The 144,179-nt window shown below is 43.2% G+C and overlaps 1 protein-coding gene across 2 annotated transcripts; it reads left to right on the top strand.

The window, feature by feature from the left end:
• The first annotated feature begins 10,045 nt into the window (after positions 1–10,045).
• Positions 10,046–118,233, top strand: SEL1L3 (SEL1L family member 3). 2 transcript variants are annotated; one of them, XM_043438656.1, is made up of 24 exons: positions 10,046–10,374; positions 26,760–27,330; positions 41,613–41,739; positions 43,643–43,764; positions 44,120–44,235; positions 46,645–46,703; positions 54,472–54,604; positions 56,486–56,618; positions 58,334–58,474; positions 70,232–70,443; positions 72,023–72,202; positions 80,715–80,834; positions 82,710–82,850; positions 86,760–86,822; positions 89,860–90,036; positions 92,731–92,858; positions 93,983–94,066; positions 102,047–102,137; positions 102,271–102,355; positions 103,447–103,556; positions 107,799–107,926; positions 108,763–108,865; positions 108,949–109,021; positions 117,111–118,233. In XM_043438656.1, exons 1-24 carry the CDS (start codon positions 10,210–10,212, stop codon positions 117,239–117,241), a joined length of 3,393 nt encoding a protein of 1,130 aa, XP_043294591.1. In that variant the 5' UTR covers positions 10,046–10,209; the 3' UTR covers positions 117,242–118,233. The 2 variants fall into 2 exon arrangements, with proteins under 2 accessions (XP_043294591.1, XP_043294592.1); XM_043438657.1 differs by lacking the exon at positions 117,111–118,233 and adding an exon at positions 110,934–111,212.
• The last annotated feature ends 25,946 nt before the right edge of the window (positions 118,234–144,179 follow it).

The raw sequence follows: 144,179 nt of genomic DNA on the forward strand, positions 1-144,179 counted from the left end.
TTTCTCAACCCTCCTCCTTCCCCACACTTTTTCTTTCTTCCTCTTCTTAATTCCTTCTGTGTTTTAATTCTTTTTCCCCCTGCCAGTTCTATCAGTGCCTACCAGATTGTGGGCACTCAGTCAATCACAATGATTTAGTGCCAGACCTATAGGTAAAAGCCTTCATTAACTTCAATGGGCATCATAAGCTTCTCAGAACTCTAGGGTGAGATTAATAATTAGATAATGATTCTAAGGCCCTGAGAAAATGAGAAAGCAGGCGCCTGAGATGCTGAGCACGGTATAGCGATCAGTAGTTGAGAAAACCTTGTTTACTGACCCCTTTTCCCTGATCCATGTCAAGTAAAACAAGAAATCCCTGATACTCTAAAAATTAATATAAATCAAATCAAATCCCTCCTACAACCTCTCTTCCTCTCAGGGGCCAGAACAAACAGAGGAGATTGCAATTTAAGAGCATGCTTTGGCGGTTCGTTGGATTCTCTTTGAGAGAACAGTGGACTGATTTAGATGGAGTCTGAAGGGGCGACATAATTGCTTATTGAATGTTGATGTCCAAATCCTAGTTATTCCTTTACAGAGATTAAAAGGAATTAGGGAACAGTTCACGTCCATCCTGCTAAACCTGACCCAGTTTATTTACACTGTAATCTTACTTCAGAGCATGAGAGGTAAAATGAGCTCCTCTTATCAATTAATAGCTGAAGAAAAATTTAGATTTCAAGTTCAATGTAAGAGCTATTTATTCCAAAGCACTACAGAAATGAAGAGGTGTTCTTTGTTATGTTGGGGGTGGGGATGGGGGGGGAGGTGGGTGAGGAAGTGCTGAAGACAATTTTTTTCTTTCCCTCTTGAGAGTTTGAATTACTGTGCAATCTTGGATTTTCTAGTGACCTGTGTTAAAGCCCTGGGGCAAAAGCAGACCTATAATGGATCTATTTCTGAATTGTTCAGCAGTATTGGAGTTTAAAACAGCAGCCATGGTACATGCATATAATGAGGCCAGTGCCTCCTTTTGCATCCGGGAGGGCACTGGTCACAGCCCTGCACGGCCTCCCAAAGTACAGGGCAGACCCAGCTTTTCCTCAGCCCTCTTCTAGAATCTTTGAAGGCAGCCAGCCACATCCTCAGCAGACACAGAAGTTACTTTCGGGATATAAGATAAGAGACCTGCAGAAGACTGCACCCATCCCCAAATCTCCCCACACTGCTTGGTCCCACCCCCATTCTACGGCCAGAAATTCCCTTCTCTGGGTGAAAGCATTGTTCCACATTCAAATACCTCTGGGAAGCATAACGCATTCTCTTTACCAGTCATTAATAATTTAGTGTTCATTCGACAAACATTTGTTGTTTGCTGAATTTATTCATAACATGAATTAATCAGAGTCAGGGAGGGAGAAGATGTGGCAGAGCCCAAGGCTGCCTTTCTTCGGGTGGCAAGATCCCTCGGAACCTCAGTGGGCACCCCTGGAAAACCAGAAAACCAGGAACATGGATCAGGAGACCTCCCAAGCACTTCCAGGGCCAGTATTGTTTGTCTCTCAGCCAGCTGTGGGAACCAGCACACACCACACAGGTGGCGAATGGCTGGAGCAAGCCCGAGACGCAAGGGCATGAGTGTAGAAATTCACCAGACGCTCAGGGTCTCAGATTTGCTCTGTGTTAACCTAAAACTATCCACAAGGAGCTTCAGCATAAGGACTCTGATGTCCCATTGTGAAGACAAACGAGGGGGAAGAATATAGAAAATGAGGTTCAGGACCCAAAAGACAAGTATCACTACCTTTACAGGACTACATGGGCTAAGTTCAGGTCCCAAGTGACTGAGGTCACTTCCAATACCCCATGTGCTGACCCAGACTCCCCATAATGTCCTGGGCATTGATTGCCTGCTGGTCCCAAGTGTCAAGGTCATACCGGAGAGATTGGAAACCACTTACTCACACTCATCTGAGGCAGTTTATAGCCATAAACTTGGAAGGTCACTTAATGAAGAAAAGCTTTAATAAGCACCAGTAAGGCATTAAACATTGTACCATTCAGAAGATGGAAATGGCTCCTGACCTTCCAGAGCATGGTTTTAAAGGACACAAGACATGAGCCCTGGTATATATTTTATGTGTCTTTTGTGTCTGTTTTGGGGGGTTAGCACCAGGGAAGCATTGCATTCTAGGTAATTAGGAGCCACAAGTCTAAACTTCAATTCTGGGCTCAATAGTAATTTTTCCTGAAGGTTTGAATAAATCATTCAATCTGCTTCTGTTTCAACTGTTTCTGGCATTTCTATTTTAATCATTAATTTTGGCTGCTCAGGACCCCGGAGTTACCAAGCCTGTTTGTGACTCAGTGTGGGATTGGAATGAGGGAGGAGGCAGAAGATGCACTGGGAACCAAACAGGAGGAAACGGTCTTGAGTTCCATTCTGAAAGATTTGGGCCAAATGCAAGGGGCATCTTCTCCTTAATGACACCTGCAATCCTTTGGTTCACTCTAGCAAGGCAGATTATAGAATCTGAGCAATTGTAATTTTGGTAAAAATAAGAGAGATTGTCATGTAAGTGGGGTAGTTTAATTTTCATTCTGATTTGTCTGCCAGGAGATGGGTCAGATCAACTATCCACTCAAGTGAATCATAGTGCCTCAAGACAGGAAGTGCGTATAATCCACCCTGCTCCCCTTTCTGCTTTGAATGCCAGGAAGCTCAAAGCCAACTACACAGTTCAGTTAAAATATTAAAAATTAGCCAAGGGAACTGTTTTAGTTATCTATTGCTGTGAACAGACAACCCCCAAACTCAGGGTCTCAGTTTATTTGTATCTGTCCTGGTTCAGTGGGTTGACAGGATTCTGCTGGGCAGCGCTTGTTTGGGGGACGCTAATGCAGTTTCAGCATGATGGTGGCTGGGGCTGAGGTCATCTAAAGGCTGAACTAGGATAAACACGCAAGATGCTTTGCTCATTCACACATGTGTCTCCTGGGCTGAGATGGCCGGAATGGCTGGAGGCTAGCTACCTGTCTCCCTCCAGATGGCTAGCTTGGACTTTCTCACTTCATGCCAGTGGTCACAGTTCACATATGGCCACTGACTTCCCCCAGGGGTCATATTCCTCCCCTGCAAGCTTATAATGGGAGATGTGGTCCATGGGTGGGATCATCTTTGGAGACATGCTACCACAGCTATTTATTAACCTTTTATTATTTTTCATGGTCTTATAGGGGATGTCTTTTTTTGTGAGCTTTTTTTTGAAGTAGCCAAGCATGAATAATATCCAAAGGCTGCATTACTCTTTTCTAGGGCTTGATAATGGACAATGCACCTACTTGTGCTACCTTACCCGGCCTTTGCAACACCATGAAGATGGGCAGATCCACTGATTTCATCCTCATTTTTACAGACATGGAGACAGTTTAGAAAAAGATGAGTCATTTGCCCAGGGTCACACAGCTGGAGGTGGTGGGACAGCACAACTGGACAACGGTGTCTGAGATGGCAGTCCATGTCCTCAAGCACCGGGTGGAGCCCTGATACCTAAGTGTAAAACCCAGGAGTGACTCCCTGACACGCCGCACAACACCTGCTGCCTCTCCAACACCCACTCCCAGCAGGAGTTCAGTGATGTGGTGTGAGCATGAGTCCTTGGGCAAAACTGAATCCAACCTGGCTCTGCTGCTTCCCAGCTGTGGACCTGGGATCTTTTAAATGACTCAGTTTCTTTGTCTGTAAAATGAGGTTGCTGATGATGCTGCTGCTTATCCCCTCTCAGGGCTCTCATGAGGATTAAATGAATTAATGCATCAAAGTCATGCTTGATAAGAACTTTAAAAAGAAATTTCTCAGTGAAAAGCTATAGAGATAAGTAGCTATTAAGAGGACTCTTGTCTAGCTTTCCTTCCTTTATGCTTTTATTGATTTTATATGGACCTTACTAAGCTTCCAGGATGGTATTGACATTTTACACTTTACTGGATAGATGAAAAGTCCTAAGTCAATGTTAATGACTGCCTGAGTATTACAAATGCAGTTGCAGGATGTAGTTATAAAATATCGTCAAGACTTGTTGACATAAGCCACTTCCCCATGCTCTTGCATGCACTCATGTGCCCTCTTTAATTATTTACACTGACATTCTCTCCCTCCGTGCCCAGTGGCTTCCTCCTCTCACTCTCCATCCCGAGCGGATCTGCACATTCACACCCAACTTCTCTCCACTCTGCTCCTTTTCCTCACACACATTCTTCTCAACACGTGCAACCAAAGACATCCTTCCACCTGTGGACATGTGCTCTTGACCTTCTGCATCTCAGAGCATCTTCCTCCCTCAGATCCACCGTGTACAAACATTTCTTGCTCACTGAGCCTGAAACATCTCCCTCCATCTCAGATTCCCCCAAGGATCTGGAGAAGTTTTTCAGCTGTGCCCTGTAGGGGCAAGATGCAGATCTATGCATGAGTAAGGAGGTTCTGGCTGCACCTTCCCGGGGATGCTCAGCTCACAGAGCTCTTCATCAGTGGCCAGAGAGTGGATTTCCCTGCTGCTCACCTGGACACTGCACAGACATCCTGGGAGCAGACCAGGGATGACAGCTAGTGCTTAAGGGGACAAGTGTTCCCAACATGGGAGGAAGGACGCTTGGCTAAGCGAAGCTGCCTACTTTTTCCCAGCTCAGAGTTGGGGGGAGCATTGAGCTGAATATGCACCTATTCAGAAGGGCAAAGAGCCAAAAATAACTAGGAGCAACAGCATTTCATCTGACAGTCCCAGAAATAGAGCTCATTTCAGAGCTACAGACAGAATGATTCCGAGACCTTCAGCATCCCCACAGAAATACACTGGGAAAGTCTGAGGTGACACCAAGAGCTTCTATTGCCTCTTCACGACATCTTCTCAGAGCGAGGGCTCTGGGGCCCAAAGGAAGAGTCTGCAGAGTCAGAGACTTGAGGCTTGAAGGACAAGGTCTGGCAACCAAGACATGAGGATGGTACCTGGTGTGATGTTCTAAGGAAGGTAGAAATAGGAAGTAATCAGTCCATATACAGATAGAACAGAGATAGGACTGGGATGGAGGGAAGGTAAAGACTAGGTGTCAAAAGAAAAATGAAGTACTGAGCATTTAAAAACGCCGTGCAGAATTTAGCTGGATCCTGAATGCCGTCCTTGGCAGAAAGAAATCCCATAGTCTCCCAGTTGGAATGGGAGTGTATCTTCTTACAGCCTTCTCTTCTATTTTTGTTTTCTGCTCTTCTATTTTGATGTAAAAGGCAAATGTCATAGTTCATTCGTCTTGATTCCAAATATCTGAAATTGCAGAAAGGAAGTCAAGGATGAAAGAAAGGAGAAGGCGGGAATATTCCAGAGACCTCTGACTGCAGTGGGGGACGGGGGTTGGGGGGGGGAACTGTTTCTAACAGAAGAAAATCAGGGAGAGAGGAACAAATAAAAAAGGAAAAGGAGGAAGGAAGATAAGGAAGACAGGAGAGGGAAGAGAGAAGAAAAATGAAAAAGGAAGACAGTGGATTTGATTTTATTCAAGGAATTTGTCTAGGAACTTTCTATACAAAGCATGAGAGGGTACTCAGAGCTGATTAAGACCCAACCCCTGCTTTCAAGGAGCTCACAGTCCCTCTAAGGAGGAGAACTGGACAACAAACTAACTACAGTATAAAACAGGGTTAAAGGGCTGTAGGCAAGGCTCAGTGGGAACAGAGAGAAACGACCAGTTGATTTTTTCATAGGTATATAATTTTATTTAGCAGCATTTTAAAATTGAAATATAGTTGATTTACAGTAGTGTGTTAGTTTTAGGTATACACAAAGTGATTCAGTTTTATATATATATATATTTTTTTTCAGATTATTTTCCATTATAGTTTATTGTATGTGTGTGTTTATGTGTGTGTGAAAGTCACTCGGTCATGTCTGACTCTTTGCAATCCCATGGATTGTAGCCCTTTAATCTACAGGTTCCTCTGTCCATGGAATTCTCCAAGCAAGAATATTGGAGTGGGTAGCCATTCCCTTCTCCAGGGAATCTTCCCAGCCCAGGGTCTCCTGCACTGCAGGCAGATTCTTTACTATCTGAACTACAAGATTAAAGTTTTGACTTGAGGTCATGAGGGAGCTCCCTGGAGCTGGTGGCATCTGCCTGGGCCTTAGGAGCAGGTAGAAGGAATATTCCTGCTTCCTATGTAGCACTCTCCCCAGCCTACGTCTGTAACCCCAGGTCTCTGAAAGAACAGAACTCTTGACCCTACACATCTTTAGTATTTAGAAATGTGACTTCCAAGTGCCCAACAATGGTTATCACTGATCTGAAGGTAAGTTTCTACTTGTCCACAGCAAAATGAGGCTGAGACGAATTAGGATTTTTTCATAAGTAAATTATATTTAAAGGACTGCCTTTTATTATGAGGCTAGTTCCTTTCTAATTTTTGCTAGCAAAAATGCCCTGTCTTGTTAATGAAATAATCCTGACAGAAGATTGTGTGTGTGGGGGGGTGGGGGTTGTATTTTGTTTGGTGGTTTGGCTTAAATGTTTTTACTTGGTAAGTTAATAGTTGGTCAAATGGCATTGCTCTCTGAGATTTTTCTGATCTCCAACCATTCCGGCCTGGAGTAGGAAATGGCAACCCACTACAGTATTCTTGCCTGGAAAATTCCATGGACAGAGGAGCCTGGTGGGCTACAGTCCTTGGGGTCGCAAAGAGTGGGACATGACTGAGTGCACCACGTTCGTGCGTGCACACACAGACACACACACACACCCATTCCAGAGTCAGAAATACTGGCCTCGGATGTTACACAGCATCCACCCCGGCAAGCAGATCCTCCCCAGTCCTTTTCCCTCCAGGACTCTGGGTGCTCCTCCATAGATAAGGGAGGCTGCCATCTTCCTTCCAGACTCTGTTGCCTTTCTCCTCTTCCCACATTCAGGTATGGAATCGTTCACCTTCCACCGTCTCCTTAGAGAGGACGTGATGAACTGACTTATGCTTTAGCAGTAATGAGAGATATCACATTAATACACTTTCTCCAGGGGCCTTCACATTTTAGTGGAGTATTAAAACTTAATTCAAACCAATGAATTGTAATGGTGGAATTTTAAGCCCTTCCACAGGGGCAATGGAAAAGAGGCTATTTTTAAATAAAGAGACTTCTTCTGAAACCAGACCACACCCTTCAAATTAATGACACAAACGTTTAGAGAGAAGGCAAGGGCAATGGCGGATTTTGTCTTCTGGATCAAAATGTCATAGTTCACTGTGAATAGAAATCCTGACCTTCTCTTTCTCTGCCCCTCTGCAGTACAGAATTAATCAGTCGATCCCATCACCCCCAGCCCTGGACCACAGAGCAACTTGAAAGTCACTTCCAGAGGATCAAATTGTGTTTGGGTCAGTTTTCTGCCTGCCTACTTCTCCTCAGGATTGCCAGTACCTGGGGTGGAGCCAGACACACAGTAGGAAGGCAGTAGAAGATAACTAAGTGAGACATGGCCTACATCAGGTTAATAAGAGCCCAGTTCCCTAGGGGGTGCCTCCACATTGGCTAGAGTTAGGTAAATTCAAACCCTTAAAACTCACAAGACTTGAAAGCTCTCATTCCATGTATCCTGATTATGAACAACCCAAGAATTCAGTTCCCCAAAGACCAGTCTAAACCATGTATAATGAAGGAGGAGTGAAAATCCAGAGGAAGGTCCTAGAAGATAGATGGGACCCCCCAGAAACACTATGAGGTCCAGTTCTCTAGAACTGGAACAGATTGTCTTCCACAAGCATTGAAAAGTACCGATGAACCTATTTTCAGGGCAGCGATGGTGATGCAGACATAGAGACTAGTGGACACAGTGGGGGGAGGAGAGGGTGGGATGAATTGAAAAAAACAGCATGGAAACACATGTATTACTATATGTGAAACAGACAGCCAGTGGGAATTTGCTGTGTGACACAGGTTTAAGCTCAACCTAGTGCTCCGTGACAACCTAGAACGGTGGAATGGGGTGGAAGATGGGAGGGAGGTTTAAGAGGGAGGGGATACATGTACACCTGTGGCTGACCCATGGTGATATATGGCAGAAAACAACACAATACTGTAAAGCAATTATCCTCCAATTAAAAAAAATCAAAAAAACTATAGTCTACTATACTGATAGAAAAAAATATGTATATAATCTAGGACAAAGCCACCAAATCTTTTATCCCTTTGGACACTTGATAGAACAAATGGTTTTCTACATCACACGGGAGAATTTTAAGAGCTTTGGGTCTGTGGAAGTGGGACAAGGTATAAAATAAAGAAATCCTCAAACGCTTTAATGTGGCTGCTTCTGGATGAAGGGGGAGCAGAGTGACCCTTTCCTATCAGCCAGTGGTTCCGGAAATGGGGTCTCTGGACTGGCAGCAGCATCACCTCCCAGCTTGTGAGCAAGTCCCACCCAGGACCAGCTGAACCCCAAATTCTAGCTGACTTGTCCAGCAATGTGGGTTCTAACAAACCCTCCTAGTGACTGTGAGGCAGACTGAAGTTTGAGAACTGGTGACATAAGACTTTACTTGGCAGTGAGTGACTTGGAGCCAAGAGCCTGACCCAGGGCCACAAACCTAGGTGACCTAAAAAAGGTAAGGAATGACTCAGCTGAGTTGCTGAGTGTGGCCAGGGCTGCACAAGAGATGGCTGAGGGCATATCCAGGCATAGGGGATTTCAAAGTTGGTCCTACCCTGCCCTGGGCATCCTCTCTTCAGCACCAACCCTCTCCTGATGCCCGTCAGGACTTGACCTGCTATGGTGTCCTCAGGCTCCCAATCTATTATTAGTTCCAATCCGCTCAAATCCACCAGTGCCAAAGGGAAGCTTTAGAGAACTTTCGAAGGCTGGTTAACTGTTTCACAGCAGCCGCGGGCCCAAGCAATTGTCTGAGCCGTTAGACACAGCCACACGCTTCCCAGAGCGCCAGGGCTGGCGCGAGCTGGGGACCCCTTAGTCCAGCCTGGCCCCTTGGCCGGACGGCAGAACTCAGGTCGGCGAGCAGCCATCCCAACCTAAGTCCCCCAAGGCCGAGGTTGTGCTGGATTTTTTTTTTTTTTTAAGCTGTTTGTGCACTTCAAGAGCCTCGCCCCTTTCACTTGGGGCTTGAGCACAATTGCACTGGCCTAATTAACTCCTCTTCTTTTCCGTCCAAAGTGGAAGCCGCGGCACAGGGATGCAAATCAAATCCAAACCCGCTTTGAGCGCCGATACTCTGGACAATTAAAACAAAGAGCTCGGCGGCGGCGGTGGCGGTGCCGGCCGGGCACAAAACCCTCGGGAAGCATCCAGAACGCGCCGCGAACCAGCTGGCAGGGTGGGGCACAACCCGGGCTAAAACTGTGCCGGCAGGGAGGCGGCCCCGCCCCTGCAGGTGGACAGGTGGAGGTTGGCAGGGGTCAAAATCCATCCTTAAAGAAGGAAGCTGGGCCGCTGCGAGGCGCGACTCCAGGGGGCACACTCGCCCTGCGCCGGGCGGGAATGGCGCCCTCGCCAAAAAAGCCACCAAACAAAAACCCACTGCACGGGCGGGAACTGGGCTGCGCGACCCGCCGGAGGAGTGGGTGGGAGAGACGGGATGCGCAGGAGAGAGAGAGAATGAGAAGAAGAGGAAGGGGAGAGAGGAAGCGGATTGGGAGAGAAGGGAGAAAGTGGGGGGAAAGGGGGGTTAGGAAGAGAGAGAAGAGAGTGAGAGAATTGGGGAGAGGGAAAAATGGGAAACGGAGGGAGGGGAGAGGGATCGCGGAGAGAGAGTGCGGAAGGCGGGCGGGCGGGGGGGTGGTTGGGGAGGAAAGGAAAGAAAGGCAAAGCGGAGCGGGCCGGGAACTGGGGGCGGCGGCCAGGGGGCGGGGCTGGGGTCGGTCCCCACCTGCGGGGGCGCGGGCTGCCCCCTGGGGTGGATGCCCGGGGGCCGCAGGGAGCGGCCGGGAGGCGGGCTGGGCCGGGAGCGCAGGGGAGGGAGGGAACGTGGACTGAGAGGCGGGGAGGAGCCGGCGCTCGGCTGGGGCTGCGGGGGCGGCGACGGCGGGAGCGGCAGTGGAGGCGGCGGCGGGTCCGGCGGCAGGTGGCCCCGCGCGCGGCGGCCGCCCGGCCGGGGGCGGGCGGGAAGGTGGCGCCTCGGGCGGGGGCCGGTCCCTGCACCAGGTGACCTGTTCCGGCCCGGATCCGGGCGGCCTGGCCATGCAGCTGCGCGGCGCGGGGCGCGGGTGGCTACGGCGGCGGCAGCAGCAACCCTCGCCGCCCGCGGTCGGCCCCCGGGCCGCAGCTATGGCACCCCCGAGCGGCGGCGTCCCCTCGGGCCTCGGCGGGCGCCCTGCCTGCGTGCTGCTCCTGCTCTGCTACCTGGTGAGCGCCGGACCCTGCCCGGGTCCTCCCCTCCGCGCGGGGCCCCGGGGACTCGGGTGGGGGCGACCGGGGACCTCCGCCTCGCGGGCGGGTACGGCGCGGCTAGTTTTGTCTCTACCTCGCCGCCGCACCCCGGGCGCTCCCGGCACCTGGGATGGGTACCCGGGGCGTGAAGAGGGGTGCGTGGACCGGACTTGCGGCGCTGCACTCTCGCCGGGATCCGTTTCTCTCCTTCTGAGACCCGCTCTAGACCCGAGTCAGGTTCCTCTGGAGACCCGCTCCTGTTCCCCACTTCACCTGGGAGCCTCGCTCCCCGCGTTTCCTCCCTCCCTGCAGCGCGCGGCTCTCCCGCCCCCTCCCCGCCAGTCCTGGGCTTCCCTAACAGTCTTCTCGCGGCTCCTTTCCTTCCCGGACCCAACTTTGCCTCTTGCTCTCCGCCAAAGCCACCCGCCTCGACCCTCCTTTTAGTTTCCACCCGGTCCTCATGGCCCGGACCGTTTTGTGCGGACGCACCGGGCGAGGAGCCTAGTATTTCCAGCGCTCTTCAACTCCTCCATGGTCACTTCAGCCAAGTTGCGGATGCCAGAAAGAAATCTAGTTCTTTGTAACACGCTTAGCGCCAGAGTGGAGACTTCAGCTGCGTCTTGAGCATAATTTCAGAGAACACGCTTGGCTCATGCATGTTCCGTTTACAATTTGCACACTTCTTGGCTTCGGCTTTAGTCATCAACTAATGGCGGTAACCTATTATTCAAAACCAACTCATTTAAAATACCAGAGTAATTTAGACCTCAGAACAAGGTGGGGAAATATTCCTCAATTCCTTCGGTAGCTTGCTTTCTTCTGCTCTGAATTCTCCTAAACAATAGTAAATTTGCAGGAGGGGACACCCTTTCTGTCCAGCCAGCCTACCTTATGTTCCGGGATCCTGCAGAAATCTTGGGTTATCTCGCCATATATTACTGTAAATAAATGAAATGGAAAATGCTGAATCATGAAACTGATGTAATAGGAAATTCACAGAATACTAAAAAGAAAAAAAAATGAGCAGTGTCATTGTCCAGAATTATTTTCATTTATGTGGCATTGTCATTATTCGGAGACTTTTCTTTTTGGAGGATAAGACTGCTTAAGAACTGGCAGGAATTAGAATTTGATTCCAGAGAAACTTGCCACCCAGCCCGTTTCTTTTGATACACTTTACTTCTTGGATGTTTCACTACCTGAAGCAAGAGGATGTAAGAATGCAAGTTGTAATTCTGCTTTAGTATCTACCTGTTGAGCAGCCCATGTTTTCCCTCATATTATAAAATAAGCCAGTACCAGGTTTTGTGGTTGGCTTTAGTTCATGTTTTTATAAGAAGTTGTCAGTTGACATGAATGATTTTTTTTCACCCAGGAGATATTATTATTTAATATTTATGCCACAGGGTTATAGCACACAGGCTTATAAATAAAACTGCCATAACAAATGACAGGGTTTCAGTTTAAACAGATGATTCCTGTCCACAATGCACTGCTTACCCACAGAGGCAGAAATGATGTAGTAGAGCACCATGTGAAACATTAGTGTACGAGTGATCAGGAAAGTTCCACGTGGAAATCCCAAGACCTGGCAAGGAGAGACTGCTTCTTGACAGTTAGAAGAAATAAAAAAAAAAAAAATAAGAGCAATAAAAGCCTAAGTGGTCCACAGGAACAGAGACAGATGATGGAGCAAGTGTAAAAGTTCTCTGGACCAAGGGGGATTTGATAGAACCCATCACAGAGAGGAGAAAAATGATGTTATGAACAGACTGTGGTGAGTTAGTGAAGTGGTAAGGTAGGGCTCCAAAAAGATTATAGAAAATACTGTAAGGTGGAAAATAACTGGAGCATGGATGAATGTCTTGGCAGACAAAGAAGGAATGAATTTTGGAATTATCTTGGAAAGGGAAATGTCAGTGCTTCCTGACTGTGTGTGCTTCCTTCAGATGAGCTTCAGATATGTTACTGTAAAAGAAAAATGACTTGAATAAACAAGAAAGCCATTTTGCAATTGAATGAGAAAGTTTTGCAAAACCCAGAGAAGCAAAAGTATGACTTGGCAGGTGGGCTTAACCTTTTGTTTTAAAGGTCTAGCCTTTGGCTAGAGATTTTGCTCTAGAGGTTTGTACTACCAGAGAAACTGGTGAAAGGTAACCCCTCTTGACCTTGGAGAAATTCGATTGCAAATTGGGGAAAATGTAAAACAGCTGCATGAAAAACATGAAACAACTGAGAAAATGCATAATTGTGTGCATCTTGTATATCTAGGGATACTTCCTAGAGAAAGTGATTGGTCAGGACAGAGAGGTGGACAGGTGGAGGGTAGAGAGCAGAATAGCTAAGCAGAACCTCAGAAATATGTAGACACTGGAGGAAGAAAGCTATCCCATAATTTGGAAACCTAAATAATAATAATAATAATAATACCACTACTAGTAGTTTGCATTGTGATAGGTTATTTATATGCATTATCCAAAATTAATCTTAACAATAACCTTGTGAGGTAGGAGCTAGTATGATCCCTATTTAGATGAGTTAGCTGGGGCTCAGAGAGAGATCATATTAGTTGCCCTGGGACACACAGGTGGTCCAAGGTGGAAACCCAAGTCTGTCTCCTTTCAGAGCCCCAGTTCTAGCCATTGGCTTCTAGCTTATTGCCTTCTGGATTTTGCTGCTTGTAACCCATTCCCCTCATTCATAGATGTATGGCCCATTAGCAAAGTCCTCAAAATTAGCAGCTACTGTGAAATGGGCCAGGATGTGAGGTCATGTCTAAAGTAGCTTAAAATATACAAAGCAGGAAGCCCAGCCACAGAGTAGAAGCAGAATGCTAAAGAGAGAGAAAAAAAAAAAGGTAAAGTCAGGAGATATTTGCCATCGCAGTGGAGAGGTAAAGGATGGAGTCCTTGTACAGTCCAGAGGCAGCTGGCCCAGTTCAGCCCTTGAGACTGTATGGACATGTGTCCATGAGTGTAGCCAGGTGTGGCTTGGAGTATATTCCAAAGACAAACTGTCGGTGATCTGGGGACCGATTCCTCTTTTGTGTCATCCTTACCTACGTGCTTGTTCAAAAGGGCTGAAGGTTCAGAGTGGCTTTCTAAACAGATGCCTTTAAGCTCCTGCCCTCATGGGGGACATGCTTCCTGGAGCCAGGGTCCTGAGGTGATGGGCGCATTTCTCTTCCACTGGCTGGGACAGAATAACCTTCAGAAGCAGCCCAAGAACAGTACTGTGACTGTAGCTAGGATACTGCCAAAGCATGAATAATTGTGATGAGGCCTGAAAGATAAGTCACGGAACGATGCCAAGCAGATTTCTGAAAAGATGATCCCTGGTTCCAGCAGCTGCCAAAAAAATTCTGAGGTCGCCAAAGGTCAAGATGCAGAGAGCCTCCTCAGAGAGGATGGGGACCTTGAAAACAAAAGGTAATGGAAACCGCTTCCACTAGGGTCACGGGTGCTGACTGGTGTGGTCCATGGAGGTCTTGCTCAGCCTCACAGACCCCCTTGCCAGTCTCAGTCGTCATTAACTCTTACCAGACGTGACTAGAATGACCTGAGGCTGCCCAGCCCCGTCTGTGACAATGGCACTTGTAGAAGGCAGTTCTGTCTGTTCCGAACTCTAGTCTCGAATGTATAGTTGTTTTTCTTAAATGGGAAAACAAATCTCACAGCGGCTGGTGTTGGTGTCAGCTGTAGAGCTGAAATATTCCGAGTGGACATTTGCACTTGTGAGACAACCAGAGGACAAAGAAACAAAAGGGCGTTAGTGTCACAGACGTACGTGGGGCTCATTAGCAGACGGTGACTGTGACAGAGTCGGTACAAAATTCTCCGTAAGCGGCCACAGACCATTAGCTATCCCTTTAGAAGTATTCATTAATTCCTTGCTTTGTGTAACACAGGACCTAGAAAGTTCAAAACAAGGTGTAGAGGCCCTCGATTATCCAGTTTGTGCAAGTAATTATGGATGTCTGAAATGCACAGACTGTCCTCAAACTTCACATCAGCCAATAGCTTCCGCGTGCATCCCGACCACAGCCCCTAAAAGCTCCCAAATGGTGGTGTTTGCCTCCTGCTTTCTCTTCCTGCTGGTTGCCTGTTGGCAACAGTGTAGGAGCCACTAGTTGGCTGAAAGAAGCAGCTGGAAGGAAAGTAGAAGAGAAGGTATAAAAAACCCAGGCAGTTTATGGAGAAGATGGATAGACTGGAGTAGACCATAAATAGCCTGAAGCAAATTCAGTTACCCTGTTTTTTGCTCATCCCATTCCCTGGGGAAAGGGACGGAGGGGCAGCAGGGCATGCAGGATGTGAGGAACTGCTGAGGAGTTTCTACTTTGGCGGCTTAGTATTGGTTTCCTAGCTTCACCTGAAGAAGGGCTGATGCAGACTGGGGAGTCGGCTCAGTGCAGCGTGTGTGTTTGTGAGTAAGATAATGTCTCCCCTCCCCAGACGTAATGCATGCATGGTGATCTGATGGCATTTTAGCCTCTCACCCCCGACTTTTAAGATGAGAGTGAGCCAAGTCCCAAGACTATCCCACCTGTAACCAGAAGGTGGTGACAGGCATAGAAGTAAGTGAGCATATTAAGGGCATCCTTTTGGGTGTTTCTGTGCAGCAGGAGGCACAGGCTTTGGAGTCAGCAGCTATGGATTTGAATTTTGGTTCTGCTTTTCAGTAGCTAGTTGCTCTTGGGCGAGTTATTTACCCTGTCCGAATCCATTCTGTTTCCTCTGCTGTTAACTGAAATGCTGTGTCCCTCATGGAGCTGCTGTGAGGTTAGAGGGGAGACGTTCTGTGCAACTCAGTGTGAGAGGATGAGGTTAGAAGTAAATGAGAAGACTTAACTGCATTTGTCCCACTGTCCAGCACATGGCAGGTACTCAATGGAGTGAAACTGAACCAACTTTGGTTACCCTCCTGTAATGTGTATTAGAAAGAAATAGCGTATCAAACAATTTTAGATGGGAGAGAGGAGTATTGGATCAGCAAGGGGTATTGATCATTATTGTGATGGCATTTCTCTAGCCAGCTCTCAGTTTGGGGAAGGCACATGGGTCGGCCGGGAAATGTTTCCCTAGGCTCGCCTTAACCTTGAAGTCCACGTTGACGTCATTGTTCACTCTGCTTCATGGCATGCTTTGTTGACATAAACAGAATTTTTGCTTATTTCTTGTTGGCAGAAGTCAACAAGGGCCTTCTAAGTCAATGCAGTTGCCTTTTTGACCTATGGAAAGTTTGATCCAGCCAGTTTGGAGAGAGGGTGCTCAAGAGCCAAGGTTTTCCTACGTGCCCATGGGGTAGAATGAACAGGGATGAGAAAAACGGTCACGTGTTGTTTACAATCAGATATATTCAAGTGCACGTGTAAGTGTAAATGAATTTTCCATAGCGAGGTGTAAAGTGACGAGAGTTAAGATTTTCTAATCTCTCTGCCCCTTCCTTAACTAATAAGTGGATCATATAGAGAGAAGAGCCAAGTTTTCTCAGCTCTTTGGAACAAGCGAAGGTTATTTGAATAGAGTTTCCTCTTACTGATTTTTAAAGGAATGAAATGCACTCATCCTTAAAAAAGTTTAGGTGGCTTTGATAGATTTTTTTTTTGTTCATCCAAAAGATACATAAGTTCATCTGTTTTTTGATTCTCAGGCTGAATGGAATGCAGTTAGATTTCCAATATGGGGTCTTTTATTAGGAACACACATGAATGACCCATTTCTTTCTTTCTTTTTTAAAAATTACAAAACACACATAATTAGACAAAGACAAAGGAATCTATGTTTTGTGACTCTGTGGACTGTTGTCAAGTTTGACTTTGATTAGGGCTTCCTTCTGGTATAAACAGATGTTTCAGGGCTTGAGCCGAGTTCCATTGTGTGCGGGTGGAACATGGATGTGGCTGCTTAAATGATCATTTGAGGAGCACAGCTATGTCCTTTACACCCCAGCTATGTTGCTCGTGAGCTGCAAGGCATTTGGCCTTGTTTTTAAGACATGATCTCCCCCAAGCTGGCATAGAAATGCAGATATATGACGTTACCGCAGTGTTTTTTTCATTATCCCATTAACATGGATGAACTTGCCAGATGAGCAGGAGTCCAACAGAGGGTAGAGGGACAGGAAATGTAAAATTTTTTAATTTCTATTTTTGGTGTGTAGAAACGGAAAAGTTCTAGATTGTAGGGCAATTGTCTGAAAGACCTGGGAGAAGTCCATGCCAAAGGAACACGATGTGCTGGAGTGCCACCTCCTCTGACCTGCTCACAATCCCGGTCAGCTCTAACACCCAGGGGCCCGGTGAGAGGCCAGAGGTTAAGGGCTCTTTGGAAGGAGATTAATAGGGCTGGATGGAAAACACGGAAGGAAGTGCCAATGCACCTCCATGACCAAAGAACTTGTGGATGTCAGGAAAGGGTGGTGGGAACTCAAGATCGGATCTAGTCCTTTGATGCCTCCGGGACTGTGGGGCAGTTGATCCAAGTTGGACCATTGAGGCTTCTGGCAAAAATGCCCATGTCTGGTACTTTATTTCAGCAAGAAATACTTAGCCAAACTCTATATGTGCCGAGCTCTGTCTTAGAAGCCGGAGACATAACAATGAATAAGACATGGACTCTGACTTTATAATATCTAAACAAAGGAATGTTTTGGGTAATTTTTAGCTTATGTTAATGCAACCTGGCATGTGAAAATACCTAGGAAGGTTGGACACGTGTCATGCCCGTAGCTGAAACTCTTCAAGTTAATTGCCTTATTCTCCTGGCAGAAAATAGCTCATAACCACACACATGACTTGAACCAGGAAATCAGCTTCAGCTTAATCAATATTTAGAGTGTGATGTGTCACTAATCGGTGTTGGTTTTGTACATAATAGAGGTAGCCACGACTCATGGCCTAGCAGCTGCCCACTGGGTCTGTTCCAACACACAAGATGCCAGGTGCCTACGTCACATAGGTGCCCACAAGACCGAAGATTGTAACACTTTCTTGGGGGATTTAAACCATGGTCTTCAAACCACTTACAGTGACTGTGAGGTCCTCTTTGAGGCCAGCACACCCCCATCATATTAAGAACATCTCCCCATCGCTGACGTTGCTCTTCTCTTGTTTCCCAGATGATACTCATACTTCTCAAATCATCTGTGTCAGTCCATGAAATTCTATCTTTTCCCAGCCTAGCTCCAACTTCTTATCTTAGATTTTTAGTGAAAGAAACATTAGCAAGATGTCAACATGCCCACAAGAGACCCTTGGCAAAATAACAAATCAAGCCTCATCAATCACACGTATAGGAAATGATGCCTGATTGGGTTATTCATCTCATCTCTCCTATGTGATTATTCCTTTAAAAAGTGTGTCTCTGTGTTCTTTAAAACTCTAACACTTTAAGTGGTCTTTGTTGATTATTATATGATCTTGTCATCTTTCCAAATGGCTGTAATTCAAAATAATGACATGAGAACACATTTTCATAAAAATGACAAAATAATATCTAATGATACAAAAACTCTATCTAGTAAAGGCTTGACAATCTACAACAGTGATCTGCAAGCTGTGGCCCCTGGGCCAATCCTGCCTGCTGCCTTTTTCTGTAAACAAGATTGCAGTGGACGACAGCCGTGCTCACGGGCTTGTGTGTTGTCAGTGGCTGCTTTCTTGATACGGCACCAGATGAACATTGAATGGCAGAGAAACCCTAAATAATTACCACATGGTCCTTTTTTACAGGAAGTGTCTCTGACCTCAAAGCTAGAGTAGCACTATTGGGTAGAAATATCACGTGAGCCACAAATCCGAGCCCACATATATAATCACATTTTATTAATGCATTTTATTTGACTCACTTATTACAACATGAAATCAGTATAAAAATTATCAGTGAGATGTTTTTCATCCTTTTTTGTCTTCAGTCTTTGAAATCCATTGTGTCTTTTACACTTATAGCACATCTCAGTTTGAGTGCTTAGAATGACTTGTGGCTACTATCTCAGATAGCATACGTTCAGAACCTGTCAACCTGGATATACTTTTACTTCGCTTGAGACTCTGAAGCCATTGAGAATAAAATGATCTTCAAATGAGTATATGGAGGTTTCCTTAAAAACAGAATTTCAAGGGAAGGTCATTGAGAGAATACCCCATACCTTTTTCATTCTCCTCTGTCACCACCCATCTCCACAATGAGGAGCCTGGGGTGTGGAAAGTTGAGGGTTACCAAGGAAAAGTGAAACTATATTTAACCCAATACTGCACTTACTAACACAGAAAAGTGGGCTGGGGGCATTTTTAGCAATAAGATGTAAACTAATGAACATTATTATTAACTGCACTTCCCAAATGAAATGTAAGGAAATCAGACAGCTCTGTTGAAAAGAGGTTTTTACTGGAGTTCCTAGCATCAGCAATAAAAATGCTATTTAAAAAATCTACCATTTGACCCAGCAATCCCACTACTGGGCATATACCCTGAGAATACCGTAATTGAAAGAGGTGCATGTGCCCCAATGTTTGTTGCAGTACTTTTTACAATAACTAGGACATGGAAGTAGCCTAAATGTCCATCAACAGATGAATGGATATGGAAATTGTGGTACATATATACAATGGAATGTTACTCAGCTTTAACAAAGAATGCATTTGAGTCAGTCCTAATGAGGTGGATGAACCTAGAGCCTATTGTACAGAGTGATGTAAGTCAGGAAGAGAAAGACAAATATTGTAGTTTAATGCATGTGGACGGCATCTAGAAAGATGGTACTGATGAACCTATTTGCCAGGCAGCAGTGGAGATGCAGGCATAGAGAACAGACTTGTGGACATAGCGAAGGAGGGAGAGGATGGGATGAATTGAGAGAGTAGCATGGAAACATGTACATTACCATATGTAAAATAGATAGCCAGTGGGAACTTGCCCTGTGACACAGGGAGGTCAACCCAGTGCTCTGTGACAACCTAGAGGAGTGGGATTGGGTGGGAGGCGGGAGGGAGGTTCCAGAGGGAGGGGTTATATGTACACTTGGGGCTGACTCGTATTGATGTATGGTAGAAACCAGCACAATATTGTAAAGCAATACCTTCCAATAAAAATTTTTTTAAGAAGTGATTAAAAAAAAAATTGAAGTGGAGAACGGGGCCTGGGTTAGGTGTTAAAGTATATGTAAAAAAGAATGAGGAAGAGGTTTGAAGTCATTCTCTGAGAAGGGACACAATTATATTTAACAAGCCACAGCATATCCTGGACTCTGCTCCCTATTGTATCATTAAATAAGGAAATGTCTCCTTCCAGGGAGCTGAGGAAGGGAAGCCCCAGGGATTGGGGGAGTGGGCATTTGGACTGGGGAGTGTTATTCACCCATGCTTACCCCTCTGGTCCAGCTTCCATCAGCACCGGCCACCTCTGGCTTCAGCTAGACTCTGCTGTGGGCTTAACAGCTCGATTCAGATCTTAACAAGGGGGCCACATCTTGGCACATCTGGCCAAGTGAATAAACCCTCACTTGTTTAAATGCTGGCTGTATCTCCCTTCGTACAAAAGCAGAATTCAGCCTGGAGTTCTCAGGGAGCAGTGAAATGGCAAGTCTCTGGTCTCGTGGTGCGTCTGTGCCGTGGAGAACCTTGGGTGGGTGTGAAGAGAAGGAGCCGCTGAGTGTCTGGGCTCACTCGGCTAAGCCTCCAGTTGTGGGATGTTGGAGAACGTCCCCTCTGGCTTGCCGTTTCCTTGTCTGAAAAATGGGGTGAGCTGATTTATCGCCAAGGATTCATCTGCTCTAATATTCTCTACTTATAAGATGATTTTAATTTTTATTCCCCCTCTTGTAATTTGGAGGTCTACATGGTAACATAAAATGGTTAAACTTACCCTGCGGGGGGCAGGGGGCAGTTTACACTGTACCCACCTCTTGAGGTGTTTCTTCCCCCAGGTTCCCCATGACTAATCAAAAGGCGTGGCCGGTTCTTCTAACCTTCCTCTGCCTTTTTGAAGAAGCTGCATTTCCCATTTTCATCTTTTAGAACGGTTGTTTTTCTCCCCCACCCCTAAACCCCGACTTTTAGGGGAGAAATATTCATGTAACACAAATTTCGAAAGATAAGTAAAGACCAACCGTGCAGGTCTCACTCTTGCCCTCTCTCCTGGTCACCTGGTCCTTCTCCCCCTGAGCAACCGGTGCTGTGTGTGCTGAAACAAAAGTGTATATATTTTTTTCTTTCTTTAAAAGCCAAGTTGCACTTCTGAATTTGCTTAAAAACAAACAAACAGACAACTGGACATCATCCCATTATCTGCGGGAAATCTTCCTGATTTGAATAGCTGTTTAGTACTCCAGGAGCCGATGAACTATCATTTATAAAACCAGCTTTCTCTTGGTGGACATTAAGGTTTTCCGTCTTTTGCAGTTACAAATAGTGCTACAGTGAAAAGTCATACCTACATCAGTTTGCACAAATTTGAGTATATATATTTGTAGAAGCAAATCCTAGAAGAATTTGGGGGTCAGAGCGTAGGGACATTTACTCTTTTGATAGTGCCTGATTTCCATCTGTGGAGTTCATGCCCACAGCAATACATAAGGGCAGGCGTCCCCACTTTGACCAGTACAATGTACTGTTGGGCTTTTTGATCTCTGTGAACCTAGGTTCAAAATGGCATTTCAGTGTAGTCTTTTTTTAATTTTTAAGAAATATTTTAAAAAAATTATTTATTTTTTAATTGAGGGATAATTGCCTTACAGAATTTTGTGGATTTCTGTCAAATAGCAACATGAATTAAGCGTAGGCATATGTATGTTCCGTCACTCCTGAACCTCCCTCCCATGTCCCTCCCCATCCCACCCCCCTAGGTTATTACAGAGCCCCTGTTTGGGTTCCCTGAATCATAGAGCAAATTCCCATTGGCTATGTATTTTACATGTGGTAATGTTAGTTTCCATGTTACTCTCCATATATCTCACCCTCTCCTCATGCCCCCATGTCCATAAGTCTGTTCTCTATGTCTGTTTCTCCATTGTCAGTGTAGTTTTAATTTCCCTTTTGCTTGCTATACGTGAGAATTTCCTTATCAATGAACAATGTCATTTGCTCATTTTTCTTGATTGCTAGCCTTGTTTCTACTCGACTGTCAGTGCTCTAAAATAGAAACACTGCCCCCCTTTTTTATTTGCACACATTTGAGGATGAACATTCACAGATTCACAGATTCACAGAGATCAAAAAGCCTAATAGTGCATTGTACTGGTCGAAGTGGGGACGCCTGCCCTTATGTATTGCTGTGGGCATTATCTCCATGGATGGAAATCAGGCACTATCAAAAGCGTAAATGCCCTTACCCTCTGACCCCCAAATTCTTCTAGGATTTGCCTTTACAAATATATATATATACTCCAACCTTTATCGATTCTTTACTGTCAGTAGAGTACAAGTCCACCTTCCTTGGGCTGAAACTCGGTGTCCTCCAGAGCTGGGGTTCTGCTTTTCTTTTCACCCTCATATTGCCATGTCCTTTTGTGTTTTTACCCTATTTTGTTCTCGGACTAAATCCAGCTGCTTGCTGGACCCCCGGATGGCCACGTTTCCTGGCTTCATGCCTCTTCTTAAGCTGTTCACAACACTTGCAGTGTTCTGCCTTTGCCTCCCTACCTAAAGAACTCTTCAAAGCCCTGTTGAAATGCCATTTCCTCCACAAAACCTGTCCCAGAGCCCCCAGTCAAGATGACTCGTTTGGTGCCGAGGCCCCTTAGGGCTTTGCTTTCAGGGTGACTGGCGCGCTGCCCACGTTCTGTCCCGTGTCCCCGCTATTTGCAAATCTAGTTCCCTGATCCCAGACTCTGTGTGCTGTCCACCTTTGCCCCTCCTGCAGAACTGAAGAAAGGGCTCCCTGTTCCTTCCTTCTCTGGAGAAGACTACAGTGACCTTTTTCTTCAAGATTGTGGTGAGAATATTCATAGCAAAACATTTACTATTTTAGCCATTTAAAAATGTACAGTTCAGTGCCAGTAAGTGTATTCACATAGTTGTGTGGCCATCACGACCATCCGTCTCCAGAACTCTTCTCAGCTTGCAGAACTGAAACTGTGTGCTCACTGAAGCACAATTCCCCATTTCCCTTCCCCGTCAACCCTCGTAAACAAATATCTACTTCCTATCCGTGTGACTCTCACTTCTCTTGGTAACTCATGTAAGTGGAATCAAGCAGTATTCATTCTTTGATGACTGGTTATTTAGCATAATGTCCTCAAAGTTTATCTATATTGTAGCCTGTGTCAAAATTCCCTTCCTTTTTAAGGCTGAATAATGTTCCATAGTATGTCTCTACCACATTTTGTTTATCTGTCCATCCATCAATGAACATTTGGGTTGTTTCTACCTTTTGAAAATGTTAGTTGCTCACTAACTCTTTGTGATCCCATTGGACTATAGCCGGCCAGGCTTCTCTGTCCATGGGATTTCCCAGGCAAGAATACTGGAGTGAGTTGCCATTTCCTTCTCCAGGAGATCTTCCTAACCCAGGGACCAAAACTGGGTCTCCTGCATTGCAGGCAGATTCTTTACCATCTGAGCTCAGAATACCTACCTTTTTGGTGTTATGAATGATGCTGCTGTGAAGCTTGTTGTAAGTCTACAAACATATCTTTTCCAGTCCCTGCTTTCAACTCAGGTATAGACCCAGAAGTGGCATTGTTCAATTACATGGTAATTCTGTTCTTTCTTCTTTTAGAGACTGCAGTACCGGTGCAGCAGTGGGTGCACCATTTTACATTCCCACCAGTAATGCACAAGCGTTCTGATTTCTCTACATGCTCTCCAACATTTGGTCCTTTCTATTTTTTATTTTTTAATAATAACCATTCCAATGGGAGTAAAGGGGTCCACAGTAACCTTTTTGCTATTGTGTTTTGGACCGGGAGCTGACTTTGGCTCAGATCATGAACTCCTTGTTGCAAAATTGAGACTTAAATTGAAGAAAGTAGGAAAAACCACTAGACCATTCAGGTATGACCTAAATCAAATCCCGAACGATTATACAGTGGAAGTGACAAATAGATTCAAGGGATTAGATATGATAGAGTGCCTGAAGAACTATGGATGGAGGTTTGTGACATTATACAGGAGGCAGTGATCAAGACTATTCCCAATAAAAAGAAATGCAAAAAGGCAAAATGGTTGTCTGAGGAGGCCTTACAAATACCTGAGAAAAGAAGGGAAGCTAAAGGCAAAGGAGAAAAGGAAAAATATACCCATTTGAATTCAGAGTTCCAAAGAATAGTAAGGAGAGATAAGAAAGCCTTCCTCAGTGATCAATGCAAAGAAATAGAGGAAAACAAGATAATGGAAAGACTAGAGATCTCTTCAAGAAAATTAGAGATACCAAGGGAGCATACATGCAAAGATGGGCACAATAAAGGATAGAAATGGTATAGACCTAACAGAAGCAGAAGATATTAAGAGGTGGCAAGAATACACAGAAGAACAATACCAAAAATATATCTTTATGACCCAGATAATCACGACGGTGTGATCACTCACCTAGAGCCAGGCATCCTGGAATTCAAAGTCAAGTGGGCCTTAGGAAGCATCACTACGAACAAAGCTAGTGGAGGTGATGGAATCCCAGTGGAGCTATTTCAAATCCTAAAAGATGATGCTGTGAAAGTGCTACACTCAGTATGCCATCACATTTGGAAAACTCAGCAGTGACCACAGGATTGGAAAAGGTCAGTTTTCATTCCAATCCCAAAGAAAGGCAATGCCAAAGAATGTTCAAACTACTACATAATTGCATTCATCTCACATGCTGGCAAAGTAATGATCAAAATTCTCCAAGCCAGGCTTCAACAGTACATGAACCATGAACTTTCAGATGTTCAGGCTGGATTTAGAAAAGCCAGAAGAACCAGAGATCAAAATGCCAACATCCGTCAGATCATTGAAAAAGCAAGAGGGTTTCAGAAAAACATCTACTTCTCTTTATTGATTAGAATAGTCTTTGACTGTATGAGTCACAATAAACTGTGAAAAACTCTTCAAGAGATGGGAATACCAGACCACCTGACCTGCCTCCTGAGAAATCTGTATGCAGGTCAAGAAGCAACAGTTACAACCAGACATGGAACAACAGACTGGTTCCAAATGGAAAGGAGTACGTAAAGGCTATATATTGTCATCCTGCTTATTTAACTTATATGCAGAGTACATCATGAGAAACGCTGGGCTGGATGAAGCACCAGCTGAAATCTAGATTGCCAGGAGAAATATCAATAACCTCAGATATGTAGATGACACCACCGTTATGGCAGAAATCAAAGAAGAACTAAAGAGCTTCTTGATGAAAGTGAAAGAGGAGAGTGAAAAAGCTGGCTTAAAACTCAGCATTCAGAAAACTAAGATCATGGCATGTGGTCCCACCATTTCCTGGCAAATAGATGGGAAAACAATGGAAACAGTGAGAGATTTTATTTTCTTGGGCTCCAAAATCACTGTAGATGGTGACTGCAGCCATGACATTAAAAGACGCTTGCTCCTTGGAAGAAAAGCTATGACCAACCTAGAGAGCATTTTAAGAAGCAGAGATACTACTTTGCCAATAAAAGTCTGTCTAGTCAAAGCTATGGTTTTTCCAGTAGTCATGTATGAATGTGAGAGTTGGACTATAAAGAAAGCTGAGCACCGAAGAATTGATGCTTTTGAACTGTGGTGTTGGAGAAGACTCTTGAGAGTCCCTTGGACTGCAAGGAGATCCAACCAGTCTATCCTAACGGAAATCAGTCCTGGATATTCCCTGGAAGGAATGATGCTGAAGATGAAGCTCCAATACTTTGGTGACCTGATGCAAAGAACTGACTCATTAGAAAAGACCCTGATGCTGGGAAAGACTGAAGGCAGGAGGAGAAGGAGAATGCAGAGGATGAGATGTTGGATGGCATCACCGACTTGATGGATGTGAGTTTGAGCAAGCTGCAGGAGTTGGTGATGGACAGGGAAGCCTGGTGCACTACAGTCCATGGAATTGCAAAGAGTTGGACATGACTGAGCGACCGAACTAAACTGAATTGACTGTGTTTTGGGTGTCTAAATCAGAAAGTCTCATTTAGAGAAGAACTCTTAGCATCCATCCATCTGTGCCTCCTAGTCAAAAAGCATTGCCTTGATTTCATGAACAAACTTTCCAGATTTTTTTCTGGAAGGAATGCCCACAGGAGAGGACCTCATCATTGAAACAAGTAGATAAACCCACAGCTAGAATCTTTCTTGGCACATGTCGCGCCATCCATGGTGAAAAAAAAAATCAGACTACACAGTCTGCGGTCCGAGCCTGCCTATGTGTGATTTGGAGCAATAGAAACTTCCTGCTGGCTCATTCGTAATGTAGGCTTGTCCTGGCTCAGAACTTACAGAGAAAAGGGGGCCAGGTTGGCATCCCTGATATGTGTTCTCTCGAGCGCCACTTTGAACTCTTCTCCCATCCTCTCATTTGGCTGCTTTTGACTACCATTTGAAGTCAGGACAATAGTTTGAAAATGTCTGCAGCTGGATTGCCTCTTTTTCACTCTAAGGCATGTTCACTGCTGCTGTTCAGGATTTGCCCTGAACTAGCTCCTGCATTTGGAAACCAACTCTGGAATGATTGCCATGTAGCTTTGAAAGTCCCATTTTGATCAGCAGATGCTACTCAGTCTGGGGAGAGAGTTTAATGTGGCCTAATCTTCATTTGTGTGTATGTTGTTTTTTCTCTAATTGTTTGGTAGTGCTTTCGACATCCTTTATCTTCCACTTTCATTGCTTGATGTAAGTGGATATTTTTTTTCTTCCAGGAATATAATGATTCATGTAGCTGTTAATATGGGCGGTGGGATGAATTGGGAGATTTGGACTGACATATGTCCACTGCTGATACTATGCATAAAGTAGGTAACTAATGAGAACAGTGTCTAGAACAGGGAACTCTACTCAGCTTTCTGTGCTGACTTAAATGGGAAGTAAATGCAAAAAGAGGGATATATGTATACATATAGCCAATTCACTTTGCTGTAGAGTAGAAATGAACACAGAATTGTAAAACAAATGTGCGTGAATGCCAAGTCGATTCAGTCAAGTCCAACTCTTTGCAATCCTATAGACTATAGCCCGCCAGTCTCCTCTGTCCATGGGATTCTCCAGGCAAGAATATTGGAGTGAGTTGCCATGCCCTCCTCCAGGAGATCTTCCCGACCCAGGGACGGAACCTGTGTCTCTTATGTCTCTTTCATTGACATGCAGGTTCTTTACCATTAGCGCCACCTGAGAAGCCCTGTAAAGCAATTAAAATGAAAATGAACAAGAATATGATTGTTTTTAAACTTACTTCTCTTTTTTTTCTTCTCAGAATGTTGTGCCGACTTTGGGCAGGCAGACTTCCCTGACAACGTCGGTGATACCCAGAACGGAGCAAAGTGTGGCTTACAAAGACTTTATTTATTTCACCATCTTCGAAGGGAATGTTCGCAATGTGTCTGAAGTCTCGGTGGAGTATTTGTGCTCTCAGCCTTGTGTTGTCAATTTGGAAGCAGTTGTTTCATCTGAGTTCAGAAGTAGCATTCCCGTGTACAAAAAAAGGTGGAAGAATGAGAAACATCTTCACACCAGCAGAACACAAATCGTACATGTGAAATTCCCGAGCATCATGGTTTACAGAGATGATTATTTCATCAGACACTCCATTTCAGTATCTGTGGTGATACTACGCGCCTGGATTACTCACCAATACAGCAGTGGGGACTTGAATGTTAAATGGGAGGAAAATTTGCTACATGCTGTAGCAAAGAATTACACGCTGTTGAAGACTATCCCGCCTTTTGAACGCCCTTTCAAAGATCATCAAGTGTGCCTTGAGTGGAACATGGATTATATTTGGAACCTTCGAGCAAACAAGATTCCCCAGTGTCCTCTCGAGAATGGTAGGTCATTTGCCTTGCTAGGAACCTAATGCTCATTTCTTCAGACAGCCTGGATGGGAGGAGGAGGAGTGTATGAGAAAATTCTTATCTTAGAAATGGGGGACACGAGGCAAACTGAGTCTGTAATTTTGGACTTTGGGGAGAAAAGGGAGAAAATGAAAAGGTGTGAGAAGAGAAAGAGTAGGAGAGAACAGGATTGAAGATGGAGGTGAGAGGACAGAGGGTCATGGAAGGGTGCTTTGAGAGGCTTGGATCTACTTTACATTAAAGAGGAACATTAGTGCCACTGAAATAAGGATCTGGAAAATCTTCCTCCTCATCTCCCTCAAAAAGCCCTCAAGTGTTGGTTTTGGTGTAGCATTAGCTTTTCAGCCAAGTACCTGAGTTCAACTCCTGGCTTTGCCACTTTCTGCCAGTGTAACTTTGGAACTTTCAGAACCTCAGTTTTCTTATCTGTAAAATGGGATAATAAATAACAATTCCCTCAGGGCAGTGAGGTGAGAATTAAAAGAGATGTGCTTAACACATAATCAACACTCAGTAAAAAGTAGTAGGCATAATGATAGAATGCAAACTGTATATTTTAACCCAAATGTCACAGGGTCACAGCCACTGAAGGATCAATGGAGGAGGCTCCTATGCCTTTTTTCAGCCTTCTTTAAGCACTGGGGTTGGAGGTCACTGGCTATGTGCATTTGGAAGAAGAGGGCTATGGTTCTCTCCTTTGTTGCAGGGGGCACCTTGCTGTGTGGATGTGGAGTGCCTGCCGGCTCTCTCCCCGTCCTGCAACGGGGAGCCTATCCAGGCATGCTCCCAGGCACTCACCCCGAGCCTGGTCGTGTTTGTTAAAGTGGGACCCTATGATCATCTGTAACAGAATCACCCAGGGCTTTTGTTGCAAATGCAGATTCCCAGTCCTCATCTATTTCCTGCTTAGACAGGATCTGTAGGGTGTCCGACCCTGGAATTCACATTTTAAATACATTTCCATGACTCTGATGCACCTTAAAGCTTAAGAATCCTGGGAGCGAGGATAGAGCTGGTGGGACTTTGGGTTAAAGTGGCTGGACCCCCAGGCAGACCTGGAGGGTGGAGGAAATCCAATGGCAGTGAATATTTCCTGGGGTCACTTCCAAACAACCCTGCATATAATGAAAATAGAATGGACCAGAATAACCATGTGGTATATAGTTGGTCAGAGGCCACTTGCTGTAGAACCAACACATTTGGCATTTAAAAATACTCTTTATTTTGAAATAAATAGAGATTTGCAGGAAGTTGCAAAAATGGGAGCGAGTCCTTGTTTATTTCCCCCAGCTCCCCCTAACTGACATCTTCCCTAACTAGAGTCCAATATCAAAACCAGGAAACTGACGCTGATCTAATACCCCTAACTAGACTGCAGACCTTCTTCAGAGTACACCCGTTTTTACAAGCACTTTTGTGTGTGCATAGTTCTAGACAATTTCATCCTACATTTTATTTTATAGTCCTCTTCTGTGCCTGGTTTATGTCTGAGCAGTGCTTTAAATGTAGAAAAATCTAGAAGAAGGATCCCTTTTCTGTCTTTCTGTGTGTGTGTGTGAGTGTGCACATTGAGGGTAGGGTGGGATGGGCAGTTAAGCCTCTGAAATAGCCAAGCTGCATGCATTTTGATGATCCGTGTGCATCCCTCTTCCAGGCAGGGCCCCATGCTAGCATCTGTCTGGAATGCCTTCCCCGGGGATACCTAATTTGTTAAGGAGAAGGCAGCACGGGGCACAGGCAGCCACAGTTTTGCTTTGCCTCCGATTGATTTTGTCAGGGCTTAATGATTCCATTTCATGTTTGGCAAATCACATATTTCTCATTGAAGAATGAATCTCAAGCTGGAAGTTTTCAAATGAAGTCATTTATGAACCGGCTGAGTTCTTAGGGTGCCCGAACATACCCTTAAAACGCGAAACGTCTTTTCTTTCTTTTGTTGTTCCTTCTCAGTAGTCACTGGGTTCAGGAACAGCACAGTGGGTTTTTTTTCTCCCTACCTCCTTCAGACCATTACTTTTGGGGCGAGAACCAGTCTAATAAAGGCATAATGCGGAAGGAAACCTTTTATAAGAGTCAAAGTCACTGACAATGGGGGGCGCTCCATCCACCCGCAAAACCAGCTATTTGCTGGGCTGAGGTTTGTTCACCAGGAAAGGGGAGCACTTCCCCGCCCTGTCTTAAAAAGGAAATCAAAAGAGAGTCTGCCACAAGGCCCGTGGAAAGTGTCCACGACCTTTGTTCTTGATATCAGCGGCGCAATGGAAGGGGGCCAGGCCTCTGGCTGGTTCCCAGCAGGGGCTTCTTTATTCTGCTCTTGAAGAACGAGAGTCAAGTCGGAACAACAAGGTGGCATTAGGGCGCCGCGGGGGCGCTTTCATGCCTGGCCCCATGGCAGTCTGCCGCCAGCCCTGGTGTGGAGTGGGGGGGACCTGTTCTGTATCAAGTGCCTGTTGCCCTACAGGAGCTCTGCGTCTGAACTAAGTGCCCCCTGACTCGCTTGCATTTTCTTTTCTCTTTATGAAGAGAGAGCCCAGTCTCGGCGCACACACGTTCCGTCTGTGTGGTTGGAGCGCCCCTCCACCTAAAGCCTTCAGTTAGGCTTCTGGGGCCAGAGCTGTGCGCCCTGATGCGCTTTGCAGCTCATCTCCCATGCTGGGATTGTGCCAGGCCGGCCGGTGGGCTGGTTTTGGGTGGAGGTGCAGCCGGCTTCCGCCCAGCCCTGCTGGGTCAGCCTACCCCGGATCAGAAGCTGGCAGCCTTTCAGGACACGTTTGTGCCAAGGCTCGGCCACGTGCCTTGCCAGTGCACCTGTTCCTGCCGTCAGCCAATAGATCCACCCTGCCCGGCCCGCTGATTGTCTGTTCCCTCGGGGGGAGGACACCGGGCATTATCTGCTGCCCTGTCACACGTGTGCCTGATTCACACATGAGCTCACCCAGAGAAAGAAATCAACCGCTCGGGCTGGTGGCTCCAGGGGCGCACCTGGACTGCGCGTTCTGTTGTGAGAGGTCAGCTGGCCCTGGGGCCTCCGTCTTCAGCCCCGACCACGTATTCAATCGCTGTTCACCCCGTGTCTGCTGTCATCCTGGTCTAAGCCACCATTGTCCCTGTCTGGATTCTGGCCGCAGTCTGCAGATGGCCTCCCCACTGGCCCTCGTCCCCCTACGCAGCGGCCCCTGATGGAGGAGGGAAGGATCACCCACGTCCCTGAGCATGGCCTGTGGAATCTGTCCCTGTCCCCTTAACCGGCCTCATCTCCTGCCGCGCTCCGCCTTGCCCGCCTGTTCCAGCCATGCAGGCCTGCTCGCTTCTCCCTTGATGTACCAAGTTCATTCCCGCTTTGAGACATTTGCATCACTGTCCCCTCCCCCTAACATGCTCCTCCCCCAGATCGCTGTGTGACTTGCTCTCTTACCTCCTGGCAACCTCTGCACGAATGTCATCTTCCTGGGGACAGCTCCCGGGACCACCTTATCTAAGACGGCAGCCCTGCCCGGGTGCGCCCGCCACACCGGTATCCACCGTTTATTTCCTTCATGACCTTAGCACCCCCAGGCCTTGTAATTCAATGTACTGACTGGTTTATTTGCCTGGGGAGTGTCTCTGTACTAGCGCACAGGCTCCACCAGGCCTGGTTTATTTGGTTCTGGTGCCTGATGTGACACCCCGTACATAGCAGGCACGTGACAACTGCTTGCTGATTGAAGGATGAGGGCTCTTAGCCAAGAGGCAAGGACCCTGTCTCTCTTAGCTTATGTGTGGCCATCACACTGTGACAGCCTTCTCACGTGGCCATGCTAGGGAGCGTGTGGGGCGGGGTCAGCCGGGTGCCTTCCCTCGGGCCTGTACACACTGGGGCTTCCTGGGTGGAGGCCGTTTCCGCTGTGCTGCTTAAGGCTCCAGTGATTCTCCTTTGCAACTACACCTGAGCCCACCTTCACCCTGCACCTGCCCTCTAGTTCGAGTCTGTGATCCCTCATCTGTAATGCCTTGGCTAATGCATCTCTTTTTACTGGAAGCTGCCACCCCGCCCCTGCCCCCCAACACTCTCCCAGCCCCACGCCACCTTTCATGTTTTCCTAGCAAAATCATAGTCATATTTCAGTAGTCCGCTCAAATTTTCTACTTCCCCACAAGGGTTTCTCTTTTCTTTTCTTTCCTTTTTTGATCCTCAAATCAGAAACTAACTTTCTGCCCTCCAGCTTCCTCTAGTTCTCTCTTGGTACTCACCACCCCTTATGATGTGTATCATGTTCAATTCCATAAAGACTGATTGAACACCTATCCTGCGCCAATTTCTTTACTAAGTCTGGAGATTCAAAGATGCAGACGTGGTCCTTCTCTTTAAGGTGGTTATCCAGAAGTAAACACAGCTCCCAATAGTAACAGTCACTTTCCCTTACTCAGTGTGTGCCAGGAGCTGTGCTAAGGGCTTGTGCAAGTATCTAATTTAATACCAGTGCACTACTGTCATTATTTATAGAGGAGGAAACTGACTCAGAGAACTAGAGTAATTTGTCTAAAGTCACACAGCTAATGATGGAGCTAGGACTTGAACTCAAGTAGTTTGTTTCCCAAACACCATACTTAACTACTAAGCTATATTGCCAGGGGATGTTGTGAAACTATTTAAGTCACTTATTCATAGAAAAAAGTTACTGAGCAATCTGCATCTTAGGTACTTTGCAAGGGTTCTTCACAGAGGAAGTGACATTTGAACAGAATTTTTAAGAAGGAGTAGAGTTTCCATAGTCAGAAAAAGAATATAGGAAAGAACCCACCTGCTGGTGCAGGAGACATAAGAGGCACAGGTTCGATCCCTGAGTCAAGAAGATCCCCTGGAGGAGGGCGTGGCAACCCACTCCAGCATTCTTGCCTGGAGAATCCCATGGACAGAGGACCCTGGCGGGCTACAGTCCATGGGGTCACAGAGTCAGACACGAATGAAATAACTTAGCATGCACACACGCACATCCAGGCAGAAGGGAAAAAAAGAGAAGGGAATGCAGTCTGATGCGGGAATGGGGACGAGCCTGCAACCCTTGGAATGAGGGATGGCAAATGGGTTTCGTCTTGCTTGCCAGCTCAGAGCAATGGGGGTGGCTACCTAGAGCACAGTGCTGAGAAGGATTCAGAGGCTGAGTCTGTGCTTAGTTAGAGACGCCGTGTGGATTGAGTACCAGTGCCTGCCACAAGGGGAAGTGTGGAGTAGCCACACTTGAGCTTTTGTTCAGGTAGAGTCTCAAGTATGAGGTGGGCAGTTCAGAAAAGACTGGAAAGGCAAGTTGGGGCAACACTTTGGAGTTCCTTAAATGCCTTGCTCAGATGTAGCAAGCATTTTGTTCTGCTTCCACCTGATGCGTGCTCAGTCCAACTCTGTGACCCCGTGGACTGTAGCCAACCAGACTCCTCTGTCCATGGCATCTCCAGGCAAGAATACTGGAGTGGACCGTCCTGCCTGCCTCCAGGAATCTCTTATGTCTCCTGCACTGGTACTTCCACCTAGATGAAGATTTTTCTGACTTTCCCTCTTAGGTCAGAAACTGGCCGTCTCCTTCTTCTCCACTCTCTTTTCCTGTCACTAAAAATTCATTCTCATTTTCAGACCCAATGGATTATAAGTAAGATTTCCTTATAACAAAATTTGTTTAAAACAAAATCATGGAAGACTAAGTCAAATTTTGGAGACAGACTTTATGTGTCTCTGTGAAATTATCAGTTTATTCAGTGGAACAATTCAAGTTAATGATATGATGATGCTTTTTGTAATTATAAGAACTACAAATGTGACACTCTTAGAAACAAAAGAGACTTCTTTCTTTCCCCCAGGTAATCACTGTAGACTTGGGTTTTTCAGTAATACCATTAATGAATGCCTAGCGTCTGCATTGCCCGTTATGATTTTCAAGTCACTTTTTCCATGCACAGTGTCTCATTTAACTCTCATAAGAGCCCTGGGGGAGGACAGTATTCTCATTCTCTTTTTACAGAGGAGACAATTGAGGCTCCAGGAACTTGTTTAATGGAGTCCAAGTTCTTGGTTCTTTCAACTTTGCTAAGCTGCTTCTCTGACATGTGCTAACACAATTCCAACTCAGGTTCTAAATGAGAAGGAATACACTTTTTTCTAAGTTGAAATTTTACTGACGTGAATCACCCTGTTTTCCTCACCCACTGGACTTTGCCTCTTTGAAGTGGATTGAACTGCCGGGGCACCCAGGGCAGGCAGGCCTTTGCATGTGGCAGGCTCCTTCTCCCTGCCTGCTGGAAATGCCCAGAGATGTTGTTCTTTTCTCTTGTAGCCAACAAAGTAATACATGTACCTGGTTAAAAAATTCAGAGAGTGTTAAAGGGTTTGGAAAAGTGAAAAGTGAAGTCGCTCAGTCGTGTCCGACTCTTTATGACCCCATGGACTGCAGCCTCCCAGGCTCCACCGTCCATGGGATCTCCAGGCAAGAGTACTGGAGTGGGTTGCCATTTCCTTCTCTAGGGGATCTTCCCGACTCAGGGATTGAGCCTGGGTCTCCTGCGTTGCAGGCGGACGCTTTTCCCTCTAAGCCACCAGGGAAGCAAAATTCCTACCTGCCCCACTCTTTTGGTCCTATTTCTTAGAGGCAAACTCAATAACACTAGATTCTGTGTTTCCTTCCAGGGAAGTTCTCTGCCCATATAATCGTTAGGCTGATAGACCCTTCTCTTCATACTCACGTGGGAAGATACTAAAGATTCTGCTTTGTGCCCATTAACAATATGGCAGAAATTTTTTCTATGTCAGTACAGGAAACACAACCACATTCTTTGCAATAGCTCCCTAGCATTGCATTGCCTGACAGTCCATAATTTATTTTCCCTGTCCTCTGCTGATGGTCATGCAGGTCATCTCTAGTCTTTTACTGTTAGCAACAAGGTTTCTGTAAGCACCTTTGTACATGTATCTTTGTACACACAAATAAATATGTTTGGAGGATAAATTTCTGGGAGTGGAATTTATTTATACTTAAGACTCCTAGTGTTGAATATCTTTTTTTTTTCATTTATTTTTAAGTTGGAGGCTAATTACTTTACAATATTGTAGTGTTTTTTGCCATACATTGACATGAATCAGCCATGGATTTACATGTGTTCCCCATCCCGATCCCCCCTCCCGCCTCCCCCCCCATCCCATCCCTCTGGGTCTTCCCAATGCACCAGGCCTGAGCACTTGTCTCATGCATCCAACCTGGGCTGGTGATCTGTTTCAATGCTATTCTCTCAGAACATCCCACCCTCGCCTTCTCCCACAGAGTCCAAAAGTCTGTTCTGTACATCTGTGTCTCTTTTTCTGTTTTGCATATAGGGTTATCGTTACCACTTTTTAAAATTCCATATATATGCGTTGGTATACTGTATTGGTCTTTATCTTTCTGCCTTACTTCACTCTGTATAATGGGCTCCAGTTTCATCCATCTCATTAGAACTGATTCAAATGAATTCTTTTTAATGGCTGAGTAATATTCCATTGTGTATATGTACCATAGCTTCCTTATCCATTCATCTGCTGATGGGCATCTAGGTTGCTTCCATGTCTCCTAGTGTTGAATATCTTATAGGCTTCCTTTGTCACTCACTTCATTGCCTAGTACCCTTTGCAGGAAGAAATTCCAACCTAAATCATACTTGCTAGAAAGTAGAATTTTTTGTTCCCAGGCTTTGGCTTTAAGGACAATAAAACTCCCAATCACCACTGCCTGTTTAGTGTCCTGTATTTGGAAAGTAGATTGAATTATCATCATTCTAACTTTACTTCTCTAGGTTGGAAAATCTTAGCTTATTTTCCTCCAAGTTCCCCTTACAGACTTTTAGCCTCAGGAACATCTCCTGGAGAAGGAAATGGCAACCCACTCCAGTATTCTTGCCTGGAAAATCGCAGGGATAGAGGGATCTGGTGGGCTATAGTCCATGGGGTTGCAAAGAGTCAGACACGTCTGAGCAACTAAACAACAAAACAATGAATTCTTTGCCTCAAGACTATCTCTAAAGAAAAGTGAAAGTGAAAGTCACTCAGTGGTGTCCGACTCTTTGCCACCCCATGGACTGTAGCCTGCCAGGCTCCTCTGTCCATGGAATTCTCCAGGCCAGAATAGTGAAGTGGGTAGCCGTTCTCTTCTCCAGGGGATCTTCCCAACCCAGGGATCAAACCCAGGTCTCTCTCTCCCATTGCAGGCAATTTGTTATTGTCTGTGCCAGAACTTTTCCACAAAAGGACTGAGGATATCAGCTGCATCACTGTGGTGTATTTGAAGCTCATCCTGAATAGGGCTTTGTTATGTAGAAACAGGAACTTCCCCAAAGCAGGTGTCCCTGTCAGGGCTCAGAGCATTCTGTTTAACTAGAGAATGGGCTGTGTAACCCCCCAGCCATCCCACTTAGAGTGATAACAGTTCAATTCAGTCACTCAGCTGTGTCCAACTCTTTACATCCCCATGGACTGCAACACACCAGGCTTCCCTGTCCATCACCAACTCCTGGAGCTTGCTCAAACTCATGTCCATCAAGTCGGTGATGCCATCCAACATCTCATCCTCTGCATTCCCCTTCTCCTCCTGCCTTCAGTCTTTCCCAGCATCAGGATCTTTTCCAATGAGTCAGTTCTTTGCATCAGGTGGCCAAAATATTGGAGCTTCGTCTTCAGCATCAGTCCTTCCAATGAATATTCAGGACTGATTTCCTTTAGGACGGACTAGTTTGATCTCCTTGCTGTCCAAGGGACGCTCAAGAATCTTCTCCAATGCCAGTTCAAAAGCATCAATTCTTTAGCACTCAGCTTTCTTTATAGTCCAACTCTCACATCCATACATGACTACTGGATAAATCATAGCTTTGACTATATGGACCTTTGTCAGCAAAGTATATGGATCTTTGTTAGCAAAGTAATGTCTCTGCTTTTAAATACGCTGTCTAGGTTGGTCATAGCTTTTCTTCCAAGGAGCAAGCCTCTTTTAATGTCATGGCTGCAGTCACCATCTACAGTGATTTTGGAGCCCAAGAAAATAAAGTCTCTCACTGTTTCCATTGTTTCCCCATCTATTTGCCATGAAGTGATGGGACCAGATGCCATGATCTTAGTTTTCTGAATGTTGAGTTTTAAGCCAACTTTTTCACTCTCCTCTTTCACTTTCATCAAGAAGCTCTTTAGTTCTTCTTTGCTTTCTGCCATAAGGATGGTGTCATCTGCATATCTGAGGTTATTGATATTTCTCTCAGCAATTTTGATTCCAGCTGGTGCTTCATCCAGCCCGGCATTTCACATGATGTACTCTGCATATAAGTTAAATAAGCAGGGTGATAACATACAGCCTTCACGTACTCCTTTCCCAATTTGGAACCAATCCGTTGTTCCATGTCTGGTTTAACTGTTGCTTCTTGACCTGCATACAGATTTCTCAGGAGGCAGATCAGGTTGTCTGGTATTCCCATCTCTTGAAAAGTTTTCCACAGTTTGTTGTGATCCACACAGTCAAAGGCTTTGGCGTAATCAATAAAGCAGTATATGTTTTTCTGGAATTCTCTTGCTTTTTCAATGATCCAATGGATATTGGCAATTTGATCTCTGGCTCCTCTGGCTTTTCTAAATCCAGCCTAAACATCTGGAAGTTCATGGTTCACGTACTGTTGAAGTCTGGCCTGGAGAATTTTGAGCATTACTTTGCCAGCGTGTGAGATGAGTGCAATTGTACGGTAGTTTGAACATTCTTTGGCATTGCCTTTCTTTGGAATTAGAATGAAAGCTGAATTTATCCAGTCCTGTGGCCACTGCTGAGTTTTCCAAATGTGATGGCATATTGAGTGCAGCACTTTCACAGCATCATCTTTTAGGATTTGAAATAGCTCAACTGGAATCACCTCCACTAGCTTTGTTTGTAGTGATGCTTCCTAAGGCCCACTTGACTTCACATTCCAGGATGTCTGGCTCTAGGTGAGTAACCACACCATCATGATTATCTGGGTCATGAAGATATCTTTTTTGTATAGTTCTTCTGTGTATTCTTGCCACCTCTTCTTAATATCTTCTGCTTCTGTTAGGTCCATACCATTTCTGTCCTTTTTTGTGCTCATCTTTTTTTTTTTAATATCACTCAGGGTGATATATATTTTTTAAAATATCACTCAGGGTGATATTCAAAACATTTAAGAAATAGTACGGGGTGGTGGGCCCAGGAAGGCTCCTGCAGGCACTGGCCCTGGTGCTGAAACAGGATGTGCTGAATATCCTTGCTGAGCCAGATTCTACTCTGAAGGAGAAGCCAGAGTGGGTATTGTGTGTGTGTTGGGGCACATCATCTCAACAATATGGACATATTTCAGTATTTTAACAACCAGTATAGCCGCACATGGGCATGCCAGCTGAACATCAGCCTAGTTCTCTCTGGAAGGACTTGTGAGATGTGATGTGGTTTAATAATGAGCACATTGGTTTGCAGTGGGAGACCAGGTTTGAGTCATATCTGGGTCTCGTATTAGTTATATGACCTTTAACAAGACGTGAACACTTCTCTTGTCTCCAAATGAAGGAGTTTCACCATGTTGAATCTAATGCTTCTTCTTGCTCTAAAATTTGAGGAAACAAAGCAATAAAAGTGGCCAAAGGAGTGGGTTCCAGACCTGAACTGTTTCTATTGCATTTTGTGTTTATGTCACAATGATGCCTCTTCCCCATGTAACTTTCTCATTCAAGATTAGCCAAAGAAATGGATTTGGGGGAAGGATCTGAAAAAATAGACATTTAATTTTTGACTTGAGGAGCATGGGGAACATTGTAGAATTATGGAACATGTTGGGTGAAAGAGACATAGATTCAGATCCTGATTTGGCCACAGCTGTGTTCACTTGTTCATTCATCCATCCACTCCCTAAATGTTTTTTGAGCCTCTATCATGTTTTGGCCACTGTTCTGGCTCTGAGGATGGATTAAACAATGAAGTAAAGTCCTTGCTGTCTTGGAGCTTACATTCTATGTAAGCAATTAATTTAACCTCTTTGAGCCCATGTTTTGAACTCAAGTTTTCCTACCTGTAAATCCTTCAATAGGCAATGGCATTGTTACTGCTATTTCCCGTTTAATGCCTATGACAATCATCACAAATCAATTAAAGCACTCCAAGCAGCCAGTCAGTTACTGGAGGATGTTGCTTATCCTGGGCTAATATTTTATGTTGATGCATTTTCTGTAGATGAATTCTCAAGTCTTTCCCTACTCCAAAGTTTTTCATTCTTACTTAGTTGTGTCTGACTCTTTGTGACCCCGTGGGCTATAGCCCACCAGGCTCCTCTGTCCATGGAATTTTACAGGCAAGAATACTGGGGTGGGTAGCCATGCTTTTCTCCAGGGGAATCTTCCCAACCCAGGGATCAAACCTGGGTCTCCCACATTGCAGGCAGATTCTTTACTGACTGAGCCACCAGGGAAGCCCAGTTTTTCATTCTTATTCATTATTTCTAATGAAATGGGAAGACAATATTGTACTGAGGGAAACTAATAGAACTCCAAATCATAGAACTATTATTAAAGCTACAGATTTTACAAGAAAACCATCATCACTTTGGTTTTGTTGGACACAAAAGATATGTGTTATTGTAAAATTATTTTAGATCTTTGGGTCTTAGATTTTGCCTCCACAGTCTTTTGCTGCAAGTTCTCCTATTCAACTAGCTTTACTTTGATCCCTGGATAAAGGAAAGGCTCATCAACATTCACTTTTGACTCCTTTTGCTTTGGAAACCTCCTTTATGAAACCTCCTTTTACTGTAGTCAGGTGGGGCAGAATCAAATCCTGCTCATTCTGATAAATTTTTCTACTATATACTAGATAACTCAACAGCAATCACCAGCAGAAGGCTTCCCAGGAGGCTAACGTGGCCAACTGGTCTCCTATGTTTTGCTCACCTCAGTGGAAGCCAGCCAAGTTTGGGCTGATATCAACCTCTTGGTCAGTTTTTTCCCCTGGATTCTGAAGACACCCTTGTAGTATTTCCATTTCTAATCTTCTTTCCCGGCTCCCATAACTGACCAGCAAGTCCAACGTGCCCACATCGAGCTCAAATTGCAAAGAAAAAAGTTTGAAGTATTTCTGTTGGAATTAATAACTCCACCCTTTGGGGTTTCTAAATGTATCTCTGAGACTATGAAAACATCACTCTTATGATTTCCAAGTTATAATGAACTAGAGGTACCTCTTTATATAGTGAAGCATTTTTCCCCAATGAGGAATGAGAGCTGGGGTGTCCTCTATCCCAGGCTGAGGCTCCCATAATTTTTGCCAATACTGTCATTTGGTAACTTGCCCAGAAGTCAACTCTTCCCTCTCTAAGAAGACCAGGAAAACAGATTATTGCCTCCATTTAAATAGACCTTTAGACCAAGGAGCATTTTAAGAAAGAGAAAAGATGATCTTTATTTCTAGGTTGAACTCAGTGAATTAATTTTTCTTTGAAGTGGAGTGGAGTATGGGAAATAAAAAATCCATACTAACCTTGTAGACCTTAAATACAGATGAAATAACTCAGTTTTCCCGGTAAGATTTGTTACAGATACTCCTCTTTTCTAGAGCCACAGAACTCTCCCACATGTGCAAAGTAAAGTGGAAGACTCTCTAGTTTTTTTGTTTTTTGATTCTTTTTTAAAAATTAGTTATTTTTAATTGAAGGTTAATTGCTTTACAGTATTGTGTTTTCTACCAAACATCAATATGAAACATCCATAGGTTACTCATGTCCCCTCCCACTTGAACATCCTTCTCACCTCTCTCTCCATCCCACCCCTCTAGTTTGTTACCAAAGACTCTAGTTTTAAAGGGTATGGTGTTTTGCCTTAACAAAAGAAACCATTCATTATACACAATTCCACTCGTTACACAACAATTTCAATATTTAATAGAAGATTATTTAACTTAATTTCAATATGCAGTCATTAAAAGAAAAGAAATAGAAGCACTAGAGAGAAGTAGTAGCATATATATCACCAAATTGGGCCGAAACCTATATCCAGACTTGAACAGTGCTGGGAAGTCCTGAATGACAGCCATCTGCAGCCCTAGTTGGGAAAAGGGTCCTGGGCCGCATGTTCACTCCGCAGGTAAGAATTCAAATTGCAGTTTTCGCGGTTCTCACTTACAGTCTCAGGCTGCAAACTGATATCATCATTGGTTTGCATGCAAAAATGCAGCTCTGGTTTTTCTTTAACTTTTACAATGCCCTTTGTTTCACCTTGTGAGTCAGAAGGCTTCTTAGATCCCAAGTGAAAAAGTGAAAGTTGCTCAGTCGTGTCCGACTCTTTGCAACCCCATAGACTACACAGTCCATGGAATTCTCCAGGCCAGAATACTAGAGCGGGCAGCCATTCCCTTCTCCAAGGGATCTTCCCAACCCAGGGATCGAACCCAGGTCTCCTGCATTGCAGGCAAATTCTTTACCAGCTGAGCCACAAGAGAAGCCCTAGGAGGCTCAAGAAATTCCAGGACCCACTCCCTTTCTTATCTAAAGTGCAACTTGACTTGCTGAAAAACTATATATATATATATATATATATATACATATTTAACAGTAGTATTGACCATAGTAAATGCTACTTAAGTGTTAACTGTTAGTATTACTGGAAAAAATCCTGATGCTGGGAGGGATTGGGGGCAGGAGGAGAAGGGGACGACAGAGGATAAGATGGCTGGATGGCATCACCGACTCGATGGGCATGAGTTTGAGTAAACTCTGGGAGTTGGTGATGGACAGGGAGGCCTGGCGTGCTGCGATTCATGGGGTCGCAAAGAGTCGGACATGACTGAGCGACTGAACTGAACTGAACTGAACGGTTAGTATTATTACACAATTTCAAAATGCTTTTCGTAGCATAGACAGGCGGGATGTAAGGTGGTTAAGCACATAGAATCTAAGCTGGAAACTTGAAATTTCATTCTACTACTTATTAGCTCTGTTACCTTAGGCAAGTTACTTTATCTCTCTATACTTCAGGCTTCCCCTCTGTAGAGTGGGACTAATGAAGACTCCCCTTTGTAGGGTTGTATGGACATGAATTGAGATAGTTCTGCAGAGTGCTTCTTGGGTGCCTGGCATATATTCAGTGTGCTGTAAATGTTTGCTGATACTTTCAGACAATTCACTTAAATGTTTGATGGGAGCTAGGCATTAGGTTCCAGAAAGAATGTGATGTTGAAAGCCGTGTTTTTCTGGAAATAATTAAAAGGCAGCTGTCTTGCTGTTTACAGATGTGGTTACCCTCCTGGGATTTCTCTATGCCTCCAGTGGAGAAAACACAGGCATTGTGAAGAAGTTCCTGAGATTTCAGAATCGAGAGCTGGAGGCCACTCGACGCCAGCGGATAGATTACCCAGTGTAAGAAGGGGCTGGTGATGGGGGGCCAGTGCGGCCATAGTGTTCTTTTTATCTGAGGACCAGGGCAGGCTGATCTGACTCACACACTTAGTCACTCAATCATGTCTGACTCTTTGTGACCCCAAGGACGGTGACCCACCAGGATCCTCTGTCCATGGGATTTTTCAGGCAAGAAATACTGGAGTGGGTTGCCATTTCCTTCTCTAGGGGATCTACCCGACCCAGGTATTGAACCTGCATCTCCTGTGTCTTCTGCATTGCAGGCAGATTTTTTACCCACTGAACCATCCGGGAAGTCTAGAGCAGGCTAGTGGACCCACTTAGGAGGACCTACCTCTGTATTTACGCTTTGAGGAAATGATGAGATCTACATAGCTTAGGCAGAATTGTGGACCCAGAAAGTTCAGTGCATTTGGAAATCATTCTCTCACTTAGCAATCCTCAGTTTGCCTGGGAGTGACTGGTATGCCAGTCCTGGGAATGACCTAAGTAAGGCGTCAGGTGTTGGAGCCTGAGGCTTTGCAAGGTGTCAGATGCAGCCAGCCACAGCCCTGCCAGATTGCAACCTTTGCTTTGCTTTTTCTGCCTTGGAAGATTGGATGAGCTGCTTGAAATCTCACAACTTCTGATCTCCTCCATTGATTTCAGCAAAACCCAGATATATATATTTTTTTCTTCTGCTGAATTGAAGATGCTGAAAATGGCTCGTGGTTCACCTCAGACCGGATGGATTCAGCAGAGTGATTTAATTCTTCCCATGCTGCTGGCTGTAGAAAGATCTTGAGTCACTTTACTAAGCGTATGTTCTTGCTAAGCTTCCTTGTAATAACTTATCTTCATGAGCTTGCTCAGCTGGGTGGGTCAGGAGGGAGCTGTGTGGCACCATCTGTTTCTATATCTTATCACTGATTTGGAGGCCAGATTATAAAGCCCAGAATATTCTAATATTCTAAGGTCTTGTTGGGATGAATCCCCAAAGAACCTGGGGCCACTGCCACTTTAACCCAAACTGTGAATTGGTTTTTGGGAAAATGGAGAGCATTCTCTGTACTGGTTTTGACCTTGATTCATGTTTAACTCACAAAACACAATTGCTCTCAGCTCATCTTTAAACTGCTGGTCACTAGCACAATGCGTGACATCAAGCAAGTGTTCAAACAGCAAATATTTGTTGAATGATTGGTGGATCACAAAGCTTGGCTAAAATATTTCCTCTTGAAGTTGACTACTGTTATTTTACCCTCACTTGGCAAATCACAGATGGACAGTGTATTTTTTTTTCAACTAAAATAGCCTTTGTCCAGAAATGGAACAATTAGAGTAGTTGCTCCATATCGGTCAGCCAGAACTGTGATACCAAACAACCTCATGTGTGCATTAAAATAGTATCTCTGCGTCCTATTAGCATATGGCAATGCCATTTGCAGATTATGACATGTTTCTGCCTTAGGGCTTTTATCTTTGAAAGAAACGAAATTGCTCAAAAAGCCCTAATTATGTTTTTTTTTTTTTTTAATCATTGAAATTAGAATAGCTTCTCTTATCAAATCACCTCTTATTAAAACCCAGATTTTTAGTCTGTGTCTGGCTTTATAAGCCTTAATCAAGTATTCAAATGGCAGGTCCGTGTGATTCTCAAAAAGGCATAGGAAGAGTTTTTGGTGCAAGGTACAATGTCTGCTAGTTTTGTACAGTGACGCTTACCTCCTGTCTTTTGCAGTTACTATAACTACCTCCTTTGTTTCTAAAATCAAGCTTTGCAAGCGGATCTCCCAAGATGAGCACGAAGGCAAATTCATCCCTTCAATGGAAAAAAAGCAATTTACTTGGTCATTGTTAACTATAATTAGCTGTTCTTGGATGATATCAATCTGCAGAATTTTTTTTCTCCTCACTCTTGCAGGTTTACTGTTTCATTGTGGCTTTATTTACTCCATTATTGCAAGGCCAATCTCTGTGGGATTCTGTACTTTGTTGATTCTAATGAGATGTACGGCACACCTTCTATATTTCTTACTGAAGAGGGTAAGTATGAAATAGAATCTTTAGAAAGATAGTGTGGTTTTCTTACACTCTGTCTTTTGGCCGATATGTCTTTCTAGAATAAGGAATGTTGTCATTGTGGCAATGCAGTAAGAATGATGGTTTCCAAATATGGACTTCAAGTTCAACTTTTTCTGGAAGCTTAAAACAAACATTTTCAATACAGACGAATGCACTTAGGTGTTTTTTGTTGTTTTGTTTCGTTTTGCTTTTATTTAAAGGAAGAAGGAATATGATCTAGTCATAGCTTTTTTGGAAAATCACTGAAAAGATATAGCCACTTGCTTCACTTCTAAGTATTCTTTGTCATTTTCACAAACTTTTGTTTTCTCTTTAGGCTACTTGCATATTCAAATGCATCTTGTCAAAGGAGAAGACCTTGCTGTAAAAACGAAATTCACCATACCTTTGAAGGAGTGGTTTCGCCTGGATATCTCTTTTAATGGTGGCCAGGTACCAAGAGCATGTTCCATCATGAATCATATTAGCACCGTCGCTTAACTTAAGCATCGCTGTAAAGTCAGGGAGCTAGGAAATCTGCAAAAACAAATTTGTGGTAACTGATAAACTTTTACAACCATAACACTTTTTTTAAATAAAAATTTTATAGTTGGAAGCTTAAATCATAAGCATTCTATCCCATTTAACTAACTTTTAAAGTGCTTTTTTTGACTATATTGTGAATGAGTAAATAATACATCTAACTATAAAACCACAATTGTGTAAGCAATTCAAGCCTTTTTTCCTAGCAAGATGGACTTTGAGGAGATAAATGGTAAAACAGCCTTGGCCATATTTATATAGTGTTATCAAATCTACAACTTTTTTATAGGAAATATATTGGTTAACTCAGCCAAGAAATGGTTTGACTGTTTTTGGCAGTGAAAACAATTGCTTGTGTTTGACATTAAACAAATAATAACCAACAAACCTGAGTGATAATTCTGGTGAGGCAGACGTTCTTTATCTACTTTGTACTACAAAACACTGCACATAACAGTTTCAAGCACTTATAACACAGATTTTATGGATTATGGCAAACCTCTTGTTATTACTGAAGATAATTCCATTCCTTTATATTGTTATATATGATATTGGTGTACTGCCTTTTTTCTGGTTACTTTCTTATCAGCTTTTCTTACTGATTTGTGATTTTCTGATAACCAAACTGGAAAAGACGTTTTGTTTGTCTTCTGTGTTAGAGCATACACAGACCTCCCTTGGTGGTTGGGTTTAGCACATTTCCTTTTTCTGAAGAGAAGAGAAATTGGGTCAGTCCTTGTAGCTTAACTGAGAAGAGTCTGTGAGATACTAGCTGGCATTTTTTGTATGTTTGCTTCCTTAATGTTGTTAGATATTGACATTGCTGCGGGCCGAGTTTTAGCGTCTCATTTGCATGAAGATTATGATGGCATTATAGCTTGGTTGCCGCTTTCTCTTAAGGTCAGCTCGGTACCTTATAGCACTTAGGTATCAAATCATCAGAGCAAATCACAGACCTTATTTTATACCTGCTGTATGCCAGGCACTATGATCAAGGAGCTTAGAGGCTATTTATGAAAGTCACATAGAGCAGGTAAAGGGTGTCATGAGGTGAGCCTAATTGCCAAATGATTCATAGTCATTTGAGGAAGAGAGACATCCAACTTCATGCTGGGATGCTCAGGGAAGGTTTCCTAAAGAAGGTTCCTACGGATGGGGAACAGTTTAAGTGGAGAAACAAAGAGAGGATATTTTAGCCCATCATTGAATGCTCACTTCCAATTTCTTCTTGCCATGCAGCATGGCGTCATTGAAGTTTTTTAAACAGAGGAGTAAATCAAAGTAATCCTTTAACTAATGGCAGAGTATATGATTGGGTAAAGCAGGAGAGAAGAGTTAGGAAAACCAGATGGAGTAGAAAGAAAAAAAAAAAAAGCTAGATTTTTTTTTTTAGTAGACATTCACCATTTGCCATTTCTTCTTTGCATCCCATCTGCTCTCCCTGATACCCATAGGTTCCAAAATGATACTTAATTGTTTTTCTACAGAAAATCCAGCTCTATGGTAAGACCATTATATTCATTACTTTGACTAAATGGACACTTTGGCCTAAAGTAAATGATTGGTTTAGAAAAACAATTGGTCTGAGTCATTTTTTTCTCTGAAACAACATGGTGTCTATGGCTGAATTGGACTGCTTTATCTGGCTTAGCTTTTCTTTCAGAGACATGGTGTTGGAGCTACATGTTTGAGAATCTAGTTAAGCCAGAATGTGTTTTCTGAACGCTTGCTCTGTGATAGCACTGCGGAGTCAAAGAGCCCCCTAACCTTAAGGGCTTATGTTGTAGTCCAGACACGAGAAGAATGCATGACAGCTAACAACATTCACGATGAAAACATTGTCACCACTGAAGTGATGGTGACGATTCTTAGTGCTGAGGGAGAGCAAGTGGGAAGCTGTAGTGTATGAAGAATGTTCATTCCCAGACTTGTTTTTCCTGCTAAGGCTCTCCTGGAATCACAAGTCCAGGTCAAGGACTCCTCGTAGTCTCTTACACCTTTCTTTGTCTTTCTATGCAACAAGCTTTCAAGCACGAATTCACCGAAAGAATCTCTTGACCCAAAGTTTGGAAGTGTCTGCAACCCCCTGGGGGAAACTGCGTTAGAGATATTTTTATCATCTCAAGTCATTTGGAGAAATTAAATTTCTTAAGTCTCAAAATATACATAGGGTTAGTAAACTGCTATTTTGTTTTTTTGCAGAAACTGATCAAACAAAAGACCATGAAGCATATTTTATGAGTAACTCATCCCCAGGACTGTATGTATGGTGTGGGGTCTGGAGGCATTACTAATCCTTGTGTATTTCTCCCAACATAGATAGTAGTAACCACCAGCAGTGGGCAGGATTTGAAAGACTACCATAATCAGACCATTAGGTAAGTGTGGCTTTTCATTTGTGTCAAAATTTTCTGGATGAGGGTGAAGGAACCTTCCTGTGTTAGCCCAGCACCCTAATGTTATTCCTACCCCATCTGATTCAGCTTTTCCAAGCATGGATTGTAGCTAGTCTGCCTTGAAGTTAATCTTTGTACTTTTTTTTTTTTCTTTTTTAAATGCCCACAAACTCTCCTTGTTTTCTCCACAACCTTCTTTCTTTTTTTTCCCCTAGCAAGAGAAACTAGTTCTGTCTCCAGATCTCATTGTAAATTCTTCCTTTCATAGCTCTGCATAATTCGTGTTCTTTGAAAATTATCGTTCACAAAGGATTCTAGAAAGCAAATCAAAGTATTAATGTTGCTTATTGGGAGGGGTTGATAACTTTGACTTAGTGTAAAACATAAAAGCAGACAGCCTTCGTATTTATGTTTATAATCAAAATTTGAAATGTATGTAACTATTGATATTGGGCTAACTTTTCATCTTTACATAATCATTCTCTACAAGAGTTACAGAAACTGAGAATTGGGTCTTTTTCCTTGTATGTCATAATTTTAACTTGCTTCTGCATCCCGGATTCAGAGTGGGTTTTATAGTGGTAGAGCCATGGGGAATGTATTCTTTGGAACTCAGGATACCTCATCATGGCACCGTGAAAGGAAGAATTTACAATGAGATCTGGAGACAGAAATAGTTTGTTCAGTTGCTCAGTCATGTCCAACTCTTTTGCGACCCCATGGACTGTATCCCACCAGGCTTCTTTGTCCATGGGATTTTTCAGGCAAGAATACTGGAATGGGTTGCCATGCCCTCCTTCATGGGATCTTCCCGATCCAGAGATTGAACCTACATCTCCTGCATTGGCAGGCGGATTCTTTACCACTAAGCCTCCTGGGAAGCCCCTGTATATGTGTGTGTGTGTGTGTGTGTGTGTGTGTGTGTGTAAAACAGAAACAAAAATTAGTAGCTTTGTATTTTGTATGTATAATTTTAAAAAACTTACCAGAAGAATTCCCTGGCACTCCATTGGTTAGGACTCTGGACTTCCTCTGCACCAGAGGAAGAATCAGTCCCTACACCAGGCACAGAATCAGTCCCTCATCTGGGAATTAAAATCCCGCATGCTGTGTTGTATGCCCAAAAGAAAAAAAAAGAAAATCAGGACTGTTGGGCACTTTGGCTGAGGGGTGGCAAAGTGGTTCATTCCTCCATCCTTTAGTCATTTCACAACGCCAAGCCTAAAACTGTCTCTCCAAACAGGCTCTGTTCACTCAGAGTCCCTGAGCAGTCCACATTTTCTTGGAAACCAATGATTAAAGAAAGGAAAGCAAAGAGCGGTGATGACAGCAGAATAGGGATCATACACTCTACTTTCCTCCCCCACCATTTCGCTTTACATTTATTTATTTATTTTTTCTTTTTTTTTTTATTTTATTATTATTATTTTTTTCCAGTGGGTTTTGTCATACATTGATATGAACCAGCCATGGATTTACATGTATTCCTCAAACAGTTATTTCAGGCCCTGGGCACAGAGAACAATTCTTACGTCCATGACCAGATTAATGGATTAGAGTTACCGAGACAGGCTAAAGCGGTGGTATTCCTTAACTTACAAGGAGAAAGTCAGGGGTGACTGGATGGCAATATTGAAGCACAGAGGCTGAGATCTTAGGACAGAGCAGAAGTCCCAAGGGCACCAGGTGGATTTAGACCAGTCAGGAAGAATTCAATAGACAGGAGTTTTGTTATGTAATGGGTGACCACGGGCTCTTCTATGAAGACTTTGAGAATAGGAAAGTCAGGGAGTTTACTCTGGAGAGACAGATGATGTGTGGCCCCTTTGGAAATCTCTTCAAGCGCCCTGTTCTGCCCCAAAAATGGTTTTTAAAAGTTATTTATATACTTATGTATTTTTGGCTGTGCTGGGTCCTCGTTGCTGTGTGGACTTTCTCTACTTACAGCGAGTGGGGGCTACTCTCTAGCTGCAGCGCTCGGGCATCTCATCTCGGTGGCCACTCTTGTTGTGGAACACAGGCTTTAGGACGCACGGGTTCAAAAACTGGTGCACAGTTGCCTGTGGCATGTGGAATCTTCCTGGACCTGGGAGCAAGCCTGTGTCCTTTGTGTTGGCAGTTGCATTCTTAACCACTGGACCACCAGGGAAGTCCTGACCCAGAAATTAAGAGTTTGCATTTCAGGATGTAGAGTCTAAAATAATACCTGCCCTTTCTCCCCTGACACCCATTTCCAACCTCAGACACTTTTGACAACCAATTGAATTTCATAAGCTTTTTTTTTTTTTCATTTTCTATGTCAAGGCTTCCTTTCTTCTTAAATCCCCAAACTGTAGCTGCTGACATGAGTGGATGAATCACAGTAAGATCCTGAGCTAGGACTGGGGTAAGGAGAGGAGGGCACGTTCCACGTAAAATTTAAGGAGGCCCCCCCCAAAACTTAGTGATTATGTTATTTTGCCAAGGCTGCCAGAACACAGTACCACAAACTGAATGACTTGTGCTAAGTCACTTCAGTCATGTCCGACTCTTTGCAACCCCCTGGACTGTAGCCTGCCAGGGTCCTCTGTCCATGGGATTCTCCAGGCAAGAATACTGGAGTGGGTTGGCATGCCCTCCTCCAGGGGATCTTCCCATCCCAGGGATGGAACCTGTGTCTCTTATGTCTCCTGCAATGGCAGGAGGGTTCTTTACCTCTAGCATCACCTCTTTAAGCAAGAGAAATTTATTGCCTCTCAGTTATAGAGGTTGGAGGGCCAAGATCTAGGTGTTGGCAGAGCCACGCTCTCTCTGCAGGCTCTAGGGAAAGCGCTGTTCTAAGCTTCTCTCCAGCTTCTAATAGTTCCTTGGCTTGTGGCAGCATAACTCCAATCCTCCCATGACATTTTCCCTGTGTGTCTGTCTTTGTCCAAATTTCCACTTTTTCTAAGGTTTACCAATCATACTGGATTAAAGTCCACCCTATTCTAGCACGATCTCATCTTAGCTAACTGTATCTGCAATGACCATATATCCAAATAAGGGCCTATCCATACTGGGGGTTCAGATTCAACATATGCATTTTACAGAGGGCACAATTCAACTCGTAACAATCTTCATAATAAATAACATTTAACACAGTGTTTTAAAAATCAGGATTAATGTAAAGAATCCTTGATGCACAAAGTAACAGAATTTTCTTTAATATTTATTTGGCTGTGCTGAGTCTTAGTTGTGGCATGTGGGATCTTTTTAGTTGCTACATGTGAGATCTAGTTCCCTGACCAGGGATTGAACCCAGGCCCTCCATGATGGAAATACAGAGTCTTAGCCACTGGGCCACCAAGAACATTCACAAAATAACAAAATTTTAGGTAAAGACAGAACCAGTATGATCACATAGGATTCCAGAGTTCAAGACTGATGTTCAGGTACATACCAACTCAACATCCCAGTGAAAGCTTTGAAATGGTTCCTTACTTGGGCATACTGGCAGTATCCAGGCCCAAGACTGCCCTTCACCACCATCTCAGCTGCTCATCCTGTACCCCTGGGGTACCCCCACTACCACCACCATCAATAGAACAACTAAAGAGTTAATCCTGGGTCCACCTGGAATTCCTGTGGTTAGATATTTTTGAAATATCATTTACCAGAGAGATTTCAGAATGGGCCAAGTCAGTACGCTTTACACATCAAATATTTCAGGTGTTTATAGGTGTTCCAAGGAAAGTCTCCTAATCCTCCTTTTATTTGTTCTCATAATGTAAACATAATGATAGCTGTTATCCTACAAAAGTGGTATAGGAAGATCAGTAATTAAGTGCTGAGAAGTACAGTCCTGCCCTGCATGAAAAGCTGCAGTGACAATTGCAGACCTGTCTTCTGTTGAATTCATTCATCCATCCATTTATCTATCCAGTATATATTCATTCATCCAACATATTTACCACATGCCTGACACAGTGCTGGATTCTGGGAATAAAACAATGAACAAGAATACAATCCATCCCTGCCTTTGTGGAGCCAAAAATTCTAGCGCAGGGAAGACAGATTTTAAACAATTATATTTGAAGTGACACTTAAGATGAGAATTACTTTAAGGGGTAAGAGGCTCATTTGAGGCTCTAAGTTCCCCTGCTATGGAACCCTTGAGCCAAAGCTGTTCCCTAATTTTGAGTGAAGCCTATTTAACGATGGAGGCAATCCGTTCCCACTGCCGGTTCCTTCACAGTAATAAACCAGGGCACTCTCCTATGTCCAGATAAGAGTAAAGATAGCTTGCCAGCGCGTCTGATGCTTGCGTGCAGAAAGGACAGGCTTGGGCTTTCGAACCATCTAGCTCAGCTTTTATGTCAGCAAAATTGATGACCATCAAACAATGCACAGTGCAAGGAATTTCTTACAATCTCGATGCAGCCACTGAGAATGTTACAGAAGAAAAATGTGGAGGGAGATGGAACTGAAAGGATCTATTAGTTGTATTATAATAATGACAAAAAATTACAAGCTAGTACCATAGGGATAAAGTAATTTATTGATCAATTGAGAATTCAGTTAAAGCAAAGATCCATAAAAATATTCCATAAGCATTTTATTTTAATTGAAACAATGGATATGTACATTCATTTGCCAGTCTTTCTAGTTACAGCCTTGCCTTTGAGTATGGATCTACTGATTGGAGTTTCTTGTGATCTTTCTGGCATAAACGGTACCCAATTTCTGTTTCTTCCAAATGAAAAGAAAACAAAGACACTTGTGAAACCATCGAAGCCCAAGATTCATCAAGATTTCTTCAGTTTCTTTTCTCAGCCTTTTCCAGCTGTCCTAATTCCATAAGAGCTTTTTTAGTAACCATTCTTTACTGAGTCTACCCAAAATATTCAACTTAGTTTTTAAAGAATGAACATCTCTTTCTTCTCCATGCTTTTGGGATTACATAAGATTTAATTACATTGTAGGGTTACAATGACCAAACAGGTTTAGGAACAAACACATCTTATTCTTGGTAAGCACGAAAAAAGTGAAAGTGAGTGAGAGGTTTCCCTGTTGGCTTGGACGGTGAAGAATCTACTTGCCCTGCAGGAGACAAGGGTTTGGTCCCTGGAGGAGGAAATGGCAACCCACTCCAGTTTTCTTGGCTGGGAAACCCCATGGACAGAGGGGCCTGGTGGGCTACAGTTCATGGGGTCCCAGAGTCTGACATGACTGAGTGACTGTCACTTTTTCATTTCTTACTCTTGGTAAGCATACAACTCAACAAATGGCAGCAAAAGTACTAGAGTGGACTAAGTTAATAATAATAACTGTAGTTAACGGTTATGGCGCCTACTATGTGCCAGGCATCATTATAAATGCTTTGTCTAAATGCTAATTTCTCCCAGTGACCTTGTGCGTGCGTGCATGCCAAGTCACTTCAGCTGTGTCTGACTCTGTGCAACCCTATGGACTGGAGCCCGCCAGGCTCCTGTGTCCATGGGGATTCTCCAGGTAAGAATACTGGTGTGGGTTGCCATGCCTTCCTCCAGGGGATCTTCCTGACCCAACACTGAACCCACATGTCTTATGTCTCCTGCATTGGCACATTCTTTACCACTAGTGCCACCTGTAGATAGGTACTAATATTGTCTTCATTTAAAAATGAGAATATGAGGGTTCCAGAGAGTAACCTCAGCTGGCTAGTATCCATTATGTTGCAGGGATGGGCCATGAGGTGAGCAGGTGAGCTGGTTAAGCAGAGTTCTGTCATGGAAGCTTCTACTTCAGAAGTGTTGCTTCGTGTCCATCAAGTGCTGGTATTACCTCCTCATGAGGGTAGTTGGAATGTTCAAATCTTTCAAGGGTCTTAAGAAGCAGAATCAGTTCACCACTCTCATAATAACTTTGTGGTCCTGCTTTTAAAAAAGAAGAAGAAGAGACCATCATCTTCTCAGGACCCTTCAATCCTAAGATTCTGGAAAAAGAAATAGCAGGCAGTAAAGCATTTCTTTTCCACATTAGTTGCCTTTGCAGAAAGCTGATTTCCAAGGGTTCCCTCTGGCCTCCATAGGGTGATGCTGTCAGTGCCCATTTCTTCACCTTTGTGTCTTCCTTCCAGCCAGGAGTACCTGCTCAGGGTCGGGTTTCTGGCTGACAGTCCGCCCATCCTCTCTCCTGGGATGACCCCGGATGGCCTGGCTTCTGTCCCAGCCACTGGTGGCCGCTCTGTCCTGTCTGCTTCACCCTGGCCCCTTGCTCCTGGCAGCCTGCCTGACGAGCTGTGTCCTTCCCTTCTGCCATCTGCCCTCCCTGGCGCCTTCGTCTCTGCCTGGCTTCTCACTTGATGCCTGCCTTGACCCCCCCTTGCTGTTCACATATGCTCCTATGGCACCTTGTCCACCCACGCCTATTTTACTTTCTCAGTTGGTAGTAAATGCGCATGGTAGAAAAACCAAAACTATATGAAAAGGTCTATAGTTAGATGTTTTGCTTCTGTCTCTGCCCCCATCCACTCCATCCCCTAACCCTCATGCCAGGGGGAAATACTTTTTATTAGTTTCTTATATATCTCTCTCCAGAGTTTTTGTAAATGCAGATACAAAACAATCCATTCTTCTCTTTCTTGGACAAAATGTATATGTGTTATTCTGCTCTTAACGTTTTTATCTTTTTCACTTAACAGTGTATTTTAAATATTTCTCCAGAGCTTTTTGTTCTTTTTTAAACTATGTAATAGAAGAGCTCATGCCTAAGACCCATTGAATGGTGTGGGTACCAGTCCTTACTGACAGACACCTGGACTTTTCCAGTCTTTGGTGGATGTAAACAATGCTGCCAGAAACAGCTTTATGCATTTTATTCATGTCAACCCATTTTCCTCCTCCATTTTCCTTCCTGATCCTTTGAGCCTTTCAAGACAAAGGGGACTTCCAATACGTCATCTGTGCTGACCTCTCATCTTTGGCCAAGTCCTTTGACCTTGCTATGGCCTCCTTCTCCTAACTCTGAATTTGACCTTGTTTCTTATCTAATAGGTTGTGTTTTTATTTTTCCCACATTCACCTTCTTCACCTCAACAAATTTTCTTTTTTTCTTTTAGAGTAAAATATTTCTATTTAAGATTAGCAATTGCGCATAAATCCAGTGATTCTAAACAGTTTCACCAATATCAATAGTTGGCATGTATTGGATATCTGTGGTGGGCAAGGCACTTTGCTATTAATAGATGCTGTATGTTTTCAGTAAAGAATTTGCCTGCTATTCAGGAGACCTGGATTCGATCCCTGGGTCAGGAAGATTCTCTGAAGAAGGGAATGACTGCCTACTCCAGTATTCTTGCCTGGAGAATTCCCTGGACAGAGGAGTCTGGTGGGCTACAGTCCGTGGGGTTGAAAAGAGTCATATATGACTGAGTAACTAACACTTTTTCTTTCACTTTCATTGAATATTTATGGTGGGCAAGGCACTTAGCTATTAATAGATGCTGTATGTTATGTCTTTGCATCTACTTAATCCTTTTACCAACCCAGTAAGAGAGGAATTATCATTTTTACTAATGAGAAGCCTCAATCTCAGAGAGGTTAAGCAACTGATCCAAGGTCACACAGCTGGTAAACAGCAGAGTTGGGATCTTAGCTCAAGCCTGCCTGACCCCACCATCATCTCATCTTCTCGAATCCAGAGTAAAGGGTTTGTGGAAATTTGGGGTTTTAAATCAAGGAGGGTTAATCAAAGAGTCTTTTAAAAAATCTGTTCAAACCCAGAGCTCTCTTAATCCTTTGTACTTTTCTAGCTTCCGTGAGGATTTTCATTATAATGACACCTCTGGGTACTTCATTATTGGAGGGAGCAGGTACGTGGCCGGCATTGAAGGGTTTTTTGGACCCCTGAAGTACTATCGCCTCCACGCTCTGCACCCTGCACGGGTAAGCCCGGGGGACCAAGGCGTATTCGGGTGCTTATGGGTGATGGGCGGGTAGCTCAGGAACATGGAACTCAGTCCAGTGCAAACAAAAGATTTATCCATGCCAGACCTCGCATCGGCTCTGTCACCAAACATAATTAATATTGAGGCTTTTCCCCCCTGCAAACGCAATAATAGATTTTTGTTAACGTTTGGTTCATTTAGTACTCATAAAATGGAAACCATTTACTTCCTCTGTTTTAATAACTAGTAGCTTAATTATAGAGTCGATTTTTATCAGGCTGTTGCCTATCCAGTGATTAAGCTAATGAAAGGAGAGAAGCTTAGTTATTTGGTAAAACTTCTTTTATATGCTATTATTTAAAGTATCAGAAGAGGAGACACTCCAGGAAATTAGACTCTTGGTTCTGCATACTGCTTTCTCCAGAAACAGGCCTTCAGCTCATACTGGGTGGGGTGAACTGCAGTTGCAGAGATCATAGAGGGCCCTGTAGTCAGAATTGAATTCTCAAGTCCAAAACCCACCCACGAATAGAATGGAATTGTCCAAGTCTCCAGGCCAGCTCCAGCAGGGCTAGCAGCTAGAGGAGGGCTGTCCCACATGGGAACCTTCACCCTGGTTGCTTTTTGTGCTTTGGTAAGGAGATCGCTGGATACCTGAAAAGGGAATATTTTTTTTTTCATTCTCATGACCTTGTGGAGTTTGTTCTGGGAAAATCAGGAGTTACTAGGTAAAATCAGTTAGGAAAAATGGGGCACCTTATCGCCCATGGGCAATAGGTCATCTTAGAGCCTCTGCTGAGAAATCTCTAGAAGAGGAAAAAAGTGAAATTCATTTGTTCATTTATGCAACCAGTACTTATTAAGCACCTACTATGTGCCAGGCTCTATGCAAGATGCTGAGGCATCCAAGATGAATTAAATTGGTGAATTTCAAACTTTTTTTTGAAGGTGATCTACAATTAAGAAAAATCCGTTTTAAAAGCATGAGCAGTACATACATATTCATACATATACAGTACCTATATATTATATATATATATATATATATATATATGCATGTACATACACACACATAAATGTATAAACACAAAACTGAAAGAAGAATTTTACTAAGAACACAGACCCTTGTTATGTTCAGTGTATTCTGATATTTTGTGTTCTGCTTCATAAAAAACAAAATCACTGCTGGTTACAAACCACTGAAATAATGTCATGACCCTCCGATAATGGATCACAATCTGCATTTTGAAAACCACTGAGTTGAGATAAGACCTCTGGTCTTGAGGAGCTCCCTGCCTGGGTTTTAAACAGTTAAGTCATGAAAGTATGGGGTCTATGCTTTCATTTAGACATGAACACAGTGTTTGGGAGTACTGAGACAGGCTCATCTGCTTGGGTACTCGTGTGAAAGTGGGTGGGCTGCTAGGGAGGCAGCCCTGAAGTGATGACCTTGGATCTAATTCTTAGAAGTTGAGCAGGAGCCTTCCAAGCTTAAGAAAAGGAGAGGAGGGCTGCCAGGAGCAGGTGCATCATGGTTAGACTTGGTGACCTTTGGGAACTCTGGGGAGATGAATGTGATCTCTGGGGACAGAATGCAGCAGTGGGGAAGAAGAGAGCATGGAGATCTGGTCTCTGGGAAATCCTAACATTTAAGAAGCTCTGCAGACGAGAAGATGCTACAAAAAAGAAGCTAGAGGGAAGCGATCAGAGCTGGCATGCCCTTCAATTCCTGGTAGCACCCTTCTTTTGAGAATCCAGAGAGGACAATCTGTGTACAAACAAGCCAACTTGGGGCTATCACTGGGAGAAGGAAATCCAGCATAGGTATCCATGGGCGTTTGATGACAGTTGTTCCTTACGTTTTCTTGCCCTCTTGTAGATTTTCAATCCCCTCCTTGAGAAGCAACTTTCTGAACAAATCAAGTTATATTACGAAAGGTGTGCTGAAGTTCAAGAAATAGTGTCTGTGTACACATCCACGGTGCAGCAGGGGGACAGGGGACAAGAAGCGTGTAAGTATTGAACTTAAGGAGAGCAAGTTTTGGCTCTGGGCATTTGTATCAACATGTTTGGGTTCTTTCTGTGAGTGTGTTAGTCACTCAGTCATGTCTGACTTTTTGCGACCCTATGGATTGGGGCCTGCCAGGGATTTTCCAGGCAAGAATACTGGAGTGGGTTGCCATTCCCTTCTCCAGGGTATCTTCCTGACCCAGGGATCGAACCCAGGTCTCCCTCATTACAGGTGGATTCTTCACCATCTGAGCCTGAGAAGGCTTCTTCCTCAGCAGGCTGAAATAGAACACATGTGACTTGATCAGTGGGGACAAGTATGACTTCACATAGATTGATGCAAATGAAAGTGTGCCTTCTACCTAGATCCCAACAGGACCAACACTCAGCAGGAACCCAAGGCTGCCTCATAGCTTCAAGCAGCTGTAATTTAGTTTAAGAATATAAATGAGAGTGTTTTGAGCCTCAAATTGTATTATTCCCATCCATAATGCGATCTTAGGCCAGTCTAAGAAAATAAAAATGAATTGGAAAATAAATTAATCATTAGAAATGTTTCCCCATCGGTGCACTTTTGTCTTGGGCCATTAATATCTGAATATTAGCTTTCAGAAATGTTGAACAATGGCTTTGTTGTTAGGGGCTGGGTTTAATTTTTTTAAATCCTTGAAATTGACTCATTCTGGAAGACATTGGTAATTTTTCAACAGAAGGAATGAATTTCAAATAGAGTGTTTTCATGCTTGCCCATATTTGCATGGACATCCTTTCATTCATATGGAGGGTGTACCTGTTATAAAACTCATCTCGTCTTCCAACGTTCCAGCTTGGACCTAGCACTTACAAATTTCTCTGTCTGTAGATCTTCTTGCATAGTATGGTGGCACTAGAGTTAGTCACATATGTTCCTTCTGGAAGAGAAATTCCTGTGGGACCTTTGCCATCAGCAAAAGCAAATTGAGTATTTCAGTCCTGCCAAGATATCGCACCATCCCCACAGCTGAACTTCCCATTTCAGGCCATGGAGGGATAGATGCCTCTTGCACAATACCCCATTCTGATAGGGTTCACATAAAATGGTCCTGGGAAGTGATTAGAGATGATGATAGGTAAGTGTGGAAAGGCAGCACTTCTGCAATTTAATTTAAGAATAGGCCATACTAGTCCCCCAGCTGCCGCTTTCACCGCTGAATCATCCAGAAAATATGATGCTGTCAGAAGAGGGGGAAGATATATAGAATAGTAATATCCCAAACAGGAAAGAAACTGATTTTGATAGCTGATGTAATTTCAGGAGAGATACCCGGAGTCAGAAGGCCGGTCTTGCATGCTGATCTGTGTGGTGGCATTGGGAGGACTTTTCTAACGTCTTCTGCTGCCTCGATTCCCTGGGGTCCCTGGGCTTTGCTTCTCGGTTCACACTGCCAACAAAATGGCCTAGATACTGGCCTCTTGGGGACCCATCCGAGGCCAGCTGCTGATTCTGTAGAATTATTCAACAGCTATCAGCAACTTTGGCACATTTCCCTTGGACGAGGCTTTGAATTTGTGACCTCGAGGCAGAGGCATCGTAGCCAATTTCAAATCCCTGATGTATCCAAACCAACGTCCAGGAAGCTTTAAGTCTGACGCCTTATTCCTGGTTCATCTTAGAGGAAGGGATTTAGGGAGGCAAGCCCTTCCCTCTAACAGTACCTGGGGCTTCCCTTTCCTGTAGGCAACCTCCGAAATTCCTACCTGGACCTGAAACTCAGATATGGGCGGCCCTCGACGTGCAGAGCCTTCCCCTGGGAGAAGGAGCTAAGAGCCAAGCATCGAAGTTTGTTCCAGGCTTTGTTGGAGCTGAGTTCGGTGACAGGTAATTGAGTCCATGCCTTGTCTTTGGACATGGGTTAGAAAGGTCTCTGCTTTTCTGCTTTCCCTCACCTTCTTTAGTGATTTATACCTTGAAGTTATTTTTAACACTAGTGTTCTAGCTTAATTTCAAATTTAAATTCTGCCCTTGTATGTCCACCACTCTCGATATACCTGTGCACATTTGTGACACTAAATAGAAAAACTTAAATTTAGGAATCACTTGAGCAAGTCTTCATGCAAAGCCAAGGCCAAAAGCAAACAGCCGACTGCCAGACCTGACCCCCAAATGTGGTTGCTCTGGCATACACATTGTTGTCAGTTTTTTAAAAAATTAGTGACCAGTGTCTAAAAACATATAAAAGTACAAATTTCTAGCCTTTGTCAAAATATCCAAAGATCTGGCGATGCTGGGCCTCAGTTCCTGAGTGGCAGCGAGCTCAGAGGTGAGTGGTTGGCACAGACGGGTTTTGTCCATCTGCAGCCCCTCCTGCTCTAGGTGAGCACTTCCTGTTGCCTCCATCATGGATCTCACCCCTGACTTGAAGTATTTTCAAGCAGCATTTCAGGAGTCTGTGTATATTTCCCACATGTGGCCAGCTTAGGTCCATTGCCATTATGGTTTGCATAGTAATTAAGTACACACTGTTAGACTCTGAGGGATCTGGAAACAGTGCCTGTTGGGAAGAGGAGAGAAGCTGGAGGTGTTCAGCCTGGGGAAGGGAATGATAAGGAGGATGATGAGAATTATTTTAGTGACTATGAGAGCCTGTGGTGTTCCTGGGCATCTGATCAGACCCTTGAGTCAAGGCAATGCAGAAACTGATTTCTGCTTCGCTTAAGAACTTTCTAAAAATGGGAGCGTCCAGTGGAATAGATTCTCTTTGCAGATAGTGACTCACCCTCACCCTATCTTGAAAGAATTCAAACCAGAAAAGATATTTCATCTTTGGTTCATTTGATATTTGCTGAGTGACTGCTCAGTTACTTGGCTAGACTGCGGAGTTAAGTAAAATAATTCAAGGTTTCTGCCTGTGAGGGACAGACTTGAAAGCAAAGAAAAATCGTCATGTATTTAAAAAAATAAAAGCTATGGGAGTAATTGACAACTGCACAAAGGGAGTGGTCAGTTCTACTTAGAAGTCTAGGGTATTCAGGGTAGGCTTCCTGGAGGAAGTGACCCTGGGGTTGATTTTCTCCTAATTTTATTTATTAATGTTTATTTTCGGCTGTGCTGGGTCCTCCTTGCTGCACAAGCTTTTCTCTAGTTGTGGTGATTGGGGGATACTCTCTAGATGTGGTGCACAGGCTTCTCCTTAGCAGTGGCTTCTCGTTGCAGAGCATGGGCTCTAGAGCACAGAGGCTTCAGTAGTTGTGGTGCGTAGGCTAAGTTGCTCCGAGGCTTGTGGAATCTTCCTGGACCAGGGATCAAACCCATGTCTCCTGCATTGTCAGGTGGATTCTTTACTACTGAGCCACCAGGGAAGCCCCTGGTTCCAACTTTAACTTAGTCCTTACTAGCTGTGTGATCTTAGGCAAGCCACTTTATTTATCTGAGACTTACGTTTCCTCATCTGCAAAATGGGGATGACAAACAGGAGTCTGTCTCCCCTAGTGTTGATTTAAATGAATTTATACTTAGAGTATTGGCACTTAGTAAACCCCATGTAAACAGCATTTCTCAATCTTGGCCCTGCTCACGTTCAGGACTGGATAATTCTTTGTTGTGAAGGGTCTGTCCTGTGCTTTGGAGGATGATTAGCTGCATTTCTGATCTCCACCCACTGGGTATCAGTGGCACTCTGTCTCCTCCCATGCCCCCACATCCACTCAAGTGTAACAACCAAAAATGTCTCTAGACGTTGCCAAGTGTCCCCCAGGAGGCCAAGCTGCCCCCAGCTGAGAATCACTGTTGTTGTGTACATGTTAATCTGTTATTACCTGGTCTTCATGGGTCTTCTGGGAGATGGTGGAGTTGCCCCCCAAGTTGGGTGAATAGAAGAAGGAGAAACATGTTGGAAGGTGTAGGCTAAACAGGCAAAGACAACATCCACCTGAAAACTAGTCTCATGAGATTTCGGATATGTTTAAATATAGTTTTGCTGATTGGGAGCAGGAATGAATCATTTTTCACAAAACATTCTTTTTAAAGCAAATACTCTCAATAAAGAATGTTTTTGTGTTATTTTTACAGCTCAGAAGTTTCATTTAAAGAATGTGGAATGATTTTATTCTCCGTGGAGGCCTAGAAAGGGAGCTCATTAAAAACCCAAATCATGAGCCCCCGAACGTTGAGACTTGATGGGCTGTGGTGCTGGGGGACTGTCACATGGCAGCAGAGAAATGCATGCAGCTGCCCCATCCCTGGGGGGAGAGGGGGCGCAGAGCTGGGTTTGCCGCTTCGAGGCTCACTGCTGGTGCCCAGCCAGCCAGGTGAGTCCCGCCGGTGCCAAGTCTGCGTACATCAGCAGCAATGAACGTACCCTGAGGGGCCTCTGCCTCCCCAGGCACGGGGCCACCTGCATCCCGCCTCTCCCTGCCACTTCCTGAGGCCCAGGAGCAGGTGGGACAGGGATGGGGGCAGACAGCGTAGGCAAGTCTCCAGAACCAACCTCAGACCCCCATTCTGTCAGCCCCTGTACGTCTAGTTTATGTTGTCCCATCTGCGGGAACTGGGAGCTTTCTGCAGAGGTAGAGCCTACACTCCTCATTAAAATTCATCTCTGCCTGGCACACTGCCCTTACTTGGGGCAATCATCGTTAACCAGATATTCTGCCTGCCTAATCCTAGAGAGAGACTGGTGTCACACATCATGCCCAGTTTCTAACAATCCTGAGACAATGAAGGAAATTTGATTTTGTAAGTTGAGGGTAAAAAAAGATAATTAAAGATTACTTACACACCTTTACTCTGGCCCTATAGAAAGAAGAGTAGTCAGACTGGTGTGACTATGTTTCTCTTCCCACTTCCTCACATACCTTTTCTTCCAAGTTTATCCTGCGGTGGGTGTCTAGCTGGCTTTGGAGTGCTTTGGATAACTCTAGTCGATAGGAACTGTGTTTGTATTGTGTTTTCTGCTGTCAGCCTGAGCTGTTTCGTCCTGTTGACTGATAGACTTTTCTAGAATATCCTCATCAGATTACATTTCTCGTATCTGAGATAAGCTACAGGAACAGACTCAAGGATCAGATGTTGGCTGCTCAAAATTCTTGATGTAGAAACAGAGTAGGTGCAGGGGCACAGATAAAGGAATGCAACTGTGGGAATAAGTTAAGTCACTTGTATCACAACCTTCCATTCATTCATTCCCTAGACAAGTGGACCCCATGAGCCAGGATAGAACAAAGATGGGGCCATGTTTTGAGTGAGAGTGACTTAGGTTAAATGCAAAGAAAAACATCAGCTCCCATAGTTCCCACAAATAGAATTAATTGGTGGAATTATTTTTTTCCTGGCATTAAAAAATACATATGACAGCAACAGACAATGGCTTGCAATTTCTCGTTCTTTGTGACAGACTCACCACTTTCTTGGCAGCATCGCCTCACACGCACCGCCAACTGCACTGCCAGGCTGTTGTACGTGCACACTTCAGATGTGAGTGTATCCCCACGCACCGGCACCATGTGATTTTAGATGGATCATCGCTTCAAAGGAGCCATGGGCACAGTGCATGGGGTACAGAGCTAATTGTGCTTCCTCACAATCAGTTGGAGTGTCCTCTGCTTTCTGCCCGGGGAGCTCAGGCGTGGTCACCACCTCCTACTTGTTCCCCAAAGATTGAGCTCTACTTTTCTACTACAGAAGAGAAAATCAAGTATTTACACTATCACTCTTTAAGGACTGTAATTTAAAAAATTTTTTGTGGTAAAATGCACATAATTTAAAATTCCACATCGTCACCCTTTATAAGTGTAAGGGCTTCCCTCGTAGCTAAGTTGGTAGAGAATCTGTCTGCAATGCAGGAGATCCAGGTTTGATCCCTGGGTTGGGAAGATCCCCTGGAGAAGGAAATGGCAACCCACTCCAGTATTCTTGCCTGGAAAATCCCGTGGACAGAGGAGCCTGGCAGGCTACAGTCCGGTAGGGTCACAAGAGTTGGACACGACTTAGTGACTAAACCGCCACCACCATCAGTAGTGTTAAGTACGTTCACATTGTGGCACAAAAGATTCTAGAACTTTCTCATCTTGCAAAACTGAAACTCTGTACTCATTTAGAGGGATTTTCCTGGTAGCTCAGACGGTAAAGAATCTGCCTGCAATGCAGGACACCCGGGTTTGATCCCTGGGTTGGGAAGATTCCCCTGGAGAAGGGAATGGCAGCCCACTCCAGTGCTCCTGTCTGGAGAATTCCATGGACAAAGGACTGTCGGGCTACAGCCCATGGGTTCGCAAAGAGTCAGACATGACTGAGTGACTACCACCGCTAGTATCCGCCTTTAGACCACAGTTCCCCACGCCGCCCCCTGGTGGCCACCATTCTACTTTCTTTGCCTATGCATGTGATTCTTTGAGAGACCACATATGAGTGGAATCATAGAGTATTTGTCCTTGTGTGACTGGCTTATCTCACTTAACATAAAGTCCTCAAAGTTTGCCCATGCTGGAGCCTCTCTCAGAATATCCTTCCTGTTTAAGGCTGAATAATATTCTATTGCATGTCTAGATCACATTTTGTTTATTCATTCATCTGTGGATGGACACTTGGGTTGCCTCCCCCTCCCCAGGTGCACTATTTTGAATAGTGCTTCTTTGAAAGTAATGTACAAGCATCTCTTGAGGACTTGGCTTTCAATTCTTTAGGCTGTATACTGAAAGGTGGGCTTGCTGGATCACATGATGATTTTACATTTAATCTCGTGAGGAACCATTATCCCGTTTTCCATACGGGCTGCACCATCTTACATTCCTGTCAACAGTGTACGAGGGTTCCAATTTCTCCACATTCTCACCAACACTTGTGATTCTCTGGGGTTTTGATGGTAGCCATTTTCAGAGGTGTGAGGTATAATTTGTAATTTATTTGCTAGGGTAAGTCTAGTTTCATAGGAATGAAGAATGCAATACTCTCATAAAGGGACAGTGTCTATAAAAGAGATTCATGGACAGATAGGTAACTTACGGACCTAAGAGACAGAGTCGCCCGCGTAAAGCTCATCTCATCTGCCTTGAGACACACGTCCTTGGTCCTCTGTGTCTCCATTACTTGCTTGACTGCAAGCTTGTCCAGGGTGTTGCAAGAGGTGTCAGTATCCCACTGACACTTCCAATTACTTCGCAGTGTCTGCACTAATGCTGGACATAGGTTAGCTGCTGAGTTATCAATCCTTCTTCCATATGACCTGATAGAGTGCATTTCCGCACCACTCCCCACAAAGAACACATCTCAGTCACCTGTGCACCTCAGCTTGCCTGCCTTGCAAGAAGCCTTCAAGTTCCAAGTCAGCCTCTTCACATCATCGTTCCTGTCCCCTTAGGCAGTCAGCTCCATCTCCCCCACACTCCTTTCGATTGTGTAGGTGTCCCCTTATCAGTACCCATCTTACCAAGTTACAATATTGACTTGCCTGTCTAGTTCCACAGCAGCGCTCAGATGTCTTCAAATCTAGGCTTTCTTTGAAGACCCTCAGTATTTGTTGAGTCACTAAACATACTCCAAATTAACAAGTGATCTCGTTATAAGTACTAAAAACATCTTTTGGGGGTGTGAGAGAACAGGGAGTTTGACTTCCAGGAGATGCAAGTTCAAAGCCAAGCCATTATAGCAATCCAGGCTGATGGAGTCTATGGCCTATTTGCCTTTTCTCTACATTTTTCTGTTTTCTCTCACACATTTTTAGTCTGCTTCTCCCTCAGGAGGTGACATCCTGGCTCTGAAAACACTGTCCTGTTTCCCAGGTCAGGCAGAATGATGTCTCCCAACTCTTGCCTGTTAGCAAAAGTAGACCAGAATCCTTCTTAGAATATGCACACGCATGACAAAAGAATACCCGAAATGCAGCCCTTAGGGTTTTCGCCTCCATATATCTGTAACCTCGTTGCTGAGGTGTTACAGGTGCCTGGATATGAAACTGCCCGAAGGTTCATGCAGACCCAACCTGGCACCCATGTCCTGAGAACCTCCAAACATGGCGCTGGGCCCTGGGGCGACCGTGATGAGAAGCGTACACCGACCCACACACTACGGTCTGCCAAGTGCCAGGGGGTGCGGAGCTGGGAGTCTTCTTGCATGGTGACAGCTGATGTGCTAACCTGATGGAAAATGCAGCTGTCCCCACTGGTAGTTCCCGCTCTGGAGCAGCCCAGGACTCATTCCTCTCCTCCCGGAGTCAGCATGCCTTTGAGTTAGAGATGGCAGTGCTCCTGGGGCACCCAGCTGCGATGCATACCGATGTAGCAGCCAACCTTCCCGCCTCCCGGCGTTCCTGGGCCCCTGCTCTGCATCCTCATTTCCTCGTGTGGCCCGGGAATGCTACTGTGCCACTCTGTCCTGAAGTCCAGGCTCTGGGGGACATCTGACCGAGACCCCACGTTCAAGACTTCAGGGGGACCATTCTAATTGGCCAGCCTCTGTGCTGTTTCCTGGGGAAGCTCCAATTCTCTGGGAAAATGGCTCTTTTCAGAGCATAGAATCGCCTATTAGCTGTTTCTGACGCTAGGCTGGTAGTATTTCAGTATGCACACCTTTTCATCCTTGAAGAGGTATGCTGGCTGCTTCTTTCACTCTCCTCTGACACCTTTCTTGACAAAATGGAACCCTTTGAATTCAGAAACCCTTTGAATGGGCTCTGGAATCAGGGAAGAGAGATGGTGGGGACTGGCTGGTAAGAGGCTGCTGGAATGGCAGAGCCAGGTGTGGGCTCTGAGTCAGAGAACTGCTCGTGGTAGGAAGGAGCAAGGAAGGACACAAAGGCCTAGGTGCAGGGGGACTCCCCGGCAGGGAGGGCCAGGTAAGCGAGACAGGTGAGCGGCCAGCACGCCCTCCAGACAGGTGCCCCGAGGCCAGCACTGTTGACTCCCTTTCTTCTTTTCATGCCAGACTGGGCGTCCTGAGCCCGTGAGAGCTGGTGACTGTGGCTACAGAGAGGCTGAGTTCTGCCTCAGGGGTCCTCAGTGGTCCTCAGGGGGAGGCCAGGTCTGAGGCTGGGCTCCCGTCCTAGGGCTGAGGCCATCTGCATTGTTCCTGCAGGACTCTGCCTGGCTCCTGCCCCAGGCTTCAGAGAGTGGAATGCAGGAGAGGAGGTTCCTCTTCGCAATATGCAGAGGGGTGCTGGCTGCACTAGTTTCACTCAAGCTTGTTCCTGAAAGTCAAAGTGTTAGTCATCAGTTATGTCTGACTCTTTGCGACCCCATGGACTGTAGCCCCTCAGACTCCTCTGTCCGCGGGGATTCTCCAGGCAAGAATACTGGAGTGGGTTGCCATTCCCTTCTGCAGGGGATCTTCTCAACCCAGGGATCAAACCCGCATCTCCCACCTTGTGGACAGATTCCTTACTGTCTGAGCTACCAGGGAAGCCCCCCAACTCTTCATATTTTTGCAGTGTTTATTTGGAGACTAAAATGCAGAGCATGAAAAGGGTAGAAACACAATGGTGTTATTTAGCAATGCCAGGATACTCTGGAATTTAAGAGCTGTGTTTGCTGTTTTTCTTTAAAGGGCCCCTATCTTATTTTTTTAATTCAAGGAAGTATACATTATAGTTTTAAAAAAATACACACAGAGAAGGAGATAAAAAGAAGGAGGGAGTGGGGAGAAGAGGAGGGAGGAAGAGAAACGACATGTATAAAGCCAGAAAATCTACACAGGACAGAAAAGTACAAATAGTTTATTTCAGAGAGAGAAATAAGCCACCACTTTGAGTCTCAGGAACCCTGTGGGGCTCATCAAATGCAAATGCAAATGAGAGATGCGCTATTTAAAAAAAAAAATTAGTAAAACTTAGTGAAGATCTTTCCTTTTCTGGTTAAATGATATTTTCTTCTTTCATGTTTTTTTCCCCCTTTTCAAACTTCTCTGGATACATTATACCTTTCGGAAGGTTGAAACCAAAAATGACTTTCTTAATGTGTCTTTTTCCCCTCACAAGGAATAAACAAGCCTGCCTTTTTCTCCCAAATCCTCCATCAGATGTGGCTTCAGCTCCTTCAGTAGGCGGCTACCTTCTCGTTTTCTGCTTTTTGCCTCTTTTAATGATGAGCGCACAAATGGTGACCTTGTGGTATTGCTGGAAAAAAGAAAAAAAGAGCAAAATAAACAATACTGTGCTCCTGGGACGAGAGTGAGAGTTAATTAATGTTGGTGGTGCCTTTTGTTTCCTTAGCCTCTCGTGTAGGAAGGAAGAAAAATGGGAAAATGTCTCCATTTCTATTTTGTTTGTTTGTTTTTCATTACCCCATTAATCTCCATAAACAAAACATGTTTTTTAGTTACAGACCCACTAGAAAAAAAATGCATATGCTAAACCAGATGGGTGAAATTAACAGTCTCATTAAATGTATTTTTAGATAGCCAGTTTTACAATATCACCAGTGACATCAGAGCTTTGATTTTGTGCCACATTTGAAACGCAAACTTTAAAAAAATGTGCAAAATGAGCAGTTTTCCTTTAGCAGTATTATTTTATTATTATATCCACAAGGGCAGAAAACTGTCTAGATTCTTTTGTAGAGAAAGTACCGATTGGTAATGTTTGGGGGAGAGTTAAGAATTTTAATAGCTAAAAGAAATAATGAAGGCTTTTCCACCTGCCTTCGTTTCAGCCTGCAAATTTGTGTGCGTGTGTGCATTTGCTGAGGATTTGAACTTTGTGAAGGTTCTCTCTCCTGATTGTTATTCTCCAGCAATCTGTGCTTCTGGGACAATCCTGCTAATGATTTCTGGGGTTCTGTGCCAGATGTCAGCAGGGCAAGTGTTTCATTTGGAGCTTCATTTAGTTTGGAGTCTCTTCTCTCCTTTGAGTCCCCAAAGCCCATGTCCGTGGCTACTCAGGCAAAACTCATCATCTTAGTTATGTGTTTGGCAAAGCAGGTAAGGCCAGAATGAATCGTTAACAAAATGGTAATATTGCTTTGCTCTGAGTGTGCACAAAGGGGCATTGGAGATGAGTATGTATTTAAAAGTAAATATAAGAACAAGTAGGAGTAGGGTTTATTTTGCAACTCCATCCGAGTGCTGCAGTATACACTGAATCACTGCAATAGGTTCTCACCCTGTCTAATGGTTGGATGGGATGGAATTCTCTCAACTCTGCAGAGAGAAAATTCAAAAGAAGAGCCCCAGACTCCTGATGGAAAAGGGTGTTATTATTCAGATCCATCCCAACAGATGAGCAGAGGAAAATGTTCAAGGATGTTCATTGGCATGTTGTTGGTTATAGCCAAACCACTGGAAGCAACCCAAGAGGCTAAAAATAGAGAACTGGTTGGACAAATAGCACTGCTATAGAATGCAATACTATTAAAAGTTTAGGAAGAATAAGCTTCTGACTGCTGTGGACAGGTATTTGTGGTATGCTGTTAATTTAAAAAAGAAAGTTGACAGATAAGCATAGGGAACTAGACTCAATATCTTGTAATAATCTATCATGGAAAAGAATCAGAACAAGAATATGTATGAGTCATTTTGTTCTACAGCTGATACTAACACAATGTTAAACTAATTTCAATAAAAAATATTCATAAGGGAAAAAAGTTGAGAGTTTGAATCTATAGGAACTTTTTGGAAAGAAAATATGTATGTATGTAGGCAGATAGATGTGTAATGAATTGTTATCTATGCTGAGGAAAAGTCTAGAAGTACATACAGCGAACTTTCAATAGTTTTCCTTTACAATTAAAGAATGACTGGGAGAGAGGGGACTTTTTATTTTATATAAACCTACATTGTTTGAGTCTCTCTCTTTTTTAATAACAAGCAGCTAATTCTTTAGAAATTAAAAAAAATACAGAAGGATGAGCAAAGTACATTTGTTCAGTGAGGTGGTTCTTTCAGCATTCATCTCTTGGGAGGGAGAGAGTAAAAGCTGATCCAAGGTGCTGCCTCTGAACAAGCTAAAGAGGGTGAGGGTGAGGAGTTTCAGGAGCCAGGAGATAGGACTACCTTAGCGCTGAGTGGAGGTGGTGGGTGGGTACCGTTCCCACAGCTTAGCAAGTGAAGGCACATGCCTCGCTGACAGGAGTGGTCAGCTCCCTAGGCGCTCAAAGGGATAGGCACCAGCTCATAATCAATGGCGTGGGCCTCACAGTTTCATCTGTTGGATTCCGCTGGCTTCTGTGATGCCAAGGCAGAGGCATCAACCTCTGCCAATGAACTGCCCTTCAGTCCGATCTCAAATCCTCCAGCGAGAGGTTTCCCGCAGTGGAAACTTATCTCTGTTCATGCCTTTTGTGAATTTTTTGTGAAAGTCGCTCAGCCGTGTCTGACTCTTTGCAACCCCATGGACTATACAGTCCATGGAATTCTCCAGGCCAGAATACTGGAGTGGGTGGCCTTTCCCTTCTCCAGGGGATCTTCCCAACCCAGGGGTCAAATCCAGGTCTCCCGCATTGCTTTGATGGCATGCTGGTAGAATGAGTCTCTCGTTGCCTCCTGGCAGTTGTAACATTTTAATGTGGGATAGATTGAAGAAGAGCAAAGAAAAATGTTGGACGTAATTCTTAGGGGAGAAAATTTTCGTTTTAAATAAGTTGACTGCATCTCTTTAAATGGAAGTAGTACCTGTGCAATCCTATGTGACGTTTTGTAACATAGCATCTAGTATATACACAGAGTAGAACTGTAAACATTCACTGGCTGATTAATAAATGAGAGATGAATAATGTAGATAGACTTTAAAGGACTGTGACAGATTATAAGGCCTTATAACTTGCCCGTTTGGACTTAGTTTATCAATTTACGGGAGGATTAGGTGAAAGGAAGTGCCATAGTTTAAAGCAATTGTATAGAGAGGTCTCTATCCATGGCAGTAAGGTACTTATTAAGACACCTGGTTGCCTATTATCAGGAAGAAGCTGGCGCGCAGCAAATAGGAATCTTTTTCTGTGACCTGCCAAGCTGGATTCTAGGCTTGACTCAGCCACTTGCCAGCTTTTGTAACTTTAGACAAGTTAGTTGACTTCTCCAGACTTCAGCCTCCTCATCTGAAAAATTAAGACCCTAATAATAGTACCTACCTCCTAAAATTGTTTGGATTACATGACATAATTTGCATAAGGCACTCAACCCAGTATTGGGCATTTCATAAGCCTTCAATAAAAGCTGACGTCCTTTTTGTTGTATTTAGAAACCCGCAAGGAAGACCGGAGGCAAAAGATGATAAGAAGGGACCTCAAAATAAGGTTATTGTGCTCAACTTTTTACAGCAGCACCTAGGATCTATTTCTGAGATAAAACACACTTTCCTTCAGAGTCTTAGAGGGAAAAAAAGTCTCTCTGGCAGTTTTGGTGGTTCTAACTTGGTGTGCGTTACACTGAGTAGATGATTCTCTTGAGGCATTCTCTCAGCTATAGAAAGCACATCCTTTCCCCCAGGATACTAGACTGTCATCTAGTGCCAAAGGAAAAGCTATTTACAGAATGACACCCTGGCATCCCCAACAGGTTTGATTTACTTCCCCGGAAGGTGGTATATTTCAAGGCACTGCAGGACCAGCAATATTAATAACTCAGGTGATTTAATTGGCTCTTCCCAGTTCTTTTTAAAGCCATGTCAATCCCATGGTAGTTAATTGTGTGTGCTGCGAATTGTGTTATTTACAGTGCCAAGGAACCAAAATGAATCTGTATTAGACTTCGGTGGGCGGATATTCGAGAAGGCTGTAAAGAGACTCTCCAGTGTTGATGGCCTTCACCAAATTAGCTCCATCGTCCCTTTTCTGATGGATGCCAGCTGCTGTGGATACCATAAAGCATCCTACTACCTCGCAGTCTTTTATGAAACTGGATTAACTGTACCTCGGGATCAGCTGCAGGTAGAGTATTTCATGTGTCCCAGGAATATCCATCACCTAGATTGTATTTGCAGAGTGGGGCCCTTGTGCCCCAGGTGGAACTGGACATATTCATGCTCCCTGGAGTCCTTTAAAATCTTTACACTCAAGAAAAACAGCTTAGGGCTGTGTTAAATACAGAATCCCCTGCTGGCGGTGAGTGAAAAAGTGCACTTTATCCATTTCTGGACACAGCATGGGGATACGATTGGTATACTAAGGAATAGTTTGTGCAGGGCTTATCAAAATCCTAGTCCTTCAAGAACAGGTGCTTCATACCCAATTCTTTTTTGTTGTTGTTGTTACCCAATTCTTGTAACTATTCTAGCTGTGGGCCCGTCATCCCATATGACTTTTTAGCTTAGTGGAATCATTTAGACCTCTAAGCAAAGGATTGTCACATTCAGCCTTCTACCATTAAAACAGGAGAAGGGAAAGGCATCCACTCCAGTATTCTTGCCTGGAGAATTCCATGGACGGAGGAGCCTGGAGGGCTACAGTCTATGGGATGGCAAAGATTCAGACACGACTGAGCTAATTGGACACTGTTAAAACAAAAGTCATACTAGACTGTTTTGTTTATGGTGTTGAATCCAAATTTCTTATGCAACTTGCTTAACATTTGGAATTGCATTTTTATAAGTGCTGCTAAATAATCCCTGATCACACAGTTTTTGTATTTGCACCCGGGATTTTTTATCCTGGATTTGCAGAGACTCAGACCGTTTAGACCCTCCTAGGTGGCTCCATATTCCTTTCACTTGATTTCTTTGTGTGTGTCTCTGGCTGTAGCTGCTGCTGCTGCTAAGTCACTTCAGTCATGTCCTGGCTGTAGCAGCTCATGACTGATGGCATGCTTTCCTAAGTCCCTGGGGCAGTAACCACCGAGGTGGAATAGAGTAGAAGACTTGAGCCCTGTTTCTGCCACAAAACGGCTGGTTGACCAAAGATATATGACTTCAACTCTCTGAGCCTCTATTTCCTCAATTCTCAAATGAGGTGGTTGGACCAGTCGACCTCTAAGGACCCTTCCCAACACTAACATTCTGAGAATGTGAGGTTGGAACGTCGCCCACCATTCAGATCATCTGACCATAGATGACGTAGCTGAAGTGGGCCAGCGTCCTTAGAACAGTTGGCGATACCCAAAGACATGCTGTGAGATAAGTCAGGGGAAGACCCCATCTTCACTGAGAGAAGAACAAAGGAATTTTCAGCTATTAGACATTGAGGACAGATAATCACAAGAAAGCTTTTATATGACTTTTCTGAAGTTTTTCATGTTTTTGTTTTGTTTTGTTTTTTGGCCACGCAGTGTGGCCCGCGGGATCTTAGTTCCCCAACCAGGGACAGAGCCCATGCGCCCTGCATTGGGAGTACAGAGTCTTAACCACTGGACCACCAGGGAAGTCCTATCTAAAGTTTTTTTAAAAGGCGTATTAACTTGTTTCCAGCATGACTAAGCTCATAGAATAGGGGTGGGTCCAGATGACCTTCCTATGTTAGAATTTTACCGCCCTTTTCTGTAATCTTGTGAACACTGTCTGTTTCTTCCTAACAGGGCATGTTGTATAGTTTGGTTGGAGGCCAGGGCAGTGAGAGACTGTCTTCGATGAATCTTGGGTACAAACATTACCAGGGTATTGATAACTACCCCTTGGACTGGGAGTTGTCCTATGCCTACTACAGCAACGTCGCGACCAAGACACCCCTTGACCAGCACACGCTTCAAGGAGATCAGGTACAAGAGAGAAACGGGTGGGAGTGGTTATGGCCCTGCTTACTAGGGCTTCCTGAACAATTTTATACAGTGTCTGCCTCTGTGGCTGGTTTATTCACTGGCCTTCAGAGTGCAAGCGTAATCCCATGCAGAGAGAAGCCCTCGTATATTCTCCAATTCATATTTCCTCACTGTGCTCTCAGGCTGAACGCAGGGACCATCCTACATCTGGGCATGAAGAGTTTTTCATGAGTGGGAAGACTGGTATGGGGAGGGGAGATACAGCCCGGGACAGACTTTGATTTTGAAAACCATGTGTACCAGAAACAGAGACATTTTGTCTTTGTTCCAAAATCATGTGACTTGGCAGGATCTAGAGATGTCAGGGGAGATTGAGTCAAATTAAGCGGGGCGCAGTAAGCCAAGGGCTGCTGTCAACACATCACAAGCAGCAGGGTTGCAGAGTCTACATATAAGAAAGCTCCATCCCGTCCTATGTTCCTGCTGCCCAGCACCTCGAGAAGCGTCTGCCCATCACATGAGCCACAGGGCTGCAGGTGACTGACAGCAGGCAGTCCATCCTGGTTTAAGGACTGGATGAGGGGCACTGACTCTAGCCTCTTATTTTGCAGGCTCACGTATCTTTTTGACTCGTTAGGCAAAGAAATCAGTGGCTAATATCTGCCTTCAAAACATGATGTGTTACACTGGACCAATTGATGGTTTGTTTTAGGAACCATGAATAAAAGGCTATAGGTAAAGATGATGCATGCATGCACTGTCTATTCAGTTGTGTCCGACTCTGCGACCTTATGGACTATAGCCCGCCAGGCTCCTTTGTCCATGGGATTCTCCAGGCAAGAGTATTGCAGTGGGTTGCCATGCCCTCCTCCAGGGGATCTTCTCAATCCAGGGATCAAACCCATGTCTCTTGACATCTCCTGCATTGGCAGGCAGGTTCTTTACCACTAGTGCCACCGGGGAAACCCAAGTAAAGGTGACAGTGTAAGAATAAAAAGAAAGCTGCCTTTAAATGACATAGATTTGCATCCAGCAGGAGTAAATTGTGATGTGGTTGACCTCTTGGCTTGTATTTTTCATAGCACTTGAGCTAGTTAAGTTGAGAAGTGCAAAGTAGACTGTACCAGGAGTTGACAATGTTTTTCCATATAAGGCCAGATAGTAAATATTTTAAACTCTGATTTTATAGTCACTATTTCAGCTACTCAGCTTCTGCCAAAGATAGTATATAAACCACTGGGGTGCCTGGGTTTGTGCAACCAAGGACAGTAGATTGCTGCATGGTCAGATGTGGCTCTGGTTGAAGCCATAAGCTCTTGATTTTCACCTTATGCTTGGTGAGCCTGGGGGATGGGTCAAGCTTGTGGAATCTTAGACAGAGCAGGCTAACTGGGAACAAGACCACTTACTGTTCCCCGTGCTGCTCCTCCATCACATTTAGAAACCCCTAGTGCAGAAAACGTGCGCTTTGATGATTGGGAATGAATGGTTTCCAGAAAAGAAACCTACAGTGGCCACTGTACAGTTATGAAATAAGTGACTCAAAGATACATGTTGTCAGTGAATATTAAACATGAATCAAGCTATAAAGTACCCAAAGGCTATCTGTATAGACATTCTAATTCCTTTAGAAGATAATGATTTCTCCTGAATAAACTTACACACTCATCATTATCATCTATATTCTCTCAGCATACATAGGCTATGGGCAAAATTTGACCTCAGTTTGACAGGAATTTTTTAATTTATTCATTTATAAAGTTTTTAAAGAATTATTCTGGAAACACATGCATAAAAAATTAGACCACCGAATAATATTGTTATTGTTCTGCTAAGCTTGAATGTGTTAATAATATCCTGTACGTATATACTTTTAGGAATTCTAATGCAGCATAAGTGAGCAAGGGGAGATGGTATGTTGCTAACAAGCTCCTTTTCTTTTGAAGATTTGGCCCATGAAGTGTTATGATTATGAAAGAAAATGTTTAATTGGTCAGAACCAGAGAAGATGAATAGAGAAGATCCATCTTGCAGCTGGAAAGTCGTATGATTAAGAATCACAGATACGAATTATACAGTTAGTTGTATCATAGCTCATTTTCTTAAGAGTGTGTAATTAATGGCTTCTTGAGAATTTTAGCAGGTGTCATATGTTGATTTAAATACCCTTTTGTTGAGAGATCTATTAATTCACCAGCAGCACATAACAAGGGGCTTCTCAGGTGGCAGAGTGGTAAAGGATCCTTGTGCTGATGCTAGGAGACACAGGGGACAAGGTTTCAATCCCTGGGTTGGGAAGATCCCCTGGAGAAGGAAATGGCAACCCACTCCAGGATCCTTGCCTGGAAAACTCCATGGACAGAGGAGCCTGGCAGGCCACAGTCCGTTGGGCCACAGAAAGTCAGACATGACTGAGCACACCCACACACAGCACATAAAAAATGAAGAGATCTGGAAAGCCAGACCTCTAACAAACCAAACATCCATCAGTAACTTCTTTCTTGATTCTTGTTTCATTTTTTATGTAACTTATGGTTCCCCTCACTTCTATATTAGTAATCTCTTTTCATGTCACTTCTGTATGATTTAGGGGGACTCTACTTCAGGTCAAAGAGAAAGAAGATACTAGCTGTTTTTGTGGCTTAATCACAAATGAGTTCCTATCATCCTTTTCGCCCTTCAGAATTTGCTCTTCTGAAAGGTTTGGTCCTCAGACTTTTGTGTCTACACCTTCTAGAGGGCCAGGGGTCTCACACATCCCTCCCTCCACATACTGATGATTCAGAAATCTGACTCTCAGGCTGAGCTCTTTCTTACAAACCCCCATTTTTGCAGATGCAGATATCACAAAGGCAACACACTCTTTCCTCCTCTCCATTCCCCACAAACTCCTCAACCCATGACACCCCTATCCTTGCCAGGAACTGGGGAGTCATCTTCAATCCCCCCATCATCCTAGCTGGGGTTATAATCCCCAGCAGCTTTACACGCCAACTTCTCTCTGCTCCCACTCCCATCCAATATACAGCCATAGCCTACAACTGTCCTTTACATCTCTCCGCTGAGCGACTCTGATGGCCTCCTTTTATGGTCTGAGTATGGCATGAATTGACCCCTAAGTCCATAGTTTGAAGCCCTCACCCCCGGGACCTCAGAAAAGGGCCCTAAATTAAGGAGACAGAACCTTTGAAGAGAGGAATGCGTTCAATCATGAGGTGACCCTCCTCCAGCGTGACTGGCATCCTTACAAGAAGAGGAGGTTAGGATGAAGCAGAGGGATGACCGTGTGAGGACACAAGTTAAGGAAAAGGGCCTTCAGAAGGAACTAAACCAGGACGTCCATGGCAGACTCTGAGCTTCCAATGCAGAGGGCACGGGTCTGATGCCTGGCCCGGGAACTAAGATCCCGCATGCCACGTGGCCAAAACAAACAGAAGAACTAAACCTGCCAGCCTCTTGATCTTGGACTGCCAGCCTCCAGAAGCCTGAGGAAGTTAATTTCTGTGGCTTAAGCTGTTCCGTCTGTGGCTTTTTGTTATGGCAGCAGCTCTGGCAAATAAATTTACCCCATAAGTGGCCTTTCTGTCACCAGTTTTGTCCCTTTCCATGTGCTCCCCACGGAGGCCAGAGAGGGCTGACGACAGGGGAAGTTCTCAACCTGGCTGCACCTCAGAGTCTCATGGGGGATCAGAGAACACCTCTGAGCTGGCTCCATCCCACATCTCATCATATTGACAGGGCGGGGTCCAGGCGTATAGTATGGGTATATATGTCTATGTGCATGTGTATATTTAAAACTTCTTCAGATGGTAGTAATGTGCAATCAGTGCTGAGAAATACTGACCCAAAGCACCAGCTCATCACTTGGCACAGGAGTCGTTCCTTGATCAGGTTTCTCTCTGCTTCTCCAGTCTCATCTCTCAGCAGTCCCTGCTTGGCCTGCCCACCCTGGAGATGCCAAGCTTTGGGTCACATCAGGCTGTCCATACCTCCTGATCCTGCTGGGTTTCCTCTGCCTGGCTTGCTTTCTCTATGCCCACCCCTCCTTTCCCCGTCTGCTGACCCCTCCTCCTCCTGGAACACTGGGCTCAGACATCACCTCCTCCTTGGATGTCCCCTTTGCCGCACACCTGGGCACCCAGGCACATCCTTGCCCTTGCTCGATGATGCTGGGTGCTGTGTACAGGGTCTGAGGACTGGCTATACTAGTAGACTGGGAGCCCCCCAAGACAAACACTTTGTCTGTTAACGTTGGTGATCACAATGCCCAGCCCTGTGCTTGAAATTTAGGTGGCACTCACTGTTGACTGACAGGATAGGATGCAGAGCAGCCAGAAATGGACACAAAGTGATCGCAGTGTTTTGTTGACTCTCTGATCCTTTCTCATGTGACCAGTGATCATTGTTGACAGCAAGCACCTAGGCACTTGGCTTTCAACTCTGCCTCCCTTGCAGTCAACACCCCTTCACCCTATTTGGGGAATCTTGGGTACTTGCTTCTGTGTCTGCATCTTTACACCTGATATTCTTCCATTCTTACTTTAAAAATCCTTAAAATGTTAAATTTCAACAAAGAAAACTTAGATCCCCGCATTGAGAGCCAAACATTGTAGCTGATTTTAAACACCCTAAGATCTGGGTTTCTCACATTGCCTCCTCCAGACCCTGAAGGAAGTGGTGGTTTAGGTGTAGACTCAAATTGCCCTGCTGCTGAGTCCCCGGGAGTGCTGGCTAAACCATTCTATTTCACGACTTCAGAGAAATGGGGGGCCACTAAGAACCTTTGCTCTCCAGGTTCAAAGTCCACTAAGTCCTTCACCCTCTTCACCCCTCCCTGCTCTCTGTTCCATCCTGCCTGTCCTGTGATTGATGGCAGACAGCTGGCATGATGTAGCCTGCAGGTGAGCAGAGAGAAAGGTGGCAAAGCGTATGAAGAGTCTGGGGACAGTGTGGAGACTTCTCTGATGCTGGGTCCAGGGACGTCTGAGGTTTGCAGAGTCTCTGGACACCAGACCTCCTCTCACCTGGTCAGCAGGTCTTAACCCTGCAGTATATGCTATGAACTGCTCATCCTGGAGACCTTGATTTTATAACACAGCAACAAAAAGAACCCTTCTCCCCCAGAAGTCGCAGAAGATCCCAGAACTGGTCAGTCTGGGACTCTGGACTCCTGCCAGCATCTCCCCAGCTCTGCCCCTAACCCTCACCCCCACCGGTCTTTCTCCACACCATAGCTTCTTCCAGGATTGGTCACTTTCCCATCTGAAGCATTATTATGTGTTCTCAAAATGTCTGGTGGATGAACAGTCTGACACTGCTCCCTTTTAGGGATTGTTCCTTCATCAGATGTCTTTGTGGATGGTTGACTTTCACGGAGGCCCTGGGTGTGTGGCCCTGACTGCTGCTGGTTGCCACTGTGGGGACCCCAGAGCTGTAAAGATGCAACTACCAGCCGGGGTGCGGCAGGCAATTGTGCAGCTTCAACGCCAGTTTGCCTGGATTCAGGTCCCAGGGCTGCTGTTCATAGGGTGTGAAATCTTGGGTAATTCCACTCACTTCTCTGTCTCTGCACATTTTTTCCCCAGTAAAGACTGCCATGTCACTCTCCACCTCACAGAGTTGATAGAATGAATAAATTAATCCATATGATGTGTGCTGAGTGGAGCCCAACACACAGCATGATGCTCTCAAATGTTTCCAGCCCTGACACTCCCTCCTCAGATCTGTCCCTTCCATCTTCAAAAGCATCAAACTCTCAGAAATTCACCCCCACAACGTAAGGCTCTGAGCTGTACAAAACTGCAAACACCAACAGGGGGTCTAATATTCTAAACTGCTGTCGGCCTTTTACGTGTTAGAATGAGTTCAGGACCTAAAACATGAGTTACCATTCTGGAGAGCTTCCCATATGCCAGATGCTCCGCTAAGATCTTCACAAACAATCTCATTTAATCCTCCTGCAACTTTGTGAGGTCAGTACAGGTATTGTTCCCATTTTACAAATGGGGCAACTGAGACTCGGAGAAGCCAAAGAACTTGCCCAAAGTCAAACAACAAGCAAGTAGTAGAGCCTAGATTTTAACTCTTTTTGTACACTCTCTAAGTGTTTGTAACTCTTTTGCACTATTAAAAATAATGGCTAGTAGGTAGAGTGCTTTTGATATAGCAGATACCATGCTACACTTCATTTTTATCGATGCAGAAGCTAAGACTCAGATAAAGTTAGTGGCCCAAGGCCTACAGTGGCGAGTTAGAATTCATATCCCCTTGGGGTGATTTGAAAGATCTGATGTCACCACCATGACACTATTAGATGGAATTCGTTATGTATAAGGGGAGATGGTGAACCAGACCCCCATCTGCTTCCTCTCAGATGCATAAGTCCTTTGCAGGGTGGTGAGGCTGGGTGAGAACTTTCTCACAGCCAGCTGTCCTGGGTCTGATTCATTAGTTTGAAGAACTTAGGTAAGTTGCTTAACCTTTCTGGGCCTCATTTTCCACATGTGTGAAATGGGGATATTGATAGTGACTGTCTTATGAGTTTGCAAAGATTCAGTGAGTCAGTCTGGACCAAGCAATCGGTCCCCACACACAGTCCTTGTTGGTGATTATGGTATGTTATCACTGCCAGAGAGTGGCAGAAACACCTAAGAGTATAAATTCTTGCAGCATAGAAACTTTGTCTTCCTGGGCTATGTCTTTCATTCAAGTACTATGAGAAAGTTAAGAAGGAAAAAGCAAAAGAAGAAAAAGAAGAAAATTAATCCCAAATCAAATACCCAACTCCCTAGTTGACCAAAAAAACCTCATAGCTGAGAATTCTATTATTTGAGCAGCCTGAGCTTCTACCCAATTCCAGGCTCATCGCAGATGACAGAGTATCCCCTGGAGTTTGAGCTGAAGCGCCTACTTATTGGCCTTGCAGTTAGCAAAGGATGAGATAGAGACCAGTGCCCAGACAGGATTCCAGAGCCTTCCCACTAGAGGGCGACATTGTCGGGGAGCCTGTCAGAAACTCTCTTTGGAGACAGGTCAACCTGGCTTCCAAGGCCCAATCTACAATGTGACCTTGTGTTCACGGTTTCACCCTGTGAGCCTCAGTTCTTTGCCTATAAATTGAGGACAGTGATATTTGGGCCTCAGTCCTGCAATGAGGATTAAGTGAAAAAAATGTTTGTTAAACACCCTGTACATGGTTTCAATCAAAGGTGGTGGCATCATTATTCTGGTTGTTGATATTTGCTGGGTGGTGTGTCAAGGTTAGACATCCAACAGGAATTGATACCTGTTGTGTTCTGAGTCCTAGCTCCATCCCCAAGTCTGCCCTCTACTGCCCCTGAGAGGGACCTCTGGTTGCATGGGGCTGCAGGCTAGAGCTTGTGAATCTGAGTCCTTCTCTCTTTTTAATTTTATATTGGAGTATAGTTGATTAACAATGTTGTGATAGTTTCAGGTGAAGAACAAAGGGACTCAGCCACACGTATACGTGTACCCGCTCCCCTCCAAACTCCTCTCCCATCCAGGCTGCCACATAACATTGAGCAGAGTTCTCTATGCCATACAGTAGGACCTTGTTGGTTATCCATTTTAAATACAGCCGTGTGTACATGTCTAACTCCTTCCCTTCACTGACAGAGGATCAGAAGGGAAATCAGGCCGAGCTCCTTGTTCTCTAAAGCTTCTTTCTCCCAGCCTCATCCAGAACCAATTTTTTCACCATCTGCTTGTGGCCTTGAAGCCCTTCCCAGGCCCTCTGGCACTAGATAGAGTCCATCATATATTAAATATAAGGGGAGACTGTGAAACAACAAGACTGTTTTTTTGGATAAAGAGCCAAAATTTATACATAAAAATGAGCCTTCTTTTCTTCAAAGGAGGCAGATACCTGGGAGGCTGTTTGCAAATTGGAAGCATTTTGTGAACTTTCCCCTTGGGTTCCTCCTTAGAACCTCTGGTGCATCCTTGCGCATGTACTCAGAGTTAATATGCCCTTTTCTTTTCAGAGCAGATTTCATTTTTGGAAATAGCCAAAAGATATTGGAGGCTGAGCCTGCTAAATAAAAAGGGTTAGTCATGCAGGATGATAGTAAAACATAATAATAAGGTTATGCTTAGAATTTATTGATTTACCTTTTTTGATGCCTTGTGTAATCTGGCCCTAAAACTGATGGCACAGAGATGGACTTCTGAGCTAGCTTGAGCAAAGGAAGAGAAAGCGGAGTGAATTTCATCTTCCCAAGGCAAATGCTTTGATAGGAACAAAAGTGCCCATTTAGATGCAAGGCGTGTGATCCATTCATTTAAAAAGAATGTGATCTTATGGCATTGTGGACACACCTCATATTTCCATTATTTGTGAGTTTTTATTGGAATAATTGCTGGTTTAAGAATAATGGCATGTCTTTTGCATGCCCAAATTATTTGGATATTTTCATTCTCCCTTCTCCCCTTCCTTTCTTCCCCCCTCCCTCCCTCCCTCCCTCCCTTCTTATATTCCTTCCTTCCCTTTTAGGCATATGTTGAAACAATTAGACTAAAAGATGATGAAATACTCAAGGTACAAACCAAAGAAGATGGAGATGTCTTTATGTGGCTGAAGCATGAAGCTACCCGAGGCAATGCGGCAGCTCAGGTAACAATGTGGTCCACTGTCTCGGAAACTTCCTCAGCCCTGATGGACCAGGTTACGCTGTGATAACAAGATATCCCAAGCCTAGTGACTTAACACAACACCAGTGTATTGCTGTTCACACTACTGGGGGTGCTGGCAGGGGCTGTGCTCGCATAGTTCTTCAGGAGCCCAAGCTAACAGAGGCGTCACCAAAATGTCTTTCCAAAGCCATTGCCTCAGGGCCACCCTGTGACATATCACAGCGGCTCCTGACGCTTCTGCTCAGATGGGGCACTTCTCGCATTTCATCGGCCAGAGCAAGTCAGTTGATCATTCTTTTTAAATAATTTTATTTGTTTATTTATTTCTGGTTTTGTTGGGTCTTTGTTGCTGCATGGGCTTTTCTCTAGTTGCCGAGAGTGAGGGCTACTCTCCAGTTGCGGTGTGCGTGCTTCTTATTGCCGTGGCTTCTCTTGTTGCAGAGCTTGGGCTCTAGGGCATGCCGGCTTCAATAGTTATGGTGCAGGGGCTTTGTTACTTCATGGCAGGTGGGATCTTACTGGCTCAGGGATCGAACCTGTGTCTCCTGCATTGGCAGGCAGATTCTTTACCACTGAGCCACCAGGGAAGCCCAGTTGGTCACTCTTGACATTGAGTGTAGTCAGACCTGCACCCATTGGAGAGAGAGTCACAGGGTTTATGATCAGTCCCCAAACTCCACCAGACATTCTAGTGCCTCAGATATATAGATATAATGATATAAATCATTTATATCAGGCAGTTCTTCAGGGTCTTTGTTTACCGTTGGCCAATTAGCTGGTTTCTTTTTTCGTACTTGACCTACCCTAGGACCCTCCCCTGTGTGTGTGACTGTTTCCAAGATGGATTGAGGCCGATGGGCTGGCCTTGGCATCACATATTATGGGGTGGTGCTTCCTCCTTTTTATCCCCAAGGAGCTTTCTGCACATGTGCAGTGTCTCTCTTGCCCCAAGAATGGGAAATATATGACCTCATGATCCTTTCCTCAAACAGGGTTTAGCCCCTCTCTTCCTGCCTTGTCTGTTATCTTAAGGTGTCCTCAGGAGACAAAGCCTGGCTATTTACCCTGTTTCTGTTATTTCTGTTTCAATATGCAAGCAGGAGGCTGGTTGTAAATATCTAACCAGCAGCCCACCTACCTCCTGTCTCAGGAAATGCAAACAGGAGGCCCGTTGTAAATGCCTAGCCTGGAGCCCATCTATCTCCTGCCTCATAGGGAGATGCCCTGATTGCCACAGATGTGCACAGGCATGCATGCCTTACACTGGGCCCAGAAGACAGACAGTGACTCCCAAAGGAGAGGGCGTTTCAAGAGAGGAGACGGTGTGGTTGTTGATCCATCAGCTCTGATGTGGGTATAGTACATTCATTCACATACACACACCCACATCCCCCTGACACACATCATTTGTGTTAATAACTTGTATTTAACCCATTACACCTTCAGGGCTCTGGTCCCCAGTAGAAAGATAGCATGTGTCTACCTAAGTCTTGGTTCTCAATATAAAAACATTTTAAACTAGGTTTGCCTTACCCTCTTTTAAAGTCACGTATGTTAAGTATTAGGGCTTTCCAGGTGGCTCAGTGGGTAAAGAATCCTCCTGTGATGCAGGAGACACAGGTTCAATCCCTGAGTCAGGAGGATTCCCTGGAGGAGGGCATGGCAACCCACTCCAGTATTTTTGCCTGGAGAATCCCATGGACAGAGGAGCCTGGTGGACTACAGTCCATGGGGTCGTGAAGAGTTGGATACAACTGAGCCACTACCCACGCGCATGTGCACATGTGCGCACACACACACGTATGTTAAGCATTTCACAGGAAAGTCATTGTTTTAAATTGCCACTGTCTTAAAGCAACGGTTGGCCCAGATGCTGTTCTGGGGCCAACAAGGCGTGGCCAAGAACCCGGAAGCGGCTATCGAGTGGTATGCCAAGGGTGCCCTGGAGACTGAGGACCCCGCGTTAATATACGACTACGCCATTGTGTTATTCAAGGTAAGAATCACTCGATTTGTGCTGAGGTTGCAAAATTCCTATCAGATTTCCTGAGCAGTTTCATGTAGGCGTGCAGGCAACCGGGGAGCCTGTAACCCAAGAGCCTCGGAATCTGCTTCTGTCAGGCTGGATGGAAAGGGGTATTTGCTGAAAAGGCAGAGTCAGAAGCAGTTCTCTGGTCTTGTTTGTAATCATTAGTCTTAGGTTTGGCACCTGGATTCTCTTGGCTTTTGCAAACACTGTGGCATTCTGGAGGAGACACTCTTATTTTATGGATTGGTACATAGCTGGCAGCCCCCAAAGGTGCTGCAAGTTCTCTTATCAGGCAGAGCTATTGTTGAATTACAGCTGAGATGAAGTGCATGTTTGGCTGGATCCCAACAGTCTCTCTGATCAAAACAAAGATCTTGGTTTTAAGCCAACAGGAGAGCAGGGGAATGGGTGAGAAGACCATTAGCCCAGGAGGCAGAAGGTGGAGTTCAAATCCCTCCTCTGCAACCAGCAGCTGCATCCTTGGACTTATCTGACCTCATGGGACACTGGTAATGACCACAGGTTGAGTGAAAGAACCTAAAGAAGGGACTCCAAGAACTGCAAAATGCTTTACAGAGTAACAGTAGTTTACTTCAATTGATGCAGTGCTTATTACCTGATGTACATTCAGTCTTCGAGACAACCTTGCAAAGATAGCTACCATGGTATATGATGATCTCTGTTTATGTGTGTGCTAAGAGAAGCTAAGAAAGGATTTGTAACTTACCCAAGGGTTTCCCAGATGGTGCTAGTGGTAAAGAACCGGCCTGCCAATGCAGGAGACTTAAGAGACATGGGTTCAACCCCTGGATTGGGAAGATCTCCTGGAGAAGGGCATGGGAACCCACTCCAGTATTCTTGCCTAAGGAGCCCCATAGACAGAGGAGCCTGGCAGGCTACAGTCCGTGGGGTTGCAAAGAGTTGGACACTACTGAAGCAACATAGCATGCATGTACACGTACAAGGTTGTACAACTGGTACATTTCAGACTTGGGATTGGGATCCAGACAGTCTGGCTTCAAAGTCTGTGCTCTTCACCGCTGAACACAGAGACGTCGATTCACCCACCTTGGAAAAATAGAAAGCTGTTGGCTCTACTAAGGAAAACCTCGGTGGCTTTGTCCAGGCCCAAAGGAGGCAGCTGCCCACAGACAGCAAGTATCTTCAAACAAGGACGTGGATGCACATGGCCGGGCTCATCTCCAGAACCACAGTTGTGGTCGCTCACAGATTACGCCTCTACGACTCTAGCTGCGACTCTAGCCCTCCAAGCCTTAAAACCTATTGGTTGTTACGGTTTCCAAGTTTAGAGCCCAGACTTTTTCTTTGTAGTTGTTAAATCAACATAGAAGTGGTTTGACTCTTAGCCATATGCCAATGTATTTGTGTATTTATGTAATACATGCCCATTCAGGGCTGACAAAACGCCAGGCTCTGCGCTAGATGGAGGGACATATGGTTGCGTGAGCCACGTTTCTGACCTCTGGGGCCTCAGACACAGTCCTCTGGGGAAGACAGGACTGAGACAGGTACAGAGGAGAGACACCGGTCCACCAGAGATGGGGCTGGTTATTGCCTGGAGTGCGGAGAAGATAAAGGCATGACTCAGGCATTATTTCTGCCTACCAGGAGCTTGAAATCTAGAGGCAGAGCCAAAGATATAAATATATGGCATGGGAGGTGACAAAATGTTTCTTCAGGGTCTGGTTTCTGACAACTGAAAGTTTTTTTGGTTTTCCTACATTCTAAGTTATCTCTGAGTGGGAGGAAGAAAACCCATTATCAACATCTCGAGAAAGATTTTTACCTCTGGCCAAAGGTGTCTTTAAGTGTTTTCAGTATAAAAAAAAACCCATGCAAAAAATGAACCTTCCAAACAGGAAGAAGGGCAGTGTGCACGTGGCTTATTGTTTTGTGTGGATATTTGGCTTACTGTATTCAAAAATGGTGCCACAATGATGGTTGTAGTTTTTCCAAGATGGTCGAGTCAGTCCCATTTTATATACACCTGAGGATGGAGCTTGGACTTTGACTCCAGCAACTGTCCTCCATGAGTTCATCCAGTGAATAGTCACCGAGCATTTGCTATGCATCAGGACTTCGTATTTTTCTTTTAACAGCTTCCAGTGCTACTCAGACTTCTGCAGAGTATATAGTCTTTGTGCAAGAAATCATCCCACTTCTGATTACATAATTACACTGGGAAATCCCTGGTCTAGAAATGAGAGTATCTTGAGGTCTGTTTGCAGATCTAACTAAGAGGCTTTGGGTTAGTCAGCCCCTGTGGGCCCCCGTTTTATTCCTTCCAAACAAAGAGGCTGGAGAAGATAAACTTTGAGTGCATCCAGGTTCTAACATTCTGTCATCCTGATTGTTCTGATGCTTTCTGCAAAGTACAAAAAGGTTATCTTATTGCCCCGTCTAGTTACTGCAAATAGCCTTCACGTCCTTTTCTCTTTCCTCTTCTTCTAATTAAACGAAGTAATGGTCCACTTCTGAAAAATAGTTTCATCTTGCATCCTGCTTCAGCTCATCGGTTTTTATTAAATAGGTAAGTTAAAGTCGAGTAGAAACTCAATGTATGTAATTTAACCTTTATTTGGATCCACCGTTTTACTTTGGGTCCTGGAACTCTAAGGACAGATTCTGCAGCATGTTGTTTTTGTATTCTGTAAGGAGACTGTGAATCATTTTACTTTCTCAGCATGGAAATGACAGTATACAGGAGAAAACACAGCGTGGCAGTTATAAACCTGAGCTCTGGAGCCTGGGTTCAAACCCTGCCTCTGTTCCGCATTCACTGTGTGCTTCTGGGTTGGTTCCTCAGATGAGAGTAATAGCAGCGCCATGGCTAGGGTCGGAAGGATTAGATATGGCAGGAGAGCTCCTGGCCCAGGGTAATTAATGCAGGGATGTTTGCTAGTGCTGTCTTCATTACTCGAGCTGAGTATTTAAATAGAGTTAATAGCTGTAGTCATTGCGAAGCCCTCTGACATTATATCACATGTGACCCTGTCAAGTGCTGAGTCTGAGACCAGGAGGACTCCATGGGGTGTGGGGGTCAAAGGCTCTAAGTGAGCTTGGAAGCATCAGGGTTTTCATCCAGCTCCTCTCACCTGCCATCTTCATGGTCAAAGCCATGTCGAGAGAGCCCTCAGCGACTCCTCCTGTCCCGCCCTTGGGCCCACCGTTTTCCCGCGCAGTCCCGCAGACACCCCAGAGTGGTCCCATGAAGTTCTGCTCTTATGACAAGAACCCCAAAGCCATTTCTCTCGCGATCCACAAACCGCGTCTGCTGGAAAAACTTGATTTTGCTGGAGGAAGCTTGTCGGTTGTCAGTGTCTGAAGGAACTGATTCTAAGGGATCCGATCTCTTTCACCGCTGACCTTCCAGCCTTTTCTGAAGCCACAAAGATCCACCTTGGGGACTCCCACGTGGAACTGGGATAACCGAGTTGTCCCAGCCTGATAAGTCTTGACTGTCCGACACAGATCAGGTGCTTTATCTGACTCACATGTTAGGTAATCTCCAGAAAAACACAACCAGAATGACCAAACTCATTTAACCTTATTCATGGCTTCTCCCAACCGCACCAGTGGATTGACGAGAGTGTGATTCACTTGATGATCAAATGGGGAATTTTGTATGATGCTAAACAGGAAGGGGGAGGTTTGTTGTCACTGTTCTGCAAATATACTCAAAATTATGATGATGATGTAATAGCTCTGCATATGGAAATCTTCAAGATTAGGTTTTTCTTTGGGAAGGCCTGGGCTTTAAGGATCTTCTGTTGAACACTGGCAAATCAGTGTGATGGTTTTGTGTGCATTCTGTGTTTATTTTTTTTTTTATCATTGCTCTTTTTTGTTGTTTAGGGTCAAGGAGTGAAAAAGAACAGACGGCTTGCCTTAGAGCTGATGAAGAAAGCAGCTTCCAAGGTAACACTTGTGCATATTGTCAGAGGGAAGCCTTTGCCTACACACACCCACCCATGTGTTCACAAGTCTAGGAGAGTGAATGGCTAGCCTTCCGAGGAAGATAGAAATGCAGTGGGGAGGGAGGGGTCGCTAGCATTGCAGCGATTAGTCATTTTTGAGCTACAACACATACACAGAAACCTGCACAATGGGGATGGCAAACTTCAAAAGGCGAACTCACTTTCCAGTCAATAGAATTCAGACGATGTTTGAAGGCTAAAATTATAATCAGGGGCTGCCCTAATAACAAGCAGCAGCAGGGGCTCCTTGAAACTGAATGGATATAAATGCCAATGAATTAGGAAAACCAAAAGCCTGATTCCTCTGAATCTTGAATCCTCTGGGTTAACTCTGTCATGCCCAGTGCTCATTTCCTTCTCTGTGCTTTAATAAAAGGACTGTTTATCAAGTTTATTGCTGGGTTTAGAAATTATTTTCTTTTTGTCACTATTTATTCTTCAAAGTAACCTTCAAGCCAACGAGTTTCAGTATTGCAGTGCAGAATGGAGGTTGTAATATTGCTTGTGAGGGGATACACCCACACACATACACACAAGCAGGGATGCACAACATATCCCTATGTGCAAACACACCCCCGCAATGCATGCACACTCATATGCACACTCACATATGCATGCATACATATTTGTAAATAAATGGGTTGGTAGAAACCACTGTAACTCTACAACCTAGATAGAGTCCTTTATAGCCCTTCAGGCTCTTGAATGTACCTTCATCCCAAGACTGCTAATATTTGCCCTAACTACAAAGATTCCTAAAGTAACCATGCCGATTTTCCTTCCTCGCACACTTTTTTTAGGAAGCTTAGAGAGTCTATTTTTCCTGTAGACTAGGAAGTTGGAGCATGTAGTCAGAGAGTCAAGAGGCTTTTTCTCCACCTGTGTGGTCTCAAGAGGGCACGTCACCCAGGAGACAGAATGGGCTGAAACACACGCAAGCTCCCAACCCTGACACAGACTATAGTGCAGAAATAAAAAAGCTGCTTAATGTTGGTCATTGAGGGCATAGTTCTAGAGCACCCTAAAGTGGGGCTTCCTGGCAGGTGTGAAATTTGCATCTCTTTAGCATGCTAGTGGTGAGTTGTCGTCTAAGGTGCTTTATTCGGAGCGTGCTTTTAGCAGAGCTGAGATGAATATTAGAGGAAATGCAGTTTTATAGCCTGGAGTACTCGCATTCTTAAGAGTGTTACATGATTCTCACTCATTCATTTGGCAAGGAGTTATTAAGCCCTTACTCTTTGTCAGGCACCATGGTGAAGCACAGAGTTTGATGTCTGGAATTAGCTAAAAGTCACTTGAAGGTAAATCTGCAGATACAGCTGGAAATGTCCAGAATAAGGTGTGAGCATGAAGAAATAAACAAGATTTCTTGTGGGGCTCCCGACCTGGGTCCCAATACAATTTCTAAAGAAATTTCTGCTGATGTTTTGAGTGATGACAGGTACCTTTGAATAAACCTATGCGTATGGAGGTGAGCAGTACAGAAACCATTTTGATGTAAATTCCATAGGCTTATTCCAAAGCTAGTTCTTGCCACTTTATAATATGGCGTGGTCTGTCACTTCACGGAAATACATTCATCCTGCAACTTCTCAGGAGGCTGCCTTGCATCTGGTACCACCCGAGGCTCAGGAAGAATGTTTCTATGACTGATCCACAGCACTGATACTGTGCCAAGCGTCAGCTATCTTGAGGGCCTGTGACTCTGAGCACTACTCTCCATGTAGGATTTGGATTCTGTTTTGGGTGTCATTGGCATTCAAGGGATGGCTCTCATCCATTGGTTCATTTCTCAAGTATTTATTGAGCACTTACTGTATGCAAGTATTAACACAGGTGCTTGGAATACAAAATAAAGATCCTTGCCTTCATAGAGCATCTATTCCAATGGGTTTTGGCAGTTTCTTTCTCCTGGTCTTCCTGGCACCTGGAGTCCAGTGTAAAAACTAAAAGGGTTTTGGGAGCCCTCGCAGACGAAAAGGCTGCAGGCTGGGATCTTGGCATCCATAGTTGAGGGACACCTGTTCTTCACTTCTCAAAAGGGGAGGGGAAAGAGATTTTGTTCCACACTTGGACTCTTAACCTGTCTCACAGATGCAAGGGCACTCACCCTTTGCCTCTCTAATCCTTTTTTCACCTGCTTGTCCATGGTCTTGTTGATCTGGCAGGAAAGCAGGAATGAGAGACCCGAATGTCCAGGTTTGCACACTCACACCCCTGCAGGGTTCCTAAGCCTTCGACAGCCAGGCTGGAGGCTACCGTATAGAAGCAGGTGGGAGCACCTGGAGAGGGCGGAAGCGGGCCCCTGAGAGCATGAATCAGCAAGAACAAGGAGACTTGACCCTAGACTCACAAGAACCAGCCCTTCTGTGGTCCAATCCCAGGTATAGACACACCTCTGAAGCCACCTCCCTTCTCTACCCCCTCCCCTCTGCCTCAGGCCCAGCCACACTCCACCTGTCTGCTAAGCAGACCCATAGCCCCTGAGCTTTACAAGTAGACCATTGCGGCTTCTTCCCTCAGATGATGTGTTGGTATCCAGTGCAGAGTAATCAATAGACGGCTGGCAGGTCACCTAGAAATCAGCCCAGCCAGAGCAGGTTCCGGCCTCCTGTCGCAGTTGAGTGCTTGTGAATTTCAAGGGCGTTGCTGATACTCAGGGCAACACAAGGCCTTCTGTAGACAAGGGCATTGCTAAACAGTCCACGGGGGCCGAGTGATGATTCGAGGCCAGCATCATGGCTGAGGTGGAAGGCAGAAATCCCGACAGCAGGCTGGTGAAGTCCTCCTGGGAAGACTTTGAGGTGGCCTCATGTTTTCTAGCACTTAGCATTTCTTTAATGCCATCTGGCCCCAAAAAGAGACAGGAAAGGTTTTTGTCAGACTCTGGCAGAATGCTTTCACAACAACTGATTCTCTTTAGAGAAATTTTCATTTAAAAAAAAAAGTCATTTCTTTCTTGTTGTTCTAAAATCTAGGGGTTGCATCAGGCAGTCAACGGCCTGGGATGGTATTACCACAAATTCAAGAAAAATTATGCCAAAGCAGCTAAGTACTGGTTAAAAGCGGAAGAAATGGGGAACCCAGATGCCTCATACAATCTTGGAGTCCTGTACTTGGATGGCATTTTCCCAGGAGTTCCTGGAAGGAATCAGGTAAGCCTTGTGACCGGCTGGTCAGACACTTGGTCAGGAAGCAGGTGTACTGTGTGCCCAGCCCAGTACAGACACCACCCGAGATACAGATCATGAGCTCAAGGAACTCAAGGGCCCAGTTAAGAAGACAAGAGAGTGCAGAGCAAAAACCGGCATTAGCCAAAGGCCAAGTGTGTTCTAATCGCTGTGACCCAAGCAGTTCTGGAAAGGGGAAATGGGGAAAGCCAAAGCAGTCAGGAAGGCTTCATGGAGGAGGAGGCTTGCGCTGGGGAGAGGAGTGGGAGATGAGGCGAGATGAGAATAAGAGAGATGGTGCAGAGATTGATTGCTGATCTTACTGGAAGCAAAGAGGGCTGTGTCCAAAAAGGATTGCCAGGTATGAGATCGGATTTAATAAAAATAATGTAAATAGTAATGGCAGTCTTCAGTGTTTGCTGAACACTTCCTCTGGGCCATATACTCTTAGATACTTTCTGCGTGCCATCCCATGTCATCCTAACTATACTCTTGGAATGCAAATGTTACTACATCCATTTAACAGAATAAGCGACCAAGGCTCTGAAAGGTTTCATAACTTGCTCAGACGTCAGACACTTAAGTGGAGTTGGACCTGGTTCCCGTGTGAAATGGAAGCCCCTTGTTATTGATAATAATGTTAATGGTGGTAATAACAATCTGAACAGCATTACACTCAACGAATTAACTGAACACCCACCCTCTGCCAGGAACTCTTCTGGGCAGTGGTGGATACGGCAGCAGACAGAACAGTCTCTGCTTTGGGGAAGCTTATATTTCAGTGGGACAGAAAGATGATAAGCAAAGGTAGAGCATGAGGGAAAGTGAAGGGAAGTGATATGGGGAGAAATAAAGCCGGATGAGGAGGACCCAGAAGGTAGAGACTAGGGGATGCTATATTATAAGCGAGATCAGAGAAGGTCTTTCTGATAATGTGACCTTGTACAGACTCCTAAAGGAGTCTTGTGAATATCTGGCAGAACATTCCAGAAAGAGGGAAGAACATTCCAGAAAGAGGGATCAGCAGGAGAACAACAGGGAGATGAAACTGGCGGGAGCTGAGAGCAAAAGAGGTGGCAGAAGAGGTAAAGTCAAGGAGGCAGGTGCCCAGGCAGCTGCTCTGAGCAAGATGGGACAGCTCTGAACAGGGCAGGGATATGCTGTGTTGGAAAAGGCTCCTCCAGGGTCCAGATGGAGATGGGCTTGAGGAAGAGAAGAGCAAGAGCAGGGGGTTGATGCAACAAGGACCTACTGTAGAACACACGGAACTCTGTACTCCGTGTTGTTACGTGGCGGCCCGGATGGGAGGGGAGTTGGGAGGAGAATGGAAACACGCATATGTGCGGCTGAATCCCTTTGCCGTCCACCTGAGACTATCACAACATAGTTAATCGGCTATCCTCCAATACAACATTAAAAGTTTAGGAAAGAAGAAGCAGGGGATTAATGCATTGAATCCAAATGAGAATGGACGGGCAGTATCAGAAAGAGGGCTGAGATGTGACTAGATTCTGGATCTGTTTTGAAGGTCAAGAGGACAGAATTTGATGGTGATTGGATGTGAGGTGTGAAGCGGGGAGAGGAGTCAGGCTGACTCCAGAGGGTTTGGCATTTATTGAGATGGGAAAAAAGGTAGTATTCAGACAGATGGGCAAGCCGTAGCAGCAGATTTGGGGGTGGGAAATGAGAGAATTATTTTTGGTAAAATATCATACCAAGCCTCAAATATCTATTATCTTATTTAATCTTCATGACAAATTTTCATGATAGCTACTATCAGAAGCCACATGTTTCCTCTGTAGAAACTGACATGTAGAAACTTAGTTGGAAAGTTTAACTGACATGCTCATAGTTACGCAGTTAGTAAGGAGCAGAGCTGGGATTTGAACCCAGGCCTGTTTGACTCCAAGCTCAGTTCAGTTCAGTCGCCCAGTCGTGTCCGACTCTTTGCGACCCCACGGGCTGCAGCACACCGGGCTTCCCTGTCCATCACCAACTCCTGGAACTTACTCAAACTCATTCCGTCGAGTTGGTGATGCCATCCAACCATCTCATGGCATCATCGACTCCAAAGCCTTCGCTTAAAAATGGCAGTTAACTGCCTGGGGAAAAATAATGATAATCAGTGGCGCATCTACCCATTTAAGCATTTGTTTTCTCTTTTCCCTCTACCTCTCTTTGACTACATAGGAGGCTGTGTATTTTTATGCATTGCAAATGTCTGTTAGCCCTCCCACACATCTGCTAGAATGGATTTTTTCATTGTCATTTTCTAATTTTCACTTTCCTACCGGAACTGCAGTTTTTGCATCTGAGTTTGAAAAAAGGTATTAAGTGAGGTTAGGAAAGCAAATGCCTGAAGTTTCACCAGGTGTGACCTCTGCTGCGGTCTTCTGTCTGGCTGGCAGGGGGTTTATGTGAGGATACCTGGTGATAATGACATTCATACTGTTATCTTATTTATTGGGTAAACTTAACAGAATAGCTGCAGTCAAGGTTATCCTGTCGAGAAGCTTCTGTGATTGTCTTCCTGGAACTTGACTTGGTTTCTTAAAGATATCAGACGTTATAAGACTATGATTAAGTCACGTGTAACCTACCCCACGACCTTAGCTCTGATGAAGCCTCCCCAGGAGGATGTCTCACTAATGACACTGACGTTTGCTCATCTCTTTCCAGACATTAGCTGGTGAATATTTCCATAAGGCTGCACAAGGCGGACACATGGAAGGAACTTTGTGGTGTTCTCTGTACTATGTCACGGGCAACCTGGAGACGTTCCCACGAGATCCCGAGAAGGCTGTTGTGTAAGAACCTATCAGATGCTGCTTGTCAAGGGAAAGCCGTATACTGTGTTCACCACGTCTGAGAAAATAGAGTTCTTTTTTCTTTTTTTTTCATTTTTAAAATGTAACTTTTATCAGTTACATACACACAAAAAGAGTCAAATTAAAAAGAATTTAAATTTAAAAAGAATAATAATTTGACAAGAAAAATAGGAAGTCTCTATCCCCCACCCACATACCATTTCCTGCTGCCTAGAATAAATCACTTTTTCTGTTTTATTAATAATTATTTCTCTTTTTATTTGCCTCTATGTCTAAATAACATGCTTAAACCACTATTTCTTATTATACTCACTACAGACTTTGTCTAATGATGTGTCACTGGGAAAAGACAAATTTATACATAGTTCTTTCACTCTGCCACTTCTAACTGCCCTGCATGGTCACACTTCCTACCTTCTCCCATCTTCCCCACGAGTACATCATCATTTTGCTTGGATTGGTATCAGGGTTCATATTATTGGATTTGCCAAAAAAGTTCTTTTGGCCAACCCAGTATTTTTACCATTTAATGCTGCTCATAGCTGACCATGTAGTGTGCTGTGACTACTCTTTCTTGCATAACTTTTTGTTTTCTATGGAATACTACTAATAATTATTATTTATTTGCTTATCTCTCTGTGTACTTTTCATTTCCTATGTACTTGATATTCACATTCTCCTTGTGTTGTTTAAATCTCCTCTCAGTATGTCTACACCTATCAGGTAACTCTGTTCATTTAATCTTCTTGGCAACATCTCTTCTCTTTGTTCAGGGAGAGCTGTTTTCCTGCCGTTGACTTGTTAGAATTCCTGGTTAACGTTATCTTTTTCCATATTGGTAGACTCTTTTCATTAAGCACTTTTCACATTTTTGTTTCAAAAAATGACAACTCTTAAGCATTCATTATAAAGGGCACTGAACTCAAGTGCTCCCAAAGTATATCTCTCTCTCCCTTCTTAACATTCAGTTCCAACTTGTGGCTCCATAACAATTCTAAGAAGCAAAATATTCCCCAAGTGAGATTTATTGAAATCACATGAAGTAAAAAGAAATTATTTAATTTGCCACAGTTTGGATATTTTCTCCTCTGTTTCCTTTATAGATGGGCAAAGCACATAGCTGAGAAAAATGGCTACTTGGGTCATGTCATTCGCAAAGGCCTCAATGCCTACCTGGAGGGCTCGTGGTAAGTTCGTCTGAACTTTCTCAGTCCTCACCTTTCAATCTGTCAGTGTATTCTTAGGAGATGGAGTCTTAAAATGCAACTGAAAAAGCAATTCGCAGGGAAATCACAGCCTCCTGGTAATGATATTCAGAGAATCACCGACTGATTGGCTGTTGATTAGAAAACATAGTATTTCCATGTTTAATTATACGCAAAAATTAGTTCTCTAGGGGGAGCGTCCACACTCATCAAGTTGAGAGACACATGAATGCGTTGACTTTTCTTCCCTTCAGCTCGTTCTGCTTGGTTTCAGAGTCTGGAGACAGCATAGGGGATCCCTGCTGACCCTCTGCCTCTCACTGGCACGTCACAGGAAGTCCAGGATTTCTATCTTGTTCGTGGGAAGGAGCGAAAGCAGTTTCTTTAGGGCTTAGGCTCCATTTTCCCTAGGATTGCTGGAAGTCACTCAGCAGACCTCAAGTATCACAGCCAAATAGACTCCCCCTCTCTAAGTATCTTCTGATGGAGTTAGCAAATCTCCCCCTGTATGAAGAAATGGGGTGAAACCCCACACATGAGGACCAATAAATACCCCATTTCCAGTTACTTGATTTTACAAATATAAGGGCACTCCTCTCCAAGATCTACCTGAGTCCATCTCTCTGTTCTCTGTTTTCAGGCCTCATGGTCCATCTTACTTTTCTCTGGGCTACATTTGTGTGCTTGTTTATTGCCTAAATGATCTGGATATTTCCTTAATAACTAAAAGGCAAATGCCAATCAGCACACATCCTATTGGTCCACCACCTCAAAGACATTAGAGCAGCCCTATCATTGATTGTGCTCTGATCTGAACTTTAATTAAAAATTAAAATATAAGTCGCAAAGAAGGCCGTTTCCTTCTTTGGTTCATGGATGCTCAGGTAATCCACAGATAGCATCACAGTGAATGAGAATCTCAAATTAGAAAAATGCAGGTGAAATGGGCCACGTGAAAAAAAGCACTGAATAAAACTGTGTATTAGTATCATCTTGTAGATGTTTATCATCTGTGGCTTCACTTTGCATAATGAGAAAGAAATTTTTTTAATGAAATGATCTTTTCCCAATTGATACACCTTACTATTTGTGTGCTGTTTATCATTTTTCCCAAGTAAACTTCAATTTATAGAACTTTCCAGTTTGACCTTAGCTCATTTCTGCTTCTCACCCTCCACATTTCCCATTCTTTGCTCCTGACAACTTCTTAGGGAAACTAAGCATTCAAACATCAAAATGTTTCTATGTGGGGTTTTCCCAAAGGAAGAGTACATATGTAAACACCCCCAGCACGCGCGCGCGCGCACACACACACACACACACACACACACACACATAAACCCCAAGATGTCTCACACTTTTTCCCATAAAGAGGGTATCTGCTAATAGCTTAGCTTTCTTGCCGACTTTTGAATTTAACATCACAAAACACTTCAGGGAGCACATTTAAAAATTTTCTGTGAAGGTCAAGAGGGATTAAGCTGTAGTGGCCTGCTTTCCTTCTTAGAATATTCAGCCGCATTACATGATTGATTTGGGAGCAGTGGGGGGGCGGTGGGGGTGGATTAAGTGTGCTCTCCACGGTTAGTGAGTTTGGGTTCTGTTCAGCAGATTTTCCTGAGTACATTTAGATGCAGGGTGCCATAGCTGCAGGGGATGTCACAGGTAAGACTGGGGGCAGCTCACTGCCTCATCTCTTCCTGGTGCTAAACTGCCTGCAGTTTCTCAGGTGGCCCATATTCTCTCTGACCTCTGGGCCTTTGCACTTGCTGTTCCCTCTGCCCAGAAGTCCTGCCTAACCCTTAGTCCCTTGGTCCTTGCATGGGTCATCATGGCTCTTTACTTGTTGATCGCCCTGTGATGTGTATCCCAGTGCCTAGCACCTAATGGCTTCTAGGAAGTACTCAATAACTACTGAGAGAATGATTTAAGACAAGTAGACAGAACAACCATCACTGAAGAGCCATGAGCAATATATGAAGAGCATCAGGGATTCGGAGGAAGAAAAGATGGAGTCTGGTTGGGGCACTTAGTTCAGCCTTTATAAAGGAAGTAACACTACATGGCCTTGAGGGATGGGTGGAATTTCCACCTGGTCATAGTACTTCTCTGGGCTTCCCTGGTGGCTCAGATGGTAACGAATCTGCCTGCAGTGCAGGAGACCTGGATTCGATTCCTGGGTGGGAAGATCCCCTGGAGAAGGGAATGGCAACCCACTCCAGTATTGCCTGGAGATTTCTGTGGACAGAGGAGCCTGGTGGATTACAGTCCTTGGGGTCACAAAGAGTTGGACATGACTGAGCGACTAACACTTTCACAGTAATGAACAGGATCACAGAAAGCAAAGAAACAGGAAAATTCTGGATGTGTCTAGAAATTTTTAAGCCACCCAGTTTGCCTTGAGGGTAAAATTCGTAAAAGGAAGTGGTATATGACAAGACCAAAGAGGTGCTGTGTTATGGGATTTTGAATAGCAGTTATATAGTTTTTATTTAGTTTGTCAAGTAGTGGGGAGCCAATAAGGGTTTGGGGAGAGGGTAGTGATGTGACAGAGGTGGGTTCTGAGATGCTTAAACAAACAGCTGCAAATTATGGTGAAGAGAAGGGAGAGCCTGAATGGGGGAGTTAGTTCAGAATCCAGGTTAAAGGAGCTGAGCTTTTGAGCTGGAGCTGCGGCCTGAGCCAGGTAACTTGTTTCCACTTCTTTTATCACTCAATAATTGTTGCATACCAATAATATGTAATATGTATGTAAGTTCCAAAGTGAAAGTCACTCAGTCGTGTCCGACTCTTTGCTACCCCATGGTCTATATGGTCCATGGAATTCTCTAGGCCAGAATACTAGGGTGGGTAGCCTTTTCCTTCTCCAGGGGATCTTCCCAACACAGGGATCAAACCCAGGTCTCCCACATTGCAGGCAGATTCTTTACCAGATGAGCCACAAGGGAAGTCCAAGTTGTAAAGCATAACAATAAAATGAACATCTGTAACCCTACCATCCTGTTTAAGAAAATAGACAATTGAAACCCCCTGCATGTTCTTCCCAGATGAAACCCACCCCAGTCCTCAGGATCTAGAACTAACCATTTCGTGAGTCTTTTGTCCCTTTGCCCCTTGCTTGCTTTATAGTTTTGCTATATATGGATATAATCCTGAGCAATAGATCTGACTTGTTTCTGAGCTTCATATCATTAGAGCCATATCATATGTAATTCTTCATAAATAAACATCATGCTTATTTAACCTGATATTTCTGGGATGCATATCTTTAGATACATGTAGGTCATTTACTTTCACTGCTGTCATATACTGCAACTTACTTACCAGTTCTCATATTAACACATATTTGGGTTCTTTCCCTAAAGAACAATGTAGCCATGCACATTTTTTATGTATATCCTAGTACATGTAGGAAGAATTGATCTAAAAATACACGCTTCGGAGTAAGGTCACACAGGCTAGCCATGTGTTCAACTTTACAAGACAACGTCAACTGTTTTCCAAAATATTTTACCCATTTACACTCCTGTCAACCCCATATAAATTTCTGTTTCTTCATATCTTTGTGAATTCTGATGCTGATGCTAAGTATTATTAAAGATATGGCTTCATCTGGACTTGAGATCTTTTCCTACTAACAGGAAGAAAAACCTAGTACCCATTACAGTGGGAGTATCTTTGTCAAAGTATATTTGAGACAAAGAGCTTTTCTCTTTTCCTTCTCTCTGAGCTTCCAGATGCCTCAGGGGTTAAGCAGGAAATGTATGACCATTGGCCTCCTCACACCACAACGTGGCATTTTTGGGGTCCCATCTATTTTGCTGTAATAGAACTAAATCATCCATCAATGTCCCAAGTTCACCTCTTTTTTCATTTTTTTGTGAGTGCATTTATTCTGGGCATTATTTTCAAATCACATGTGTCAGTTTGATGAGCTTGTGCTTTTCTGTGTTGTTCTGAGATTTATATGGGATAGTTTAAAAGCGGAGCATGATTGAGAAAAGGGCATTTTGCTGCTTAGGCAAAATACGGAAGATAATGCTGTCATGCCCGAGGCTATCCTTGGACACCAGGAGAAGTCAGCTAAGGAGAGCTCACCTGTCATGTTTCATTTCTTTCCCGCAGACCCTGCTGTGTGTTTTATCTGTGAGCTATGTGTTTTATTGTCCTTTGTCTTAACTATACCCCCCAAACACTTAACCCAGGAGGTTAGCCAGATTCTAGTAAGCTTGAGGCAAGACAAGCAAGCATGCAAGATTCCTGTTGAAAGAGATGCGTCTTTTTGCCTTGGAGCAGGGTCCTAAATTCCGCTGAGACCCCAGGATTTTTTTTTCATATATATATATATATATATATATATATACACACACAGACTTCCAGTTTGGACTGCTTCAGGCATTGGCAGAAAAGAATCCAGAGAAAATAATTGGATTGTTTGAGAAACTGCTCAGAGAAACTCAAATTCACAGTTCACAGCAAGCAGCCAAAGGATTGATTATTAAGATGTATCATTATAAAAGTTCTATAAATGGATGTGCCGTGTCTGAAGTGGGAGGGTAGCAAATGTGCCCCTACACTCGCTCTTTGATCCGCTTCTCTCTGCACCCCCACCCCAATCTCCATCAGAATGACTGCATGGGTGACTAGTTCACTTTAGCACGTTGGAAATAAAGTTGGACACCCTGGACAGCTTCCTAAAGCTTGAGGAAGTTCACGGAAGGATAGTACAGATTTCTGGCTTGTCTCTGGGCCCCCTACACAGAGAAAATACTGAGTAAATGTTTATCCTGTGAATAGAAGGATAGAAATATCTGTAATTAACACTTTCAGGCAATCTCAGTTGAGACACAAGTAAGAGCAAAGTCCTGGGAAGCTGAATGTAGATAGGGTTTCTGCAGAGGTGTCCTGACTGAAGTCGTCATAAGTTGAGAAAATCTGGTCTTCAGTGTTCTGACACTTGTCTAGAGTTCACTCTTCAATATGTGAAAATGGATGGTGGTGGTTTTGGATTCCATGGCTTCTGTAAAATGGAAGACAGAGGTGGATTTCTGTTTAGTACTTTTACTTTTTTTTTTTTCATGCCCCTGGGTGTGTGGGATCTTGGTTTCCTGACCAGAGACTGAATCTGCACCCCCTACAGTGGAAACACAGAGTGTTAATCACTGGATCTCCAGGAAGTCAAAGTTTTTAGACCTCTTTTTGATGATTTCAGTGCTTCCTCGAAGTATACGCTTGAGAATTCTGTGAAATTTCCTCCTGGCATCTACTGACACAATAATTGGTCAGTGGAAGATTGTTGTTGTTGTTTAGTTGATAAAGTCACGTCTGACTCTTTGCAACCCCGTGGATTGTAGCCACCAGGCTCCTCTGTCCATGGGATTTCTCAGGCAAGAATACTGGAGTGGGTTGCCATTTCCTTCTCCAGGGGATCTTCCAGACCCAGGGACCAAACCTGCATCTCCTGCATTGGCAGGCGGATTCTTTACCACTGAGCCACCTGGAAAGTCCCAGTCAGTGGAAGTCTTCCTATAAAATGTGTTCCTCTCTTCTCTATCCCACCACCCAAGTAACTTTAGAGACAAGGTATTGTCTTTATAAAATTTATCCTAGTTACTTTGTTTCTATAGGAAATGTCAACCTGTGTCCCCTGCTCCCAAATTCTAACAGTCTGCCCAACCACTGTCTGAGAAAAACTCATTTTCTTAGATTGCAGTAATATGAGCCCTGTTCCATGAAGGCAGGGAGCCCGTGTGACGTCTGACCTTGGGCTGATAACCCTACTCCATCTACTTCCCTCATCCATCCCTGGGGGAAACTGAGGCACTGACGCAAACCTGAGTGTTGGAGATGATAAGACCTTTGGGATGGGACCTTACTGTAGGATGGGACTTGCTGCTCAACCTTCCTCGAGGGTCCTCCATCTAGGGTCCACTCTGAGGATTCTTGTCACCAAACACGATTCAAGGCCGTGTAAGAAAACGCCTGGGGCTTTCTGTGTTGTTGCAGCCGCAGTTGTGGGCTTGTCACGTGGCTTGTCTACACTCCTTACATGGCTGCTTAGCCAGCCTTATCTCTTGAGCGTGAGTCATGCCTAATTGGTCAGCTGCCTTGGGTATCTCGGAGGCCAGAAATCAGCACACTCAGCAGCCATGACCTGGGATGTCTGATTGAAGGTCTGCCTGTCCTAATTTGACCCCCGATCATCTCTCTCTGTCCCCATGGGAAGGCCTGCCAGGAGCTGCTTTAGCCATGTAGAAAAGATGACCTCCTGGGACTTTCTCGGGGGTCCAGTGATTAACACTTTGCACTTCCATTGGATCCCAGGTTGGGGAACTAAGATCCTGCATGCCATGAGGTGTAGCCAACAAAAGAAAAAATGACTCTGCCTCCAGCCCCCTCCCCGCCCTTTCTTAAACAGTTCTGAGATGGAGCTAAAGTTAACAAAGTGTTCTTAATGTCAGCCACTGAAAATGGAAAATAAGCTTTAGAAACAACCATGTATAGTTAAAATTTTAACTTATGAAAAGGGTAACACAAAAGAAAATGGAGGAAATCAGATAAGTTAAAAAAAAAAGTCACTTGCAGTCTCAGCACCTAGAGATAAGTACTGTTGGCGTTTTGGTAGACCATTTTAAGTAGTTGTTTTTTCTCTGCATATGTATGTCCATGTGTGTACTCAGTTTTACATTTGTTTTGCAAAAATGAGATTGCACTGTTTTTTATCCTGCTTTTCTCACGCAATGGAAAATTTGGCATAGACACCTTTCTACGATTTCGAATGCTCTTCTTCAACATCACTTTAATGATCTCCTCTGAAAGTGGCTGCACCATGGGTTAACTGAACTAGTCACTGATTTTCAGATATTTGTGGGGTTTTTGATGTTGTCATCATTCGTATACACAGATCTGACATGAGCTCTATTGTCACAGTCTTTGCATATGTTTCTGATTTTTTTTATTTATTATTTTTTCTTTTTTAAAATTAATTTATTTTTTATTGAAGCACAATTGCTTTACAGAATTTTGCTGTTTTCTGTCAAACTTCAACATGAATCTGCCATAGGGATACATATATCCCCTCCCTTTTGAAGCTCCCTCCCATCTCCCTCCCCATCCCACACCTCTAGGTTGATACAGAGCCCCTGTTTGAGTTTCCTGAGCCTTACAGCAAATTACCGTTGGCTCTCTATTTTGCATATGGTTCTTGGAATAAACCTTCATGAGGCAGAATTGTTGGGCCAGGTGGTATGTACATTTGTAAGGCTCTCACATTTAACAATTGCATTAATTGGCTTCCCACTAGCAGTAGTTAGAGAAATATGTCCATTTTCCCCAAGCCTTTGCTGTTACCCAGATTATGAATCGGGTGCCAGTCTTTCAACAGATGACAAGTGGTCTCATTGTTTTGCAATTATTCAATTACCAGTGGTCTTGAATACTTTTTTTTTTTAATGTGTTTTTGACCATTGGTATCAAGCCCCTTGTAAACTGCCTCTCCTTTGCCAAACTTATGATGTACCACAAAAGCTCAGCTTTAATTAAGCTTGTTCAGAGTCCTAAGCCTCATAAAGCCCTTCACAAAACAGGACTCGAAAGCACAGAGCTTTTTCTTAATACCACTTATCTCCTCTAAGCGAGGGTGGAGGATGGAGGATTTCAAGGACCCAAAGCTGATAGACAGCTCCCCAGGCAGCACTCAATGAGTCGTTCGGCCAGTAGAGGTCGCTGTTGTATCAACCAGCTCCCCAACCTTATCTGTGAGTTCAGCCTTTTAAGACAGAAAATAAATCAGTGCATGCAGTATTTTTAACAACAGTATTTATTTAAAAAAAAAAAAACTCATGATTTTGTGCTTTTAAAAAAACTGCTTATTTTTTGCCCTCTTATGTGTGAATATAAAGCTCTCTGTGAATATTAGTAAGAGCCACTATATGAAATTTATTATTAATCATCTATTTTTAGGCACGAAGCTTTGCTGTATTATGTTTTAGCAGCAGAAACTGGAATTGAAGTGTCACAGACAAATTTAGCACACATCTGTGAGGAGAGGCCAGTAAGTAAATGTATTCTCCTCAGACTAGAAGCTCTAAGGTTAAGGATAATGAATTGGGTTTTATGGAGGCAAAAATCAGTCACTTGGCCAAAATATTAATGAGTTAACTTTTTCTCCCCCTTCGTTCCCTTAGGACCTGGCCAAGAGATACTTGGGTGTTAATTGTGTGTGGAGATACTATAATTTCTCTGTTTTTCAAATCGATGCTCCTTCATTTGGTATGTATAGAGAAACGGGTGCTAAATTGAAGCTTTGGAGGCTTTTAATCTTTAGTAACAGGGAACATCTAACAGCTTTGTGTGAAGTGTGATATTTCTAAACAATTAAGAAAGAGAGTGAAAAATCTCAGCTATTAAGATCTTGCCTAAACTCGGCTCTCAATCTCAAGCAGTGCATTTCTCTTCATCCATCGTCTACTGAATGCTTAGATCCACCATTTTCTAAGGAATCAGTGAGAATTCATAATAGAAAGCTATTCTGGAGAGTCCCTGGGCCACTTACCCTTTTGCCCTCAGATGGATTCCCTGTCTACCTGGTTATGCTCTGTGTGATAGGAGGCTGACCCTCAGGAACTACAGTTCCCAGACCCCTTTGCATCTGATTAGTTTCAGCCAATGGGAGGGGCAGGCAGGAAATTTCAGGGTGGGAGAGGTGAGAAGCCCAAACATTTCTCCACTTCTGTGTCTGCTTTGGGCTGTATCTCTGTCAATGGCTGCATTTCCATGGTTCCAGCTCCTGCCTGGCAGTCCATCCTCTGTGGTCTCAGCTGGCCCCAGGTTCTGGGAAGGTTGTAGCTTCCTGCATTGCTAATCTCTGGGTTGCCTACTCTTTCCCATTTGCCCTTTCAGCTCTTCCAACACCCGTAGCCAGCTGCAAAATCCCAGTTTTGAATAGTCCAATGTGGATTGTTTTTCTGATTGGACATTGAGAGAGACATACACTCTTAAAATTTTTCCTTAGAGAAAAAATAAAACATATGGCTTAAACAGAGTAAAGACATGCTCATCAATCATCAAACCCAGGCAGTGAAACCTTGATACCCCAAACATCCTTGGCTGATTGGACTGATTTTCACTGGGTAGTCTCCATGTAGGAGAGCTACCCAGCCAAGCAAGAAAATGTGTCCAGAAATGGAGGTGCTCAGTGAAAAAACCATTTTCCCCCTCCTAACAGCAAGGAAACCTAAAGATGTATCTGTATTCAGATTCTGGTGGAAAAAATTTGAAGTAATGCAAATGAGTCATTCTTCTAAAATATCGCTCTGAAATCAAACCATTTGACAAATGGACCTGTAATTCTTGTCCTGCAGCATATTTGAAAATGGGAGATCTTTACTACTATGGCCGCCAAAACCAGTCACAAGACCTTGAGCTGTCTGTGCAGATGTACGCCCAAGCAGCGCTGGATGGAGACTCACAGGTAAATAGCAACAGAAATGAGCTTCTGGTGGTGCTGGTTCCTGAGGTTGAAAATCCACTTCTCATTCATTTTCACGAGCCCCTCACAACCTCTCTGAGGCCACTAACCAGCATGGTGAACTTTTATCAAGCACTTACTATGTTTCCCATGCCATTCTCATAGCAATCTTGTGGGAATGGGGGTCAGTGGACCTATTTATATTAAAGAATGCCAAGATTGTGACAAGGTGATAAGATGCTCAAGGCTAAACAACCAGGCAGTAGATGAAGCAGTCAGAGTCTAAACCCAGGTCTCCTGACTCCAAACCCAGGAGTCTTTCTATCAGATTCCATCAAACTAACTCACCAGGTAGAAACTCAAGCAACTGCAAGTGGTCAAAATGGGAAGGAGTTTACTTGTATAGCTGAGTCAGTGCTTTAGTGATAGGACTTTATTCTCAGTGATCTTTTTTTTTGGGGGGGGGAGGGGGGACTTCTTATTTTGGAATATTTGTAGAGTTATAGAAAGGTCACATAACCATAATACCATTATCAAACTATGAAATTAGTGTTGACTCAGTACCAGTAACTACACGGCAGAAGTTATTTGGATCTCACTACTTTTTCCACTGATGTTACTTTTGTGTTCCAGGATCCCACGCTGCATTTAGTTGTCATATTTCTTTAGAGTTCTTCCATCTGGGACCATTCCTATCTTTGCTTGTCTTTCATCACCTTGGTACATTTGAAGGTTGCTGGTCAGATATTTTGTAGAATGTCCCTTGATTTGTGTCTGTCTCCTGTTGTCTCATGAATATATAGAGTTTATGCACTGGGGCAAGGATAGCCCAGATGTGATGTGTCCTTCTCGGTGTATCCCATGAGGCATGCGTGATGTCTTATTACTGGGGAAGTTGATCTCATTCACTCAGTGAAGGCAGTTTCTGCTGGGTTTCTTCCCTGTAATGTTAATATTTTTTTCTCTTTCTAATTTATAGATATTTTGGGAAGGTAATTTGAGACCATGCAAATATTCTATTTCTCCTCAAACTTCTGCCCACTGATTTTAGTATCCTTCAGTAAATCTTGCCTGTAACAACCAACTGTGGTGTGCTGATGATAATTTTCTGTTTCTCTCATCCCTTCTATATTTGCTAATCAAAATGCTCTTGTAAGGACCTCAGGGCCATTTCGTGATGGAAGTTAGAATAGCTGTTACTGTCTTATGCCACAGATTTCCAGTGTTGTGATTTGTGATCTGATCACAGAGCAAAAGTTGGGAACATTCCTATCTCAGTCTCTTTTTTTGGGCCATGCCACTCAGCTTTTGAGATCTTAGTTTCTAAGTTCCCTGATCAAGGATTGAATCTGGGCCCTTGGCAGTGACAGCACAGAGCCCCAGCTATTGGACTGCCAGAGAATTCCCATCTCAGTCTTTTTTTTTTTTTAAAAAAAGGAGGTACTATGTTCTTTTTACCCATATCTCTGTCACTTCAGTTATTTGGACATAGAAAGTCACTGAAGTACTGAGTCTTGATTTTCTCATGTGTGAACTGAGGATAAAAAGAGCATCCAAATCATAGGTTGCAAAGATTAAATGAGATGCTAGATGTAAAATGCTGAGCCCATCTCTGAGTATGCTCAGTGGACATGATCTAGCCTATATTATTGTTATTTTTTCTGGAATAAAGTAGATTTTGGTGCTAAAAGGATTTGCTCTAGAGCCAAACTCCCCTAAATGACATCTGTTGTTACTCAAAATCAGGCCTGGACCTAAATTTTTTTTTTTTTTTTTTTTCAATTCTGAGTTTTTGTTTTTCAAAAGGTAATGATATAAAAACAGTAAAGAATCATTTTTAAAGAGAAAAATATTAAACAATACATCCACAATTCCATGTCAGGGGGCTTTATTCCTTTGGTCTTTTTTCTTTTTTTTTCAATTCCTTCAGTTTTCATGCCTTTCTGAGTCCTGGCTGCAGGCCAGTGGGTCTCTGTAATGGTAACTAGAGCACATGGGCCACTTGAAAAATCTGCTCCTTCTCACATATTGCAGGAATATGTGCATCCTATTGACTAATCTCTGTAATTACTACTCTTACTGTAATTATTACTACTGCCCCATATTCTGTTAAGCTGATAGAATGTAATTTATTAAGTTTTATCTTTTCATGGACATTTATTATATCTTGTTCACTCACTTATTGATTGATTTGACACATGTTTATGTAGTCCTGCCGTGTCTTAGACGCTGCTTAGTGGTGGGGGCACCACATTAAAAAATAGACAATATTTTTGTCTACTAAGGAAGTCTATTAAGGAGGATGTGAGGGTCATTTCCTATTGCGTTGCAATTATAGTAAGTACTACGATGAACATGTTCTTATTTCTACCTTTTACCTCCATTTGATTAATTTCTTTATAATCTGAGAAATGCTATTACTAAGTCAAACAGTCTAAATTGTTTTATGGCTCATAATAATAGTATATTGCCGATTTGCTTTCTGCAGTTGTTTCCCAATTAATATTTCACCAAGCAGTACTTAAGTATAAGAAGATAACGGAAATCACATCAGCACTGGATGTTTTCATGGCTTAGTTTTGCTAATTGAATAATACAAGTTGATCCTTCCTTATTGTTTTAAATTGTCTGTATTTGACCACTGCTGGGGATGGACACTTTTACATATACTTGTCTATGATCATTTATTTACTCTTCATATTTTCTTATGTGAATTCTCTGTTCTTACTCTTTGTCTGCTTATCTATTGGAGCTTTTATATTTTTCAATTTAAATTATAATTAGTTCTTTATACATTTGGCCAATAGATAGTGAATTTTAAGCTATTACATTGCATATAAATATTTCCCTAGTCTGTTTTCTCATTTATTTTAACCATGTTATTTTTCCATTGTTCAGAGACTTTAAAATTTTATAAAGTCATTTTATTCTTTTCTTCTAATACCTCATTTTAAGAGGAGCTCTCTTTCAAAAAGTGAAGAAATTGTCTGTTTTCTGCTTGTGTGTGTGTGTAAAATCTAAAGATACCTAATACCTATAACTATTAAGAAGTTATTTGTCAGCATAGTGGAGCTTAACGTTTGGAACTATGAATTCTGTCTGCTTGTATTTGAATCCCCTTTCCAGCTATATGACATAGGGCAAAGTCCTTAACCTTCCTGTGCCTCAGCTTCCTAGTAATAGTAGTATACAGGGTAATAGAGCCTTTCTTGATTTGTTGTTATGAGGATTGAGTTAATATATAAAACAGAACAAAGCCTCATATACAACAGCACTCAGAAAATGCTGGCTCTGTTATTTTTATGATCATCACATAGCATGCTTATGAGACTCTTGCTGTTTACAAACCAAGGGTTGGTGATTTTTTTTTTTTAGAATCAACTAAATGAAAGAAAAGGGAGGATATAAGTCATTAAAGCATGACTTAATTCTTTGAAGGGCAGCAACTCATTGGAATCTGTAAAGCCCTAATGATAAGTAATGCATCATTATTTATTTCTTGGTCTGGCCACGTGCTCAGTTCATGATGGATGGTGCATCTCCTCCAGGTACTATAATAGTTGTCATTCTTTATGAAGCATCTCAACCATCAGGCTCTTAACTGTGTGATTTTATTGCACCTGCACAGCCTAATATGGTCGTTCCTACCTCTGTGGGTCAAGAAGAAGATGTTTAACAAGGAAAAGGTAGGGAAGCATGCCAGAGTAGAGGGTTTGTGCCAAGAGGAATCAGAAGAGGAGATTTTCCTCACTAGCCTAGGAGAGATGAGTCAAACACTCATACATGACTATGTGCGTCGGAGACCCTCTCCACTTAGAACATCAGCCATGAGCAGCACCCACAGCCAGTTTGTTCGATTTCTGACATGCTGATGGTGACCCAGGGTAGTAATGTAATGACGGACATTGACTTTGACTCAGTGTTCTGGTTTTGTTGATAACTCAAGGGCATGTTTTCCAGCAAGTTCTATCTTGAGAGAGTGAGCAGGAAAGGACAGATTGCCCCGGTTGACTGGCTTCTGAGCAGATGGGACACTGCAGCCTCTGAAAGCCTCCTGGTTCTCCTGCAAATAAGTTTCTCAGATGCATATATTTAGGGAAGCAATTCATCAATGAAGACGACAAAGCCATCTGGCTCTAAAGACTGAGGAAAAATCCAGAGGTTGTAAAAGTTTATATTCTGATGAGTGTACATCTAAGTTTTATTATAAGGAAAGAATGAGTTTGGTTTGTGGCTTGCTTTCAGGGATTTTTTAACCTGGCCCTGCTAATAGAGGAAGGTGCTATAATCCCACATCATATTCTGGATTTCTTGGAAATTGACCCAACAATCCATTCTAATAACATCTCCATCCTCCGGGAACTGTACGAAAGGTGAGTTCAGAGCCTCTTCAATACTATGACTGCTGGAGGAACCCAAGTGGGTAGTGTTTGCTTTTTGGCTAAAGTTATCCTTATTCTTATTTTCTAAAGTATTAGTGTTAGTTGCTCAGTCGTGTCCAACTCTTTGCGACCCCATGGACTTTAGCCCACCAGGCTCCTCTGTCCATGGAATTCTCCAGGCAAGAATGCTGGAGTGGGTAGCCATTTCCTTCTCCGGAGGATCTTCCTGACCCAGGGATTGAACCCTAGTCTCCTGCATTGCAGGCAGATTCTTTATTGCCTGAGCCACCAGGGACGTGCCCCTTATTTTCTAATGTCAGCGGTTATAGAGGGCCCAGGATTTGCTTCGATTAGAGAACACACAGCTGGACCCAAACTTAATTCCCCTTTCTAGTATCTGAGGACGGAGATACAGAATGTGCTTGATCTGAAGTTAAAATGCTGACCCAGGTTTTCCATGAGAGTGGAAAAAATAAAGTGTCCAATTAGATGATGCTCTTCTGCAGATAGAGAGGTATCCCTGTGTCTGGACTTTGGACAGACACTCAGACAAAAGTGTTGCTTGGCAGTCTCCATGCTGCAAAGTCTTCCTTGAAATGTCTTTTTATAAGTGATAAGACTGACCTTTCCTGAGATTGTTGCCTGGGTGTCTAGTATTTCTATGTAGGCTCAAACTCCTCAGAACTGCTTTATTTCTTTTTCCTCTCATCTTACATGTGCTCATTTGACCCAAAACAGAAGGACATGGGTTTGAGGATCTGCAAATATTGGCAATGCTACCAGCGTCTTCCAACACTGTCAGGATGCCCTGTGCTATTTGTCTGCAGGTGCTGGAGCCATAGCAATGAGGAGTCCTTCAGCCCCTGCTCCCTGGCCTGGCTTTACCTTAACCTCCGGCTGATCTGGGGCGCTGTTCTGCACTCTGCGCTGGTAAGAAACCGTCTCCCCCGAGCCCTGCCCTCCTGGTCCCTGCCTTCTATCAGTCATCTGACGTCTGCTTTGGATGTTTGCAGATCTACTTCCTGGGAACCTTCCTGCTGTCCGTATTGATCGCCTGGAGTGTGCAATATTTCCAGTCTGTCTCAGGTAAAGATTTACAAAAAGCTGGGGCCATATATAAAAAAGTAGTGACTCTTTTTCCCTCCTAGATAAATGACACTTTCCCTCCTTGGCCATGCTGTTGCCTTTTGTTAGGAGGGTCATTCACGGAGTGATGGTTACCCCTAGGGCTATATGGTAATCTCTGGCTGATGGAAGGCTCCAAGTATTGTTATATTTTTCAAAGTAAGCAAGGATTTAAAAACCAAAAAAATAAGGTGCTTAAGAAATTGAACAAAAATGTCTACTCCCATTCAAAATATACCTGCTACCAAAAAAACTATGGACTTCCCAGGTGGCACAGTGGTAAAGAATCCACCCACCAATTCAGGGAGATGTGGGTTCTGTCCCTGGGTCAGGAAGATCTCCTGGAGGAGGAAATGGCACCCCACTCCAGTAATCTTGCTTGGAAAATTCCAGGGACAGAGGAGCCTGGTGAGCTACAGTCCCTGGGGTCACAAAGAGTCAGACATGACTAAGCAATTGAGCACACATGCACACACATCAAAACTACACTTTGTGTGTCTTCAAACTCAGTTCCAAGGCTCCCTCTGGCACAAAGTCTTCCTATTTATCCCAGTCATGCATGCAGGATGATAAAGAAGTCCTTGTGATGAATAAAATGCCCAGTCACTTAGATTCACAGGGAGGGGCAGAGAGGGATAATGAAGCCAGCATTTTGCCTAGTGTGGTTTCCACTAGTCAGTAGTTCTTTTCTGAACTAGGGTGGGGCAGTCCTTCTAGCTGGGTTTAGAGTCCAGGCTTATCGCCTCATTAGCTGTGTGACTTATGGACAGTTATTTCACCTTCCTGATCCTCTAATTTCTCATCAATAAAATAAAGTTATAACAGTAGCTGCTTCTCAGGGCTGTTAGGAGGGCTCAGTGAAAAAAAAATACTCATGGCACTAAAATGACAACTTGTAGTTCGATGTTAGCTGTTATGTTTATTTGATATATAAAACCCTCTTGATAAAGTTAGCTGTTGTGTCTGTCTTTCCTATGAGACCATAAGCTGAGTCAGAGGAAGGCCTTGGTCTCATCATTTATGACCGCACACTTAGTAGGTTCTCAAATTTGCGAATGCCTCTCGGTGGAGACTTCCAATTTCCCACCACCTGGGAAGCTACAGCAGGACAGAATTACGCACGAAGACCAACAGGGACATTTACAAATGGATACATTAGGACTGGACATGGCGTTTGAGCATCGGCCAGCTGTTGTTTGTGTAGCAGATAATGAAAAGCAAAAGGAGTGCATTTTAGCACATATTCGATGGTGAGATGGAAGTCACTGTTCTGAGAGGCTAATACGGAGTCATTTTCCCTGATTTACCTGAGGAGGTTAATAAGGAACCATCAAAAACCCTTCCAGGTTTGATGCCCTGTAGCGTGCCGGCTGATAAATTTTCCTCATGCAAATTCTGTCCCGTCCCTAACTTTGTTGCCAGGTAGAGCACATTTATTTTGCATCTTGTCAGTGTTTTCCATTTCAAATTATCTTTGTCATTTTTACTCTGTAGAAATATTGTTATGATTATTACAAATGCAATTCCGTTAGAGGAGCTGAAAATTGTCTTTATGATTTTATGCCAGCTGGTAGCCATGAAAATTCATGGGCTGGTAGAATGGCTTTTATCAGAAGTCGTCTTTTTTTCCTTTCTCCATAGCTCCATTATCAGTCCCTCCACATTTCCATCTCCCTGTCCCTCCTGCCTTTTGATATGTTTTCCCCTTCCCATGTATCCTTTTCTCTTTCATTCTCTTTTTTCCTTCTCTTTTTTCAAACTCTTTCACTTGCTTCTTTATAGATATACCTCTTCCCTTTGGTGAGCACTGGAGAAGTCTGAATATATATATGTATATATAAAATAATTTAATTCTATGCCCTTAATTTTACAGATGGTAAAATGGAGGCTACAAGAATGACGTGGTTTGCCCAAAATCACAAAGTAAAATCCAAGAAAGGATGTGGGGCAGCCGATGTCTGAGCTTTTTCACACTCACAATTCTTTACAGCAGGGGCTACCATCTGCCTCTGACCCATTGTCATCTTACAGAAGATGTATTTTTTAACACATCTTCTGATACCCTGAAATGAAGGACAAGTAACCTGCGTATATACTTATTTTTAAAAAATACTCTAAACAGCAATATAAAGAAGAAATAAAAAAGAAAGCAATTATAATAAAATAACACATATTTCAATATGTATATCCTAGCCTCGTGCTTCTTAATTTCAATGTGCACAGAAATCAGGCAGGGTTCTGGTTAAATGTAGATTCTAGGTCAGTCAGTCTGGAGGTGGCCTCTGAGATCCTACATTTCACACAGGGTTTTAGGTTGCATCCACAGAGCTATTCTATGGATCGTAGTTGGAGTCATAAGGGCCTAGAGGTAAAAAAAAAACACACAAAAACTCTAGGTATTTCCAAAACATGCCCCCATGGTGGTATCTACCAGCCCTGTTAGGACTAGCATTGAATTAAAATATGTAGTAAATTATTTTCATATTTTTTAAGTCTTCAACATAAGTGCAAATTTGTCCCTAGTTTTGAAATAAGAGGGTATTCCATCAGTGATTGGGCAGTGGGGCAAGAGGGGATTGGAGCACAGAGGAGAGAGGCACTGCAGAGGGGTCCTGAGAGGGCAAAGTTTCTGGCCCAGGCATCTCCTGGATGAGCCACGGTCCGAGGTCCATGAGCCGCCCCACCTAATGGGATGGATGGAGCAGATGCAGGTGGTACCCCTGACCATGGTGTAGCTGGTGCAGGAATGCGGCCCGGATGCTGACTGCCAGAGTACAGAGAGACAGGATTTGTGGGCTCAGAGCCTCCCTTAAGGCTCTGGGTGGGAGGACTGTGCCGTAAGTTAGGGATCTTTGTCATTTTGTGATTTGCATTTTTTACTGTCAGTTGTTTTTAAAAACTAATGATTTATGGCCAAAGCTTTAAATTGAACTGTCCATCCATTTTGCGTTCAGCTCCAGCTACCTTCATTTTCCTCCCGAGTTTATTCGCTTTGTGATATATAGTCAACATTTCATTGTTTTTGCCACATTAAATTGTCCTGCATTCAGAAGGCTAGCGGTGTGGGACAGTAGCTGAAAGCACAGGCTGCTGAGATTCCAGCCTGCCGCTAGTTGTGTGACCTCTGGCAAGGGAGGGACCCTCTCTGTTCCTTGGTTTCCCATTCTCTAAAACAGCGGAAGACCATCTTATTTATAAAGCAGAAATAGAGACACAGACATAGAGAACACACATACTGATACCAAAAGGGGAAGGGGTTGGGGGAGGATGGGATGACCTGGGAGATTGGGATTGACATATTCACTACTGGTACTATGGATAAAAAAGATAACTAATAAGAACCTACTGTGTAGCTCAGGGAACTTGACTCAGTGCTCTGTGGGGACCTAAATGAGAAGAAAATCCAAAACAGAGGGTGTCTGTATTCATATAGCTGATTCACTTTGTTATGCCGTAGCAACTAGCACAACATTGTAAGGCAACTATACTCCAAATTTTTTTTTTTTTAAGAAAAGAAAGAAAAATAAATAAAACAGCAAAAATAGTAGTACACCTACCTCGTATTATAGTTGAGAAAGCCAAATGAAAGAACATAGGGTTCTTTAGGACTCAAGAAATGTTAGCTGGTAGCTTCCTAAGGAGTAATGGTCTCTGGGGCATTGTCCTTTCAATTAAAGCAAAGAGCTTGTTTGCCTCAGTCAGTAGCACAACACTACCAGAGTCTAGCATGCTTTTCTTTGCTGTTAGACTCTTTCTAAGACATAAAACTCTTTTTCAAAAACCAGCTGAACAAAGATACCGATTAGTCTAGCAAGCATACCAGAATAAGTCTACAAAAAATACTGTGTACGCACAAAAGATCTTTTCTTTCCTTTGAGGAAAATTGTTTTTGATTTCTAGTTTGCGTTCCCCCAGTTGGCTCAATCTTTCTGGAAGCTGATGCCTCCCAGGGACGTGCTAAGGTCCATGGGTCTTGGGTGGCACTAACCATTCAGATGATCACCAGTCTGATAGCAGAATGAATACACACTGACCCGGGCCTACAGCTTCCTTCCAGGTCCTTCAGCTTTGCAGCTTCTGACTCATCAATGAGTCAATGACTCATCAATGAGTCCCAAAGCTGATCACCATTAGCCTTTCTTCCCCCAACTCTTCCTTTCTCAGATTGCTGCAGGGCAAGATGAGAACTCGCCGAGCCTCACCCCCAGCCAAGCTCAGCCTCTTTCTCACACTCCAAAAACCTCCTTTCCCCACCTCATTACCTCTCTAAAGCACTTTTCCTCTTCCTTCCCTGTCAAAGATGCCAAGCATAATTGCCTTAATTGACTCAAGCTTTGGGGGAAAAAATCCCAAAGTGCATCTGGAAGCATCTCCATTTCTCTTGTCACACATCTCCCCTGAGACCAAAAAAGTGTGGAGCCGGGCTGCCTAGCAGAAAGTAAAAGGGAAAATAGAGGGAGACAATGTAATGACCAGTTCAGAGAAAGTCCTGCCTTCCTCGGACTAGTGTAAACTTTATGTCTAAACATAATACACAGGAGAGAGCAAGATCTGCGGAACTACCAGCTCCAGGCCTGACGCAAGGTCTCCTTTGGAACCAATGTCAGCCAATTCCAAACATTCATAATTTAAGCCAACTCATCCTTTTCCCCTAAGTAGTTAACTTAGTGGTCTTTTAAAAAGAATAAGATGATACGAACAAGATTAATTAAACCTTTTCCTACTCTTTCCCTGTCCTCTACATTTCCAGTTAATGAGGTTTCTTCTAAAATTACAGTAAAATGTCACAAAGTGGTGCTCATGAAAAAAGCAGTAGCTTTAAAGTCAGAGTGATTTAATGGTGAGATTTTACTTTTCTCCTATCTCATTACCCTTGGTGCCCTACTGGTATCTTTACTCATGAGAAATGTTTAAACGACATAGATCTTCTACGTGGGCTGGGCCCTGCTAGAGCCAGAGGCCCAAATGAAGTAGATTTGATCTTCAGATTTTCAGAGTTTCCCTCCCTCACCTCCTTACCCCCACCTACCTCCCCTGTCTTTGTAAATATTCAGTTATCTCCCAATTCACCCAATATATTCTCTACTACTTTTCTTTCCTTTGTGCTCACATCTGGTGAGCTGGCAAGCAGATATTTTTCCTACAATGGTCCACAACAGAGGTTGGCGAACTTTTTCTGAAAAGGGCCAGATAATAAACAGCTGGGCCTTTGAGGGCCATCTCTGTCACAACTATTCAACATTCATTATAGTTCGAAAGCATCCATTGGCAATACTGGAAAACAAATGATGTGGCCGGTCTTCAATAAAATGCTACTGTGGACGTGAAGATTTAAATCTCATATACTTCTCACATGTCACAAAATAGTACTCTTGATTTTTATTCAACCATTTTAAAATGCAAAAGCCATTCTTGGATTGCAAACTATACAAAAACAGGCAGCAAGTCACATTAGGTCCATGGACTGCAGTCTGCCAATTCAGGGCCAACTCTTGATTTTTCTCACTAATGTATAGGAAATGGTCCCCCAAGCAGCAAATAATCCAAAAATCACTTCTATTTGGCTCTGGAATGCACTCTGAAATTTTTTTAAGCAGCCTGCTGATTTTCCTGGTTTCCTTGATTCTAGTCCAGTAATCAAATTAGAATGGATTCCAGGTGAGTGGAGACAAAAAGGCCATTCTAAAATTATGACCCACTATGGGGGGGCGGGGCTTGTCCAATGATTGCAAACCCTTGATGAAAATGGAAGAGTTCTTACATGGATAATAGCAAATTTACTGCTGAAACATTGAGCATTTTTATTACGTTCTAACAAGATTTCAGTGGTGGCAATGCTAATTATGCATTCTTTCTACATTTGCACATTGGCACTTTTTTGTTTTAATCAGAAAACTGATTGCTGATTTATCTTGTTACCATGGTGATTGAAACATTTCCCTGAGCTTGAAATGGAAAAATAGGTGACTTCGTACTTCATTAACTTCCTCAGAGAACCTTCAGAAGGATAAATCTTTGGGCCTGAGAAGGTCTTGGACACCATGTGATCCAAGCCCCTCAATTTACAGATGAGAAGACCGAGGCCTATGAGATTCAAGCATCATCTTAGGACTGAAATATCTGCCATTCAGTATCTACCCCAAAGTCACCTACTAGTGATTGATAAGTGCGATTTGCCTAGAACAGGTCTCCTGATTCCAGTAAATGGTCTTTCTACCTAATCACCGGGTCTCACAGTCCCGGCCATGGTTAGATCACCTGCCAGAGTGATGCCTCTGACCTAGAAGTGTCACATCATTACGTAACACCTGGGCACCACCCCCGACCACCCCCCCACCACCACCAGCACTGTTTTGTTCTCTCAGAACAGTCTCTGGATTCACAAGGTCTTCTGTAGATATTGGAGGGGGTTCGTTGAAGAATTCCTTTACATATTCAGAAAGGTCAGAGGCTTTGGAGCCCATTCCTCCTTTATCTAGAATAGCCTCTCAGAGGTGGAAATCTTGAAGAGTTTGTCCAGAAGTCAGATGATCAACATCTGGTGGCATCTTCTGCAAGTTGGTACATTTCAGGATGGACATTTGGGAACCTTTAAAAATGATCCCACCTATTGACTCAAGACTCAAGGACTGCAGAACTTAAAAGCACTGCTTAAAGGCAAACTAGCAATTGTTCCCACAAAGCATGGCCACTGTACTAGCCATATGTCATGCTACCCCCATTTGACAGAGAAACTGCAGCTCAGAGAGGGAAAGTAACTTGCCCAAGATCACGCAGCAACTGGGAACTGGCAGGACTATGTGACTCCTAGGTTTTCTGGCTTCAAAGTTTTAGCTATTTTCATAAGCTCCTGGGGTCTAAAAGTGAGCCATAAGCATCCCAGAAACAAATGCTTTCATCAGTCCTGCCAGCCAGGCCCCAGAAATTGATAAATCAGCATATTGCCACCGTAAGCCAGGTCACTAGTAGTAATGGCTAACATCTATTGAGTATGTAGACAAACCAAACACTGTTCTAAGAATGGTATATACATTAATTCATTTAATCCTTATGACAATAAGGTATAGATATTCTTATTTTGCCCATTTTTTTTAGAGGCAGAAGGAGAGTAGGTAACTTGTCCAAGGTTACATCACTGATTAAAGGCAGGGCAGCCAGGTCCCAGAGCCCAGGCTTATGGATGGACCAGAATATATCTCAGCCTCAGTGCCTAAAGCAGGGGTGTCAGCCTCAGCACTTGTGATGTTTGGAGCTGAACCACTCCTTGTTGATGGGAGTGGGGGAGGCTGGCATAGGCATTTTATGATGCATCCCTGGCTTCTACCCACTAAAATGCCAGTAGCACCTCACTCTCCAGTTGTGACAACCAGGAATGCCAGCTGTCTCCTGGAATCAAAATCACCCCCACTTGAGAACTATTGACATAGAGTATAAAACTTTATAAGCCTCCCTAATCTTTATGGTGGTCCAAGCTTCTTCCTAAAGGTAGATTGATAAATAATTAAGCCTGGTAATTATGTTTTCCAAAGTTTATATACATGTACCTAAATAATTCAATTTAAATCAAATTTGGTATATCACCCAAATGGAATCAGAGTATGAATGAAACCAACACTCTTTTCTGATTGATTGCTATAATCCATAGCTTGCATTGCACCAACACCAAGTGGAAAAAAAAAAAGAGAGAGATGACCATAGAAAACATAGACCAAGAGTTGTTCCTCCCTCCCTTCCTTCCTTCCCTCCCTCCATCTTCTTCCCTTTCTTTTCCTCTTTTTCTTTCTTTCTTAATATTTACCTGGAATTCACAGCATAATTTTAGGACTTAGACTCCCAGAGATCTTTGCATATCTATTCCAATTGCCATTTTATAGGAGGAAACACCAAAGTCCAAAGAACCTAGATAATGGGTCCAAAGTTGCTCATCTGTTTATAGTGTCAAGGACACTAGACGAGAAGCACCTCTTCTGGCTTGCTAGAGTCCAGGTGTGGTTGTGTGTCCTGTACATGCTGTTTTGAGGATTCAGCACATGTGCACGTGTCTCTGCAGCCAGCAACTCCCACCTGACACCAGCCCGGGCCTCCGCAGACCCCACTGCAAGTCCAGCTGTGACTCCAACGGCAGACGCCTCCGCTCAGGACCAGCCCACCGTCATCAACAATCCAGAGCCACGTGGGTGAACTGTGCAATCCAGGTCTCTCCAGATGAGAGAGAATCCTTTCAGCAACTGGTATTGGAAAGCTGCGGCTGGGGCATTGTACACCTTAAATGTCTTCTCAACTGGATGCGAATTTTGCACTTGGTGTCTTTTTTTCTTTTAAATCAAAGAAATACCCAGAGCAGACAGTGGTTATACCAAAGGTTATCAGACAAATACAAGGAGCATCCTGATCACAGTGGGGTGCTGGGGAGGTTAACTGGGTTATTCTGGATGTCCACACCTAATGATTGTGTGAACAGGGAGTCAGAGTTTGCCTTGTGGTGTATCCAAATCCTTATACCCTGAGGTGCATTTTAAGAATCTTAGCCCCTTGTTCATTCCATTTTATTAAAACAACAAAAAATTGTGACTTCTCTACCAGTTGGATAATATTTGGTATGCGTGTTTGCCACTGCCCCGCTCCTGAAAGTCCCAAGGACAGATTTCCATTTGACATCTGAGACCCAGCATTTCTGAGGCACCTTGAAATGAATAGGTTAAGGCTGGAAACACAGGAAGGGCAATGGCTTTGTAAATGGGTTTACATTTTTCTCCTTGAATTTTTCTAGGGTCATAATGCTTCCAAATCAGTTAATGACACTGTTGGCTGCCGTTTACTTTTCAATTGCAATCCATAAAATAACATTTAGAAAATTCTTAGTATTTAAGTGTAGTCTTTTCCATGAACTACCCATTAGAATAGACTGGCAGCAGTGGAAAACGCAAGAAACAAACCTTTAGCTCATAGTCTCATTCCCCACCCCTTATGCCTGCCTGCATCTGAGTAAGGGTGTGTGTGTGTGTGTGTGTGTGTCTGAGAGAGAGAGAGAGAGAAGAAGAGAAAGAACCAACTGCCCACACTGTATGCTGCTAAGGTAGTAAATAAATCAGTAATGCAATATTGTGGGTCCAAACTACTCTTTGCACTACTTTATTTACAGTAGTAAATAAAAATTATTTTTATACCATTGACTCCTAGGAAGTGGCTGCTTTTTATTTTTCTTTTTTGTACTTAACTGTTGTCATCGTACAAAGTCCTAAAGTCCATGCATTCACCTCAAAGAGCCAAAAAGAAAAAGTCCCCTTATGGGAGGGATTATTGCTGGTAACCATTAACGTCTGTGGATAGAGAGGTGGCAGGAGTCTCCTCTCCAGGGAGCCTGAGCTCAGAGGCTGTGATACTGTGATGTTCACACAGTATCAGCCATTGTCTCAGGGCTCTGGCTGTCGTGAAGCTGGGTTTCTATCAGTTCTCGGCTAAGTCTGTAGCCCATCTTCTTACTCCTCTGTGTACTGTTCTTGTTTTAGCAAAGACTGGCCTTCCTCCTTGTGAAAACACTAGGCTTTGGAGTCAGACAGCCCTGGATACAAATCCTGGTTCTGCTGCTTACTAGCTCTGTAATCTGGGGTTAGTGATTAACCTCTCCGAGTCCCTGATTACTGTTTTACAAAATATTGGCCATATAACCCACCTCTTGGGCTTTTCATGAGGCTTAAGTGGGATAACAGGGCTTCCCAGGTGGCGCTAGTGATAAAGAACCCGCCTGCTAGTGCAGAAGACTCACGTTTGACCCCTGGGTGGGGAAGATCCCCTGGAGAAGGAAATGCAACCCATTCCAGTATTCTTGCCTGGAGAATCCCACGGACAGAGGAGCCTGGTGGGCTACAGAACATAGGGTTGCAAAGAGACAGCAGACACAACTGAAACGACTCAGCACACATGCAATCAAGTAGGATAACGTGTAAAACTCTCAGGACAGTGCCCTCAACATGGTTGGTTGTTATTTTTATTAGAAAGAGAAGTTGAGGGGTCAGATCAAGGGCTCTTTGGTCCATCTAGATGCTCGTCATGGCAAACATGCCTATTCTTCAGCTGCTGGGAACACAGGCCACTGACAGTTCACAGCTGCAGTCCTCACTGGGAATTGCCATCAGTGACCGGGATCTGCCCAAGGTGAGATCTTTCCAAATGCAACTCAGGGCCAATGACTTGTTAATGTCAGGAGGGAGGTTTTCACAATCTCAGCACTGCTGACATGCGGGGTCAGGTGGTTCTTTTTGTGGGGCGGTGGAGGGGGGTTGCCTGTCTTGGGCATAAGGATGTACATTAGCAGCATCACTGGTCTCTACCCATTAGAAGCCAGTGGTGCATGCACCCCCCACCCCCAACACAGACACCCCCTCGTAGGCCAGTGGTGACAGCCAAAAAGGTTCTGACATTGCCAAACATTCCTTGGAGGGTCAAAAATCATCACCCCTCCTTCACCTTGACAATGATTGATGTAGGAAAACAAAGGCTCCTTGCCTCAATTTGGAACAGTCCTTGAAGGGCCACCCCAGCTGCAGAACACCACCTTGGTGGCATCCTCATTCTAGCTCAAATTCTCCCTCTGCCCCATTCTGCCCTCCTTGTTTTCACACTGGATTTCCTGCCATCTCCTGTAAAGGCTCCTATAAACCTTCCTACACAACCCCGCACTAAGAATCTGTTTCCAAGAAACACAGTTATGTTAGTCTTCTAGAGCTGCCATGTCAAAGGAGCACAGACTGGGTGACTTTAACAACGGAATTTATTTTCTTGCCGTATGGAGACTGGAAATCCAAATCAAGATGTCAGCAGGGCTGGGTTCTTCTGAGGCCTCTCCATGGCAGGTAGGTGGCATGTCTTCTAATGGTATCTCTTTATAGTCTTCCTCCTGTGAGTGTCTGTTCCCTAATCTCCTCCTCTTACAAGGACACCAGTCCTATTGGATCAGGGCCCATCCTAATGACCTCATTTTACCTTAAATATCTCTTTAAAAACCCTATCGCCAAATGTGATCACATTCTGTGGTACTGGGGGTTAAGACTTTAATACATGAGTTTTAGGAGGGCACAATTCAGTCCATAATACCAACCAAAAACACCCTGGGAGGTTGAATCAGGTCCAGAATATGGACTCTTGGGAGCTGTCCTGATCTGAGACAGTTACCCAAACCTGCTCTTCTCAGCTGATTCTGGAAAGAACAGGAGTGGTTCCAGAGCCAAAACACTTCAATCACTTCAGTTGAAGCTGGTAGAAAGAGAGTAAAAATGTTAGTCACTCAGTTCTGCCAACTCTTTGAGACCCCGTGGACTGTAGCCCACCAGGCTTTTCTGTCCATGGAATTCTCCAGACAAGAACACTGGAATGAGTAGCCATTCCCTTCTCTGGGGGATCTTCCTGACCCAGGGATTGAACCTGGGTCTTTTGCATTGGAGGCTGGATTCTTTACCATCTGAGCTACCAGGGAAGCTAGTAGGTCTTCCATCAATTCCTGTTCCAGCTTAGACTCCTCTTCTCTTGGGAGTTCTCAGACAGTATGATATAGGTCCAGCTTTGATCTCCATCTTATCTCCTTATGTTCTAAACTCAGTTCCCGTAAGTCTGATGTACGTGTTGGCTGGAATAGAACCCTGCACAGTGAAGGCAACAGGGCCAGGGGTTGAGGGTGGCGGGTGGGGAGAAAAAAAGGAATGGGAGGATGGGGTCCAGAGGTGATACTCAGTTACTTCCCTATTGTCCCCTCTCCTTGGGACATTCTTAGACCAGAGGGTGAAGTTCAGTAGATTGTGAAACAGATCTAGCACACAGATGTGATTTATTTGGTCCACCAACTACTTTTAAAAATTCAATTATGTTGTTATCTTAAAAGATTTTTGGCTTTTCCTAGAAAAATCTACAGATGTGAAAAAACTGGACTTTCATTGTTATATGGTAAGAACTGGCTGAAGCTGAGAACGTCTGCTCCTTTTAGATAGATCTTGTGCTTTCTGGTTTGCCCCCATCTCCACCATTCCCTGCTGTTTAAACTTAACCTATGTAGGTATTTCAATTTATGACCCATGCTTTGGACTTGCTCTTCATTCTTAATGACTTTATTTTGGCAAGTTTGAGACAGACCTCCAAATTTATCTACAGCTTAATCACTGCAAAGCCCCTGGGGAGCTGGGGGAATGGTAGTCTTTCTGCGGTCTTATAGAGGGAGAGGCCAAATTGTGAGTCAATTTGAAGTCCCAGTAAAGTGTTCAAAATGTTGCAGTATAAAATGTCAGTTAAAAATAAAGCAGTATTTTCCGGAATTCCCTGACAGTCCAGTGATTAAGATTCCATTCTTTCACTGCTGAGGGTGCAGATTCAACCCCTGGTCTGGGAACTAGGATCCCACAGTCCTCGCAATGAGGCCAAAAAAATTTTCTAAAGATTAGTATTTTCCTACACCAACAAATAACTAAATGATAAAATATTAAAGAATTATATTTATTAAAAACAAATATTTAATAAAATAATAAATATTGTAAATTAAATTAAATAGTTCATTTACAATAGCAATACAGTTATAAAAAGGATAAACATGTCTAGTAATTAACAATGAATTTAATAGATCTTTACCAAGGGAAAAAAATTTAATTTAAAAGTATATATTGCTTTATTAATAAAGCAATTGCTTTAAGAGAATATATTGCTTTATATATTGCTTTATTTTCTCTAAATAAAGCAATATATCAAGTTCATAGGTGGGATAACAACATAAAAATACGTCAATTTCCTCATAGTTGATATATAAATTCACTGAAATTTTAATCTAAGTCCTGATTTTGTGAGAAACTGGCAAACTGACTTTAAAATGTATATGAAAGAATAAAAATCCATGCATAACTAACTAAAAAAAGAAAAGTAAAGTGCATTGACCTGCCAAATATCATTATACAACAAAATCGTAATAGCAGAAATAGTAGGTGATGATGGAGGAACAGACAAACAATCCAGGTGAAAAAATGGGGATCACAGGAACCGACCAGATTTATATGGAGATTTGATGTGTGATAAAATATTATCACAACTCAGTGGGACTAAGAGTGGAATATTTAATAAATAGAGTTAAGAAATTGGCCAATCATATGCAGAAAAATAAGACTGAAACTGTACCTCATGTCCTTTATTTTTAAAATTCAAAATAAATTAAAAATTTAACATGAAAAGTAGAACCACAAGGCTAGTAGGAGAAATTGTAGGAGAATATTTTACACATTTTAATGAGGAAAGATTTTTTAAAGCAATATATAGATTTCCCGTCTTCAAAAATGAAGGATTTTTATTCAGAAAAGTCTACCACAGCCAAAGTTGGTGGATTGGTGACAGGCTGGGAGAAGGCGTTTGTAACATCCAACGCTGCAAAGGATCAATATATAGGTTGCAGTAGGAATGTATGTTAATTAACCACCACAATAAACAGAAAACCCAGTAGAAAAAATATTCAAAACCTATGATCAGGTAATTCATAAATGAAGAAAATTTAATGACTTATAAATAAAGAGCTGCGCAATCTAGCTTGAAGTCAAAGAAATACAAATTAAAATTAAAGGGTATAACTTCATAGCCATCATATTTGCAAGACTGAGAAAGACATGCATATGGGAAAATAGTAACTCTCATTCTTAGTCACTAGGAGGGCAAACTGGCAAGCAATATGGCAGTAATGGTGAGATTAAATATCTACAGACTCAGCACACCCACCTGAGTATGGACTCCACAAACTGCACAGGTCCCATGGGGAATATATATGAAGGAGGATGTTCTTCACAGCAGTACTGAGAGAGCAAGGTGATAGAGCAGCCTGGATGTCCATCAGCTGGAGAATGGATATGATGGATGGATGAAGTGTAAAACAACACACAGTATCTGATAATATAAAATACCTAGGGATAAATTTAACAAAATTTTATGAAGTCTGTATTCTGAAAACTAACAGCATTACTTAAAATTAAACAAAGAGAAAAATTAAACAAACCTAAATAAAATGGAGATATATACCATGTTTATAGATTAATAGACTTAATATTTTCAAGATATCAATCCTTTTTGAATTGGTTTATAGATTCAATGCAATAACAATCAAAATCTCAACAGGATACTTTGGTAGAAATTGCCAAACTGATTCTAAAATTTTTATGGAAATGCAAAGACCTGGAATAAATAAAGCAATATAAAATAAAAAATGTGAGAAAAAATATAAGAACAAAACTGGAGGACTGACACTGCTTGATTTTAAGACTTATCATAAAGCTACAGTTATTAAGACAGTGAGTGCCAGTATGACATAAAAATAGGCAAATAAATGGTAAAGAATAGAGATTCCAGAAATTCCCACACATATACAGTCAAATGATTTTCAATAAAGTTGCCAAAAAAAAAAAAATTATCTGCCTTGGAGAAATAAAGATGTTTTTGTAAAAACAACTTAATAGCCATAAGCAAAAACAAAACAAAACAAAACAAAAAATTTGATTCTTCCCTTACACCATATATAAAAATTAAAATTGGTCATAAAATGTACACACTAAAATTATAAAACTTGTGGAAGAAAGTGCTAGTATCCTTGAATTTGGCAAAGATTTTCTTATGTAGGACACAAAAAAATGTGAATCATAAATTTAAAAAATCAGTAAATTGAACTTGACCAAAATAAGGAACTCTTGCTCCTCAAAAGACACTTACCCAAATGAAAAGGCAAGTCACAAACTGAGAGAATATATCTGCAAAAAAATGTATATGACAGAGGACTTGAATAAACCACACATAAAGAATCCTTGCAACCCAATAATAAAAGACCAGAAACTCAATGCAAAAAAAGGAGAAACAAACTGAACAAAATAACCTCCTCATGAAGCTAACTATAGGGATGGCAAATAAGCACACTGAAAATATACTTTAATGTCATTAGTCCTGATGGAAGGGCAAATTAAAACCTCATTGAAATACCACTGCATATTCATTAGATTGGTAAAATTCAAAAGATTGATTATATTAAGTATTGGCAAGGACATGAAGCAAATGAAACTCTCACTGACTGCTCACACGTGCATGCTCAATCAGTCATGTCTGACTCTACGCCCTAGGACTCCCCTGTGTTTAAGTTTGAGGGTCTGTCCTCCTGGGGACTTGTTTGAGTTGCTAAGTCATGTCTGACTCTTGCAACCCCATGGACTGTAGCCCCCTCGCTCCTTTGTCCATGGGATTTTTCAGGCAAGAATACTGAAATAGGGATTATTTACCACTGAGCTACTTGGGAAGCCCCTCATTTACTGCTCATGGGAACGTTGTTGCTATTCAGTCGTGTCCGACTCTTTGCCACCACATGGACTGCAGCACTCCAGGCTTCCCTGTCCTTCATCTCCTGGAGCTTGCTCAAACTCATGTCCACTGAGTCGGTGATGCCATCCAACCTTCTTGTCCTCTGTTGCCCCCTTCTCCTCCTGCCTTCAATCTTTCCCAGCAGCAGGGTCTTTTCTAATGAGTCAGCTCTTCGCATCAGGTGGCAAAAAGTACTGGAATGTAATATGGGAATGCAAAATGATAGAATCACTTTAGGAACAAAGTTTAAGGAATTCCTTAAAAAGTTAATAGTACACTTCCTAATTTAGTGTTGCTAGATAAAAGACACAAAGTTAAATTTGAATTTCACATAAACAGTGAAAAAATTTTAAGTATGTCCCAAATGGGACATATATATACTAAAGAATTGCTTGTTTATCTAAAATTCAAGTTTAATTGGGGTTTATGTATTTTTGTTTACTAAATCTGGCAACTCTATTTCCCATGCAACATAGCCATTCCATTCCTAGGTATTTACCCAAGAAAACATGAAAATACATGTCCACTTGTACACCAGTGTTCATAGTGGCTTCCTTTGTAATAGCCCTAAACTAGAAACAACCTAAATATCTATGAGCAAAAGGATAGATAAACAATCTATGGTATAGTCATAAAATGGATTACTAACCAGTAATAAAAAGGAATGAACTATTGATTCACACACAAAAAGACATGGATAAATATTAAAGTAATTATGCTTAGTGAGAGAAGCCAGACCCTCCCCCCAAAAAGAGTACATATCAAGTTATTCTTCACGTAAATTTCTAGACAATGCCAACTAATCTATAGTGACAGAAAGATTATCATTGACTGCCTAGGGCATGTAAAGATTGGGATGAAATTAGGAGGGAAGATGCTTTTTGAACTTCTCAGAGTGATAGATAATTCCTTATCTTGATTATGATGATGGTTTCACTTTGTTTACTTGTTTCAAAACTCATCAAGTTTTATTCTTTAAATACATGCAGTATACTGTAGGTCAATTATACCTTAGAGAAGCTGTAAAATTTTATTTCTAATTTTATTTTATTCTGATAATATAGTATGTGAAACTCTAGTAGTTAAAACAAGCATTCTACTTACTTATAAGACAAATACAAGAAGTTAAATAAAACCACAAGTGATACGGTGAAATTTGAGTTAATATTCACAAATATTAAACCAGTGTATTTTAACTTTCCCTAATTCATGTTCCTTTGCAGTCTTCTCTCTCACAGAGAGTCCTGAAGTTTATAACCAGAAGGTAGAAGAAAGCCAAAGTATTTGGTTTCAGATTAACAGAATAATGGACTAGCAAATTAAGCCTGGAAGAGATGAGTTTCCTACATTCTTTATTATATCAAGGGATAGGTTTGAAAGACTAGTTCACAGATTTTTCTATCAGTAGTGTAGAGACAGTGTCTCTTCCATTTGTGACAAATACATGCTATGGTTGAAAGAATATAATAAAGTAAGTAAGAGAAAAATCCACTCTTTCTAGCCCAAAGAGTGGTGGGGGAAAAATAAAACAAAAAATAGAGCCTAGAGGAGGAAGACAGATGCCACAGTTCTCCTTTTTTACATCTTCTCAAGTCTCCAGGGGGATTCTTATGTGGCTAAATTGTAAAGAATCTGCCTGCAATGCAGGAGATACAGTTTCAGTCCCTGGGTCAGGAAGATTCCCCGGAGAAAGAAATGGAAGCCCACTCCAGTATTCTAGCCTGGGAAATCCCATGGACAGAGGAACATGGTGGGTTACAATCCATGGGGTTACAGAAGAGTCAGACATGACTTAACAAGTTCCCAGGAGGACTGACCCTCAAACTTAAAACACAGGAGAGTCCTAGGGCATAGAAAGATCTGTTCTGCTTCCGTTGGAAAGCACCATGATCCCCTGCCCAAACCTGGGCCACAACCTCTGTTTGCTGTGGCCAATGAGGAGGAGCCTGAGTTTGGCTTCTCTGAGTCTTGCCAGCTTTCTTTGTGGTTAGCAGGTGTCCAGAAACTTTTACATGCCCCAAGGGGGACATGTGGAGAGTCACTGAGGGTGCTGGCTGTCAAGACTCTAGCAGGCGCTGCAGCTATGAAAAACTTTAAACACCAATGAGAGCCAGAAGTGAAGCCCATTAAGAAGAAGATGTTGGAGGGATGTCTGGAAGCAGTGCTTAAGACAAGGGAGGAGACTGCAAGTTTACTGAAGCAGGTATTAACTTCAGAGCTTGGCCGAATGACTAGACGGTGTGAAGATATCTTACATATTATTACAAGCATCTCACTGTGAAAGGAAAATCAAAATAGAGTTAGTATTGCTAAGAGAGCTCTCTAAAATGGTGCTGGGAGGTTATTAAGGAAGTGTGACTTAGACACATCAGCCTGGATGAAATCTAACATTTTGACCTGATGAAGTAACCCAGAAAAACTGTCAGAAACTCAAGATGCTTATCACATCTTTACCCTAAGATAACTCATGACAGTCACCATATGTTTCAGACCCCTACCCTAAAACAATTTGTGATTGCCTAAGGCAAATATTTTCAGACCCAGGTACAGAGTCAGTCGCAATTCATACTAGGCAACTTTTAAAAACGGTGGCTTTTCATTTTTCTAAGTCCCTCTTTCTCATCCTCGGAACACTTCTTCAGGCTCCCCAAATCTGGGTCTCCTAAATTTTAATTCTTAAGACCCTAAATAAGCTCTTCTTATTTGCAGTCTCCTGAATTATTTTTTTGACACTGTAAATTCCCATACTGATACCATCCTACAGAGGAATAATGTGTATGTGGGTGGGGGAAGAGAGATTCTGAGAGAGTAGGCAATTTGCCTAAATAAACTAAACTACCTAATGGCATGATATTAGTTTATTTCACTGGAATAAATAGTTTTCTGACCCTACTTCTCTAACCACCCCTACCAATATTTGAAGGACCTACACTCAAAAGGAAATCTAGGTTACAGACGAAATGAAAAATATATATCCAAAGCACATGAATGCAGTAAATTTGTAAACCATTACCAAGATAAGACAAGAGATGTTTTAAGGCATTCAGTGCTCAAGGGCAATAGTGGTAGCCCATAAATGAAAGATAGTCTCAGAGGTGGGGCTGACTCATGCAGGATGGGCAGAATTGGGGTCAAGCAGATAGGATGGGACGCATCAGATGAGAGGAATCTCAGGAACAAGGACCTGGAGGTGAGGGTGGGCCATGGAACAGACAGCTTCTGCCAGGCCGATGGTGTCCCTGTGGGGTAGCACCACCTGGGAACCCAGCAATGAGTAAGCTCAGACAAGGCAGGCCCTGAACTTGCAAGTCCAGGCCTGGACTTGCCTTCTGGAGACTTTGCAAAGAGAAAACCAGAGGAGACTTCCCTCGTGGTCCAGTGATGAATGCATCACAGCAGTTCAATCTGGTCGGGAAGCTAAGATCCCACATGCTGAGTGGTGTGGCCAAAAAAAAAAAAACCCCAAAATGCAGAGAATGTTAGTTGGCTCCTCAACAGGCAAAGAAACTCAAAGTGGCTACCTGATGGCTCTTGGTGTTTGCAGAGCAGCAAAGGGCTTCAACACATCACTTAGACCAAAATGATTCTTAGAGGCACTAGAGACAAGGAAACCAAGCCTAGCTGGCCCTGGCTAGCTGCCACACTGTAAGGAGAGCTCTTATTTTTTGTTTCTATTCTCTCCACAAAGAAAATGTACTGGGTTGGTTTTTGGGAACCAGCCTGTCTCACATGTAATGCCATCTCCTGTGGCTGAATCACTTAGCTTGACAGGACTCCTTGCTGAGAGGTCACAGAACAGAAAAGGGCATTGGTCCCACTCTCATCCATTGCTGGCAGGAATGCACAATGGTTCACCACTTCAGAAGACAGTGGGGCAGTTTCTTACAAAATTGAACATAGTCTTAACATGTAATCCAGCCATGGCACTCCTTCCTATTTAGCCAGATGAACTGAAAACTTCTGTCCACACAAAACCTTGCATACAAATATTTAATACAACTTTTTTCATAATTGCCGAAACTTGGAAACAACAAAGATGCCCTTCAGTAGGTACATGGATAAACTATGGTCCATCCAGATAATGGAATATTACTCAGAGCTAAAAAGAAAGAAGTTAGAAAGCCATGAGCAGATATGGAAGAAACTTCAATGCATATTACTAAGTGAAAGAAGCCTGTCTGGAAAGGCTACATACTGTATGATTCCAATTCATGGCATTCTGGAAAAGGCAAAACTAGGGAGACAGTAAAAAGATCAGAGAGGGGTAGGGAGAGATGACTAGGGGAAGCAGAGAGGGTAGTGAAAACCCTCTGAATGATGTTAATACCATAATGATGGGTACATGTCATTATGCACTTGCCAGAATTCATCAGATGTTCAACACCAGGATTAAACCGTAATGAAAACTATGGACTTTTGGTGATTATGATGTGCCAGTGTAGGTTGGTCACTTATAACAAATGTATGCCTCTGGTGGGAGATGCTGATAACAGGAAAGGCTATGAATGTGTGGGATTCTGGAAGTATATGGGCAATTTCTGTACCTTCCCTACAATTCTGCTGTGAACCTGAAACTGATCTAAAAAAATAAAGTCTTAATAATTTATTTTAAAGCTAACAGAGATCAGTAACTGTTTTAAATGAATAATGTTAACATTTGAAGAAGAGACACAAATGTAAGAAAAACAGTACTCAGTAGGACTTTAGGGCCTTCCTAGGTGACAATAGTGGTAAAGAACCTGTCTGCCTACAGGAGACATAAGAGACTCGGGTTCAAACCCTGGGTCAGGAAGATCCCCTGGAGGAAGAAATGGCAATCCTCTCCAGTATTCTTGCCTGGAGAGGAGCCTGGCGGGCTACAGTCCACAGGGTCACAAAGAGCTGGACACAACTGAAGTGACTTAGCACAAGCATGAACAAGACTTTAGAAATTACGGTAATTCCAAGAGTCCTTATAATTTCATCCCCAAAATGATGTCCCCTAGAGCTCACAGGTGTGCAAATGCCCAGAGCAAAGACACCTGGCCTGAACTACTTGCTATGTAGCCCTGAGCGACCAGCAGGCCATTTGGGCCCACTTTATTGGTCTAAGTGTCATCTCATCTCTGAGCTGTCTGCAGGGTCTGATGTAAAATGATTGGGCTTCCCACCCACCTACACACACCTGATGGTTAGATGGCATCACTGATTCGATGGACATGAGTTTGAGCAAGCTCTGGGAGTTGGTGATGGACAGGGAAGCCTAGTATGCTTCAGTCTATGGGGTCGCAAAGAGTTGGATACGACTGAGTGACCGAACTGAACTGAACTGAACTTAAATGAACTAAACATTGGGCCCGGAGACTTCTGACTTCTCTCTTTTTCATTCCAGCTGCTCCATAATCCAGCTCAGGTTTCTTCTCTTCCAGGAAGTAGAAAAGAATCAACACTTCTTGGCTACCTACCACTCACCTGGTATTTTCCATGTATTATTTCTATAAGTAGGATCTCATGGTCAAAAGATACTCCCTCTCTCAAGAAGCCATTTGCAGACTAGTATTTGCATGGAACCTGGAATATCTTCTGGGAACAAATCTTGATATGCCGTTGATGCCTGTGACTTGGACATGCCTAACAGACTCGAGGGCTGTGGGTGGGGAAGCCCTTATAGAAGCCAGCAGGGAAATTGACTCTAGTAACCCAGTCTTGGCAACAGGCCCTCAGGGCTGCTGGGGAAAACTAGACTGGTTAACAGATAATCTCTGCTCAGCCCTGACATTCTAGGAATATTTCACATTTGAAAGAGCTGTCTCACAAAATTCTGACTCTCTGGGGTCCTAGCAGGCTGTGGAGTTCACTAATGGAGTGTAAGTGAGCGAGAGAGTGTTTTTGGTCTTTATTCTCCCTATCAGAGCCATGACCCTAAGTTATGAATCCAGCTTAAAGTGCTGCTGAAACACATCACTCTGTACTCTATAGATGTTTGTTAAGTAAACGAACCAAGCCATCCTGCATCATGAAGCTCAGATCCTTTGCTGTTTTTTGGTGAGTCTCTACGACAGTTTCACCAAATGACCAGCCTGAGCCAGTAAATAATGAGGAACGTGAGTTTTGAGTGGTACCCTTGTAGAATTGTGGGGGTCAGAAGCTGGTGAGTGAAGGGTCACACCCCAATGCTAAGGAACACCAGGACTACTTACGGACCTGTTTTCAGGAAGTAAATGTCCTCATGAGTGGGTCAGATATCAATATTAACATGACCTCAGTTGTATCCTTAGGATGAGATCTTAAGTTCGTATTTCACTTAATTCTCATGATACCACTGCAATTGGAGGAGGGCATGGCAACCTACTCCAGTATTCCTGCCTGGAGAATCCCATTGACAGAGGAACCTGGTGGGATATTATACACAGGGTCACATAGGGTTGGACACAGCTAAAGCTACTTAGCATACACCACTGCAAATAACATACACATTTCCCCCATTTCACTGATTAATAAACTATTATTATAATCATATTGAGATTATAATATGATTGTATTACATATCTCATCTATCCATTAGGAGATTTTCTCAGTGGCACACGGCCATACGCATTTATTTCTCACTCAGGCACCTGTGGGTTGGCTGTAGTTCAGCTCATCTAGGCTGGGCTTCGTTCCAAACTGTAGGGGGTCCAAGCATGCCTTGTGTATCTTTTTGTCTTCTGGGGTCAGCAGGCAGCTGGGGCATGTTGAATGGGATTAGAATATGCAACCCCAAAATATGCTGCTTTGGCATAAGGATTATTGAGAATCTGCAGATGCAGGAAAAGCCCTTCTGTTTTCTGCCCCAAAGCAGGGCACAAATTTCCCTTTGTAATGATGTCCCCTCCTCTCTCCCATACCAGGAAGAAGAGAGCAACTCTTATCACTAGAGATGGAGAGTTAGCACTGAGATGAGTCTGCATTAAAGAATCTTTCTAAAATAACTCTTCTTCATTAGTTTCCCCATATATTTCCTAGTTACTTCCCACAATACATCATCCCTCAAATCCCAAACCCCCTTTCCTTTGTTAAAATGGTATATAAGCTCCTGGGTCTAGCCATTTCTTTGTGTTTCTCTTTTTCTGTAAATTCTCACATGTGTAAAATATTAATTTAAAAAGTGTATGTCTTTTCCCTTGTTGTCATTTATTGCTTTCATCTGCAGGTCCCCATTGAAAGAACTGAAGAAGGTATAGGTGAAGTTTATCTTCACCAAAAATTTCAGGACAAAAGGTTCAAAACCCAATCAGGCAAGCATCTTAAAGCCTTCATTCATATCAGCTCCACTAAGGTCCTGTTGGCTAAAGCAAGTCATATGGGTAACCACATGAATCAGGAAGATTATGCCTCCTGTAGATGTGGGAGGGGGCTTGCTTTCAACTTCCATTTGTCTGATACCAAAACTGGAGCTTCTTTTTTGCAGCCTTCATTGATTGCTCCCTCCTATAAATTCCCCCAGGCTTGTTGTCTTTACCACTCAGTGAAGCTTGTTGTTTTCATCACTCAATTACATACTTCTGTCACATTGTTCAGGCCTTTGTTCTTTGGTATTTGCTCTGTTTCCGCTGTGGGATCATTTAGTTATTAAAGCAGGGGCTTCAGGGTCACTCCTGGCACCTCTACAATGATGGCACAGAGAAGGAGAATGGTAAAGAATTGTTGAAGTACTAGTCAGGTATATTTTTCCTATTTTCCTACCAGGAAGCCTGAAATAAGTGCCACTGTGGGTATCCTGCCAGATTACATGAGGACAAGCCCCAAAGAACTGAACATATAGACTGCGGCTGCTCGGTGCTGAAAGATTTCGACAGCTCTTCATTATTTCGGAGGATCTTCCACCAGCAAGTACAGCTGATTTAATCAGCACAGTGTCCTCCTTGCAGACTTAATTAGCAGCTCTTGTCAAAACTTAGCTTCCTGTTAAAAACAGACTTAAAAAAAAAATTATCCCAAGCTTTTCTCCTTATTTTCAGTTACATTTCATCCAGACGTGACACCAAAATCTCACTTTCTTTTTTAAAGTTGAGCTATAATTGACATATAACATCATGAAGTTTAAGGTGTACAGTATGTTGATTTGATACAATTATGTATTGCTATATTATTACTAACATAGCGTTAGCTAACACCTCCATCACACCACATAATTTTCATATCTTTTTTTCTGGTGAGAACATCGAAGCTCTACTTTCTTACTAACTTTCAAATACAATATTGTTGAAAATTAAAAATAGAACTACCATGTGATCCAGCAAACCCACTTCTGGTTATATAGCAAAAGGAAATGAAAATAGGGGCTTGAAAAGATGTCTGCAACTCTTATGTTTATTGTTGCATTATTCACAATAGTCAAGATATGAAAACAACCTAGGTGTCCATTGATGGGTGAATAAAGAAGACATAGTATAGATATATAATGGAATATTATTCAGCCACGAGAAAGAAGGAAATCTGTCTGTGCCAATTTGGGTGGAACTTGAGGGCATTATGTTAACAAGTCAGACAGAGAGAAACCAATACTGTAAGATCTCACTTCTATGTGGAATCTAAAAGAACCAAACAAATAGGAAGAAGAGTGGTGATTACCCAGGATGCAGGTGGGGGAACTGGGGAGATACAGGTCAAAGGGTGCAAACTGGCAGTTAGAAGAGGAATAAACTCTGGAGATATAGTGCACAAAATCTCACTTTCTAGAGTTAAGAAATGAAGATTCAGAGTGATTCAAGAATGCCCTTTCCCTAGTCAATCAGAGATGATGGTAATACTGGTTAACATTTACTAAGCAGGATTATGTACCAGGATTATGCATTCATAACCTTATTCAATATTTATCTTACCCCATCTCATAACTGTTAAAATTATTCCCATTTTGCAGCTGGGGAAAATGAGATTTAAAGAGATTATGAGACTTTTCCAGGGTCATCGTGTTTAGGAATGATAGAGATGGGACATCAACCCTAACCAAAGAAAAATCTGTGCTCTTTAGTGCTCTAAATCTCTATTGTGTTCTTTTTTTTTTATTGTGTTCTTTTTTATATTTTATTTTAATGAACTATTTCAAACATTGTAAAAAAATAATGGTCAGGTACTCACCAACCAGTTTTATAAAATGCTTGTTTAAGACTCTGTACTCCTACTGCAGAGGGCCCAGTTTCCATCCCTGGTCGGGGAGCTAAGGCCCAGCCAAAGATCCTGCATGCAGGGATAAAAATTTTTTGAATAAATGAAACAACATGCAGGCGCAGAAACCTTCCCACAGGTACCCCTCCTTCCCCCTGTGCCCTCCCTGTATGCCTAGTGTTAAGGTGCTTCAGATGTGTCCGACTCTTTGCTGCCCCATAGACTGTAGCCCACCAGGCTCCTCTGTCCATGGGATTCTCCAGGCAAAAACACTGGAGTGGGTTGCCATGCCCTCCTCCAGGGGATCTTCCTGACCCAGGGATGGAATCTGCATCTTCTATATTGGCAGGCGAATTCTTTACCACTAGTGCCTCCTGGGAAGCCCTCTATGCCCAGGGGGATCCACTATTTGAATTTAGAATTTCTCATTTCAGTGTACTTTTAAGACTTTTTCTGTGTATGTAAATAAGGACAAACATTATATAGAATCGTTTTGAATGTTTTAAAATTGTATTTAAATAGTATCCTATTAAAATTTGCTTTTCATTCCACCCTGTGTGTTTGCTATATATGTTGATATATATACAGGAACATTAAAACAGGACTACTGGTATGTAATATTTCATTTTGCTACTATTAGTTATCTATTTTCCTGTTTTTTTTTTTAATACTAACAGTATGTCAATGGCTGTTTTCTGAACATATTTCTTCATAAACGTGTGCTAGAAGTTTTTGATAATACATAACAAAAATTTCAATTACTGTGTCAAAAGATATGCATATTTTCTACTTTATAGCTATGTAGCTGGCTAATGTGTTAATATCCATTTACACTCCCACCAGCAGATCTGAGAGTTGTGCATATCTTGTATCCTTACCAACATTTGAAATGGTCAAAGTTTTTAATATTTTCCAATCACGTGATAGTCAATGGTAGTTTATTTTAGATACTCTGAAACCTCTAAGGCCAGGAGGGAAGGAGCCACCTACAGAACACATGCTCTGTGACACAGATTGGGTCACGTATTTTCAATCTTACTTAGGGCTCACAGCAATCCTGCACAGCGGGAATTATGATTTTTGTTTTCAAAATGCAGAATCCAAGACTCAGAAAGATGAGTAATTTGCCCGAGATGCAGGCTGGATGCATCCTGTGATGTCAGTGTGTGCCTGCCCGTCTGTAGACCCTGTGTTGTGTGGTTGCTCTCCTCTTGTATTCCAGAGCCAGCAGAGTCACTCTCTTGCATGACTTTTCAGGAGTACCAGGCTTAGCAACCCCCAACCAATGCTAGTCCTATACTGCCAAGTATGAGTACAAATAGCATAAATGAGAAAATGTCTCAACTTTATTTTTTCATTGCTTTTGTACTTGTCTTCCAATTTTTTTTCATGATTTGGTATTAGTGTGTATTGCAAAATGATCACCATAATGAGCATAATTAGCAATCATCTCCATACATAATTACAAAAACATTTTCCTTGTGACAAGGACTTACTCAGAAGTTTTAAAAAATACAATATGATATTACTATCATCACTGCTATCCAGTACATTCCTTTGACTTATTTATCACTGTAATTTTGTACCTTTCGACCTCCTTAATGCATTTCACAGTACTCCCATGTCCTGATTCTGAAACCTTCAGTCTGTTCTCTTTATCTATGAATTTGGTTTTTTGTTTGTTTCTTAAGTTCCACAGATTAAGTGAGATCACATGGTATTTTGTCTTTCTCTGTCTAATTTCACTTGTTTCAGCATAGTGCCCTCAGGTCAATCCATGTTGTTGTAAATGACCAGATTCCATTCTTTTTTATGGATGAATAACATTTCATATATATACCACAATTTCTTCTCTTCATCCATTAAAATCAAGGTGTGTGATGTCTCCAGCTTTGTTCTTTATTCTCAAGATGGCTTTGACTATTCAGGGTCTATTGTAGTTCCGTACACATTTTAGGACTATTTGCTCTAGCTCTGTGAAAAATGCCATGGGAATCTTGAAAGTAATTGCATCGACTCTGCAGATTGAATAGTATGGACATTTTAATAATATTAATTCTTCCAATTACTGAGCATGGAATATCTTTCCATTTACTTGTGTCTTCTTCCAATTTCTTTCATCGATGAGTTATAGTTTTCAAGAGAAGAAACATTTACCTGAGGAGACAAATCCAAAAATCATTGCTAACACTGATGTCAAAGATCTCACTGCTTGTGTTTCCTACTAAGCGTTTTATGATTTCAGGCCTTAATTTAAGTCTTTAGTCCATTTTAAGCTTGTTTTTTGTATTAGAGATGGTATAAGAAATTGGTCTAGTTTCATTCTTTTACATATGGCTGTCTAGTTTTCCTAGCACCATTTATTGAAGAAACTGTTTATTTCTGTGTAAATGTCCTGGGTATTTTGATAGGGATTATACTTAATCTGTAGATTGCTTTGGGTAATATGAACATTTTAATATGAGCGTGAAATATCTTTCCATTTATTTGGGCTGTCTTCAATTCCTTTCACTGATGTCTTATAGTTTTTGAGGAGTACAGATCTTTCACCTCCTTGGTTAAATGAATTCTTTGGTATTTTATTCTTTTTTGAAACAGTTGTAAAACATATTTCCTTAATTTTTCTTTCTAATAGTTTATTATTGGTGTATATAAACAAAATGGATTTTTTTTCTACAATGTTACTGAACGTTTGTTAGTTCTAAGTGTTTTTTGATGAAGTTATTAGAGTTTTCTATATATAATACCATGTCACTTGCAAATAATGACAGTTTTACTTCTTCCTTTCCAATGTGCATGCTTTTTTTTCCCCCTTATTCTTGTCTGACTGTTGTGGCTAGGTCTTTCAATACTATGTTGAATAAAATTGGTGACAGTGGGCATCCTTGTCTTGTTTCTGACCTTAGAGGAAAAGGTTTCAACTTTTCACCATTCAGTATGAATGCTAGCTCTGAGCTTGTCATATATCACCTTTATTACATGGAGCTATGTTCCCACCATACCAACTTTGTCCATTTTTTTTTCATAAATGGATGTTGAATTTTGTCAAATGCTTATCCTGCATCTATTGTAATGCATTGTTTGAATAAATGAATGAGAAGTGTGGAGGTTATAGTTAGACCTCCCTCCTGACTCTTGGGAAGACCTCTGAAGGAGTCAAGGAGCTCTGTCAATCAACTAACAAATATGTAATGAATCGGAATTGTGTGCAAGGCAGTAAGTCCTTCCCACCCTTCTTAGGCTGGTCAGTACCTGCTCTGTAGCTACTCAGGGATCTGCCAATCACAGGGGCCTGATCACAGAGGAGCCAGGGGTCTGAGATAAAGAGGAAAGAGGATCCCCAAAAGATCACAACCACGACACACTCTGCTGTCAACTACTCAGGTTGGTCAGTGAGAGGGACTAAATATACGTTTAAAATTGCAAATCTCATTTTCTGGAAAGCAAATTCTATGGAATCACTCAAGTTTTATGTTCTTCTCCAAACACAGCTGAGATTCTGGTGTTATTTTAATTTTTGTCTAAATAATATATATATTTTTTTTACCAATTACAAAAGTTACAAGTAAATTATAGAAAAATCTGGAGAATATGGAAAATCCCCCACATCTCCATAATTCCTATAGCCAAGGTCTCCTGTTGCTAGTAGGGTTTATATTTTCAGCTTTTGGACCTAGAGATAATAGATGGACAGATAGTACTGCTTTGTCATCTTTTTGACTTATAGTTTGTAATCTCGTAAACTTTTAGCTCTTGTTTTCACTTAACAGCTTTCTATGTCAAAAAATGAGTTGGCCTCTGGGGGTGAGAGTACATTTGAGGGCTCAGCTGCTGGCTTGCCCAGCTGGCAGCTCTGCAACCCTTGGTAACCAGACACTCCTGCTCATGTCGCTCTTGCCCTGTAAATTCTAGAGATTCAGAACCTAGAACTAGCTAGAATCTAGAACCTGGCTAACCTTCAGGAAGAACTGATAGGTTCAGGTTAGCAACAACTATGAAGATCTCTTGGGGAGCTGTGTGAGGGAAAAAGGAAGATGAAACTGTCTCTTGAAGTTGTCAACTTTAGATAAAGGAATCAAATGATTCTCAAACAGGTGCTTTGTTTGATCAGTTTTATTGTGCTCAGTCATGTCCAACTCTTTCTGACCCCATGGACTGTAGCCCACCAGGCCCTTCTGTCCATAGACTTTTGCAGGCGAGAATACTGGAGGCTTCCTTGGTGGCCCCGATGGTAAAGATTCTGCCTGCAACGCAGGACACTGAGGTTCAGTCCCTGTGTCAGGAAGATCCCCTGGAGAAGGGAATGGCTAACCACTCCAGTATTCTTGCCTGGAGAATCCCACGGACAGAGGAGCCTGGCAGGCTACAGTTTTAAGGGTCACTAACAGTTGGACACAACTGAATGACTAACACATACAATACTAGAGTGGGTTGCCAATATTGACTGACAGGGGGGATTCTTTACCACTGCACCACCAGAGAAGCCCTTGAGCAGTTTAAATGTACATAGATAAGAGAAACTAGATTAGTTTAGATGAATTGGGGGTTTTTTTTGGCTTTTTATTTTTTCACTCTTTAAAATTACGATTGACCTTTGTTTTCAATATTTCAGTCCTTAAAAGAGAGCGTGTGGCCTTTGAGATCATGTGATCTGAGCTAAAATCCTGGCTTTAATACTTCTTCGAGATCTGCCTGGGTCAAGAGACTTAACTTCTTTGTGCCTCAGTTTTCACATCTGTAAAATGAGACTCAGAATATCTGCTTCTCAGGCTATGGCAAGCACTAAATGAGAAATAAAGGTTGTGCATTTGTCTGTGTGTCTAGTATATGGTAAATACTTAGAAAACAGTAATCCTCTTTCCCTGTTCTCTTAGTTCAAAGCAAGTCAGTTGTAGTTTCTATACTATAAATGTGGAGTCCTTCCTAAGTGCTTTATTTACAATTTCAAGTTCATTGACTCTCTCAGATTAGTATAAGCTTTTATTTCAGTTAATAATTCACTGCAATAGAATGTGAATACTTCTTGAAAACTGTAAAATACTGTATTATAATTACCAGTTTGAATAATGTTGGGAATATTAGAGAAGCAAGTAGAGGAAATAAATGACTCAAGTGAAGGAAATCACGTAGCCTCCCTTGTACAAAGGTGAGCCTGGCCTGTCGATATGTCAGTTGCACTGAGTTCTAAATTGGGGATCTGGATATAACCATTTGGATGGTTTACATCATTCATTCTTTCCATTGCACTGGAGAAATCAAATCAATTTGGAAAGGTAACTCGACTCATGCTTGATGAATTCATAAATGTCGAGCAGCCCCTCTACTGACACGCAGGGCTGCAGCTCTGGAAGTATTTTACAGTTTACAGTATTTTACTGTAAAACAGTATTTTATAGTTTTTCCCAGTCCTTTTTTTGACATGCTAAGCAACCTGTCGTGATAGCTCCCCTGGTCTCATTCCCACGCCAGGGCTTGAGATGCCTGCTCTTCTTAACTGTCTTCATGCCTGTTCCACAGAAATTCAGATCACAAGGGGAAGAAAATAATTCAATGGGGAAAGAAGCCTCTCTTTAACAATTGGTACTGCGACAACTGAATTTCCACACGCAAAAGAATTAATTTCAACACCTACCTCACATTATATGGAAAAACTAACTCAAAATGGATAATGGTCTAAATGTAACAGCTAAAACTGTAAAACTCTTAGTAGAAATCTGGAGTAAATCTTCACAAATATAGATTTGGCAATAGATTTTTAGATGTGATGACAAGCCAAGAACAATGACAATGAAAGCAGATAAATTGGACTTCATCAAAATTAAAAACTTTTGTGTGTCTAACATCATCAGGAAAGTGAAAAGACGACTTATGAATGGGAGAAAATATTTGCAACTCATACATCTAATAAGGGTTTGGTATTCATTTATATAAATAATAACTCAATAAAAAGACACAACTCAATTAAAAAAATATGCAAAGTACTTGAACAGAATTTTTTTCCCCCAGAGAAGATATACAAAGAGCTTACAGAGCACATGAAAAGGCATCAACATTCTTCTTCATAAGGGAAATGCAAGTCAAAGCCACAATGAGTTACCACTTTACTTACACTCACTGGAAGTTTTTTTAAAAACGGAAAGTAACAGAGACAGCAAGTATGTGGAAGAATTGGAACCCTCATACACTTGTTGGTTGGAATGTAAGATAACACAGTGCTATAGAGAACAGTTTGATAGTTCCTCCAAATTTAAACGTAGAATCACCACATGATTCCACAATTCCACCCCTTAGCATATAACTAAAAAATTAAAAGCAAAGATTCAAATGAATAAATGTACAAGCATGTTCATAGCAACAGGACTTACAATAACCAAGAGGTGGAACCAGTCCAAATGTCCATCAAGGATTGAGTGAATAAGCAAATCATGGTACCCAAAATGAAGAATTGTTAAGCCATAAAAAGGCATTGATACATGCTACGATGTCCATGAACCTTGAAAACATGATGCTTTATGAAAAAAGCCAGAAACAACAAAGTCGCATATTATAGGATCCATTTATATAAATATTCAGAATAGATAAATCCATAGAGAGAGAACACAGCTAGGCGGTAGCCAGGGCCTAGGGGAGAATGAAAATATTTTGGAATGTACTAAATGCAACTGAATTGTTCATTTTAAAATGCTTAATTTTGTGTTATAGGAATTTGTCCTCAACAAATTATTATTTTAAATCATGAGAGGTCCAAAGCCATTCTTTAACAGACAATCCAGCAGGAGTAGATAGGTGAGGCTGCTCTCTAGGGGATGAGAGTATTTCTCTTCATTTGTAAAATAAGGATGACAGTAGTTCCTGCTTCACAGACCTGGTGGGGGAATAAATGAGCTAGTCCTCGTAAAGTACTGAGAACAGAGCTGGGCTCATGGAAAATACTCCATACATTTTTTTTTTTTTACCACTATTATTAATAACTCTTGCTCAAGGAACCCACTAGAAAGCTTCCTCAAAAGTCTTAACCATTTCTTCCTTCATTTATATTAAAATTGTAAAAATAAATAAACTGTTCTGCATTTGAAAAAAAGGTGGGGCGGAACTGACCTGAGTAACCTGGGTAACTAGCATCAGTGGAAACCATGGGCAGGTGCTGGGCAAATACTACCACATTTGTTCTTCCATCTTCTGGGTAGATATACAATTTCCACCCTGAGCTGGGGAAACTGGGACTCAAAGAGATTGGGAAATTTGACCAATACCTCAACGATGGTCAGTTGGAGATCCAGAGTTCAAAGCCAGCCTGGCATTGACCTAAATGTACAGTCTTCTTCTGGGTCAAGCCCATTGGAGGGGAGCAGGATGAGAGGTGAAGGAAGATGAGGAAGAATGAACCTTGGGGCAAAGGGTAAGCCTTCCTGGGGTCCGGGGTGCACACCTTGCCGACTGGTATTCCCAACACCACTGATTTTCTAATTGGCCTCAGCAACATCCTCAATTTCTTTCATGATACATTAATCATAAGCGCCAGACTGGGACCAGCCTGATGTGGCCTCACCTCGCTACATTAACTTGCTGATTTGAAAGGAGTTCTCAAATATTGGGCAGGACAGATGCACAGAAAATTTGAGACCTGTCCTCCACTTCCACCTCACCCCTGCCCCATGCCCATCACCTCACCCAGGGTGTGAGGGGTCAAGACATACGTGTCTGTCCAGGTCACCTCTTCGTAGGATGATACCTGGTCCCTGACCTCAGCCAACCCCCAAAATCCCAATGGATCCAGAGTTGCCCAGGTAATCAATCAGCAATATAAAACTGGTCAGGGCGTGGAAGAATGACCTCAGCTGATCAGCACACACTTTAGTTGCTTGGGCCCAGAGTCAACCAAAAGGGAGGCAGGGGCATTGCTCCCTTGATGAAAGACTGAGCTGGGGGTGGGAGAAACTACAGATCCACATTTTGATATTGAAACATACTAGGCAGCCTGTGATGACTCAGGGTTGGTGGCGGCCGACCCTTACCATGGGCTGTCTGGATGCCTGGGACACTGACACTCATCTCATCCTTGGCACTCCCCTCCCCTGGGTCACGGTAACCCTAGACCTCCCCTGGGCTCCCCCTCTTCCTTTTACTCCCTTCCGTTGCAGGGTACCTGGAAGGCTGCGCTAGAGCTTGCTTGCATTTTACTCACAGCTGGAGAGTTTGGTCCTCTGCATAGAGGATTACTCAATTAGAGGAAAACAAAGTAGGGTGTAAACCCACATTTGGAACTAGGACACAGGGTTTGAGGGAGCACTTGCATGATCCTGAGAGGCAGCGCCTCCTTCAATTTTGTGCCCCTGTTGCCTCTCTCACCTCATCCCAGTCTCGTCCCAGTTGATCCCTCATCCCAGGGATTGAACCCAGGTCTCCCATGTTGCAAGCAAATACTTTACCATCTGAGGTATTCCTTGGTACCTCAGATGGTAAAGAATTTGCCTACAGTGCAGGAGACCTGTCTTCAATTCCTGGGTTGGGAAGATCCCCTGGAGAAGGGAATGGCAATCCACGCCAGTATTCTTGCCTGGAGAATCCCATGGACAGAAGAGCTTGGTAGGCTACAGTCCCTGGGGTTGCAAAGAGTCGGACATGACTGAGTGACTAACACTTTCACGTTTCACTTTACCATCTGAGCCACCAGGGAAACCCTACAGAATGGAAGGGGATATAATACTAATGCCAGATCCTCACTGAACTTCTACTATGTACCAAGCAATATAGGAAATCCTTGATACTCAGTAGCTCACATAATCCCCAAAGCAATCCTATATAAACACATCATCCCTATTTGATAGATGGAGAAACTGGGACCCTGAAGATGAAGGGATTTGCTTAGGATCTTATCATTCCCTATGTGGAGGCATACAGATACAACCAGCATTGAGATGGTTTGGAGACCATGACAAAGCACAGAAGTGAGAGATAAAGAGGGTATAAACTGCAAGGGCAGTGGGAAGCAGACAGGGCACAGGATTTGATCAGTTATCAGAAAGTGGAAATTGACAAGTTGCTCAGCCTGATTGTGGCAGGCGAAGCGGAGGAAGGAAACAAAGATCGCTCTGACAATTCTAACAGTCACGGCTTTTTGGGGCAGTAGAAGCTGACATCACAAAAAAAGGCTCATTTCTGCTGAAATAAATAGTTCTATGTGATTTATGTGGAAGTCCCAGTTAGTGAACGAAGGGATGAGAACCAGGAAGTATGAGAGGTGCTTTTACAGATTTGTCAGGCAGCCTTGCGCACCTCCCATCTTGAGCTACTCTAAATAATTCTGACATCTTCTTAGGCTGTTAATAGAAACACATGACTCCTCAGGGTTTCACTCTGACTATCAGGATCAAGTCCAAATTCCTCAAAGAGCATGCACTCCCTTCTTTATCTGGATCTGAGCCGGCTTATCGACCCTTCCAAGCTCATCTCTCACAGGCTTCCACTTACAGCCCAACCTGCTACCCTGTAGGCAATTCCTTGAAAATGTTCGAATGTCCTGTTCTGCTCCTAGCCTTTGTTCCCCTTTTCTTGGAAAGTGCCTCTTTTAGCCACGCCCCCCCCCCCAGTCTCTTCTCACTTATCTGATGACCCACCATAGGTCAAAATTCAGTGTTGTGTTCATATATCACCCCCTCTGGGTAACCTCCCCCCGCAACCCCAGCCTTAAGGCATCAGGTCCTCTTACTTCCTCTGTGCTTATTTCTCAGAATTAATAAAATCGTGTGTATTTAAGTCTCATCTGAAACAATATAATTAAGAATATAAAAAAAAAATCCATATTTCCCTGCCCCAAGTATGGTATTTATGCCCTGTGGGGTTACATGAAGTGTTTCTACGGGAACTTGAATTTTTACAGCTATGCATTTGTTTTAATGTTCATTAGAAGAAAAGATAGGACTCATGCATCAAAACCAGGATTTCACGAATATTGCTGCTTAGGAAGCAAAGACCCCTGGAGAGACTCCCTGGAGAAGTAAATGGCAACCCACTCCAGTATTCTTGCCTAGAGAATTCCATAGACAGAGAAGTCCGGCAGGCTACAGACCATGGGGTTGCAAACTGAAGCAGCTTAGCTTTCGTACTCAGGAAGCAAAAATGGGGGATGGTATTAATGAAATAATTGTAGAGGTTACAGGGAGGTGGAGAAAACATTTTAAAGGAGAGATGATAATAATTCCTGAGGCTTGGGACAATCTCATTTTAGTCCTTACAACCACCTGTGAAATAGCTATCTTCACATTTCTGAGACAACAGCTCCTAAACGTAACTTGCCTCAGGCCACAGCTTTAAGGAAGGACTAGAATTTGCTCCAGATTGGCTTGATTCCTCCTGCCCTAGCAAAACTCAACACTGGCTTTGTGTAAGTGTGTTTCTTTCTCTGGACAGCTGAAGTGCCTTGAAAGCAGGAAAGTGCCTTCACTGTGCGTATAGCCCATGCCCAGTGCATCCTGAAGCACAGAAGAACTTCCTAAGGTTTTGTGGGAAGCACTGAAGGCTGCAGGGGTGACGGCTGGGCACAGTTTGCAAAGCACTTTCACAAGCATCTGCATTTGATTCTCCCAAGCACCTTGTGGTGTGAGGCGGAGGCGGGGTGGGTGGGGAGAGGAGAGGCACC

Source organism: Cervus canadensis, chromosome 19 (assembly GCF_019320065.1).
Source record: "Cervus canadensis isolate Bull #8, Minnesota chromosome 19, ASM1932006v1, whole genome shotgun sequence".
NCBI lineage: Eukaryota > Metazoa > Chordata > Mammalia > Artiodactyla > Cervidae > Cervus > Cervus canadensis.

Bases quoted from the DNA above. Each gene is read 5' to 3' on its own strand.
- SEL1L3 (XM_043438656.1), top strand. From the start codon at position 10,210: ATGCAGCTGCGCGGCGCGGGGCGCGGGTGGCTACGGCGGCGGCAGCAG. The intron at 58,475-70,231 runs GTAATTGAGTCC...TGTTATTTACAG, and splicing joins GGAGCTGAGTTCGGTGACAG to TGCCAAGGAACCAAAATGAA. The intron at 109,022-117,110 runs GTAAAGATTTAC...GTGTCTCTGCAG, and splicing joins ATATTTCCAGTCTGTCTCAG to CCAGCAACTCCCACCTGACA.